We start from the raw sequence: 140,086 nt of genomic DNA, 5'->3' as shown, positions 1-140,086 counted from the left end.
GTGATTCTTGTCTGTCCTTGCATGTGATTGGCCACATGCTCAGCCCTGAGCAGGAAGGGCTGAAGACTTGGCTCTGCCCAACGGAGTCGGCTCTTTTCGTGCGCTACAATCGGCTCTTAGAGTCATTTGTGAACAACACATCACTAAATGACATCATAAATTTATCAGGGAAAGAGTTTACTGAGGTCATAGATAAATGGGAAGGTCTTTTTTTTCACAAACTTCTTTTTGCAATCAAAAGAGTCGACCCCCTTAAAGCCCTTCAACACTGTCTTCCCTTTTCAGACCCAGATGTTACATCCATCTTTTATATAGAGTCTTTGGCATTGGGCTGCTTGGAGATGGTGGCCAGCAATGACAACCAAGATTCGCCTCAGATTGATAAGGGGCCTGGCAGAGCCGTTCTATTAAGACATTTTTTTACCTATTAAAAACTGTTCTGTTGAGTCTCTCCCCAGAATTGGACTCCCTTCACTTTTTACTGGGAGAGTATGACTGTTATGTTTCGCTCAGTGATAAACTGCTGAGATGTATTGACGTTCCTGCAGCCCTGTCAATACAGGTCAATAAAAGTTATAAATTACTTAACATCCCACCCCTCCTTATCTCACTACAAGCTCAATATAAAATGTTAATAATAACAGATTGCTTTTCAGCTAAAACTATTTGTATGGACAAAGTGAAAATGGCATGAACCGCTGTTATAAGGTAAAGTGAATACGGCAGCATGGATGGTGTCGTTAAACCATAATGAAAAATAAAATTACTTTTATGATTTCTAATTGTATTACTGAAATGTTAATGCAGTATAGCAGTCTACATGAAGACATCTATAGAAAAAAATAAAGGAATTGAAAGGCCATTTGATGGACTATCCAGCTGGTCCCTCCATCTGCAACAGAGACATTTGGGATGAAACTGTTTTGACAGGTTTGCTGATGAAAATAGAATCATGAAATGCTAATTCTTCTCAAGATGTATAGATGGCAATTTCTTGGTTACAGCCCTATTATGCTTGTCACGTCTCTAAATCCACCCCGAAAGCACCTCTCAAGCAGGATGAAGATTATCTCGATTTCCAGCACCACAACTATCTGCCTTTGAGTCATGAAAAACACAGATACAAGTTTTGAGATTGATTAAAGGTGGGTTTTTCATTCTCAAATCCAAATCCTCGCCTGAGCAATGAGAATATGATTTATCAGGTTAAAAAACAAACAAACAAACGAAAACGCCAATTTTAAGATTTATTCCAATCCGATTACTTAAATCCTATCCATAAAGTTCTGAAAGACTGTGCTGAAACTGGATAAGACTTATCTGAAATCTGAAGCAGATGGAAACACTTTAAAACCATTAAAAATTCACTAGAGATGTCGTGCACCAGCTATAACCATTAGGCACAGGCACATAGGCAGGTCAAACTGCCACCAGGTTCAGTTAGAATCTAAACTGTAGGGCTACAGCTTCGACTCGCAATACTGGTAACCGCAACAATGATGCAGTCATGTCTCTTATTCTTAGTTATTAATTCCTATAACATTTAGAAAAATTTAGGTTAGGCGATAAATTTATCACCACTAGCAACTTTTGGGCCTATCATGTTAAAGCAGGGACTCTCACACACCAGAAAAGTGTGTTAAGGCACGCAGTGGTTCTACGAAATGGCATCTACTGTCAGCTTGATTTAAAAATGATCGGTTCAAAAACCTGTATTAGTCAAACCCTACTTAATATCACACATGGCTCACTAACTCTTTAAATGAGAGTACCAGCTGTGTTTTGATTAAATGATTAAACAGTGCACGTTTGTAAGAGGCGTTTGGGTTATTAACTTGCATCTGAGACTGCACTATCACACATCAATGTACAGAAGATCAGCAGGGGTCAAAATACTCATTATCATATGTCACTCTGTCCCTTTTACTGGAAATGGCTAAGAAAAGGAAAATGAAAACACTAATTTTCATCCTCTCAGCCCTCGGTGTAAGACGAATCTGAACTGCCATTGTATTTACAAAAAGGCACTGGCTTTTTCGTTATTCTAGGGGTGAACAAGAAAATGGGTTCAAACTGTCCGCCGCCGGGTCGCGTGTAACCAAATTTCGACCGCGGATGTTTTCTTGCGACGAGAATATCCGAAGTAACAAAGTGCAGGCCCAGCAGCAGGTTTAATTGACTTTGAAGAAAGCACTCACTCAGCAGATAACAGCTAAAAGGCCACACCAGAGGCTCGGTGGCTGCACGTGGCTTGGCTGTTAATGTCGTAGGCAGAATTCCGACATCGAAAACCTTAAACCCACAGTTTGTCAACTTAGATAGGGACCTCCAAACAAAAACAGTGTGCACATAAGAGGATTATTTGCTGTAGCTCCTATCACAGGATATGTCATACCTTCTTCTGGACAAATACAGCTACAACACAGGGCAGGAAGGTAAATAATTCCACCCACAAGTTTCCCTGGCTTTTCTTCTCCTTTGTTTTTGTTTTTTTTGTAAGTATCTTTGTAATTTTTCTCATAATGCTCAAGGTTGCAGTCTTGTGTGAGCACTCCTACCTAAAATCCACTAAACTGCAGGAAAAAGAGACCATATGAGTAAAAACTTAAAAATAAAAACACAGTATCTAGTACCTGAGAGGCACCAAAGCAATATTTGTACAGTTCAGTCAGTGTTATAATCAAAGAGTCAATCTTCACACAAAGCCATTCTGGTGGTATGACCACATCACAGTAAATGCACAATAATAATTGCATAGTTTTGGATCATTTCAGTATATCTCACAGTTCAACAGAGGTAAAAAAAAACAAACAAAACCTCTATGTATCTTTCATGAAAAGAAAGACTTCTGCATGATCGCTCCCTGAACCTTTCCCACACTTGCAGGCATATGTAGATTTTTGGCTAAATTTGGGCTCTGACTCTAAAAATGTCTCGCACAATATTAAAAACCAAAACACAGAGCCCTGGTTGACACAGAGCAGTGTGAAGGCACACCTCCTGCAGCCCCTCTGATGCAAGAAACCTCTCCGAATCCCTGTGTAAATGTAGTACATTTGTGCTTCAGCAGAGCCATGGGGAGAGAAAGCCAGTTCCACTTAGGTGCCACCAAAATAATCCCCAAGGGGCTTGCCTTGTTACAGGCAGCACAACAACATGTTGGCACTGGCACATTAAAAAACGAGAAATTAAAATCGATTTAACTGCGGAAATCCAAAACAACAGGGCCTCACTTCTGACAGCGCTGACAAGAAGCTTAGGCGCAATGAGTTCTGATGTACTTTACCTGCTTGTCCAACAATGGAGCCGGTTCAGTGCACAGCTCAGTCAGATGCATCTCGACACATCACTTCAACACTATGTCATCCCGGAGCCCAAATGGGACTCAGAATATGGTATGCATCACATCACAGAGATTTTTAAAGGTCTTTCCTGTTTAGCTTTGTCTCAGTAGTTGGTTAATAGCAGACTGCAAAGCGATGAAAATACAAGGCCCAACTGAGCAGGAAATTCTCTCTGGAGTGACAACAACAAGACAGAAAGTGAATAGAAAAGTAGGCCTGTTATAAAATACTGTTGAGCTTTTTTAAAAGGTGCTGTGACATCACACCCAGAATTCATTGCTGCTTTGCACGAGATATTTATATTAATGAAGGTAGCAACAGCACTCGACATTCTCTGCTCCCCACTCTATTGCGTTTATGCCCTACAGAGTTGATCTCCTTTTGTGTCATCCCACTATTCAGGAAAATAGGCTACTGCTGAGCACAACATCAGTCTCTCTTCTCAGTTCTCTACAACACCACAATGAGTCTGGCGCAGCACGGATGATAATTTGCTCTAAATGATTATGATAAATGTGCATTCATTCATACATAATATTAAGTAGTCAAAATTGAGGGCATCCGTTTGCCAACAGGAACGATGGGGATCATTCATGATGAAGATTTATGGCCATTCAGGGCTATACATCCTGTCATCCTGTCACGTCACACTCCTATTTTCTTATATTTACCCCCTCCAGTGTAACATCTGTGTGTGTTTATGTGTGTGCATGTCCATGAGCGTGCGTGCGCGTTAGTGTGAAGGCCTCAGTGTCCCTGAGAAGAGGAGAAGACACTTTGTGTGTCAGACTTGGCACGCCAAGCAGGAGGAAAACGGAAGAAAATGTGTTTCTACAACGTGACTGCATTCAAAGCCTGAAAACTGTAATTTGAGATATGAATTCATTACATGGCTTCTCATCAGCAGCCGGGGGATAATGTGATGCAACAGCGCCGCTTAGCGTCGCTCGGCGCTCCGTCTAAAAGAAGAGCGTCGCTCTCTCCTTGAACGCAGCTGTCCTTACCTTCGGTGTCACAAAGCGCGGCTGCTGCGGGGTTGTGTTCGCGGAGGTTTTGCGCCTTCTTCTGCGGAGTCCGTGCGATGAATGTTGACTTGTGCTGCCGTGGTGCGAGGGCCCGTGCGGGCAGCCACCGTGACCTGTCCGTTTACTGGCATTTTGGTTCCTTCTCACGGCGTCGGTGAAACCAGAGGAAAAGTGTTCAAACTTGATCTGAAAATAAAAAAGAAAGAAACGAAAAGATACCAGATTTTAACACTGCGCCGCAAGCTCCCAGGACTTGATGACTTTGTCGCTTTTCTATAAATAGGCGCGAGCGTACAGGCAGGTGCTTATGTGAGCTATAAACAGTTTTAACCAATGTCGTTTTACTTCTCGCACCTCATTAGCATTTTAACAGTTTGAACAGCATCAAATACCAGCTAGCTGTCTGCGTGTTTTTTGTTTCCGCGCGCGTGCGTGGTTATATGTTTGTGTGAGTCGGAGCAGAAGTGCGCGCGTGCCTGCGTCTCTCTATTGGGGGATTATTGGAGGGAAAAGCTCGCCGTGACGAAAACACAAGTTCATATCATAGGTGTAGGCTACGGTGAAAAGGACGAATTAGTGCTCTCTCCCTCCGTGCGCGCGCGTGTGCTTGTATGTGTGTTTCAGAGAGAGAGAGCGGGGGGGGGGGGGACGACGGAGTAAAAACAGCCTGTGGCTCTTTGGCGAATATTCCCCTCACGCTCCTCTCTCCGGTGCCGGGCTTCGTTTATGTAGGGCATGCAGCAGGTTGTGTGACGAGGACTCGGACAAGCGTAAGAGCGCGGAGGAACCCGAACCAGGCACACACCACCCCGCCGCTGTTCCACTTTAAGGAGAGCTAGAGTGCGGCAGATATTAAAACCACCGGATCCCGACAAATGCCGCTCATTTTCCGCGTCTTTGGTGACAGAGTTAGTTTTGACCCAACCTAAAAAAAATAAAATAAAAAAGAAAACACTAATTACGCTCACCCCATTCCCGTGACACATCTCACCAGGCGGCCAGGTGGAGATGACATTGCAGCCTGTTACTCCATTCGGGTGCCCTCGGCAGGAGTGGGAATCGCATACGACTCTCCGTCAGATTAATCCATCAATTTCTCCTCCATTCAATTTCCCTTCCCCAAAAAACGAAACCACACGGATAAATCCACCTGTCTGGTTCTGAAGACTTCCCCCCTCCACCGCCACCTCTCCCACCCGTAGATAGGTAGTATTCCTCTCGGTTTAGATGTCAAACGCCGTCCATTCAACGGGAGAGACGGGGTGGGGGAAAAAGCCCCCTGGCGCGCGGGGATCAGTTAGACTCTAGAATCCAAAATAACCGTTGGTTTGGGATCTCCAGCGGCAGCCCCGCGCGTTCCGCAGTGAGGGCTCGTGGACAGGTCCGCGCGCCTCCTCCTCCTCCTCCTCTCCTGTCCTCCTCCTCCTTGCGCCGCTCGCGGATTCTTGGAGACTGAAGGGGGGGATTCCGTCACAAATAACATCAAAACACACACACATATATATTCACACACTCTCTCTCTCTCCCTATCTTTTCTCACTTGCCCTCCCTCTCTCCCCCCTCTTCTCCTCCAACTGCTGCTGCTCCCCTCACGCGCTCTCCGACGAGCACCGCACTCCAAGCCGCCCTAAACAATTCGGAACAAGTTCAAACGGGTCGAGTTATTTTTGTAGCTTTCCGCGCCGCACGACCGAGGTGACGCTCGGCAGCCGACCGAGCCGTCCGGGCGGAGAGGAAGAAGGAAATATTCTCCCGACAGTGTCTTTACCCCGCAGCTGCCCGGCCGCCCACGCTCCGCTAGCTGAAGGTACTTACACATCAGCCTAGTTAATTAAACATATAAGGGGTAGAGGAGGCAGTGGTGAGGGGGTGCAGACTTGGGTGACTTCATCTTCCCATTATAAAAAAACGAAAAAAAAAAAAAGATATGTGGGGAGTTAAGAAGGAGCGTGCTAGGGAAATTTCGCCATGTCTACCCCCCTAAGAAAAAAAGAGCGACTCCAACTTCACAGCTCGTTAAAACTGACATGTCGCTTCCTTGTCTGTCCTGGTCGTGTTTTCTCCCTCTCCGGGTCGTTCCCTTTCCCTCGTGCGTCCTCTCCCAGGCAGAAAAAAAGAAACGAAAGCGCGAGAGGGGGTATGGCGCACAGCATCATCCGTCGTTTATGGCATCACCTGGTGCCATCTCTCTAAAGCGAAGCCGCGCGCGCGTGTTTGTTCCTGGATGCCGGTGTCATTGCGCGCGCGCGCGCGTGTGTTTGTGACGACTGTCTCGGCGTCAAAGAAGTCGCCGCGTCGCGCCTCCTCTGCTCTTCAGCTGCGCGCAGATAAAACATTTCAATATCCGCTCAACTGTTATAACCCAATCTATTGGTCCCCCTGCAGACACCTCAACTCTTCCTCACAATTAAAACGCAGAGCCCTTAAAAATAAATAAATAAATACAAATTACCGCACCGGAAAACGTTTTTATTGCTGATTGTGTGTCATGTTCTCTCATCAGCGCCGGAGTTTGTTAAGAGCCGCGGCTCAGATAAGGGGGAATAGAAGCAACGCGAGTGAATTACACAGTCTCAATTGAACATAATTAGCAGATCAAAAGTGAAGCACAGGGGGTCCTCGGGGAACGCTGACACCCCCCATCTCTCTCTCTCTTCCTCCCCCCACCTCCATCACTCTCTCTGCATCTCCCTCTGAGTGTTGCCTTGGAGTCCCATTGCAGACAGATGGTGTAGATCCTGCATGGGGTCATGTTAGCAGGCCGGGGCTCTACTAGGACTGGCTGTCATAAGCCTAGTTACCCTTTGAGGCAAGAAGCAGCGCAGCATAAGCAGATCAGAGGGCTTATTATTAAGGAACAGTTCACTACCCTTTTCTTCCTCCTCCACCTCCTCCGCTTATATCCCTAGCAGAACGAAAAAAGGAAAGAAAGGAAGAAAAATCTCCACCTGTTGAGGTCCTCTATCCTCCTCCGTCAGAGCTCGAGCCTCCCAGGCTTGGAATAAAAGAAATACATGATTGCATAACACGGGTATGGGGGGGAAAAGAAGGGAGAAGACCACACAAAAGTAGATAATGGTCTTACTTTTTTCTTTTTCTTTTGAGGAATAATAAATCCCGGTTTCGAATATAATAGGTCTGCTTTCAGACTCTCCTACCCACCACCAGCTCCCACTGCTATTTACCCATTAGAGGCATCCTGGTGGGACAGGCCAGACTCAGACACTGCCTTGGGAGATGTACGTTGTGTGATGCCATTAACAATGACTTTCATTCTTAGTATCTTAAACAAAATAAAAAAAGACAAAAAAATAGCCCCAATGGAGTACGATTGTCTCATTCTATATTTAAACACCAGGCTGTTGCCAAGGAAATAAACTCATGCGTTTGTTATTTTTTCTCTCCTGACCACATAAATAAGCTTTTAAAAGCCGTATTTTCCTTAATCTCATTCAAGGGAATTTATGCCTGAAAGACCTCCCTGTTGTAATTTCGGGGACGCGACCATTCTTCATGCGCACAGGCTTGAGGATGGCTGTGATTTAGACTATGGACTGCACAGTGTCCTGTGTGCAGTCTGGGTATTTAAGCAGCTGATGGGAAACCAATAGAGTTACAACAGCGTGAACACGCACCCCTGCTGATGTAATAGATTTATAACTGCCGGTCTCAGTCATCATGCATCTTTCATTGGCCAGCAGCACGCTAAATAGAAGTTACCCAGGCATGTCGTGCCGCCCAGACAGTGCCGGACACACACACACACACACACACACACACACACACACACACACACACACACACACACACACACACACACACACACAGCTCAAGTTCAGATCTGGCTCCCAGCATTCAAACAATGAGCCGCCTTTTGCTTCTTCATCTGTGCCCTCTGATTAAATTTCACAGGGGTGTTGCTAATAGCTCATAGCACGAGTGCGATTATAAAATATTTGAAAAACAAGGAAGAACCCATTATCACTGTGCAGTGCGTCAACAGCGTGCTAACTCTTTTGTTATCACTGTGTATAATTATTCAAGACAAAAGCTCATTTCACTAATGTTGTTTGGCTAATAGTCAAAGCCCCGCACTCTAATATTCCTGGAATGAATCAGAGGAAACGGGAAAAGGAGTCCAATTAAAGCAGCTCCAGCTAAGAAACCAGCACGCGGGCACACAAACAAACAAATAAATACATTAAAAAAAAAAAAACTAAAATAAAATAAAATAAATTACAGGGAAAGGAAAGGGATTATACAAGGCCTCTGACAAAAAATGATGTGGGCAATTTTTGTATCCATGGTAACTGACTTTTTCAGTGTCACCACTTTTGCTATGGCAGACACGCCCAACACAGATATATAAAGGTTTGTGCTTTGTCACTACGAAGTCCCCATTCACAAACACCTGTGCCTGGTGCAGGACACCAGGCAGCCGCTCATTCAGACCGACAGACGTCAGCACCACTGATCGCACCTACCCGGCACGCGCAACCCCTCTGCAGCTGCGCACCGGTGACGCAATATGGAAACTTTTTGAAGCGCGTGCTGCTGATTAGCTGCACAGCTAGCTGGCTGGTCTATTATAACCTGTAACTGTCAACTGTAAACTTGAATTTTTTTGTGTGTTTTAAATTTAAAAAAAAAACTGCATTGTTTCCATGACAACAAGTAATAATGGCACACTTTGGGTTGTAATTTTTATCTTTTTTTTTTTTTTACTGTTAATGTGTATGTGCTTTCAACAAAAGCATTATGAATTTGCTTTCTTGTCTTCTTTTCTGATTGTCACACATGGTCATCTACCATAGTTCCAGCAGCCACACATGCTTGCCCAGCTTTTTGTAAATTTAATTTAATTTAAATTTACTGGCAACTTCTTCCGAGCACAAACTAGACATTATCTGACACTCATCAACACTTTGATTGTCAGGCAAACAATATAGAAATTCCACAAAAGCATGATTCACGTGTACACTTGAAGACAAATGGATGTAAGCTGGTTGGTAAAGAAAGTAGGTGGGCTGCGTTCAGCTTAATTGGCTGCACGATGAGCTCAAGGGAGAGGCAAGCATACAGGACGAATTTGTCTTTTATACAATGACTGTTCATTTTCTTCTCAGACGAGGCGCTGCCACAGCAAAGACACTTCATTGTAGCTACAGTACATGGCTTTATATAGGCTCAGGAAATGAATCACTCTTTCAATAAATGGCAACAAAATAAACTGAAATGTATTCAAGGCTCTCTATCTGGAACACAGCGATGTGATATCTGGCACTTACTGAGCTATAGATATTCCCTTTCTCTCTGGTCTGCCTTTTTTTTTAACTTTGTCTCCCTCCCTCTCTTGCACTCTCCACCCTCTCTCGCTCTCTCGCCCACAGAGAGTGGGTGACCTGGAATGAGCTCTCCCACAGACGGCTCTGCTTCCAGCCAGAGAGGGGCAGTATGTGGAGCTCGGTTATGCCCGATTCTCAGCATAATCAAGCATTCGGATTTCATAGACACCTTAGAGAACCGCTCATCTCAAAAACTGATGGGTGATTACTCGCTGTCACACTGCTGATGTCAGTGAAAAGTTCATGAGCGCAGCGGCCAAATCAATTAGCCAGGAGTGATGCACTGCTGTGTCTTCTCCACTTGGCTACATCAGCAATTATCCTCAACTTGAAAAGGTCAGTCAATAATTTAACAATTAATTGCAGGTAAGAAATTAGAAAGTGCTGGAGTGCTCCAGCTATACCTGTGTTCATGAAAATAGCCCATCTTCATTTTCGCAACAAAAACTCAACCACTTCAGAAACAGTCGAACCGAATAAGCATTAATCAGGCGAGCAATTTAGACTTTTTAAACTGAAGTAAGTTCAGCCAAAGTAATTGGCACAAGTTAAGCTTGGGGATTTGAATAATTCATATTGTGAATATCATTAGAAAAGAGTAAAATATACTGTAAATGAGAAACATCTGCGCTTCCTTAACAAGAGGTTCAAAATGTATAAATTCCATGCGAAAAATCTCTGCAAGTGAGGGTCTCAGCTCACTTGCAGGGAAAAAAAATACACTCACAGCGGGAAAATTAAATAATTATTTGATTCACTGCTGAATTTGCAGTTAGCAAGACATGAAAGGTCCATTCAAATGAAACTAATATAAAAATAAGATACTGTTCATTTCTTTGTAAGTGAGCAAACTTACAAATTCAGCAGGGGATCAAGATATGGTCTCCCCTCCCCACTGCTAAAGACACTAGTTTGGGAAATATGCGTATACGTTTTCTTTACTTAGTATCTATACTCGTGAATATGAAGCTACTTACTAAAAGTGCAGTGAAAAATGTGTCGTAGCATGCAGCATTATTATTAAGTCATTTTAAAAAGTTATTTACCTGCATCAACTTAGAAGCACCCTACAGTTTGCATTGAAATAATCCAATAAAAGGGTAATTACTGACCAACATCACTGCTTTAACGTTCCCCATAAATACTGAATTTGCCTGAGTGCTTTTGCCTAAGTTTCCATCAGTGGAGCTTCTGCTGCAATGCTACAATCAGGCAAAGCCATCCGTATACAGAAGGGTGTACACTGACTTAGGGCTTGTCTGTCCAGCCATACCTACACCAGTCAGCCACAATATTAAAACAACCAGCCTAAAAACAGCCTTGAGGTGTGAGGAATAGATTTATTTTAGTTGACAAAGGTCACATTTTCAGTGTGACGTTTGGGTCATAGTTCAAGAATTCACATGCTAATGATCACAGAAGTGAACACAAATTATTAATAAGAAAAAATGACAAAGTGATGACATTTTCCAAAAGGTCAAAGGCCAACATAATATATTAATGTTTTGCAAAAACACTTTTCTTGCCATTACTCAACCCTGTATCTCAGGAACAGAAGGGAATATTGTGATCACTGAACTGGTGAGACTAATCTTTAGTGCTGATCTATTAAATTCCCATGAAGTCTTCACCACATGCAGTACATTATATAAATCTGTTTCCAACATACATGCAACTGAACTGGTTCGCAGTGGTGTAAAAAGTAAAAAAGATATTCTAGTTCCTCAAAAGCCGGGCTAAGTGCTATAGATTTAGTGCTTAGTACCAAAATACCATAGAATGTAAATAAAGGATGGCTGTTAGGCGCATACAGTTTAGTTGCATTGACTTCAGTTGCTAGTTTGCAGTCACAAATACAACATGATGTTCATTTTGTAAATCCTTCTTACACGTCAATGAAAAACATTATCGGATTTCATGTATTTTGACTTCCAACATCTAAAAAAACAGAGTAGCTGGTAAAACGATTGTCATGACAAGAAGATGTATTTTTGCCATGAAGTTAGTCTTTAAATCAAAACACACCTCTTGCTCCCTCACATACTTGCTGTTTAGTTCAGTTCCAGCCAAGATTACTAAAAGAGAGACCTTATTCAACAGGATCTATACACCCGATTCCAAAAAAGGTCAGTCACTGTGTAAAATGTAAATAGAAATAGAATGCAATGATCTCATCAACCTCACAAACCCATATTTTATAACATAGAAAATATATGAAATGTTTAAACTGAGACATGTCACTATTTCATTAAAATATAACTCAGAATTTAATATAAATGTAATGGGTTTTGTCTTGTATTAAACTATGAAGCTGTGGGAGCACTACTGGGAACTTTGCAGAAATTGTGCAGCACATTTAGTTAGCAGCCTTTGGGAATGCTGGTCATTAGGCTGAGAAAACCTTTGGATACAGTATCTGTCTGAAACTATCCCTAAAACTGTTATTTGAATACATAAAGAATAATTTCCAGGTTTCATAAAGCAACCAGCAAGTTGCATCTGACAGTCAGGGGAGTCGTATAGAGGTCACAGCCTTCCTGTTCTGCAGTGTTATGGCACACAAACAGAGGAGCAGGGAATACACCGACTCCTCAACATGGCCCACTCGAGTAACAGCCTTGAACACCTGCAAAAACATGCAGAAATTATGCAATCTAGTATATCTGGGGAAGTACATATTTAGACTGTGCTGGCTAATTTGCACTTAAAGCACCAGGGCACACTCTCTGGTACTCGGTTTGACAGCTTGGAAAGCTACAAAGCTACAGGAAATCCCATTTGTATATTGCGTGTGTATCGAGCGTTCAATTCTCCGGGTGCTCGGAGTGTACGTTGGGTACTCAGGGAACTGCAGCCAAGAAGTTGGTGCAATAGAGCATTTCAATGTTGGAGACTGTAGCCAAATCAAACTAATTGGTCCAGTCCACAGAACAATTTAAAATAGCTCATCTTGAGGCTGTAACTTTTTATGACCTTTCTATTATCAGCGTAGCCAGAGGGTGCATTAAATCTCTTACTGGCAATAACAAAAGCCTGACCGTGAGATTGAAGCATTATTAATTTTCAGATTACCACAGATCTCCTGATGAGGACAGACAGTATGTCCTCTAAATACGAGATTTACTAAAATGCTAAAAGGTTTGTCAGAACTTATTAGCTTTTGGGAAAAAATGGAACTGGGCTGTTTTTCACTAAAGTGTTTGAGGGGCTGTTTGTGTTAGCACACGGGACTGCAAAGGACTCAGTGAGACGCTGGATAGAACTGATAATGAACATGTGAACCAGCAAATATTTACAGATGAACTATAGCACTCCAGTGATGTATTTTTAGATCCCCTTTGAACGCTTAAAAGCCACGAGAGTACTTGTTTCGCTTGTTTTCCATTAACTTTGACAAGTAAAAAAGATACATGCGATGATGTCAGTCAGGAGAGCAGCTTATCAGTTTAGTGTTGTTGATTAAGCTTCGACTAGATTGGCATAAGTTTATCTGGGGATAACTCTCCGATTATGGGGATGAATCCAATAACCAGATAATAACATAAAACCCTCAGCCCGGCCATCAGCCAACTGCTGATCCTGAGTTCTTGGTGGTGGTGGGGAATGTTAAGGTTGAATGCCGGCATCAGCAAATCGGGTTAATAGGGAGAAAATGATCGGTTACTGGCTTCTCTAGGGATAAGAAAAGATTGTGGGCTTATTTGTTTGGATGCTGTGAAGAAGAGCGAGTAAAATATTCTATTTTCAAAGTCTTAGAGGGAGCAATTATTGAAATATTAAAAAGGAAAGGATTCCTGAGGCACTGGCAGCGGGATAGACTGAACAATTACCTGAACTGCTGTCAGGAGATTTAACCATTGATCAAGTCACTTTGTGAAAGTTCAGCTTGGGCTGCATTCCCTCGTCGTGGGTTTACTGTTCCAATCGATATTCCTTGATCACAAGTGTGACAAATCACTGAGCAAGTGATTAAGTAATTTTCTGCCATTAATCGCTTGCATTAAATCTTGAACATGATGATTTAAAAGGTTTAAACAACCGAACTAATAAAGGGATACAAAAACGGTTTTATAAAGTTAGTGCTTATAATTTTTTGTTGAATTTTTAAGTTGATCAATCAATCAGTTTGTTCAGACAAGTGCCCACTCAGTGTGCTGGCAAATGACTGTTTTAATCCCCATTTGTGTCTCAGCTTGGTTATTGTGTAATTTCATGCAGATTGGTTTTTGAGACATTTTTCTCCTGAATGAGAAACTGCGGCTCTGTGAGGATATCGTCCATCTGTTGCATCTCCTGAAGGACCACAGAGGGATTGTGGGGTGGCGACATTATGCAGTCACACTTGCACACACACACTCTTGCACACAGACACCTACCTCTTTGTAAGGTAATGCTGTAGCACTTTCTTGCACATATGGTGTGGTCGATGTGATCAGTGAAGGCCACATTATTATGGCTCCAGTGGGATCATTTGTCCCCCGTCGGTGTCGTCGGTGTTTTCCACCTACTGTGCAATCTTCTACGATGCTTTGTACTTGGGTACCAGATGGCCACTTTTATTTGTGATACCCTGCATCCATGAGAATGTCATAAACATGCTGTTATGGACTGACATACAGTTAGTGTCGCTATTACTTATTAACTGGCTGCTTCATTAACTTAACCTTGCTATTGGCGGGTTGGACCACCTGCCAGAACTGCAATAATTTTTCATGGCATAGATTCAACAAGTTGCTGGAAACACACCTCAGAGATTCATGATCCATGTTGATGACATGGTAGCGTCAAATAGGTGCTGCAGATTTGTCGGTGCCACATCCATGATGTGAAACTCCCGTTCCACCACATCCCAAAGGTCTTCTGCTCAATCGAGATCTCTTGACTGTGGAGACTTTTCACATTAGAGAGCTTTGTGACATGGTGTGGGTGTGTTATCCTGCTGGAAGCAGTCATCAGGCAGGTTGTGGTGTTTAAACAATGCTCAGTTAGTACTAAGGGGCTCAAAGTTAGTAAAGTCTGCACCACCATCCACCGCCACCACTAACTGTTGATGCAAGACCGGATGGAACCATGCTTTCATATCGTTTACACCACCTAACCCTGACGTTGAAATGTCACAGCAGAAATTGAGATTTGTCACAACAGGCAATGTTTTTCCAAGCTTCTGTTGTGCAATTGTTGAGAGTCCATGTGAAATCCTGCTTTTAGGGGACATGAGTAGCATCATGCTGGGGCCAAACCAGAGTTTAGAACTTGGTTAGGTGCAGAGATTTTTCTCTTAATGTACCATATTTTAAGTGCAGCACCTGGGCTCCAACAACCAGTAGAAAAGGATGGCCTACTAAAGACACCAGGTCTTAGAATTGCAAGCAAAAGCAGCAATAGTAAAAACTGTAAAGGAGAAACTGCAGGAGAAAAAGTGTGTAAAGAAATATGGAAGAAGAGAGTTATGTGTTTAAAACAATTAAATACAATAACAACAACAAATACATCTTCACATTTAATCAAAAGCACAAGATGAACGGATGCTTACGCAGGGGCTCTGACCATATTGAGATGCTTGTCTGCGTACCTTGACAGCAACAAGTAGTATGTGAGTTACTGTTGGCTTGTTACAAGCTCAAAGCAGTCTGGCGATTCTCTTCTGACCCTTGACCTCAACACTCACTGGATATTTTCTCTCTTTCAGACCATTCTCTGTGAGCTCTGGCAATGGTTGTGTGGAGAAATCTCAGTAGATTATCAGTTACTGGAATACTCAGACCAGCCTGTCTGGCACCTGTCAGTAATTCAGGTGTACTTAATGAAATGACAGTAACGTCAGTGTCTGGTCACACCAGCAAATCATTAAATGTAACCGACTCCAGCTTGATGTGCCTTTTGAAATTTCATTGCAGCAGTTCACAGAGCAGTCAGTGGTATAAATCCTTTTTTTTTTTTGTAGAATTACATACTTTTGATTTATTTCCACAAATATTCAATGTCTCATCATATATTTCTTACTAAAAGTGTTAGCAGGTGCCCCTTCAGCACTTTTTAGAAATCCGTCCTCCTCAGAAGTGCCAGGCTTAAAAGCGGGCACTCCCCCAAACTGGAGAAAACTGGGACAGCTGTGATGTTACTCCGAAAAAATGTTTTGTGTGAGAAACCCCAAACTGTATCCATTACAATGAGATTATGTGGATTTTTTTCCCCCACTTTGGCAAGCTGTTTGGATTGTAAGCACATACACTACTGTGTGTAAAAGAAGAATGGATATCATTTGCTAGAATCAGCATCCTGTCAGTGGATTCCTGCTGGTATACTTCCCTGTTAAACATGCAGATATGTACACACAAACACGGCATATGTACCAATTAGGTAATTAGTTTGGTTGGATTCACGTGACACAGCAATGTATGCGGAGACGTCTGCATATGAGTCATAAGTAAACAAGTGAGTGTGTCATGCCTTAAATGAGGTGAACTTGCTCCAGCTGTTTCTTGACATTATCGCCGACTTTCTCCAGCTGCTACTGGAGGCTACGCCATGCATTTACTCTTCCCCACAGAGGGGGGTGCGACAGACAGAGACACAGAAAGCGTAAACAGCTTTGGCAAAATCTCGATGCTAATTAGTCACGTGTCAACTTCAGAGGGTTTGTGTGAGTCTATGTGGAATGGAGAATTTGCTCAAGAAATACCTTTGATGGCTCTCCTCTCCCATGCATCCTGATTACAATTGTTGCTGCCTGTGCTTTTTCTGCAACTGGCAAAAACACTGTGGCGTAGGTGGACTGACCATCATGAGTGGCCAACTGGGACCAGCAGCGAGCTGAGAGAGCCCTGTGCCTTCCCCATGCACAGAGAGGGAGGGAGAGAGAGCACAGCGTGGGATGAGGGGGCTGGGGGGTTGTTGAGGGCATCACTTGATCACTTGTCCGTGGCTCTACTTTTAGGCTCTTGTTTAATTTCTGTAAATAGAAAAAGAGCATGCAACTAATGAACATAAAGATCTGGTGAACTATAAACATTTACAGGCATCCTGTAAAAATCAGAGGGGGAAGGGGTCATTTGAAAAGGATGCAATGTAAGGATAACTGCCTGCTAACCAGCCGCTGTTGTTCTACTGGGTGACTGCTTTTTCTAAGGAGTGGGGGTCCCTAAAGGCAATAGCAGGGGTTAATTTACAAATGGTTGGCAGGTGTGTTAACCTGCATATGCTTTTCTTTCATATTATTGGGTTTCAAATGTATCTTAACAAGTCATTTTGCCTTTTCACATTAGGACATGGTTACTAGTAAAATGAACAATGGTTCTCTCAGTGTGAGAAAGCGTGAATGACACCAGGACCCTGAAATCGAGGCAGCCAAACAGAATTCATCCACAAAGTGCAACTCAGCACACAAAAGGTCAGCCTTCTCTTAAATGTTTGACCTTCACTGTACTCCATGCAGGGCTTGACATGGGCTTTTGGGTTGTTTTTTTGTTTTTGCTTTTAGATTTCAACACTTTAAAAGTATTGAAATCCAGCTGACGGGTTACGTCGCCAGTGTTACCCCTCTGCCTCTTAGCAGATGCACTGATGATATAAACTTGAAAATTCTCTGTGATTTTCATAAAAAGTTGACTTTGACCTCGAGTTCAAAGTCACTGAGATTTGAACTTTTGTGAGATTTTTAGTAGCTGCACATATGGTATCAATTTCAAAATCCTGCATCGCCTCATTCTCGAGTTATTGCATTCAAAAACTTGGGTGTCCCACCTGCCCAACGGCGTGATAACAATACCCCATCAGCCTTGTATGCATGATGGGGTAAAAAAAACAAACTATAAAGCTTATTTTTTCAAAGCTTTTTTACCTGTAACCACAATTTGTGAAATTGCAACTAGTTTGGGAGCCAAGCCTGGTCCAAAATAAGCCAAGTGCATTGTGGAAACTTGAAGCTTTTACTAGAGAAACTCTTCAAAATGTGTCTTTCTGTGATGCAGTCAGACACTATGAATCCAGATCCAGTGGTGGAACTTTGGAAATTAAAACTGTCGCTTCCTTAATGTAGTTTCAGTGATCTTTTATTTTATCCTATTAACTTTTTGTATTTATTTCTGCTGCTACTCACCAACCTGCCAGTTTCTCACATAGCCACTGCTTTTTCCAGTTAATGCCAGTGCACACTGCAAGACTTTTGCACTGATTTTCCACTCCTAAGCAAACCTGATTCTACACCTGCACAGCCAAACCTTATTACTCCAGCTGCACGGTATGTGTATATACCAGCCCACTAATATTGCAGGTTCAGTCTCATGCTTTCAATATTTACTTACATGTTCCCCCTCTCTCTCTCTGAATTCATCACATCTGCTTACTGAAAGCATTCTCCCCTCTGTTAAATCAATCGGATCTTGCCATGACCTATGAAACTGCTGCCGGGAGCTGTCATTTTAGTGTCAGATCAATCCTCATCCGCCAACATTCAGCTCCAGTTTCAGAACCAGCAGCCAACGCTCGCTGGATTGAGCTCATCAGCAGCCCCGCTCCATATCTTCAGATCATTCTTCACCTCTGCTCCACCACCACGGCCTAGACGCCATTCAAAGTGCAAACAGCTTGTCACAAACTAAGCTTGTATAATAACGACGCTTCTAATCAAATAAATGTAATTCGTTTGGAAGCTTTTCCCTCCCTCGGCTCCATTCTGTTTGTAAAAGCTAGTCACTTCTCTGTTTTCTGCAGAATCCTCCCACTACCGGCTCAGTAGACAGTTTGACTTGTCATGTTGTCTGCACAGGTTCAGTTAATACAATTAAAAATGGCTGCACTGTGCATGCTGGCCTCTTTGGGACACTTGATGGAACCAAACTTAATGAAATTAGTTTCACCTGTGCTTTTTCTCGTTTGCCAAGTTAAAATGTGCAGCGTTGAAAAGGTCTGCTGCAGCCTGCTGTCTTCAGAGACAGAGACCATTACCCCAGCTAGTTTTTCTTTGGACTTTTGCCTGACTGCCTGATCCCTCCTGGCCTTGTTTGCCTCTGATGGCCGGCTACCTGTTACTGACCTAAATGCTGTCTTTTTGACAAGTAAAAGCCTATTTTTGTCCCACTACCTGCTGTGTTTGCTTGCAGGTCTCATTTCAAGTCTGCTATAGATACAACCTAATTTTTGAGGCTCCACATTTAATATGTTTTTATGAGCAGAGCACAGAAACCCTGCTGACATTAGTAGGAGTAGCACAGTTAAGTATATGAATGTACTGTATTGATTTTTAGCCACTGCCTCTTAGGATATTTCCACCTTCACTACTTAACCGAACCTGTCGACAAACCTGGACCTCATTACCCCATTAGACCCACGCTATATGTAGCTTCCTAGTAGTTCAACTTTCTTCTCCAAATTGTCTATTGCAGCCTTTTTCTCTGCATCTACCCACCTGCCAGTGTGCCTGCTTGCATTGGTAACTTTGAACCCAGCTAGTTTTTGGACTTTTGGCTGCCTGCCCGAACGCTTCTGGTCCTGTTTGCCTCTGCTGACTGCCTACCTGTTTCTGACCTACATCTTGCCTTATGCCTAGTAAAGCTTCTTTTCTCATACTTACTCCTACCCGCTGATACTGCCTCTGAGTCTGACACCTGTTACAGTGCTAACCTAAATTTCGAGCATCCTAAATGTAGGGGCAGAGAACACGAAAACCATTCCAACAACGGCAAGAGCAATGGAGCACAGTCATAAAAACCAAACACAGTGAAAGGTTTTGTCTGAAGTATTTGTCCCAGCTAGTGAACCACGAGCTAATGAAGGGCACTGGAGGATGAAACTGTATTCTTCTTTTAATGCTCACCTGAATGTTTGATTTCACATTAAATTTCATTACATGTTATGAGTGTTTAAAATGCCAAGTCCATTTTAAAGGCTCTCTTGAAAAAAATGATTATACTGTCTCTTTGTAGACCATGCAGTACTTTAATGTCTTCTCTGTGGGCTGTGGTGTTATTGCCGATCTGTTGAAGTTAGCCCTTCTGAATATAAATTTATGGAACCTGCCTGGTCCCGAACATCAGTACACAAAGGGGAAGAGAAAAAAATTTGATAAATCACAGCTGCACATCTTCCACATATTAGGCGTAATATGAATAAATGTCTCAGATTGCAGTACAATTAGTCAAAGCAAGCAGCAAGTCTGCCAAGTCTAAGGCCACAGCTATCCCTTCTGCTAGGTGTCTCTGCTCGATGTCTAAATAAAAAAGAAAATCAACTATGGGTGGACTGCCTACTTTCCTCTACTTAAAAAGATCAGAAATTGTAATTTGGCTTCATATAACAAGCTTACAAGATGCGTCAGCTTTCATATAAATTCCAATTCTGTGCTTCCGAGTGCCAACACAGGTGTTATCTCTGTTCCACAGTACCATCCCAACATGAAAGCCGAATCTCAGAACCGAGTGGCTCCCGATGATCAAATAATCACCTGCTGTGCAGAAAACAACATGATAATTTTATCTCTGTTGCCCCTTTGCTCTCATGTTCTCAATAGTGGAGTAGATCTAAAGCTACACCAAGCGAACTTACAATGTTGTGTTTTCAAAACACCCAGAGGGGAGAGATGCTGAAGCTGAATCATGTTTTAATAGCCCTTTTCAAGAAATACAGCTAAGTGGGTTTGTTGTAATAAATGTTGTGAATGTAGATAAATACCAGAGATTTGTTCTAGTAAATGAAAGCTCATTCCCGGAAGCTGTAGAGGAGACAAATAACATTACTTTCCATTATCTGTCAGAGATAACCAATCAGTCAGATATCACCCTGTGACGGGAGGTTGCTAGTCATTAAAATCAAAGCCAAGATTTCTCATAATAAAGCCTTAATTCATTAGGTCCACTTTCAGTAAATCCTGCTCTTTCCTCATTTATTACACTAAAACGTTCAAATAAAAACTCTAAAATGTTCAACTGTTTTGTTTTGTTTTCAAAATATTCTGAGCCGCAGAATTTATTTGTAAAATATTAACTTTTGGTGATAACAAACCATACAAAAAACAAAATAATAACAATAATCAGAGTACGACATGCAACTGAGAAAATCCACAGATGATGTGGTTACATGGAATCCGTCATGCACAATCATTTATCATGTCCCCATACAGGTATATTGTCACAAACTGATATTATCTTGGACATGATTGGCTGTTACTTTGAGTTTGTTTTGTTGTACATGTACAAAGACAACAAAGGGCGATAAATATACATATGCTTTAGGGATAATAAATGCATTTCTGAGTTTTCTTGATTGCTACTTGGCGTACATGCTATTCTGTGCTGTATCTATGACCTATTAGTCCATTTATAGTGGACATGCTTTTTACTAAACTAACTGATATATTCCCATGGGTCCACACCAGTCATTTGTTTCTTTTGTGATAATTTCATTCCTTGACTTTCTTTTGTTCATCTTTCACACACATTTGATTTTTTGTAATTTTTGTAAATCTTTCCCCACACACCACAAAACAAAACTACTGCAGTAACTGTGGAGGAATTAAATAGATTTTTATGTTTTCAGAGGCTTCAGACAGACAAGCAGTTTCATGGCCAGGTGAGAGCTGCTCCATTGTTATTTCATGACAAATTAAGTGGATAAAATATCTGGAATTGATTCCAGCTGTTGAAGTTGCATTGGGTAGTTTTTTGTTTGAAGTCTCAATAAATATGAGGTCCAAACAGATGTTGATGACACTAAACTTTGGGAATAGCAACATTTAAAATGTGGTACATTCTTAAAGAAAAAGGAATGCAGTTGCCCACTCACCAACACCAACAAAAAAGATAAATAAAGTGGGTGATCACAGAATTCTTTCCATGGTTAAGAAAAACAACTTCACATCACATTAAGACATTTTTCAGGAAGAAGGTGTTTTCCTGTCGCATCAATCAAGAAACATCCTTGTGGGAGGAAATGTAGGAAGTTTACAGCAAGATGCAAACCGCTGGATACACTCAAAAACAGGAAAGCCACATAATACTTTACCAGAACACATCTGGTAAAACACCAGAATAATGGCAGGAGTAAAGTATGGATCCAAACCATACCACATCAGTGCTCACTGTATTACTGCCAGTGGAACTGGGTCACTGGTGTTTACTGATGATGAGTAAAAACAGCCAGGAGAGTCAATTCCCACCTTAATTCTTTGCACTATTTTCCCTCTCTCTTTGAGAAACCTAACATTGACCCTGAACACCATGTCTGCTCTGTACAAGTCCAACATGAAGTTTACCACTTTAGCCTGCATCACAGTATACCAACTGCAAACTAATTTCCAACCGAGCATGCTATTATTTTCTTATTATTGAGGAAGTATCTTGATGTTGTCACCAGAGGCAATACCAAGCTGCAGCACACAAAAAGATGAACTCATTCAGCAGCAATATGCAATAACCTGCCAATCAGATTTAATGGCTCATTAATTGAAGGTGCTAGGATGCTGTTCCGGCCTGTTCCAGCCCATTTAAACCCCCCCTGGTGACTGCTGACAGAAGTAGCAGAAAGAATTCTTAAGTGTGCAGGGTTATACTCTGTGCTCAGCCAAACATTGCAAAACTGACTAGAAAGCTCTTCTTTCAACCTAACTCTTCAGTGAGCAAGTCAGCCACCTCATCTCAACCCAATAAAGCATGTCTTTCAATTACTGAAGACAAAAATGAATACAGAGAGACCCACAAACAAGCGACAGCTGAAGGTGGCTGCTGAAGGCTTGGCAGAGCATCTCAAGGAGGAAGCACAGCATTTAGCGATTTCCACTGGGCCTCTAAAAATGTTGATGTTATCTTGAATTAAAGCTTCAATCACATCTTGATTGTCTGATTTAAAATGCGCTATATAAAAATGTGCCATTGTTCAAATAGTCATGGACCTAACTATTATAACTTATATATAACTTAATGTCCTTCTTTTTTTTAATTTTGTTTTACAGAAAATCATGTTCTCCCTCATAAAAGATTTTCAAGTTTCTCCACAGCAGGTCTTCTTCATTATGTAAGTCAATAAGTAACTGTCATACGTCCTTTCTTAACCTCTCAGATGTTTTAAGACAATTTGTCATCATTAACTAACCCTCGCGTGCACACACACACACACACACACACACACACACACACACACACACACACACACACACACACACACACACACACACAAACTCACACTTCATTGAAGAAGGCGTTTGATTGGATACATTGCCTGCGAGTCTCCAATCTGGCCTGTGGATGCACAAAAACAGCAGTTTTATGTGAGTGGCAGGAACAAATTCACTGCGGTTTGGAGTTCAACAGCAGGAAAGTGCGTCTCTGAACAGGAAGGGATTCAACATGTGACTCAAGGACACTTTAGCAGAAGCAGCAGGGTTTATTTGAAACTGATGGACACACAGCAGGGCCCTCGCTACTCCGACAGCCTCGCTGTCCTCCACGATCCAGCCTATCCAGGTGGAGCCTCTGTTAAGTGGATATGAACGTATGAGCCCTGCTGCTTTCCTCTCTTGCCAGCTCTCTGCTCCTCTCCGTCTCAGTCTATAGATTTGTCTCTCCTGCATGCACACACACACATACACAATCCTTCTGTCCCAGTGGGACTTCTCTACACTCATCCTCTGACCTGCTACAGAGACTGCTTGTCTCAGAACAGCTGATCCAGCTCGAGACTCTGCCGACTCCTTCAGCAGGAAAACGAATGCTGGCGATCCACTCACTGCTCTTCTGCCTGTCTGCCGTTCACCCAGCAAAGCCTGGTAAGCAAGAATGGTCACGACCACATCCGTTTCAGACTCGAAAGGTAAGTAAGCAAGGGAGGGCTTTTTGTGGGGAGCTTTTGCTTTTCATTAAGAAGCCATGCATTTAGTTTCTTCCTTAAAAAAAAGTTTATCTCTTATATTCTTCTGCACTAATATTTCTCCACTCAAATAACAGTATATCTTTATCTTCTGATACCACTCCTGTAACTTGATGCATGACCTTCGAGTAACTGGGTTTTGCTCTATATGTTGTTCCGGAAAGGCAGCTCCAGCGTGTGGGGTGACACTGTAACTTTCCTTGACTGATTCACTCCGGAGGTGCCCAGGAACATGTCAAGCATGATTGATATTTACTGTTTTCGGGCCCAGAGCAAGCTGTTGTTGGGGAGCAACAATTTCTCGCAGCAACTTCTGGATGTAACAGCTCCAAAACAGCCAAATAATTCAAGCAAAGTTTTAATCCAAAGAGAAAAAAATAGCACAAATGCTCGAAGCTGTTGCCACCCTGTAGCTCTGTAAAAATCACTAAAGAAGCATGCAAAGAGAAAGAGACAGAGAGAGAGAGTCATACCCTCTGCTATCATTTACCAAATACAGTGGTTCCCAGTGTTTTTCTTTTTTCTTTTTTTATTCTAAAATGAGGCAACGTCTGCTTGAAATCAATCCTCACAGGTTACAGATCAAATTAACCTTTTTCAAATTAACCAAAATTTGAAATAGATTCCTTCCCATTTGCTCAGATAATTTTTGGAGTCCAGAAATTATCCACCACTTTAAAAATGCAATTTATTTGAGGAAAGCCTTAAGACATTAAAACTACCCATTTTTCTTTTTCTCCTGGCTGCTCCCTTCAGTGGTCAGCACAGTGGATCTTCCGTCTCCATTTCATCCTATCCATTCATTCCCATCACCAGCATCCTCCTCTGTCACATCAACCCTCTGCATGTCCTCCTACATTATATTTATGAATCTTCTCAGTGGTCTTCCTACATGTTCAACATCCTTTGTCCAATATAGCCATTTCCAAGCCCACTCAGCCTGGTATCTCCACTTTTTCTCAGAAACACTCAACTTGGGCTGTCCCTCTGATGTACTCACATTCACCCTTTACACTCACCTCCAAATACTCCACCCTGCCTGCACTCTCCTCTTCACTTCTCTTGTGCACCACCTGTTGCTTTGGATGGTTAACCCCAGGTATTTAAACTACGTTCGCTACCTCTGCTCCTTACGCCTTTCCACACATACTTCTCTGCCACTCCTGACTTCCTTATGCAATACCAAAGTTCCACTTTTGGCACACTATCAAATTGTTCCTCTGAGCAAAACATTTTTCACTCTTTTTATATTTTACTGGTTATTTTACATCCATCATTCAGTTCAGTTCAATTTCATTTACATAGTGCCAAATCAACAAAACGGTTGCTTGAAGCGCCTTTATATTGTAAGGTAAAGACCCTACAAAAATGGAGAGAAAATCGAGAAAACCCAGCAATTACACGACCTGCTATGAGCAAGCGCTTTGGCCACAGTGGGAAGGAAAAACACCCTTTTAACAGGAAGAAAACCAGGCTCAGGGAGAAGCGGGCATCTGCCGTAACAAGTTGGAGGTAATTCAAGACAAAAGACGTGGAAGAGAGCCAGAGATGAATAATAACTAATGATTAAATGCATAGTGAGTGAGAAGGTGAGTGAAGAAGAAACAGGGTGCATCATGGGAGGACCCCAGCAGCCAAGACTTATTTCAGCGCAACTAAGGAAGGGTTCAGGGTCACCTGATTCAGCCCGTCATCTATGTAACACTAAATATGACATACGTCTACGAAGAGTTTAGTGCACATTAGCTGTTCACACTGAGAGCTCTGAATATGGTTTTTAAAAAACGAGCTGAGACAGCCGACTTCGCATTACCTGCGCTACCTGTTGTGTCTGGAAGCAACAACTATGAAAGATATCAACCAAAAACCGAACAAATCCGCTGACTGGCCGAACCCTATAGCATGTAAGTCACTGTTTCCTTAACAGTGCCAAAAATAGCTCCGATGTAGCCAAAGGCTTGTGTGTGTGTGTGTGTATGTGTGTGTATGTGTGTGTGTGTGTGTGTGTGTGTGTGTGTGTGTGTGTGTGTGTGTGTGTGTATTTTTTTTTCCTTAAACACCAGCGAGGTGTTCTTGCTACGCGTCTCGCCACAGTGGGTTTTATATCAAAGCCAAGACCTGTTTTGATACAGCCGGGCCAGCCGGTCATGTATGTGTGTGTGTGTGTGGGGGGGGGGGGGACGGCAAGGTCGTCTGGGTTATGGAGTGAATCCAGTGGAGATGCAGCAGTTTGTGGCTCTCTGCAGTTTGTTTGCTGTCAGGCGGGTCCATCTGGCGGGCAGCAGAAGGATTGCTCGTGTGGAGACGTTAATGGCACATTTTGTGTGTGTGTGTGTGTGTGTGTGTGTGTGTGTGTGTGTGTGTTGTTGTTGTTGTTGTGGTAACTCTCACCTTCATCTGTTATGCTCCATTTCCCCCTTGAGCCATCTCATAACACACTTTCCCACCGTTGCTGAGTCCGGATGAGAGGAAGTGTTTAATGCAACAATAAAAAAAACCCCGCGCACTGTAGCAAAGCTCCGACCAGCAGGCAGGTACACTGCAGAGGAAATGAACTTTTACCCACTTAATGGTGCTCCATCTTTTGAAATAAGCGGGGGAGTTTATTAATTAGGTTCACGTCTTATTCACGTTTTATTAAGAATGAATGTCACGTGCTTTCCTTGTTTATTTTTTACACTGCATACATCAGCGTGCATCGCCGTACATATGACTGCTGTTGCCCATCCGGGGGACCTTATCTCTTCACACCGGAGTGTGTGGAACTCAAGCCCCCGGCCGGCCGCTGAAGAATAGCGGTCGTTAAATATTCATCCTCCGTTCCCGGTGGCACACTTTTCTTCCCTGCAGACCGACCCTTACTGCTTCGAGACCCGCTAGAGCAGCAGCAAAGGCGTAAAGCTGTGTGAGTAATTAAGATTTTTTTTAATTAAAAAGGGGATTGTTTTTATTTTATTTTGATTTTAGTCTTTCGCTCTATTTTGACCCGTAGGAGGATGGTGAAACGTGAATATGGAGCTCCAGTAACGTGAGGATGCCCGTTCCCGAGGTCTGGTGTGTGCCAGGGAAAGGTTGGTTATAGGTGCATAAATCCACACCCATTCCCCCTCCCTCCATGCCTCCCACATACAGTGCACATCTATCTGTTTGCCTGCATGCTTTGGCTTTGGTGGGTCTTATTCTCTCCTGCAGTATAATGTTTTTCCTGGAGCTGGATTGCCCGGTGTTTCTCCCAGCCCGTTATTATAAGACTAAACTAAATCATGTAAGGAAATGCAGAATTGTTAGGTAACTGCTGTGTGTTGTGCAAGCTTTTTGCCACAGGCCTGTAAACTTACCTGATATCCGACCAACTCCTGACTACAAGAAGTGCTGCAGGTGTAATGCTGCTCCACTAGATAGCAGCAGATTACTGTGTGTGTATGTGTGTGTGCATGTGTGCGTGGATGTATGTGTGCAAAGTGACAAAGATGGTCTACAGCTTCCCCTTGGGACCTGAATGCGTTTGATGAGCCTCATCAAGTCCACCTCTGTCATAACTCTGCTTTTTTTGCCCCCTCCCGGGCATTTATCCCAGTTTCTCTATGTTGTCTCTTCTCCGCAAATTCTATCAAAAGATGGAGGACCACCTGCCAGCAGCGATTGCTTTGGGAAAAGGGAGACTGGCTGCAGCTCAGAGCTTTTCACATTTGATAAGGGCTTTTCATTCTCCTTCAAAGGCGGATGTACAGTTTGAAACAAATTGTGGGAAAGCCAGGGGAAGAAAAAAAAAACACTCTTTCATCACACTCTCCATCTATTTAATACACACGTGCACCCACTCAAAGGCATCTTTATGAGCAACCCTGTGCACACATGCACTGCTTGTGCCCGTTCCTGGTGTGTAATGATCAGATAGACTTACATCCAGAGACCAAAAGATCAGGATCTGGCAACCCAACACCTATACTCTGTAACAGGACTGATCCAGCAATCCGACCCCTTCCCTCTCGAAGAGGAATAATTTGGTTGATGGCACTAATAATCACAGCCCTGTTACTGATCCTTCACTGGTTCTCTGTGTATGTGTGCGTGTGTGTGTGAGAGTCATTCCTCTGTCATTGATACCTAGAGGGAAGACGTCATATCTCTAGCAAGTGGGTGCTTCTCCTGCCTCTGCTCCTTCTTCTGCTGTTACGTATGTGGAAGTAGGTTGGTGGTGGCTGCATTGCTCATTTTGAAGCTGTTTAAATTTAATATTTATTGAAAAGAAGCCTGTGTGAGCAGGACACACACACACATGCACACAGCTGACAGAGTTCAGGAAACAGAGTTAGAGAATATTTAAGGTTAGAGCATAAATGTGTGTCTGGGTGCTCAGGTCAGGGTTGTTATTACATCTTTGTGGGGATGATGACATTTTACTGCCAATCAGGCTTATCTTATGCACCCCATGTCTGTCTATCTCTCTTTATCCTTCTCTGTCTCTCTCTCTCTCTCTCACTATCTCAACCTTTTGTATTATTTATGCCCCGCCCCCTCAGCCGCCCAGAGATCTCAAGTTTCACCAGTAGAGCCAGATGACAAATTAAGACTCCTTCTACGAGCTGCCAAAAGGAACTCTTTAAACCTACACATATACACACATACACGCGCATTGGTTGTCACACACAGGAGGGCTTGGTGAACAGAGTGGCGTGTTGAGTGAGAGAATGTGTTGTAGTGAGCAACAGAGGACAGAGTAGGTCAGAGGAAGAAGCTCGGTGTGACCCAAAGACATTTGCCCAGAGTTTTTTGCTGAAGAAGAAACTTGCAAACAGGACGCGTCAGATTTGAAGACTGCAGACACCAGCCAAGAGCGCAGCACTTCCTCTTTTGTGACGTTATTTTTGTCAGTGAAGTAGAGGTGACTATGACCGGAAAGGTTTGGATGAATGATTGCGGCTTTAACTTCAAGTCTACAGATGAAGCACTGACTGGACCGTAGAGGGAGTAGAGCTGGAGCTGGTGTAACAGCTCCATATGTTGTTTGTGTGTTTTCAGTGCTTGCATTTGCACGAACGCAAACACCGTAGGGATCAAACTGTGTGGAAATGAGTAAAATCAACACAGTAACAATCTCCTTTCAAAGAGTTTGCAGTGAGGTTTACAGTCAACACCTTGCATACTAATGTAGAATTGCAATTTACAGAAGGCTTTTAGAGCTGACCTTAAAGCCTATAGTACAACTGGACATTGATAGATGATGGCTCTTTTCACTGAGGTTGTGTATCGCTAAGAGATTTCTGTATGGAAACTGGACATTTCTAGATGATGTCTTCATATTGTAATATAGAGATAGGAGCTCTAATCACTTTGTAAAGGATATGATATTACGACAGTATTCGTGCTAAGACAAGAACACTGACTTATCTAACTAAATGCATTTTACTGCTGTTTCTGAATGTGATAGCAATATTAATGTTAGTCTTATTTGTATGTGTGAGATTGCAGACATTCATCTATCTATCTGTCTATCTATCTATCTACCTGCACAGAAGCCTTCATGGGGACCCGATCTGGGCAGTGTCAAACTGCTTTGGCCAGGTGGACCTGTCCTTACACAGATACAGAACCCGCATATAGCTCTGGCACAAAGTCAAACAGGCACATATAAGGCAAGGAGTCTTTTAAAGGTCAGACTTTTTGGAACACAACATGCCTTTTATTGAACTTGAGACATTCTCACAGTGGTGCCTTCCAAACTCTACACATGTCATGTCTTTCTATTTTTCTTTTGAAGGTCAGCTCCATTGCATCTCGTAGAGAGGGCATGGTGTGCCCTTAGCCAAAATGCCTGGCAAGAAAGACCCCAAAAAGGACGCAAAGAAGGGTGGAAAACCTGAACCAGAGAAAAAGAAGGAGGAGGAAAAGAAAGGCAAGGATGACAAAAAGGGAGGGAAGGACGACAAGAAAGCCAGCAAGGATGATAAGAAAGGTGGAAAGGATGATAAAAAGGGTGGTAAGAAGGGAAAAGAGGAACCGCCCAAGGGGAAAGATGATGGAAAGAAAGGAAAAGACAAAGGGAAAGGCAAGAAAGTGGAGTCTGAGGAGGAAGAGGAGGAGCTCCTGAGCGATGAAGAGGATGAAGAGTTCAGTGATGAAGAGGATGAGGAAGACTCAGAGGATGATAGGAGAGGGAAGGGGCGAGGAGGCAGGGGAGCTAAAGGAAAGAAAGTGGGGAAGTCTAGACGGGGTGAAGACTCAGAGGAGGATGATGATGAGGATGAAGATGACGAGGAAGACGAGGATGATGAGGATTATGGGAAATCCCAAAAAAAATCCAAGGACGATCGCCACCATAAAGGAGGGAAATCCGATGCTGACGCAAAGAAGAAAAAGGGCAAAAAGAAAGAGGAAACGCCACAGATTCCAGTGAAAGAAATCCCGAGGAAAGGTCTGAAGAACATGTCCAGGATGTTCATGAAGTTTTCAGGCTTCAAGCGACGCAGGAACAGCAGGAAGAAGCTTAAAAGTACTTCACGTTTATTCCTGGGTTTGGGGAAGAGAAAGACGCGAATTGCTAAGAAAAAACGTCGCAAGTCCAAGCTGAAGAACACCTCTCGTTTCATGATGAGATTCAATGCCAGCAAAAAGAGGAAAAAGGAGAAAGAGGCCAAAGAGAAGGCAAATGGTGGGAAGAAGCCAACCTATATGCTGCTTCGCCTGGGAGGGAACAACTCCAATGAGAAGAAAGGGGGCTTCTTCAAAGGCTTATTTGGGAAAAAGGACGGTGATGGGGCTGTTGACGACTTCAAGAACAGAAGTCTACTGTTGGGGAAGGTTGCAGCGGCAACTAACTGGCTGACGAAACGCTTCCTGTCCACCAAAATGCGGGAAAATTCAGAACAGCATGGCTGGCAAGGGCATAGAGCTCACAGTCGGCAAGCCAGCTCCCGACGTTATCTCCAGGGTTACCAAAACAATGGTTATGAGCATGATGAAGATGTGTACGGATACCAGAAAGTATATGAAGGGTATGATGACGGTTATGGAGATGAGGCAGCATATGGAAATCATGGTCATTATGGTTACTATGACAATGACAATGGGGCAGGGGGAGCAGGATATCAAGACCTTGGTTACTATGAGGATGAAGGATTCAATGATCCAAATGCAGAATATTATCCTGGTGTTCTTTATGATGAGAGCACGGGGGAATATTATAACCCTTATTCCTCTGCTGATTACTATGCTTACGAGCAGCAGCAGGCAATGTATGGTGATGAGGATCTGGACTACTATGCAGTAATGGGTGATGACCATATGTATGGAGGAGAGGTGGATGGGTTCCTTGACCCTCAGACTCAGGGCTATTATGAAGAAAATAATCAGGGAGTTTACTATGGTGGCGAACAAGTGGGCTATTATGACATTGGACAGGCAGGTTATTATGAGAACCCTTATGTATCATCTATGGGAATGCAAGGTGGATTTGCGCAGGACTATCAACTTAGCTATACTGATGTTGGCATGCCATACCAAGACTTCAGCTCCCAGCAGGCAATTGGATTCCCTCCAGGAGGCCAACAGGTGTTTGGGTTTGGAGACCAAGTTGTAGGTCAAGGACAGTACCTTTATGGAAACCAGAATGTTGGCCAGATGGATCAGTATGGAGATGATAGCAGTTTAGTTCAAGGGGGGGAGATGACGTTTAGAGTTCCCAGACCTCAAGTGCGCCTTTTTGGGAAAGAACGTCTAGATGTTACCTTGCCTCCTCCACCAACTTTGCCGCCTGATCCAGAATTTGAAGACATGTCAGAAATCCAGTACGAAGACCAGATTCCTCTCGTGCCAGGTCAGCCTGGTGGCATGATGTCATTACAGCAACAGATGGCAATGTCACCACAACAACAAATAATGATGTCTTCGCAGCAAAATCTGTTGCCCCCTCAAGAACCAATAATGATGTCCCCTCAAATGATATCACCTCAGCAGCAAGTCATGTCACCGCAGCAGCAGATGATGTTACAACAAGACCAGAGTATGTCCCCCCAAATGATGTCATCGCCAATTATGTCACCACAGCAACAAATGATGTTAACGCAGCAGCAGCCGATGTTGCCACAACAACAGATGATGTCCCAGCAAATGATGTTGCCACAGCAGCAGACGATGCCCCAGCAAATGATGTTGCCACAGCAGCAGATGTCACAAGAGATGATGTTCCCACAACAGCAAATGATGTCACAGCAAATCATGTCACCACAAGAGCAAATGATGCCACAGCAAATGATGCTGCCACAACAACAGATGATTTCACCACAGGTAATTCAAGCTGTGCAGTGTCATTGAACCTGACAATGTTCTTAAAGCTAGAGAGTCACAGGAGGGTGACTTTGCTGACTTTCAGTGTGATTCATATTGCACTGTAAATATAAAAAAGAAAAAAATAGGAAATTCAAAAGAGTACACATGCACTGCCCTTTCAAGTTACACAGTTCTCTTGTTTTAAATAATCCCACCACACGGAGAAATGTGGCAGTAACATATTCAATAAATAAAGAAAATATTGCTCAACATTGTTCAATTCAGTTTTTCTATATAGTGCCTAATCACGATAACAATTGCCTCAAGGTGGTTTATATTGCAAGGTAAAGACCCTACAATTGTATAGGGAACAATCAGACCACCACGACAGCGGTAAGGAAAAACTCACTTTTAACAGGAAGATACCGACAGAAGCAGGTTCAGGGAGGGACGGCCATTGGTTGGGGGCGAGGGGAGGGAGACAAAATAAAAACACACTGTGCAGAGAGCCAGAGATTAGTAATAACTAAGAGAGTGAATAGCGCTGAGTGAAGAAGAAACATTCATCATCGGAAGCCCCCAGAAGCCTAAGCATTGTACAATTTAACTAAGGGAGGGTTTGGGGTCGTATGATCCAGTCTGATCCAATCTTAAAAGTAGAGCAGATGTCTGTCTCCCAAGTTCAAACTGGGAGCTGGTTCCATAAAAGAGTGGCTTGAAAGTGTCTGCCTCCCATTCTACTTTTAAATACTCTGGGAGCCACAAGTAAACCAGCAGTATGAGAGAGAAGTTGTGGTAATATGGTAAATTTAATTCTAGATTTAATATGGAGCCAATAAAGTGAAGCCAGTATGGGAAAAATATGCTCTCTCTTTCCCTCCAGTCCCTGTCAGTACTCTTACCAACTGAAGGCTTTTCTTTTGGGGGGGGGGGGGGGGGGGGGGGGGGGGTTAGGACAGCCTGATAATAATGAATTACAATAGTCCAGTTTAGAAGTAATAAATGCATGAACTACTTTTTGAGATGAGATGGGATGTTTCTATTTTTAGATTCTCAGTACTAAGTACGATTAGTGATAGCAGCATTAATTTCATTTCATTTCATTTGAACTGGAAATAGCGATAGATAATCAATAAGCCAATGTTAGATAGGTGTAGCTGCTTTTTTTTGCTTATGACCAACAATGTGATAAATAGTTCTTTGAAATAATTAGTGTAACATTTTCTTGATGAAAAATAATATTCCAGGCAAAATCAGCTTGCAAATCTGATAACTGCTTTTCACAGCCTGTAAATTACTGGGCTAAAGTCCATGTTTCCATTTTGAACATAAAGCTTTGTGCTCTTTCAGCAGCAGATGATGACTGACCCAATGATGATGCCACAGCAGCAGGGTTATGGGCCACCATCCATCCCTACTCCAACTGCAATGATCATTAAGCAAGCAAACATGTCCCCTCTTCCGGGACGCCGTATTCAACCCTCTCCGACACCATCCCGCCGTTCTGTCATTATGCCCTCCCCACAAATGCAACGTCATCCTCCTGCTATGGCTTCCCCAGTACCCTCTCCTATGTTTGCACAAAGACGCAGTCCCTCTCCACAGCCATCCATGAGGAGTGGTTTAATTAATGCCCAAAGACCGCCCTCTATTATGTCTAGGCAACTCTCACCTCCTTCCTCGCCTATGGCCTCCCCGCTTGCTCGTCGTAGAATGCAACCTCAGAGATCACCCTCTCCCCTGGCTCGAGGTCCTTCAGCCCCCCACTCTCCCCGTGCCTCAATGATCCGGCATAGTCCCCCACCGTCACCAAGACCATCAATGAGGCGACGATCTCCACCTTCTTCACCTCGTGCTTCCATGAGAAGGCGAAGTCCTCCACCAGCACCCAGTCCTGCCCGCAGCCCATTTGAAGCTAGAAAGATTCATAGGTCACCATCTCCTACCCTCTCTCCTGCTCATGTATCTCCCCCCCTCTCTCCACAGCTCAGCAGAAGACCATCTCCTTCCCCATCTCATCGTAGCTTATCTCCTGCTGGGCCCCGGCCTCACCTATCATCCCCTACTCTTTCTCGCCGCTCAACTCGACTGCTTAGGGATCCAACACCAGTGGCCCGGCCTAGGATGGGTGGAAATGTTCCTTTAGGTACTGTCAGACCCTCCCCTATGGGTCTCCGAGGACGTCCAGTGCCCCCACCAACCCAGAATGTGCGTCCTTTTCGTGCCTCCTCTATAAGAAGCAATAGGTCTTCTGTTCTCACAGTGGACTCCTCGCTTCACTCCTCTCCTTTCCACTCCCCTCACATGGTCCACCGTGCTCCCTTGAGGAGAAGAGAATCTGGAAGATTACCTCCTCGTCCCATTGCTCGAGGACGTCCACTCATGGCCCCGCGGTCAGTAAGAAGTATGCCACCCCCTTCCCCACAGTTGTCCATTAAACACATACCGCACTCCGCGTCCCCGCACCTCTCTCCTCGAGTCTCCCGTCAGCCCTCCCCCCTCCTGCCCCCACGTGCTGTCCACTCGCCTACTTACACACCAGAAATGATGCCCTATGCTGATCCTTACACTCAACAGTCACATCAATTTGTAGCTCCATCTTCTCCCATGCTTTCTGGTGCTTTGCAGAACCAGTCTCTCCGACAAGCCTCCTTCTCATCCCCCCTTGGACCTCAGGTAGCCCAAATGGTAGTGATGGAGGATATGGTTCCTGAAGTAGACCCTTATGTTCCCTTGTCCCCTACTTTGTCTGGTGCAATGCAAAACCAGGCTATTCGTGATGCCTCCTATGTCCCCTCACTCCAGAGACCAGTGTCACCTTATGGTCAGCCTATGGCACCCTCATCTCCTATGCTGTATGGGGCTCTGCAAAATCAAGCTCTACGAGATGCATCTTATGTTTCCCCTTTACAAAGGCCAGTGTCACCTCTTGAACCTTCTCTGTCCCCTTCTTCTCCATTACTATCTGGAGCTCTGCAAAACCAGGCAGTGAGAGAAGCGTCCTATGTATCTCCTATTTATAGACCTCAATCCCCTTATCCCCCATCTGTACCTCCATCTCCAGTGCTCCCTGAAGCCATGAGACATGGACAGGCACTAAGAGGCGTAGCTTCCTATCAGACACAGTTCAGTTTGCCATATGGACCAACTGTTGTTACACCATATGATTATATCTCTGAGCCTGCCCCTGCACCGCTGCTCCATGATGCACTGCAAAACCGATCTGGTTTGCAGAGTGTCTCAACTATGAGATCCCCTATGATGCAGCGTCGTAACCCTTATGCACCAGCTGGGCCTCAGCTCCACAGTGCTCTTCAGCAGAACCCAAACCTTCGTCAAGCTTCTTATCACACTCCTGTGCAACTCAGACGATCTCCATATGGACCCAAACCACCCTCTTCCCCAGCATTAGGAAGTGCCCTGCAAAACCCACAGTTGATGCAAGCGTCTTACCGTCTGCCAGATGGAACTTTGGTTTCGCCATATGCAGATCCACGTTCCTCCCCATTGCTTGGCCATGCCCTGCAAAATCAGCAAGTTCGTGGAGCTTCGTATGTTTTGCCCGATGGATCGATCAGGGTACGTAAATGGAATATGTCAGTTATGTAGGCTACAACAACAGCTGCCTCATTACATTATACTCTTCTAATTCACACTCTGCCTCTACCCACATAGGACCCTCGTATGCCTCAGAAGCCAATGTCTCCTAACCTCTCGAGAGCTCTTCAGAATCAGAACCTTAAGACTGCTTCATATACTCTTCCGGATGGGACCATTATCGATCCTAGACAGCAAGTAATCCATGTCTTATGTTCCTTTCTTAACTCATTCTTTTCATCATCTGTTTGTTCAAAATAAGGAATCTTTTAATACATTTTTCTCTATTTGTTTTTGCTCATTCAGCAACCCATTTCCCCAAACTTGGCTAAGGCCCTAAGCAACCCAGTTTTGCGTGAGGCCTCCTACTCTCTCCCCGATGGGACCATTGTGATTGACCCCAAGAAACAAAAGTCCCCCAATCTCGCAGCAGCACTTCAGAACCCTTACCTCAAAAGTGCATCCTACACCTTGCCAGATGGCACCATCATCATTGATCCACGCAAACCTGTCTCTCCAAACCTTTCCTGTGCCCTCCAAAACAGCGCCTTGCAGAGTGCCTCATTCAAATTACCAGAAGGGTTTCAAGACCCCAATATACCCATATCACCAAACTTGACCAAGGTTAGTTATTGATATGTTATGTGCTATGAATTTCTCTTTCAACTCACCCTCTCTTCCCCACATAGCAGGACTTGTGTAAAAGTTAACAAGTATAAGTATCATGTCTTCAAAAGTTCTCGTGGCTCCAGTTTGTCTAATAATCACTGTTGACCTGAGGTGCCTCTTTAATTCACTGATGACTAAATCATTTGTCTCTGTTTTAAAACTTAGGCTCTCCAAAACCCAGCCTTGAAAGGAGCTTCATACACGCTCCCAGATGGAACTATTATCGTTGACCCAAGAAAACCAAAGAGCCCCAACCTGGCAGCTGCCTTGCAGAATCCTTATTTAAAGGGTGTGTCCTACACCCTGCCCGATGGAACCATCATCATTGACCCACGGAAGCCAGTTGGCCCTGATCTCTCTAAAGTGCATACCTGTTAAAAATAGTATATCATTTAGCTTTGCTACAGTAATCTATTACTATATATCACTATTTACTATTACTATTTATACTATTCAATAAAGTATAAAGTAAACATTATTTGTATTGCTTTTATTTATGTTTTTATTGCTGTTTTAGTTGCATTTTTTTTGCTTCTAAAGTTAAGCATAACATTCTAGCTATTACAGACTATTGAAATGAAGTGTAATATTGGGGACATTTTAGTGACCTAAACTGCACTCTTGAGTAACTTCTCTGCTTTTCCTCTGCCTCCTTCAGGCTCTCACGAATGCAAACCTTCGAAGTGCATCATATCGTCTTCCTGATGGGACCCTGGTAATCCCTGGTCAGCCTCCAAACCTTTCATCTGCTCTGAGGCAAAACCGGGCTCTTCGTTCTACAGGTCTCTATCATCTGTCAGAAAACTCTGTGCTGACAGCCGTGCCCAAACCTACACCTCCCAACCTATACACTGCGCTGCAGAAGGAAGATATGCGTGGCGCCAGTTTCAGGTAGGAAACTATTCTGTTACTGGAAACTATCACAAGTGACCTGATTAGGTTTTTCCAGGTAAATGACCTATTAGGAAATCAATCTGCAAGCTGGGGATTCATTTAAACTAACTAACAGACAAACCCAAATCATCTCCAGTTGACTTTATACAATCTGCATATGTTGATGGTTCTTTCATACTTTGATTCTGACCATTTTGCAGCATTTAGTCTTGTATACTCCACATACTAGAGAGTAAGCCCACTTAATGTTCGTGTTCACATTTTGCCAGTGTTCCACAGTTACATGCTATTCATCAATTTTCTTGTCCATTAGGCTTCCAGATAAATCACTTCTCACACGGCGGTTCCACAATCCAAGCCTGTCTGATGCCATTCAAAACCAGCAGCTTCGTTATGCTTCATACGCGGTGCCAACAGGACTGCAGGGTGAGGACAATCGCTATGCTGTGATTCCTCCGTATGGGCCACGCTCAGGCCACTGGGCCAGAAATGCCCAAGGAGGAGGGGATGGAGGTGAGGACGTTTGGGCAGCTGAGAGGGTTTTACCACATGGCACTGTGCAGAATTTATCTAAGTGGTCGATGTACAAAGAAGATGGGGTGTTAGAAGGATATTCACCCGCACCTCGATTTGTGGATGGAAAGGCTCAGGACCCAGACTGGGCTCCGGAGAGAGAGAGAGCCAGGCCGAAAGTACCAGGTCAAAGCTGGTATGACAAGGTACCTGAATGCAAGATCAACCCATTTTTAGGAGGATTTAAGTTTCTATAATTTTTTACAATTGGTGGAGAATAGATTGGCATAGGAACAAGCGTAATGTACAGATTATTCAAGCAATAACTGAGAAGCTTTAAAGCTAAATGGCCCTAGCAGCATTTCCTCATAGAGTTCACAAACATCTGAATTTCTGCATGTTTTGCATCAGCTATGCATTGAGCCGTGACTGTACACCCCAGGCTTTGTTATTTGTGAGTCCTTGACTAACTATGTACATTTCATGTGTGTGTCCAGATCTATTCTATCCTAAGCATGCCCACAACAAGCCACAGGGTTAAACGCTGGGCGGAGGGAATGGAGGACTTGACACAGCTCCCGTAAGCACAAACCATTATTAGCAGCCTCACTTCTTATTTACTTATATCACACTCTTACAAGCAGTTTATTCCCTGAGCACAGTGTAACACAGTTTATTCTATGACTTGTTTGTTCCCAGTGTCCCTGTAAGCTCTGAAAAGCTTTGAAACACTATAATTATGTAAATTATATGTTAAGTATGTGAGTGTTATTAAAAACACATCCAGAGCAAAAACCCCACATTAGATATTTGTTTTGTTTTTAACTACAAGTCTTCGGAAATCAGAGAGCTCTTGAGTGTCTTTGAAAACGAATTAATGCTGGATGTCAAAGTGAGAGTGGGAGTGCTGCTTCAGCAGGACAATATGTGCTCAGGACATGAATTTTAATTTTCTGTGTTTAATTTCAGTGAGCTGAATGAGACCACTGTTCTGATGAACCTGAAGAAACGCTACGACCAGGATCTTGTCTATGTATGCTAAATCACTCATTTGCAGATTAAATAACGTAATATCATAAAATGTCACGGACACTGCCAGCTGCCTCAGTTCGTTTACCCTCCCTTTTGTCCTTTTGTCCTTCTGTCATCTCTGTCTTCCACTCAGACCTACATAGGCAGCATCCTTGTGTCTGTGAATCCATACAAGTTGCTCAACATTTACGGGACAGACATGGTGCTCCTTTATGAAGGTCATGGACTGAGTGATAACCCCCCGTAAGATCTGTGTTTGTGTGTGTGTGTGTGTGTGTGTGTGTTTGGGCTTTTGCATGTGTTGGACCTGTTAGAGTTTCTGCAAAGAGGTAATGCAAGATAGGCCATTTTTGAGTATTTTACTATTAATAAACTGCACAAGATTATTAGGCTCGAAATGATTTAATTCTAACTTTGTCTCAGAAGTGTGACAAAGGTCAGGCATTTTCCTATGAATTTAGCAAGAAGTCACCTTTTCTAGACTATTTATTTATTTATTTATTTTTGTAGACTTCCCGTTTTTGGATTTATCAGATGTGAAGATGTCTGCCTTGTTTAGAATATAATGAATTAGACGACACTAGCCCTGTAGTTCTAAACTGAAAAAGTCGACAGGAGCTTTTCTTTTTGTTTATAAAGCAAAAAAAGCAGGTAGCTAGCTAGCATTATAGTTCAGCTTAAAGGATGCTGTTATTTTTTACATTCGGTCAGGCTGCCACAAGCAAAGTGATACACTGAGCTGACATAGTTCAGAATAAAGAAAATAGTTCCTTCATGAAACGTTTTTGGGGGAATAAACGGGTTGTAATTCATTGCAAGAGACATTGCTAATGACTTTTTCAAATGCAGTTTTTGGCAGTTTAATACACTTTATTCTAGAGAAAGGCAGACGTCTACACAGCTAATTTCTCCTGGTGACCTTAACCCCAAAATCTAGATGCATAAATAAAACTAAAGGCCAGAGAATGGTTCATGGTTCAGAAAAAGTTGGAACCACAATTGTTTGAAAATGGAGTGCTTATTGAAACAATTTTTTGAAAAAACAAAAATATTAATTTGCATCTACATGAGTTTTAAAAAATGTATTGTGTAATTCATTTTGGTTTTTGTGGGTGAAAAAATTCACACTGATGACGCAAAAGTCTCAAAAACTCACAAAACACCACGTATCAAATGTGATACACTAGCCGTTAAAAGGTTAAACCTTTAAGTGAAACCTTTACAGCTGTGTTTGTGTGGGCATACGCTGTCCCACTACATCTGTCTACATGTGTCGTAAGCTGTGCTCTGAGATCCTGTACGGCGGTAAATAAAGGCGTTAAAGGCCAGCACTCTCAGGTGTTAGTAACAGGCTCGCCTTACACTGTTAATGGTCTGTTGCCAAGGGAGAGTTTGGTTATGGATTTCACTGCCACTTCTACACACACCAAGCTGACATGCACACAGCTGGTGTGTGTGTGTGTGATTTTATTCTAATTCGACATCTTTTGTTGTGTTGCAGTCATCTCTTTGCCATTGCTAATCTCTCATATACCACCATGATGGATGCCAAAAAAGATCAGTGTATAGTGATCAGGTATGAACTGCTGATTAAAGTCTGATTAAAGGCATCATAAAACGAGCGCTATAAATCATTCATATTGGTGGTTTTTGTTATTCCAGTGGAGAAAGTGGGTCAGGGAAGACTGAGGCCACTAAATTGATCCTGCGTTACCTGACAGCCATACACCACAAACGCAATGTCACACAGCAGGTATATGTCCAGTGTCCAATTCTTTTGTATGAGTGGACAGACACAGAATGAAGCTCATATTCAGTTTAAACTAACTTTTTTTTCTCTCACATCGTGGTCTTTAAATCTATCTTCTGCCTTCAGATAGAGGTAAAGTATTCTCATCGCTTCCCCCATATTTTGCTCTCTTTACCGTCATACTGAAAGTGCTCATAGTAATTTTCCCTCTGTGCTGACTGGGCAGATCCTTGAGGCCATGCCCCTGTTGGAGTCTTTTGGGAATGCCAAAACAGTGCGCAACGACAACTCTTCACGCTTTGGCAAATACACGCAGATCTACATGAACGAGTGAGTAGTAACAACATTCTTCTTCTTTCAGCTGCTTCCTTTTGGTGTTGGTGTTACGCCAAAAAGGGATTTCCGATGTTTCAGTGTGTTTTTTTATTTGTAATAATTTTGCTTTTATTGTTAGGTAGACTGTAATCTATAGCATTTATGAAGAGGCTATATATAAAATAAAGAAACGGCCTATTTTGTGACTCTACTCTGTGTTATACATTATCTCGCCCGTTTTGGTCACTTGAAATGTCTTTATAGATCTGTAATGTTATCCCTGTATCATAACACACACACAGAAACACACACACATGCACACACACAGAGAATTGGTGACACTGGGTTTACTGGGGAATATGCTAATATGCCCCACTGGCACAGTTAGATAAGGAGTTGATTTTCTGTTAGAACTGTGACAGAGAGCACATTACACATGCATGACTTGTTACTTAACTCAGCCTTACTCTGTGTTTGCATGTGTGTGTGTGTGTGTGTGTACCTGACTGTGTAATTTTACCAGGGGTGTAATCAGCGGTGCCATAACGTCTCAGTACCTGCTGGAGAAGTCACGCATTGTCTTTCAGGTGAAAAACTCTCAAACACACGTATTCACACAACAGCTCAGGTGGAGTCTTTTTACCACTGAGTCATGAGCCCCATTCAGACATGCACTCCTTTCCATTAATCTAATGCCATCTGAACCTAGCGCTACATATCCTAGTAGGCACCCTGTTCACTTTTCCTGTAAAACCTGCAACAGCAACCTTTCTTGGTACTAGGCCACTTACACGTCACCAAACGGCATTTGCGTTGAAGAACAGGCAAGCACAAAGTCGTAGCAGTGTCTTACCTGTGTAATTAAGTTCACTGTTAAGAAAAGTTCAAGTAAAATTTAAACATTGCTCTGTGATGTGCTTTTGCCATCCACAGTCCAGATATACCTCTAAGCCTGGTCTAAGGGAGAATTAAATATTCACATACTGTGGCTCTAATAACAGCGACGTATATCTGAATGGCTTTGAATGACAGACAGCTGTGTCTTACAGACAGATGTAGAGATGTAGCCCGAGACTTTCTTCGTGGTCGCTTTCATCTGGTCACACATCCTTTGAGTATCCCTCAAATATGTGTTTCTCTGTCAACGGCATTATGTGTGTCCGTTTCAGTCATAAGAGATTTAAACTGCTAAGCAGTCCTAGTGTGTGTGCGCATGTGTCAGGGTGACTTTTTTCTGTATGTGTGTCTATTCACAGGCCAAATCAGAGAGGAACTATCACATCTTCTATGAGATGTTGGCAGGCCTTCCTCCTCATGAGAAGCACTCGCTGTACCTGCAGGAAGCTGAGACTTACTACTATCTCAATCAGGTGCTCAGATTCAAACACGCAGACATCCATCAGATATCAAAGAAAATCACAAGGACATTAATCTCCTGTAGAGTTACCATTAGTATAACTGCTACTTCAGTAAGCCTTAAGCCATTAAGTCTTGGGACTAAAATTCAATAAGAACCATACTGCAAAAGCAGCCCAAGAGTTTCTTGAGGCAAAGAAATGGTATAATCTGTAATGACCAAGACAGTCACCCGATCTCAGCCCAATAGAGCATGCTTTTCAGTTACTGAAGCCTAAACTGGATGGAGAGAGACCCACAAACAAACAGCAACTGAAGGCAGCTACAGTAAAGCCCTGGAAGAGCATCTGTGTCACGTTATCTATAATATATATATTTGAATTCCTAAAAAGTTAATGGAATTTTTTTGTGAAACCCATTTAATTAAAGCTGAAAGTCTGCACTTGGATTACATGTTGATTGTTTTATTTAAAATCCACTGTGGTGGCGTGCAGTGTGATCCAAAATCAGCCATTGTTAAACCAGTCCTGAACAATGAAAGAGATCAGACTAATGTCACAGTATTAATACAGCACAGAAATGACCATTTCATTGCTCACAGATTTAAAACCATGAAACCACAGCCTATCCTGGTGAATAGGATTAACATTATACTTGTTGAACGTCCACTTTTCAACATTTATATTGAAACACAGGTGTGCGTAACTGCAGCCTAGCAAAGCTGCAGGCACAGCTGTAGTCTTGTTTCTTCTTTGTCAGCTGTCCTGCCAACACCAGGTTTTTTTTTTCCACACAAAAAGAATTAATTAGGACCATTTGTTCATAATTATGACATTTTCTGTTTGTTTTTTCACCTCTGGGCTTTATTTCCAAGCTGATTTGCGCTGTTGTATTTCTTTATGAGGTAGTGTTCATCTTGGACTATTTCCCACCCAGTTAGCGGTGTGTTTGTGGTAATTACAACAACATTTTTTGAAGAGTAACTTAGCACCGAGCTGAGAGATAGCGTGTCATTGCTCTCCCTGACTGAAAGTGTGCTGACAAGTGAGCCCTTTTGCACTCGTAACTGCAATCGCCAGTGAGGTCACGGTGCTCTGATACACCCTGAAGTGGATCCTCCCCATCACTGCACCAAGAGACTCAAATCACTGATAAGTTGCTCTTAAATTAGACCTAAAGAGGGTAAAATGTCTTTTTCCTAACGGTGCACGTGTGTGTCCATGCATGCAGGGAGGGAACTGTACCATAGAGGGAAAGGATGACGGGGAGGACTTCAGGCGTTTGCTGAGTGCCATGGACATCCTGTGTTTCACCCCAGAGGAGCAAAATGGCATCTACAGACTTCTTTCCTCTGTCCTTCATCTGGGGAACATCTACTTCCAGCCACACCTGGTCTGTCTTTCAAACACAAACATGTATTTAGTTTCACGACCTAATGGTGAGGATGACGTTGGCAGTAATAATGACAGTGACTCCATATGTATGTGTCTGCGACTGTGTCCCGCAGGCTGAGGGTCAGGAGGTCGCGTCAGTGGTGAGCACGCAGGAGATAAGGGTGGTGGCTGAGCTGCTGCTGGTCTCACCCGAGGGCCTAGAGAAATCTGTCACCTTCAAGCTGACAGTAAGTGGTGCACACTTTTGCAGAAACAGCCCCGTGCACACACCACAGATATGATTATTTCTGTAACAAAATATAGATGTTAGATATCAGAGATGTGTTTGATCCCCCAGGATACGGTGCGGGAGAAGATCTATACTCCGCTGACAGTGGAGAGTGCTGTGGATGCCAGGTGAGTGAGTGACTGAAAGTCTCAATCTGTTAAATTAAACATGATGCACCTTGCTCTGCTTGGGGGAAAAAAACTGAAAATCTTAGGGCTTTTTAATGTCCTCATGTTTTTTTCACCCCCTGCTTTAAAATCATACCAGGAGACTGCTGAGAGGGAGCCAAGAGTCTGTGATATTCTCTTCCAATCTTTGGTAGAGGCATGTGAGGACAAAGGACGTCAGGGCTTGAAGTGGGGGGGGGGGGTTTCAGATGTCCTCTGTTTCCATAGGAACCGGGTTTTCTGTTTCCATAGAAACCTTATTGTGCGTTTTTCATAGAGATGCTGTTGCCAAGATCCTGTATTCGCTGCTGTTTAGTTGGCTGACGGAGCGCATCAACGGACGCGTCTACCCTCGCAACGAAGCCCTCTCCATCTCCGTGCTGGACATTTATGGATTTGAGGTCAAACTGAAGAGCACTCGCAGTAACGTCACATCTGTGTTTGTGTCTGAGCTGACCCGTGTGCTAAGTGACTCACATAACCCCCGGTTGTCTCTTCTGTGTGTCCTCCAGGAGCTACAGGTGAACAGTTTTGAGCAGCTGTGCATCAACTACGCCAATGAAACTTTGCAGTTCTACTTTAACAGGGTCATTTTCCAGGAGGAGCAGGTCAGAGAACCACAAGTTAATGTGTTCATTTCCCATTTAGTTCACATCAGTGACATCACTGACCAGTTTGTTAGGTACACCTGTTCAACTTTTCATTAATGCAAGTATCTAATTGCCCAATCACATGTCAGCAACTCTATGCATTTAGACATGTAGATGTGGTCAAGACCACCTGCTGAAGTTCAAATTGATTTAAGTGATTCTGAACATGGCATAGTTGTTGGTATGAGATGTGTCCGAATGGTTTAGAAACTGCTGATCTGATGGGATTTTCCCAAACAACCATCTCAAGGATTTACAAAGAACAGTCTGAAAAAGAGAAAATATCAAATAACCGGCAGTTTCTCTGTGAAAATGTTGTTTTGATGTCAGAGTTCAGAGCAGAATGGCCAGACTTCTTTAAGCTGATAGGAAAGCAACAACCAATGTATCCAAAAGAATGAATGCACAATGCCTTGAAACCTGAAGCAGATGGGCCACAGCAGCAGAAGTCCACACTGGGTGCTGCTACTGTCAGCTAAACACTGAAACTGAGGCTATAATTGACACGGGCTCACCAAAACTGGACAAAAGATTAGAAAAATGTTGCCTGGTCCACTGAGTTTCAATTTCTGCTGCAACATTCAGATGGTAGAATCCAAATTTGGCATAAACATCATGAAAGAATGGATCCATCCTGCCTTGTATCAATGCTTCAGGGTGATGTTGGTGTAATGGTGTAATGGTGTGGGGATATTTTCTCGGCACACATTGGGCCTCCTTAGTGCCAAATGAGCATTGTTTAAACACCACAGCCTACCTGAGTATTGCTGCTTACTATGTCCATCCCTTTATGACAACAATGTACCCATCGTCTGATGGTTGCTTCCAGCAGAATAATACACCATGTCACAAAGCTCAAACCCTCCCAGACTGGTTTCTTGAACATAATGGGTTTCACTGTACTGAATGGCTTTCACAGTCACCAGATCTCAATCCAGTACAGCACATTTGGGATGTTGTGGAACAGAAGGTTCACATCATTGATTTGCAGCCAACAAATCTGCAGTATCTGTGTGATGCTATCATGTCACAAAGGACAAAAATCTCTGAAGAATGTTTCTGAGCAGCTTGTTCAATCTATACCATAAAGAATTAAATCAGTTCTGAATGTCAAACATGAGCACAAACTAGCAAGGTGTTCCCAATAAAGTTTTCAGTGACTGTATGTATGCAAGGCTGCCTGCAAACTATCACAATAGTTTACAGGCAGCCACAAAGCAAAAAAAACCCCAACAACAGAAAAACCCCCCGCATAGTTCACCACTGAAGCCAACAAGATAATTTAATGTAGCAACAAAAAAAGTTAAAATGACACCAGAGAAGCTTAAAGAGTTTTGTGTTAATGATACAGAAGCACAACTATGAAACCTATATTCCCGTTTCACAGTTGTAGCCCCATGTCACCCGTCTAAAAAAGGAGGTATTTCCAGAGGCACATTTAAACTCAGGCTATCAAATCTTTCACAAATCATAGCAGAAAGCAAGAAACAATTAGCAGCGAGTTAGTCGAGTTTTACACACACCAGCCTGACGAATCTTGCGCTTGTTTTGTGCTGAATTATGCTGCGTAGGAGGAGTACATGCGGGAGCAGATCAAATGGCAGCAGCAGCCCTTCGGCCACAACGAGGCATGCCTCGACCTTATTGCTGCTAAGCCCCATGGGATACTGCGCATACTGGACGACCAGTGCGGTTTCCCTCAGGTAAGCCCATTACTGTTAAACTAATAACCGTTTTCTCCAGAGTTATTGGAATTCGCTTAAATTGAATCAAAAACACATACAATATGAAAGTGAATACAATAATGGTAAACACAAGCAGTTTTTAATTAAGACAAAGGTGTTTAATGACTTATAACTCCACGGAGAGAGAAGCCCCAAGTGCGCGAAGAACAAGTGATTGAGACAGACTCAGTATGTGGAAAGCGAGCGCACTTATAATAAGCTTATATTAGATTACAGGAAACTTTGGAAGAGTTGCACTCTTTAAGCGTGCTGTTAAAAAAACACAAGCCAACAACAGCTCTAACTTCATATTTCATATCTCAGTTTTAAAAAAAATTGAGTTAAAAAAGAAAAAAAAACCCTGCACTATTGGATTTCTCATTAACCAGGAGACTGTATTGTAGCCAGCTTCAATCAATACAAAACTATCCCACATGCTCACTTAATTGCCTACCTGCTGCTATCATTATTCCCGGGGCTCCCAGTGTAAGAAGCTGTCTGAGCTCATAGTGAGATAAATGTATTATGAGTCTCTGATGCTCGGAGTGAAATATGAACACGCCGTTACATGAAAAACCCACTGAGGCGATCTGCCAAACACTCACACGCAGACACGCACAGGAAACATGTGTTTGTGCTGTAGAGGTTTAGTTTCCATGGCTCAACAACCATTAACCATCTCCAATCATTGCTAGGCAACAGACCACACCTTCCTTCAGAAGTGCCACTATCACCATGGAAACAATCCGCTCTATGCCAGGCCAAAGATGCCACAGCCAGAGTTTACCCTGAAACACTATGCAGGGAAGGTCACCTACCAGGTACTTCCTGCCTTCCCGGTTTTCTTTCTTTCCTGCTTCTCTGTGTTTTGCTTTTTAACATTTTCAACTTTTCATTTCTCAACATTTCAATCTCTTTTATAGCCTTTTTTTTCCCAGTGTTCTTCCTCTGATCATTTCCTTTTTTCCCCTCTTTTTTTGCATTCTCATATAAAGTGCATCTGGAAAGTATTCACAGCTCTTTGCTTGTCCTACATTCTGTCATATTACAGCATTATTTCAAATCACTGATTAAATTCATTTTCCACTTTTTATTCTACAAACAGTACAAAAAAAGTTTGCTTGAAATTCTTGAAAATTTATTAAAATAAAAAGCTAAAATATAACATGCACATAAATAAGAATTCACACCCTTTGCCAGTGATCATCTGTCAGATGTCTGTACAACGTGATTGGAGTCCACATGTGGTAAATTCAGACATACAAGGGCCGTAGGTCGGCCTCAAACTGGGGCTTTTGCATTTCAGCCGTATAGCATATGTGCACCTGCTCAAACACTGAGTTAAACAGGTGCCCATCAGATCCAAAGTCCACATTGTTCTTGGATGTAAGGATTTTAAACAATTTAAAATGAATACACACCAAAATCCACACATCTGACAGACTAAGAGCCACAGGTGCTGTTGAAATGACATTTTTAATTGAAAATTTGAGTGAGTGATTTTTCTTTTAGTTGACTAATTGCTTACCAGCTCTAGAATTGTGTGTCCATCCATCTCTTTTTTTCCATCCATTCTTGTTCAGGTTCACATGGCTTCTATTGTGAATAAATCATTGTGAAGTAGTACACGGGAGTACTGAAAAACTGTGTTATAATATTGAATGAATGTGATATAGTATTGAAGTTTATTAGGTTTTTCATCAAAATGTCTTGCTTTGGACAGTATGATTGTGAAACAGGTAGTCGCTTGCATACTGTGTGGTATGTTTTAAACATATTCTAATGTAATCTGTCAAAACCAGACTCCAGAGATATTTCCGTTCCATAAAAATCTCCCTGTCGTTCATGCATGTGGCTGTAAATTTCTGGTTTGAATCAATTTGCAATAGTTTTGAATGATTTGTGATGCAGGTCTACAAATTCTTGGATAAGAACTTTGATATGGTGCGCCAGGATGTTTTGGACCTCTTCACCCAGAGCAAGAACAGAGTGAGAAGTCGAAATGTTAAAAAAAAAATTGATTCAGATACTAAAGTATGGTGAAGCATGATATTGTAACGTGGATATTATCTGTGTCTTTCTGTGTGTGCAGATGGTTTCGAGCCTCTTCTGGAAGCACTCAGAGTCTTTGTCTCAGCAGCGGTCTAACGTGCGGCGCAGCAGCGCGGCTCGCCGTTATCAGGCCAACACGGTCAGCGCAAAGTTTCAAAGCAGCCTGCAAGAGCTGCTGGAAAAGATGGAAAGGTTTTAGGCTCATTTATCTTTTTAAAACAAGAAGACTGCATCACAGCTTTCTTTGAAATCTCTCCCTCTTTGACACTCACTCGAGTTCCCACAATACACTGAGCCTGTCATCAGTTCAGGTGAACCACAAAGTCAAGCTCAGCTACAACTGCGATGAATCAGCTGAATGTTCAGCTGACAGTCTTCTATGCATCCAGCTGACAAATCGCATAATGGGTGGGCAGTTTAAGTAGCTTTATCCTAAAGTCACACAAGGAAAAACAGTGGACCACAGTGCAGCCGTGTGCAGTAAAATTAAATGCTTGCTTTGAAGATGAGAATCGGGTCAGCTACTGTCTTTAAAGCGGTTTTGGCGGATCAACATGCTGATAAAATAACAATACAACTGAGCCAGTGTGCAGCTGAATAGGGTCAATCTGGCAATTATGTGAAATCTGTTTGTGATAATCTGGTGTTTAACTGTGACTAATTAGATTAAATCACAAATCTGTTGGCATCAAATTCACATTAACGACTTTCATTCAGACTCCAGACACAACCTCTTAGATTTGAAACAAATATTCAGAAATTACTTGCAAACTGACCATATTACCAGCAAACCTGCTTTTATATAGACATGTAACCAGATTACAATCAAACTGAGAGATGAGTCCCCCGTTGCAAAAAGACACCTGCATACCTGTTAACCTTGACTCAGAATATAAATTAGAAAGTTACTTGCCAACTTTTACCAGTCTGTATGTGAGTGGTTGCAGAGAGTCAAGCCAGACTGCAGTTGTTTGGAGACAGGTTGCCAACCACCAGGCAACTGGTGCAGTCACCTTCCAATCAAAAGTGGTCACTCAGAGGTCCGGTTTTTCCTAGTTGCCATGAGGTTGCCATCCTGTTTTTGCTGTAGTGTGACTGAGCCATGACTCTGCTTGCAGTTAAGAATCATCTGCAAGTCCCTTTGTACCAAGCCCCCCCCCCCATCTCCTCCTTTTATGGTGTGTCTGACTTAATCAGTATCATGTCTGCTGTCAGTTCTGTACAGACAGTCTCGTTGGTCCTCTCCCTGCTGCCTCTAGCTTTGCACGTGTGCACATGGAAGGACGGGGAGGTGAGCAGCGCCACACCACCAAATATGAATCGCAGTCGTGGGAAATATTAATCTCCTTTAGACTAAAGTGGTCCTGACTATCACTGGTGAAAAAAGATAATGATGCTTCATAAATGTATGAAATTGTCTGTGATGAGAGTGTCTGATGTGGGCAATGAGCAAAAGAAGGAGTGGTTTCTTTCACAGCTCTCATCAAACAACGCACACTCTATCATGGCCTTGTTCCTAAAGGCGGATTGAACAATTTGTTTTGCCGTGGTGTACCATTAGACTAAAGTGATTATCTCTGACAGCCTTATTAGCCTCAATCATGTCTCAAATAGATGAAAACTGAGGCCTCAGGAGGTCTGTCAGTCTGAAATTGTTAATAATGTAGCTCCAGCTATAAAAGTACATGCCATGCATTCTCATTTTCAGCTGGAAAGTAGACTTCCCCGCACAGTTTATCAGGTTTCATCAGCTCATGCATTTGTTTATTCACTCATCCATCCATTCATTCTCATCTATCTGTGACAGGTGTAACCCTTATTTTGTGCGATGCATCAAGCCAAACCATCTTAAGGTATATTTGCAAGTTGGATGATGTGTGCAGGCTTGCAGTGCTTTCTTGTTTAGATTTTTATTAATTTCTGTTTTTTAAAAAAAAAGCATATATATATATATGTGTGTGTGTGTGTGTGTGCATGTACATTGTGTACTGTTATAGGAGCCAGGAATGTTTGACATGGAGCTGGTCAAAACTCAGCTGCATTATTCCGGCATCATGGAGACCATCCACATCAGGAAGGAGGGTTATCCAATCAGACTGCACTTTCACAGCTTCCTATCGAGGTTGGCCACCTACTTATCGCCAAGCTGATTGTGTTTGAATCATCATTCTCAGCTTCCTTTCCTCAAATAAATTGTTTCTGCTGCCCTCTCCACTCGCTGCTTTCAGTTTTCAAAAATTGCTCAGATGATTGGTCTTTTTTTTCTGGGTAGAATACGTTTCACACACAGATTTCTTCACGCCGAAGTAGCCATCTGGCTTTTGTCACCTCCTGCAGTAGGAGAGCAGCTGAAATCAATTGATCTCACAGCGCCGTTCACTGCCAAAGTAGTCTGAGAAAAGAAAACAATGTCAGCACAGTCCAGCGTTTACAATAAGATTCACAGATAGAAGTTACCGAAGCTGTGAATGCCCAGATTCCCAATAAGCTCTCAGATTCACCACAAGTAATAAGCAAAGATACACAAGATTTAGGTGTTTTCACAGAATTCAGATTGAACTGTCACATGTCGATGCAGGTATAAAGCCCTGCTCTGCCTGAAGGATACTCCACCTGCAGACGGAGAAAACTGCGTTGCCATGCTCCAAAGACTCGGCCCAGTGAAGACCGACTCGTATCAGCTGGGTGTCAGTAAGGTGAGCGTTCTCAGAAATCTGCACACAAGTACAAATCATGAGGTCAGCTATGTCGTGCTGTAGATTTAAAAACAGATGAGTTTTTATTTGTGTGTGTGTGTTAGATTTTTCTGAAAGAGGAGTTGTATCAGCTGCTGGAGGGCAAGCGTGACCGTGTGCTGAACCTCGCTGCCATGACGCTGCAGAGATACACGCGCACGTGCTTCATCCGAAAGAACTTCATCAAATTCAAGCGCTTTCTGACTGTGTTTGAAGCTCGTAGCAGAGGCTACCTAGCCAGGTAACATGCCCATCGTGTTGCCTTCATCTAATGCTTCAAAGCATCATCACTTCACATTTCAAATGTCCTTATATATATATATATATATATATATATATATAAAAAAACACCCAGCACGCCCCTGCGGGCGGTTTATCCTTCAAGCTCGGGTCCTCTACCAGAGGCCTGGGAGCTTGAGGGTCCTGCGCAGTATCTTAGCTGTTCCCAGGACTGCGCTCTTCTGGACAGAGATCTCCGATGTTATTCCCGGGATCTGCTGGAGCCACTCGCCTAGCTTGGGAGTCACCGCACCTAGTGCTCCGATTACCACGGGGACCACCGTTACCTTCACCCTCCACATCCTCTCGAGCTCTTCTCTGAGCCCTTGGTATTTCTCCAGCTTCTCGTGTTCCTTCTTCCTGATATTGCTGTCATTCGGAACCGCTACATCGATCACTACGGCCGTCTTCTTCTGTTCTGCAGCTGGATAGCGTAGTGGTTAAACTACACGCCTTTGGAACAGAGGATCGCAAGTTTGATTCCTGCCTGGGACGTCTGTATCCAGTAAGGGTCCTAAGGCTAGACCCCCTATGCTAAGCAAGCCTACCGCAGACATGAGCGAGACAGATAAATATGAAGGCATGCCGGCTCGGACGTCGCCCGGATCAACAAGGTCCGCGTCAGGTGTTGAGGAACCAGGGCACCCTGACGAAAAGTGGGCTACTGGAACAAGAAGGCATCGGTGGGCAAGGGACGAAAACAGGGCGTTGTTGGAATGCTACTACGCAAGTAACCCCGGCGGAAGGGGCTACATGAATAGGATGAGGGACCTATGGATTCTTCGATACCCAACATCCACAATGACGGCGAAACAACTAGTAGCTCAGTGTTCCAACATTCGAAAGAAGGGACTGCTCTCACAGCTAGAGATTGACGAGGTACAACACAAATGCTACGGCAAGGAGGAGTCAGGACGCCAGGTCAGGGGGGAGATATCATCACCCCCACCCAAGATTGGGTACATAGCCCCAAGTGCGATAGGAGAAGGATCGTTGAGTGCGAGAGGAACTGACCTGAAAAATAGGATCATGGCCAAGCTTGAAACCTGGATCCCCCGTAGCCGGTTACCAAGATTACGTGAAGTACCCTCAGAAGGTCTGCTAGATGATGTTAATGCAGCACTACGGGCAATACCTACAACCACGATATATATATATATATATATATATATATATATTTCCTCCTCAAAAAATACAGAAAACAGAGAAAAACTCCAAATAGTCACAATCTTATTTCTCTATTCTAAAAATCTTAAAGCCGAACACTATCAGTATCATCGGTCTTTTCCTGGAAGTCGACTGAGCCTCGGCTTTCTTCAGCAGCCAACATGTTGCCCTGTTTAGTCTGGAGTTTCAGTCCTGCACTTGGCAATTTAGGCTTTAGGGTTTGGTTTCACAGAGTCAAACAGGTCAAACCTTATCTCAGACAACCTGCTTCTTTGTCCTTGATGTGAGGAGACAAGGCCAGAGGATTCAGACTGTACTTATCCATCAAAGGTGATAGATGTCTGATTCGCTGCCGGCCCACCAAAGTCCATAGATGTTCCAATTTACATTTTGTTCTACTGTGTAAAAAAATCAATAAAAAAGCACTAAAACTCAAGGTCAGACATTTCAAGACATTAATTATAGTTCAGCAGCGGCCGGTCTCCCTCTGATGAATTTGGGGAAATGATACATTAAATCTTGTTACACTGGTTGCAGCATTAATTCTTGTTAGAGTAAGATGTCAGACTTTTGAACAAAAACATGGCAATTTTATTCATTTCTTTATTTACATACAGTCATGATAAAAAGAAAGGACATAATAAAAATGATATCAACTACTTAGCAGGTTTTAAAATTAGGTAAATGCAACCTGACATCAACAAAAGTGGATTACATATTAAACTTTGTCATTATTTTCCTTTTTTTTTAAACAAAAATTAAAGCAAAATGCAGAAGCAGTGTGTGAGAAACTAAGTGCAGCCCATGACTTAATAGTGTCTAAAACCACATTTAGACATTTACATACAGTAATCATTTTCTGTATGACTTTATCAATCTCTCACACCTGAGTGCTCCACAGCAGAAACGTGCAAAAGCACAACAGATGCTCACATTCGCTGATGATCAATTTGATTAACAGCACCCAGCTGCTACTTACCCTCTCAATTCCTATGGAAGCAGTAAGGGTGATCTTAGTTTTACACACACTGCTGCTGCATTTTGCTTTAGTTTTTGTCAAATAAACGCACGACAGTGTAATATGTCACATTTGTTTGCTCATCTGAGATCATATTTTTGTCATTTTAACACCTGCTGATGACGTGATTGTTTTTATAACGTCCTAAAACATAAAACTTCCAAATTTTAAAATCTGATATGTCAGTGATTTTACCATGACTCTATGTACTGAACATTAAATCAGTGTTTTCTCTGCTCTCTGTTTGCTTCTTTTCAAATCCTTCATGGTTAATCCTTTCCCTGAACAGGAAAAACTTTGCTCTGAGGAGGAAGTACCTAATCAGGTTACGCTCCGTCCTGCTGCTCATCGTCAATCGCCAGCGTTACATGAGGGTAGGCGCACACGGTTTGAATAAACTGCTGGACACTTTTACATATTTCTAAAAACAAGCGAACAAATAAAAAATGAACCAGCGTGTCAAGTATGATGCTGTTGTGTTTCTGTCAGACAGTGGTGGAGCCTGCAAGGAAGGCGGAGGAGGTGAGACAGGGAGGACGTAGGGAGAATACGTCAAAGGGAGGAGGGCCGCATTTTGAGTAAAAGAAGAAGATTTCGTGTACGTGTATAAATGTTTGAGTGTGTGTGTGTGTGTGTGTTTGCAACGTGTGCAGGATCGCATCAATCGAGAAGTGGTGAATGTGACAACATTGCCCATTCCCGCTGAGCTGGCCGCCCTGCTACAGGCTGCTTCAGGTACACACACACACACTCATATATAACACTTGCTGATATGAAGACAGTGCTATAAAAAACCTCCATCAGAAGATGTGTTCCATCTTGTTTGCAGGTGGCCTCGAGAATATTTGCTGTCGTATTTCTGTGCTCACACACGGCCTGCTGCTTTTGTTTGTATGCGTGTGTCGTGCAGGTGGTGAGGAGCTGCATTCTGACTGCTTGGCTGTCGTTCAGGCTCCAAAGGTTCAGGTTGACCCCCAGTTGACCCTGCCCCTGGACATCAACAACTACCTCATGACACACTACATCCGGGCTATGTTTAGGGTAATAATGAAGATACACGCACAGTTATGTTCAGATCGTGTTAGAGGACATTACACTGACTTACATTTATCGCATGTAGACTTTCTGTAACCCTAAACATGCTACTGCTGCCACTTGCTGAACCATAAACCTTTTACTGTAACATTAAACCAAGTGGTTGTCATAAAATGTAATTATTTACATCAAGAGGACTTGCTTTTTGTCACCACAGAGGAAGCAGGTCTGCACAACATCACTGTCTAAACAGCTTCATGTCCCTTACAACAGGAAAAGTACAAGCACTCAGGAAATGCATGTAAATTTTTGTGACTGGTTTAAATAAATGGGAAGCGTCACAGGACTCATTTATATGAGGGTTGTAAATGGTAACTGGATATATTATTTCTCAGGCTGAGTGGGTGTGTGTTTATAGGAGCCATTGTTTGGGATGGTGACTGCCCCGCTGGAGAATTCCCTGATTCGAATGGATGAGGAGCTAAAACACGGAGCCCTCAACGTTTTCCTTCTGGTATAGTTGCATTCAGTTGTTGCTGGGTAACTCTGGTATCTACAGTGTAAATGAAAACCTTGCGGTGCTGAAAGGTCAAATCTAATGTCAGGAAATGAAAAGCAATCAAATGAATGTGTCCTCCAGTTTTTGGCACTTTAAAAATCCCTCAGCTACAGTTAAGTCCACAGGTCTTTGGAAAATGATACTTTTTTTTTTCTTGTAATGTCGCCTCTGCATGACACTTCGGTGGATTATAAATCAAACATTCAAACAAGCAGGTGACCAGGTGAAGCCGGGTCTCTTGTTATTTCATTAAAGCTTAGGCAGATAAAAGATCTGTGGCTGAAGGTGCATTTGCTGGCTCTTCAGCTCTCAATACGAGGTCCCAAGACATGCAAGGGAAGGAAGCTGTCAGAGAGGTAGCAAAAACTTTAGGAGTGGCCAAATCAACCCGCACCAGAGTGATGGGAAGAGAAAAGTATGGAGAAGGAGAGAGACAGCTCACCATCCAAAGCATATCACATTATCTGTCAAACATGGGGGGACAATGTTACAGCATGGGCATGTATGTATGGCTGCCAGCTGAACTGGGTCACTGGTATTTATTGATGTTGTGACTGCGGATAGAAGCAGCAGGATGAATATTGAAGTGTGCAGGGCTACACTCTCTGCTCAGACTCAGCCAAAAGCTGCAAAACTGATTGGACAGTGCTTCACAGTGAAAAAGGATAGTGACCTAAAGGAACCCAAGAGTTTGTCCAGGCGAAGAAAGTAGAAAATATTATTCAGTGACCAAAGTCAGTCACCCGATCTCAACCCAGCTGAGTATGCTTTGCAGTTAGTGAAGGCAAAACTGAATGCAAAGGGACCCACAAACAAGCAAGCATCAAGCAGCTGCTGAAGCTTTCCTTTTTTATGGAGCTTATAGTTGGGGCTGGATCAGGTGACCTTAAATCCGCCCTTAGTTATGCAGCAATAGGTCTAGGCTCCTTCATGGCTTCCCATCAAGTACTGACTGTTTCTTCTTCACTTACCTCTTTTCACTCACAGTGTGTTTTCACACCACTCTGTTATTATTAATTAGTTATTATTAATCTCTAGCTCTCTTCCAAAGTGTCTCTTTTGTCCTGTCTTCCTCCCCTCACCCCAAACCGGTCATGGTATTCTGCTGGAGGTTTCTTTCTGTTAAAAGCGAGTTTTTCCTTCCCGCTGTCACCAAGTGCTTGCTTATAGGGCGTCGTTTGATTGCAGGTGTTTTCTCTCTATTATTGTAGTGTCTTTACCTTACAATGTAAAGCACCTTGAGGTGCTTTACATTCAGTTTTTGGTGTTTTAAAAATAAAACTATATAAATTGAGGGAAATATGCATAAACATAGCTGTAGTTCCTAAATAGTTCATTTAATATTTATATGAAACCACTTAATTAAAGCTCAAAGTCTGCACTTCCATCACATCTTAGTTGCTTGATTTAGTATCTGTCCTGGTCCAAACACTTGTGGTTCTAACTGTATCTGTGTTGATTTAACCATCAGTTTAATTGGACATCAACTGTTCAAAATCAGTAAAACCTTTTTTGACCAAACCTATAAATTTGGGGGCTTGAGTTTTACTTATGCATGTCTTAACTACCAACTACCCGTGCCTTTAATAGATACTTAGGTTCATGGGTGACCCAAACTTGAACGGGGCTCAGGAGAATCTGTTTGGGAACTACATCATCCAAAGAGGACTGGCCAATCCCAGCCTCAGAGATGAGATTCTGGTTCAGGTGGCAAATCAAGTAAGAACCACTTTTTGTGTCTACTAATAAACTATATTACTAATTAAATATTTTCTTAATTTACTTCATTGCTGTCTTTTGTACCACTAGGTGTGGAGGAATCCTAACATCCTAAATTCAGAGCGCGGCTGGCTCCTGCTTTCTTCCTGCCTTTCTGCCTTCCTGCCCTCTCAGAGGCTTGCAAAGTACCTGCTGAAGTAAGACGTGAGCCTGCAACATATAAACCATCCATCACTATTAGCAACAGTTTATTGATCTTTATGCTCTAAATTAATATGTTCTTTTGAAGTATTTTGCTCCTTGGTATATTTTTGCTGTGGTTGTGCTGATACTTGTGTTTGTTCATGCTTGTTGTTGTTTTGCAGGTTTGTGTCTGACTATGGGCCGGAGGGCTATGACTGTGTGTGCCAGCACCGTCTGCTTCAGGCCCTGCAGAGGCTCAGTGTCGGGCCAGAGTATGTCAGGACGTACCCACCCTGCCTACTGGAGTGGACCGCCAATCGCAAGAAAGCTCACACGGTTCTGCACGTGCACTGTTTCGATGGTGAGAAAATGAACAACACACAATGAAAACCTTTATGAAAGAGAATGCAAGCATATATATATATATATATATATATATATATATATATATATATATATATATATATATATATGTATATATATATATATATATATATATATATATATATATATTTTTTTTTTTTTTTTTTTTTTTTTTTTTTTTTTTTTTGCTTTGTTTGTTTATATTTTTAGAGATGTGTCAAAGTGCCCCTGAGCCGGAGCCTGGGTCTACCAGCTATATTTGTAGTCAGCATATTCACTTTCTTTGAATTTAGTTAAGCTCAATCCTATTTTCAAATCATTTGTCGTTTTGTAAAACTTGCTAAGAAGCAAAAAGGGAGATGATAAAAAGGATGTTGAAAAAATTGCATTTATAAATTTTTTTAACTACCCTTTGCCTTTTTGACTGAATGCTCTTAATCTGGTGCAGCAACACTGTGCAACATGTACACACATAATAACTATGAGAGCCAATCAAAGGTTACCTTACCTGATATAAAGTTGGAGGATCTCCATTTTCAGGATCACCTCCTTGTGTACCTCTGGTTCACTTTCAGTGAGGATGCTGCTCTTCTATTGCTCTTTGGAAGCGGGTTTGTTTTTTTTACCTATTTGTAAAAGAAGATGGGAAAAGGGCAAAAACCAGGTTAAAATGACTCATGTCTCAGTCTTTACTGAGACTAGATGGTGTCAAGTATCATGTCAGGAGCATGATGTAGGAGAATGGTCCTATTTTTTTCCCACATTCAGCAGGCATTGCACTGTGAATTTATTACCCAGGATCGGTCTGTGAAAACTAAATCTTTCTGTAATGTCCTGAGATGTCCAAGGGAGATTATTCACTGCCATTATTCACACCGACACAATCATCGCTCACCACCCACAGTGTTTGACAAACGATTTTGTCCTTTTCTCCAAAGATAAATTAAAGTTGAAGCCTCGGAGTAATCTAAAATTAGCGGGAGACCATCTAAAATGTGAGATTGGCCACATTTATATCTGTATGGGAGGAGTTGTGGTCTTATTATTGAACCTATTGAACTGGTCATTTGGTACAATTTGACTCCCTGTAGCTCGACTGTCTTTATTTCCCCCTGAGCCCTGTCAATGTGTGCACTCTCCAGCATGACAGCGGTAGCTGTCTCTCTCTCTCATTTCCACCTGTCATTCAGCCAATCTGTCCTCGAGCCTCGTGGCAAGTCCGCTGAGGATTAGACAACACCTGATACTCGCTCTGGTTCACTGGTCTTGTTTGTGCCTGTTTGCTGTACTGGTGTCTGTGGGAATCTTCCCAAACACACCAGTGAGGGCGCTGAGAAGTTTGTTTAAGCAATACAGAAGGGAGAATGAAGACAAACACAGCATGTAGCAGTTCATTTTATTCACTCTGGGACATTTGTTCTTCAGGTGTGTCCTTTCTGTGTCCACTGCACTCATGGACAACAGGAGAAGAGATGGCCAAAGACATCTTACAACACAGGTAGCATCTTTGCACAAAATTCACTGGGTAATGTAGAAATGCTGAAAAGAGAAAAGCTGATGACAAGTGAACAGATTACAGTCTTGTATTGTGTGCCTCTGTGTGTGTATGTGTGTCTAGGGGTGTGGTGGAGGGCCGTCGAGGATGGTCGGTGCTGCTGAAAGAGCCGGCTCAGTGGGTGGAGCTAGAGGGCTCAGACTACGTTCTGGACCTGATGTCAGATCTGGAACTTCCTGCTGACTTCCCCAAACACAGCAGCTACTTCATCATCTCTGCACAGGAACCAGCCAGAGTGCGGGCCAATGCCAGCATGTAAGACACACACACACCCACACACACACACACACACACACACACACACACACACACACACACACACACATTGCATTTTCTCTGGTGCTGTACTTACTCATAACCTTGAGATACTTTTGAGATACAACTTCAGGCCTGCTGGAAATATTCAACTTTCCACTGGTAGCACAAATTCCATTTAAAAATGTACCAAGGCTCTTTGGATCCATTGTTGCAGGATTTTAAATAATTTCCCACTGGAATTTTCTTTAAATATTTCACAAAAGGCTAACATTAAGGGACACATCAACAAGGTTAATATAGATTTATTTACTGCAAATTTAGATTTTCTTCATTCTTGCCCTGTTATTGATGTCACAACCCCAGATATTTATCATTTAACAACCACTAAACCCAAATACCTAAGCATACATGATGATTTAAAAACAACTCCACCTTGACCTGATACATCTCTGAAATGTCAGTATGATGAAATAATATACAAAAAGTTTCCAGCCTCAGAGGTATTTTAACTTAAGATGCTTAAGGTTAGTATAGTTATAAATTATGCTTTCCTTTGTCTGTACCTGCAAACTGAGTGATTCAGTTAGAAACAACAGTAAATATTGTTTGTAGCTGTTCTCAGCAAAAAAAAAGAAGTAAAAAAACAAACAAACAACAAACTCCTTAAGCTGCAGACTGTATATAAAAGATGGAAGTTGCCAGGATGAGGACATCAGGGATTCATTTGTGAAGCCACGTTTTAAAAGTTAGATTTTAGCATTTTGTCTGTCGCTGTCTTACTTTTATTTAAGCTGGAAGTGGGACACTTGAGTGATTAGAATGCTGCATAATCAGCTAATGTTTGCAAGCTTGGCTAGCAAAGTGCATCTGAAAAACACAGATATTTGCTAATTAATACTGTGTAGCATACAAATAAAATGCTAAATCTCACCCAGACTTCAAAGTGTATTCTTTGTCAGATCGTTGTCAGAGAAGCTTAGCAGGTAGCTATTGGTTATGGCTCTCTGGGTTGGTATCCACCTATCATTAATGCAATTAAATAGATGAATAAGAAGACTGAACATTTGTCACGAACTGAGAAATTTGCTATGGAGACCAGAACAGGTTTTTGTTCCAGGGTGAAACATGTCGATTTCTGCTGTGAATTTGGATATTCTGGCATGTGAGTCTCTGGGGACTGACTTTCACTTTTGAATCCAGCCTCAAACACCAATTCTTTGGCTTCATTTTCCAATCGCAGAGGTTGCCCCCTGCTTAAAAGCAACTGCACACTCCCTGCTCGGCACCAGATAAAAATGCAGTAGCACAAATAGTGACTCATTGGTTAACAAAGCTGAGCTTTTATTAGCTGAAGACAGTTGGTAAAGACCAAAAATGGAGCTTCCCAGAAAAACACAGACATGAAAGTTGCTTGGAACTGTTGGATGTGTACATAACTAATTGTTTGCATGTTAGTAAACCTTTAAACAACTTTAAAGGACATTTTAAAAGTCTGTAAAGGTGTCGCCACCAGTTTTAAACAGCCTTTTCTTTCTTATTGTGCCACAGAAGCCTGTTGGGGGGTGGCTTTAACACGAACGATGATGTCATATCTACAGCCATGTCTAGCTCGGATGCAATCAGCCAAGGTACGTCACTACACCAAACATATGTGTGCACATATTGATTGTGACTGGAGCAGACTTCAAAGTCCTCTCCCCTCTCTCAGACCTGGAGCCTCACAGAGGGATGGATCGTTATCTTGACAGCCTGTTTGACCCTGTGCTGTCTGACGGAGCTGGAGTAAGTTACATAATTCATTCACTCTGAAACACTTGCGCATGCGAGCAGACTCCTCCATCAACCACTTACTGTCAGTCACTGTAAATCTCTGTAGAGCTCTATTTTTAGAAAGTGGGCATGGAGTGTGCCTTCAAGGAATGAGCTGTATACTGGGTAAAAGTCAGTTAGATGTACAATGCATATAGAGAGCACTTTTGCCACTAGCATACAGACAGTTGTGAATATACCTCTGAGAGCAATTTCCAATAGAAGCACCCAATTTCAGGTCTGTCCTATGGACGTGCAGGTCTGAGATGTTCAGAAAGTCTAGTGTTTGATCCAATAAACCTTTTTGTAATTTTGCAGCCATTTTTTCCACAGTTTTTCCACCAATAATAGTAAAAATATAATACAAAACATAACTGGATGGTGCATAAAATGAGAGTAAGGACAAAAGTCATTAAAGAGAGCAAAGTCTAATTAAAGAAGAACAATAATTGTTTTACATCACCTTCTCAACAGGCGTCATCGAGAGACTGAGAACATTTAAAAGGACACGAGACTCAGTGGGAGTTTGGTAGAGAGTGAATATCATAATGTGAGGCCCTAATAGCAAAAGCCTGAGCGTCTTTGTCACAAACTGTGAGCTCCAAGTTAATTACAGCAAAACTGTGACTGGGAATTAGGGCATGTTTCTAGAAAGGAGGATATTTAGTAAAGTGTGTCTGGTGATTTATGTTTTTTAGCCTGGTTGTGCCAGATAAAAGCTTTTTTCACTTGAAAATTGTTTTCTTACAGCAGTAAAAACACTTATTCTTCATCTAAAATGTGTGATTGCAGAGAATATCTGAAGACTGAGTTAAAGCCTTTTGTCAGGGCAGTGTTGCAGTGAATGCGTGACTTTGTCGGCCGGCCAGTCCTCTGGACGCCGATGTGGTGAATGTTAGTCGTGCTATCGGATGTGGCTGACAGGAATTAGCATGTATCAGATGTGTTCTACAGACCTCTCCCGGCCAGCAACCTATTCCGTTACCCAGTTACCGTAACTGTCACAGCCACCAGATCGCCACGATGATTTCCCACCCAGGGGATCTGCTTACGAGGGACTGACACTCTGGCAAATGAAGGGCTTATTTTTTAATGAGACATGGCCTACATTTATGGGTCAGTGGCTGATTTCTGATGGAACGGTTGCAGTCTGATCACACAGCAGACAGTCACTCGCTCTAAGATACTGTAAGCACAAATGCTGTTTCAACAAGCAGACACACAGATACATACATATATTGTATATATATTTAAATATATACACACATACAAATATACATAGAGAGTTCTGTGCAAAAGTTTTGAGCTATCCCTCTTTTCTCTACATTTGCTTACAAGCAGCCTGACCTTCTTGTGATTTTTAAAATGGACAGTTCTCCAGGCTTTCTGAAGGCCTTTCAGAGTTTTTCTTTGAAGATTGGCTGCTTTAAAAAAAGAAAAAAAAATCAGTTTCGACCTTGAACCTGACATTTTCAGAGGAATTCTTTTTTTGTTAAGCTACTTTTAAATTGTACCTTTAGGCACTTGTTCCATTTTCTTATTTTGTATCTATGAAAAATGACAAATATAAGAGTTTGAATGGGATCAAATGGTATTTGTGCATCAGCTGTTAGCTGAAAATCTTTACCTCAGCACTGTGTGCAGTGTGTCCTTAAAAAATTTGAGGAAGCTGAACTTTGCTGAAACCTCATTAGAAATGGTCTGAGTGGAAGTATGGCTGTGGAAAAAGCCATGGAAGCAGAGAAAATGCCTTTGGTTTGCCAAATTATACAAATTACACAAGAGCTGGACCGAAAATCAGTGACAACAGGTGTGATTGAGCGATTAATCCAAATTCGAAGTATTTCAAGTGTCTCTTAATACATTTAGAGCAAAAATGACTTTGACTCTTTGGTGCTTGACCTCACGGTGATTATATTCATCTTTTATATACAGCCTGTGGTTTTAAAGTCTGCTTGTGTATCCTCACAGGAAGTAGAATCAGCTGGAGGACTATCCAGCCGGATGAAGGGAGCTGGGGGAGTTGGTGGTGGTTGGCATCAACAAGGAGCATCCACGGGCCCACCGCCTCCACCTGGAGGTCAGTCACAGACATGGACACACATGCTAAATATTTACTCCTTCGCACTCCACAGTCCTGACAGATGATTAGCGTGTGAAATAAAACAAACACACTTAACATCTGACAGAAACTGGATGGCTGTGTGTGTTTGTGTTCACAGCTGTGCGAGTACTTCCTGTGGGAGGTGTGATGTCGCCTCCTGTTGCTGCAGTGGCACCTGTAACACCTGGTTTGTATAACGAATGATGATGATGGGGGGGAATCATCAAACATGATTTTCCATCCTGTTTACTGTGTTTTTCCTCCAGATGCCCAGCAGGCTGTTTTGTCCCAGCAGCAGCAGGCGATTGTGAACCAGCAGGCCGTCATCATGGTGCGCCTCGGTTTTGGATCCGCGTCTGTTTATCTATCCCACTGCTCTCTGCTACCAATGTAATGTGTCATGTTCTTGTTTCTCAGGCCCAACAGATGACTATGCAAGCCATGGCTATGGTCGGCAGCCCGGTGTCGAGTCCGCCCACCTCCCCGATCACGAGCCCTCCCATGAGTCCTCTGTTCCATCACCCTCTGAGCCCTTATGCCCCCACGAGCCCGTATGCTGCCATACCGCCAAGCCCGTATGCAAACATGCCACCGAGCCCCTACGCCAACTTCACCCCAACTCCCTTTGCTGCAGCAGACATCCCGCCTCGCCCCCATCCTCTCTCTGCTCAGGCTCCGTCACAGCCTCAGGCTCGGCCTCCTGCCGGTCCCCAGACTCAGCCTCAGGCCTCCCCTGCCAACCCTAACCCTGAGCCAGCCTCCACAAAAACTGACAAAGCTAACCCAGCAGCACAGGTCAGTAACTCCGAGACATGTGAGGAAACAGTTCGCACTGACACGTTGCGTAATATTCCAGCACTGCGAGTGTATAAAAGAGGCTGCCGTGAACTTAAAGCAACAGGAGACATTATCCAGGAGAAGCAGTTTATTTGAAATACAAAGAAGATATGTGTTGTCAGGATAATAAGCAGCAGCTGGTTCAAAAAAAACAACAAATATAAAAACCAAAACACATAAATGCATCAACCAAAGATCTGCAATAGTAAACATACTAATTTCTATGCCTAATCAGCCAATCGAAATCAAGCGCATCTGAAAGTGACTCTCAAATGTTCAGACAAATGAGGGTGAAGCAGTTGTGCGACTACAGCTGCTGCGGAGGCGGCTGCAACTTTTCTTTGGTTCTGATATCTTAGTTTTACTCGTGGAGGTTACTCTGGGTCTGCAATCCTCTGTAACTCTCAGCTAAAAACTCACTAATTCATTAAAGAGATAAACAGATTCACAAACACAATGCACAGCACCCTGAAAACACAGATCTCTTTATAAGGTGAGAACAATCAGCTGTGACTGAACTTGGATGAGTGACGAAACGTTTCTTCCTTATTCGTTTCTTTATGCACAGACGCAGACGTATTATATGGTATAAAAGACAAAATAAGGTGAAATTCGGTGTCCGCCTTGGTTACTGTTTTGGTTTTGTTTTTTTGGTTGCAAATTACAAATTTAGTTGCCAGTCTCATCTTCCCTTTGATGTGATGCCCAGAATCCCTACCTCCAAACATTTACTCTCACAGTTTGCCCATCTTTATTTCCCTGGCACACGTTGCTGAGTAAAGTGCCGTGTATTAAGTATTCTGAGGAGAAAATTTCAGACAGGTTATGGGCGAAGCAGTTAAATTGGATTGAGGCACATTCCATCAGTGCGAAATTTCAGCTCACTAGTTAAGAGCCATCCATCAGCGGCATTCAAAGACCAAACTGAATAGAATATCTCCCTCTGTCTCCGCTACATTCGCTAAGTTCATGTCAAGTGATGAGATCCTCGGGTCATCCCTTTTTTTTTCCTCCGAGCTCATAAATTTCTGGGATGGCAGCTTTGATTTGTACAGTGAGATATGTAAAGTTGTTTCAGCGTCTATATGACTTTTCCTCTTACATTATTATAAATCCTCATGTTTGTAGTGGTCAAAGGGAAAATAGTTATCTGAGAGGGAAAAATGTCACCCTGTGCATTGACTGTATTGTCCTTTGATCCACCAGTTTTATACCTTTCATTTTAGACCTTCCTTCATGTCAGAACTCTGGCATGTCTATCTTTTAATGTTACAAATCAACAACAAAAACGTCCCCCAAAAACATTATGCACAGGTGCAGACTATCCACAGGTTTATCTGCACCAAAAACACTGTCAGCTTCTTTTTTCTTTGCTCCCAAACTGACTTCTCCGGCAAAATTGCAGATGACTACATTGAACATCTGCAGAATCTTTAGTGCAAACTCTCTGTTTTCTCTCTGTGTGTGTGTGTCTATGTGGCTTTTTCAGGCTCAGTCAGCCAAGGACAGCGTCCCTCTGAGAAAAGCTCCGGGCATCCCCGTGAACAAGGACAAACCAGTCAGGAAATTTGGTAAGAGAGTGAGAGAGAAGTTCGCTTCTCACAGAACTCTCATTTAAGAGAGCAGAGGAAATCTAATCTGTTTTTGCGGATGCCTCAGCCCCGGTTGTGACGTCTCCTCTGCCCCCTGCTGGAGAAGTGGTGAAGTATTCAGCTCAGACTTCAGATCATGTCGTCCCCAGCCAAGATATCCAAGGTAACTGCAATTTTTGACAGGTTCACACACACATGTGAATAAGCGAGTCTTTTTCTTGACATTCTTGAAATATTGTATAAAACTTTGAAACCACCCTTTGTTGACATGTTTTATTTCATTAAAAAGAAATCATTAAAAGATACAACTCTCCACCACCACCGCCGGACCCACTGCCACCTGGCAAGAGGTGAGGCTACACAAACACGCACGCGCGCAAACACGTGTTCTGTGTTGAGGAATCAGCTCTCAGCTCGGTGATCAGATTTTCCTACAATAAACTTTGCTTGTAAATCCAGCACAGCAGTTGATGCTGTCTGCAGACACAGAAATAACTGCGCACGCTGTAAACAAAGCACCGACAGACACCGGCTCCGATGTTAACGCCTGCATTAAGCACGCAGCACCAGAACGATCGTGTTTACACTCAGTAAACATAAACGCAGATTATACAATTTGATGTATTTGTAGTAGAAAAACCCTGCGCACCGTAATGTGTGATGTTGACACTGTGTGGTTGTACTTAGGAGACCAGAAGGGAAGTTTAAGAAGGCGCAAACACCTCGCGATGAAGCTTTACAGATCCTCAAACCACAGATGGAGAACCCTCCTGCTCCACAGGTGAACACACACACACACACACGTTAATGCAAGCAGCATATACAGTTGTGGTCAAAAGCTTAAATCCACTCGTCATGGTAATTCAAGGTTTTTAATTTTTTTTTATTTATTTTGTTCTTTTTACAAGGTGGAATGATTGTACAGATGCAGCTTTAATGACTTAAAAAACTACAACTGGTTTAATTTAGTTTGAATTTATTTTTTTATTTTCTATAATCCACACAAGGCAAACCAGTCCCACTGGCAACAAAACTGGTCCAGAGCGTGACGCTTCCACCACCGTACTTAACAGCTTTTGTTCTTAGGTCTGAGCATCACCTGCCCCTGTGTGGATGCAAACTTTTGACCACAGCTGTAAAAGGTCACATAACAAAATGTTTTTGTGTCTCTCCAGCCCAAACGTCCTGCTGCTGCTTCACCCTCTGCGTCTGCAGTGAAAGAGGCAGGGTTTAAACCCACCAAGAGCACAAAGACCAGAGCGCCTGCCCGTCCCCTCCCCATACCTCCTCCAGGTATACACTGATTTGTGTACAGATGAAGCTAAATCACTTTCCCTTGTTAGAAAAATCTCAGCTTTAACCAAACAACAGTAGTCATCTCAGGACCCTATAATCCTCAGGCTCAAAGAGGATCGACCATGACCAACTGGGATGAGAGGAAAGAGGAGAGGGAGCAGTTCTGTTTTGTTTAGATCAAATAGACCTTACAAGAAGAAATTACGTGCTGAAGATATTGTCTGGCTCACAGAAAACCTGCAGAACCTGATTTTAGTTCAAAACTGTGTTTCAAGGCTTATAAATGATGAATAAAAAAGAAAAACCCACATGAGCCCTGTTTTAGCTTCCCTTCACTTGGGAAATTAATTTTAAGATTTTATTATTCACATTTTAAGCGCTTTATTGCTTGGTTATGAGCATTATTACTGCTGCCCAACCAGCCAGATTCTCAGCAAGGACTCGGATGACTAGATCAAGTCTAAAGCTGAGTGTTTTTTATTTTCACCAGGGGACTCTAAGCTGTAAAACTGGTTCAGTCAGTGACAAATTTGCCTTTATAAAGTAACCCATAATGTATTTGGAAAAGTGCTTTATGAATAAAGTGGTTGAAATTCCCAAGCTTTTATTTCTCCTCCAAACCTCTATGCCACGTGTTTAGTTAATGTTTTAAAAAAATAACATATATGCTTATTGTTACATAAAGTTAAGGCCAAGCACCCAGAAAAGAGTCTCTTAACAGTTTTCAGGTACTACTGGGTCATTATGTTGCCTCCTTGCCTCTTTTTATCTACTTCTCTGTCCTCCTGACCTCATCTAGGAAATGCCACTTTAATGGTTCCAGGCTTCTCTGAGAATTTGAAATAGATTTCTAGTAATTTGATATCTGGTTATTATAAAGTTTTGGCCTACTCAATGGATAGTTAATGTCCTTGCATTTGGATTCATTTTGTTCTTTAAGTTGGTTATTTGTGTTCTTAGTTTCCTCAGTGTTTGCCAGTCTGCTCCTCCATCTTTCTTGTTTCTGTCTTAATGCCATGGTTCCACCTGAGTAATTTCTTTTGTTTAATGCAGAGTCTGCATTAATTCTCTTTCCACTTTTACTTAACACTTGGGTTTCTTTCCTGCCCTGCATTAGCGTTTTTCCTGCTTCCTGAATGTTTTCACCTGTGTCTAATTTCCCCTCCTGTTCCTTGTTCTCAGTTAACCCAGTGTGTATAAATAGTCTTGACTCCTCTTAATCCCTCTCAGATCATTGGTCTCCTCCCCCTGTTTTTCTGTGATCTGTATGTTCTTTTAGACTTTTAGTATTCTTCACTTTGCCATTTAACAGCTTGCTTTTGTATCTTGACTGTCAGTTGTAATTTTCCTGACATCCCACACTACCTGCTTGTAAACACTAAGTAATAGCTGAGACAACTGTAATAGCTCTCTAAAGGTCAGGATATTGACAGCTGTGAAATGGGACTGTCACAGCAAGCCAGCAGTGAGACCCCACATGACCCTGACGGCACATAGATTCTGAACTATTAGAAACGTTTGACTTTCTGTTAAAAAAAAAGGTTTACAAAATGTTGGAATGAGTTTTCCCTATTTTCTGTAGTGAACTAATAGCAGACATAAAGATTCACTTCAATGCCTTCACATTAGCCTCCCCTATACTGTGGAGTGCTAACTAGCACAGGTTAGGGTGCTAAACAGAAATGGGGAGCATAAACACCCTTGTCTGGTTTCCCCTCCTATTCCTTGTTCCCAGTTAGCCCAATGTGTATAAATAGTCCTGTCAGATCATTTGCTTGCCTCACTCTGTGTTTCTGTGATCCACACATGATCTTTTAGATTTTAAGGTGTCTTAACATTGCAAGCAGTTGTTAAACTGCTTTCTTTTGTGTCATGCTTGCATTTTGTAACGTCAAAATAGATAACTATAATAAATTACTCTGGACGTCAGGGAAAGGAGGGCAGTGAAATGCAAAGTTTCTTTGCGTAGCTTAAAGCACAGGTTTGCCTGAGCACAGTCTCATCTCTATCCTCATGTATAAATAAGAGTGTTGACTGGAGGTAACACAGACATAATCTGACCTGTTTTATGCAGTCTCTCGAGAACTTCCAGTAGAGACACAAACTATCCAGACGCAGCTTCATCAGAGGACCAATGAAGAGCACTACACCTACACCAATGTTCCCTGGAGGCTGTATCTGAGGAAGGAAGTGAGCACATATACAAATATAAATCCTAAAAATTCCACTTATTCTGACCTGTATCTCCTCACTATTAAACCACGTTTCCTACCGCATTTCCTTTCCTTCACAGGTATTTTATCCCAAAGACAGCTTCAACAGTCCCCTGGTGCTGGATCTAATTTTCAAACAGGTAACTTTTCTTTTCTTTTCTTTCTTTTTTAAATTTCCAACCCATTTGAGCTCAATAAGTTTAACTAATAACGCAAAGATCATAGAAAGATTCGTCTTAATAATTTCTAACAATTCCTCTTCTCTGCTCTCCTCTGTCCTCCAGATAGTAAATGACACCTTGTCAGAGGCGTGTGTTCGCGTCACCCGGGATGAAAGGCAGAAAATGAAAGCTCTTTTTGGTAGTCTGTTCTTCCGGGAGACATTTTTTAAGATCGTATGCTTGAATCTCTTTGACATTCATGAGTTTGTGTGTGTCTTTTTGTGCAAATGGCAGCTAAGCACGGCGTCAGACAGAATATGGATCCAGTGGAGGAGCACGTAAAGAAAACTGTTGTCACAGCAGCCAGGGAAACCTGGGAAATATACTTCTCCCGACTCTTCCCAGCCTCGGTGAGCCTGGCGGTGAATCCTTAGGGCAGTATGATTTCTGAGTCGGTGGGGAATTTTCATTTTTAATAACACTTTTTTATATTTTTTCTGTCTACATTTCTGCAGGGTAGTGTAGGAACGGGGGTGCAGGTATTGTCAGTGTCCCACAGTGGAATCAAACTGCTAAAGACTGTAAAAAGCAGTGCTACAGCTCCAGACTACTTCCGAGTCCTAAGACCGTACACGTATGTGCTTGTTTGTCTCTGTGTAGATTTATGTCACAGACAAATACACCAAACATACACGGAAATACAGCACATAATGCAACAAGCAACATTTGCACAATTCTAACAATCTTGACAGTCAGTATTTGGTGTGAACACCTTTAGTTGTTAACACAGCCTGAACTCTCTTAGGAAACCTTTCTCATCTTGTCTTTAAGAAGTATTCAGGAATAGTTCTCCAGGCTCCTTGAAGGACATTCAGAGCTCTTCTTAGGATGTTGGTTGCCTTCTGTTCTCTGCTGATATGATCCCACACTGCTTAAAAGAGGTCTGTTGAGGTCTGGGCCTTGGGGAAGCCAATCCGTGACTGATAGTTTTTCACTTTTCTGTCCAGTTATGCCTTTACTTTACAGATGGCTATAGGCACTCACTGTTGTACCTCTCATTTGATCTCCTCTATACATACTGATGACCAAAAACTTTCAAATTTGGTGCTAACCCATCTCAAACGAATTAGCACTGTTGCCTCACAGCAAGAGGGCTCTTTGTGGAGTTTGCATGTTCCCTCTGTGTTTGTGTGGGTTCTCCCAGAGTCCCGGTACTCTTGCTTCCTCCTGCAGTCCAAAGATATGCAGTTACTGGGGTTAGGTTAATTAGTAACTCTAAACTGCATAGTTGTGAATGTGAGTGTGAATGGTTGTCTGTCTCTGTGTGTTAGCACTGCGACAGACTGGTGACCTGTCCAGGGTGTATCCTGCCTCTTGCCCTAAGTTAGCTGGGATAGGCTCCAGCAGCCCCGCAACCCTAACAAGGGTAAGCGGAAGAGAATGGATGGACTCCATTAGACCTGTTGCTGCTGCTGCTGCTGATTTTCAGTCCATGCCTCAGCCTTTTCTCCCTGTTTTCCTTCATGGCTTCTTCTTTCCACTGTCACCATTTCCATTGTCAGTGAATAGTTTTTCCTATTTATTAGGACATGACTTTCTGCTATCGATAGTTTCTTACCTGACACTTCTTTTATTCTTTGGCTTCTTTTTTTGTATATGAAACTGAAGAAATCAATTATGTCTTTATATATCAGGCCGCAAAAAAACATTCCTCTGAAAAGGACTGAAAATGAGGGGAAAAACCAGCCAATGTTCAAAGGAAAACTTTGAATGGTCTTCAGAAAGCCTGGAGAACCAGACCACCTAAAAAAATTGAGAAGAAATGACGGTTGCCTCGAGACTTTTAGACAGTCCTGTATCTCCAAGCTCTCACCAATCTGTTGTCTGATAGTGTGTTTTATTTTGTTTTGTTTTTGTTGTTTGTTGTTAAAATATTTACTCCGCTTTTTTTCCAGCTATGCCGACATCCTGTTTGTGACCATCCCATCTGAGAACATGCTGGAGTTCAATCTGACCAATGAGAAGCTCATACTGTTCTCAACCAAAGCACCACAAGTCAAACACCTCATAGACATGTTCATCAATGAGATCAAAAAGGTACAAAGCACACACACACACACACACAATTCACCTGAAACATTCAGCTTAAGTAGGTTATACCAACGTCCAGATACACAAAGATAAACAACAATTACACATATAAAACATACGCAGGTATTTGAGCTGTTTAAAAAAAAAGAAAGAAAAACCAAAAATAAGCTCTTTTTTCTGTGTTTTTCCCCTTTTCCCCCTCAAGGACTCAGACTACGTGATTGCAGAGCGTAACTTTGTTACAGATGAACGCTCGATGCTCAGTTTCCATAAAGGTGACATCATCAGGCTCCAGGTTATGGATGGGCTGGAGAAAGGTGAGGCACTGGTGTGGAAGTCACGCTGTATTCTGTGTGAATCTGCGGCAGACTCATGAGCTCATATTTGCCTTTGCTCATTCTCCAGGGTACAGCTATGGCTGCGTGGTGAGGAAGAAGGTTGTGTTTTTGGAGGAGCTCAAAAGAGACACTCAGGACTTTGGTATTTATGAAATCCTGTTATTTTAATAACAAAAAACAATCAGTTTTGCACAGAGTTCCCAGATGTTGGACGAGGCCCAAATATAAACAAAGCGACAATTCAAAATGACGGTTTTAAAGGATTTACTAACCTCTGCTGCGCTGTGTACCCTGGGGATGTGAGGGTATTTTTAAAGCCAGGGAAGAATAGCTGCAGTCGTGTTGACGGCGCCTGCGGCACTCTTTAAATACAATATTGTATCAGAAAATTATTTTCCAGATGGATGACTGCAATGCAGTTCCAAAACTATTGATTTATGTGTTTTCTTGAGGACATAAAAGATGAAATGGGATCACAAATGTCACGTCAAGCAGTCAGTGGATAAGACAAACTACAGCAGAAGTTTGCGCACATATTTCTAATTTAATCTGACGTATTGGTTTTGTTTTTCGGGGTCTTAAATTCAGAACTTATAAATTGCTCATATAGCACTCCATGCTCATGTTTTATTCATGTGAATTCTGCCTGCGCCATTGAGACCGCTCTCATTCAACCACAGTCTTTAAATGGTAGCATAAAAAGCTATATTTTTACATAAATTAACCTTTAATGTTAAGTTGATGTATGGGCTGCATAAAACATTTTTCATCAACTACGTGCCTGAAATGTGTGTTTGTTTTTTCTTTTTTAAGATTCATTGCGTGTGTTCTTATGAAACACAAAAAGGGACTTACTGCTGACCTTGTGGCAAAGTGCTGGTCCCTATAAGCCGACGTTTCTTTTACTTCTGCCTGAAACAAGATGATCTCCAAAGTTGAGACACAACGGTTTTCTTATCCAGTTACTTCTGTCACTTCTCTTTGAGTTGGTCCCCGGCCCTGTTTACTGCTTGAGGATGTTAAACTTGACCTTATAGCCACATGAAAAGCTAAAACAGTTTTATTTATTTTTAGAAAGGAAAGCAACATTGTTTTTGAGCACTATATCAAAATTGGAAGATTAACAATTCAGGTTTTTTTCAGTCATATTGCCACAGGAGTATAAAATCATGCACCTAGCTATGCAGTCTGGCCATACAAAAATATGTGAAAGAATGGGTCAGTCTACAGAAGGGATGTCCAACTCATTTTATGTAATAGGCCACATACTGCTTACTTTCATCTAAGAGTAAACCTCCCTTTTTGTCACTGTAAAGAAGTTTAACTGCACATTAAATCTGTCAAATATCGTAATATAAGCAAAAAAAGAAGGAAAGTTCAACAGTTCAACTCATTTCTTTCCTGCATGATAAAGAAATTAAGTAAATAAAAGACATCTGTCAGCACGATAATCCCCAGACTGACCTGTAATTACAAAAAATTTTTCATTAATTCACAGGAAATTCTGTTTCTTTTTATCTTACTGTTGGTCTATTGCAAAAATCAGACTGAGATTTCTATTGTAGATAGTGGAAAAAATGGGTTTTCTCTCATTTTTTTGTTTATCTTTTACATAATTACTTTGGTGTAGTAAGAATGGCCACAGGGAGGTCTTTATCAGTGGAATGCTGTATTTTAAAGTACACAATTTAAACCCTCCTTCACATTTCCAAAGCCATCAGGTGGGCGAGATTGGAGTCCTTGTTGATTTCTTCCTCCGGGTCTTAAGTTTGACACTCCTGTTCTAAAGGGTTTCCTAAATTTGGGTGTGGAGCTGTCATAGGATGGTAGCTTTGCTACAAGTCAGTTGGTGACATTTCTTCACTCATAGATATTTCCCAATCAACTGCAACATGTACTGTTGCAAAGTGGAAGCATTTAGGAACCACAGAAACTTGGTGTAAACTTACAGAGCAGGTTGATGGGTTGAGCTCCAAACCTCCTCTGGCATTATCATAAATACGAAATCTGTATTTATGGAGCCATGGAAACTGTGGCATAGGTTTCCATGGCTGTCCAGCTGCATGCAAGCTTTACATCACTGAGCAAAATGCCAGCTGTCAGATGAAGTGTCTCAGGACTCTAGAGCAGTCAAAACATATTCTGTGGATTGATTAATTTTATTTCTCTATCTGGTAGTCTGATGGATGAATCTTGGTTTGACAAATGACAACTGCATGCTTCTAACTTTGCTTCTTCTCCTCAGAAAACTGAACCAGTTTTCACTTAAGTCTGAAAAAGAAAAAAACAAACGGCGTCTCTGGAAACTATGAGCCAGCTGACAGGTTAAACTATTGAATATTGCAGCATTAATTTCATCACTCGCTTAGCTTCGAGGATTGCTGCAGCACCATGTCATGTTTGGGATCAGGGTTGGAGGTTGCCCCATATCAGATAAGTTAGCCTTATGTCTCTACAATTATAGAGGAGACTGCCTTTTGTGCCAGGTTATCAGTGTGGCAGCAGAGAGGTGGGAGGGGGATCACATCTTGTAAATGAATGCAAAGCCTGCAGATAAAGATCCGACCACTTTAATTGAAAAGCTGACCTGCTGGTAGAGGAAAGGCCGATAGCGATCAGGATTTGCAGTAAAGCAAAAGCTTGTTTAGGCACAGTGAACAATCAGCTGTTTGCCCTGCATCACCTGCACCTTGTTACCCCTCTGCTCTGTCTGCGCATCAGGCTGGAAGTTTGGCGCCGTGTTCGGCCGCTCCGGCGCATTCCCCGCCGAGTGCGTCCATCCCGTCGCTCCTCCTGACTTCCTGTCACTTCCACTGGACCGAAAGTCGGAGCCTCGAGGTGGAGCAGGACAGTTCGCTGTGTCATCAGCTGTCGCTGTCGCCGTAGCATCCACCATGGCCGCGCATGAGATAGATCAAACAATTGAGGTTCACAGACACTCACACACGCATACAGATTGCTTGTTTTTCTGTCAAACTGAATTCAGGTTGTTTTTCACTGTCACTCTTTGCCTTTCAGAAGGTCTCTGTTGATGGCTTTGCTGATGGAGATCTGGATGAAAGCGCCCTGCAGGACACGAAATATGACATGCTGGAGTTTGCCAAGAAGTACTTCAGACAGGCGCCCAGCGGGAAAGGGTGAGGGAAAACACAGAATGAGTTTACCGTGCTCTAACAGCAGAACAGGAAAAAGATGTGTTAGTTATCTTTTGTTCTTAGTAATCAGCAGGGAATAGACAAAGCCACCAGACTTCCTAACAATAACACTGTATTTTCATGTAAAATTATCACTGAGTGAGAACATTAGAAGCAACAGAATGTCTCCTTAATTTTAGTGCACAGTCTTCAAGTGGATGCAGCTGCTGAGCAGCAGGAACAGCGAACCTGTTGCTGTTAGAAATTTCACTAGGCAAAGATAAAAGAGTGAAATGAGGAGGTACGGCCCGAGAAGGAGCATCAGAAAGGGGCATCGAAAGTAATCAAAAATATTTGAGTTACTTTGAAAATCATTTAGGAGCTAGGCGCTCCTGTGTTCACAAGTTCTGCATTGAAATACAATTTACGATGCTAAGTCCTGCTCCAATGATAGAATATTAAAATGATGTAACACTGAGAGGTACTAATCTGCATCATAGGTACACTGAAATCAGTTGTGTCGAAAGTGCTTGCGTACTCTTGTTTAGATACATATTTGAAGGTTGCTAATTTTCAGGCAATTCAAATAAATGCTGTTTTATTGGAACTAAAAGGCAACATGAGGCATGACTGACTGTGTTCACAGAGCTTCCCTGAAGAGCAAAAGCAAGAACAGAGACTGCCGGGAGCCCATTGAAATGATCAAGTTTTCCAAGGTGCCTTCTTCTTTGCTCTCAGTTTTGCTGTCGTAACACTACGGCCGCACCGCGTCGTTTGCGTAACTTTTCTTGTACTGTGTTCACCTTTGCAGACGCCTCTGACTGAATCTCTGATAGAGTTCACAGACCCGGCCATGAACAGAGTGGCAGCCGATCTCTTCCTGTGTAAGTTCTCACCTTCTGTCGTCTTCAGTTACATTAATAATTTTCTGATTTTTTTTACAACCCGGGCTTCAAGTGATCTTCTGTTCAGAGGAGATGTTCTCATATCCTGTGCCATCTACTGCATATCTGTTCATCTCGGCAAAGCAAGAGCTGAGGTTCCTGCTTTTTCCCCGTAAAAAGGATTTGAGGGGAATTTTTCATTATGTGATTTGACCATCTGAAGTTCAGGTTTAAATGTTGGTGTGCGTGTGTGTGTGTGTCCTGGTTATGTATTTTATGTAGCCATGATGCGTTTCATGGGCGACTCTCCATTAAGGGGGCTAACAGAACAGGAAGTGGTCAGCACTTTCCTCAAGGTAAACATACAGATCATTTTTCGCCTTGTCTACTCTGCTGTTTTCTCTTTGACAGCTGGCTAATCTTTTTATGCTGTTCTATGTATTTTTGTGTGTATGTGTGTGCGTCCATCCACCGCTCAGCTCATAAGAGAGTTCTCCTTGATGAGGGATGAGGCTTACTGCCAGCTCCTCAAACAGCTTACCACTAACACCAGCTCCAAACCGTAAGTCCGCACACCGACACACACGGTACAAGCCTCTTTCATCACTGAGCCTGTGATTCCGAGCGTGCACTCCTGTGCTCCACAGCGACAGTTGCCAGCGAGGCTGGCGGCTGCTGTACATCCTGACTGCTTTCCACTGCTGCTCTGAAGTCCTCAAGCCCTTCCTCCTCAAATACCTGCAGCAGGCCTCTCGCAGCGCAGGAGTGCAGTATCAGGGTAACGAGCGCGCACAAACACACAGCTTTTACTGTCCCGTGAGTGTAAATGTGTAACGTTGCCTATAAAATTGGCAGGCATAGCTAAAGCGTGTGAGCAGAATCTGAAGAAGACGTTCCAGTTTGGCGGCCGCATTGTTCCACCCAACAGCATGGAGCTGAAGGCTATGATGGTCAGTGTCTCTCTTTAATTTATGTCCCGAAGTTTCCACTCACAGTTTATCACGTTTGCTGATTTGTGCATAAAATGAATAAAAAGCAAAACTATTTGCTGTAAATTGTACTAAAATAATGGTGTCAGGTTTAGGGAGCATTCAAAGCTGAAGCTACCCCAGCGCTTCAGTAGTGCTGTGCTCCTGTCTGCATTGTTTCGTTGCACCTCTGTGGGTGTGTACACTCTTTGTTCACTATATTTTTTTTGTTACAAACTGAATAAGGACAGACACAATTTCCAAACCCAGTCTGCCTTGAATTAGAATGAAGTTTACTCCTATTATGTTATGTTACAGTACTGTTATTGATGTAAGCAGTAAGTTAATGAGGTAGCTGGCTGAACTGAATTGGCTTTTGAAAGATGAAAAGTTATATTCTATTTTATTGTAATAGGCAACAAATTGAATGAAAGACCAAACCAAGCAATGGTCGGATCCCACCAGCAGGCATTGTCTGAATAATCAAAGCTTTTTTTCTCCCCTCCCTCTTTGCCAGGGAACTCGATTGTTGTCCAAAATCTATTACACATCAGAAAGCCACAGTGTTGCAGTGGCTGACACGCTTCTGGGGATTCTAGTGTGAGACTAATTCCCAACAAATGCACAATTTTCTCCTGTTTCAGCAATACTTGGCAAAAAGTGCAGCGTCCAGCTTTTTTAGCAAATAACTAAAGGATGCAACTTGGAAGCCACTTTAAAAGATTTATTGAGGAACCAGCAGGCTTGGGGGGCTGAATGCTACAAACAGGAGAGCCTAATGAGAGAAAAACATGCTGTTAATTTAAAAAAAAAACAGGTTTCATTGGGTGTAGGATCTTGTGAAGTAGCCCCACTTATACAGTGTGTGTAGTTTAATCTCTAGCAGTGTATTACATGTGTATGTGTTCGTGCCTCCTCAGGCGGGACGGAGTTCAAAACGTCAGCTGTTCCTCTTCCCCGGGGGTATCGAACGTCATGTGAAAATCAAAACTTGCTCTGTAAGTGCTCAGCTGCCACTTTCACCATCACTGGTGTGCATCATGAGAGCGAGTGCATCCATGTGTCTGCACTGACACTGTTGTGTTTGGGTTTTGGTTTTTTTAGGTTGCCCTGGAGGTGATCGAGGAGCTGTGTTATGAGATGGGTCTGCACAAGCTGGAGGCTATGGAAGAATATGCCATATTTTTAGTGACCAATAGAGGTATGCTCATGGGCAGCTTGTCTCAAACACATACAAACACATACATATTAAACTTTGTATTTATGCTCTTTGAGAATCTCTGTTAGTTGCTCTCTGAGGTTTAGCTGTAAGAGAAAGTCAGGGAATGGTAAAACTCATCATCTAATCCTTTGCAGGTCTTAAAATGAGGTAAATACAGCCCGCAGTGAACATAACACACGACGTATTGCATTTTTAATTTACCCAAAATTACACTAAAATGCAGAAGCAGTGTGCGGAAAAATTAATTACAACTGTCATGGTTTCTATCTGACTTAACAGGGTAAGAAGCAGCCAGCTGCTGCTAATCAGATCCACTCGATTAAAGCAGAAGTTTCGGCAGGTTGCTCATCTGCAGCATTTTGGTGTGAGTTAACTCTGGAAGGGCTTAAATTTCCAAACTATTTGACATCCACCATTCAACAGTGAGAAAGATTATTCACAAGTGGAAAAAAATTCAACGCAGTGCCATAGCCAATCAAGGAAACTCAGTTTCCTGGACTCAAACACAACCTGGAGACCGACAGCTTTGCAATTTCAAAAGGTTTATTAACGAGTATGCTCAGGATTTTAACTCAGGAAGACTGGTCTGCCAGAGAAGGCAGGTAAATTAGCCAAAGTGTAATATGTTATATTTTTTATTTTTATGTCGTGATCTGTAAAACCTTATCATTTGAGGAAGGGGCACCTTCTTTCACATGACTGTACCTCTAAAAGTAAACATTTTTTTGTGTGTATTTAAAAACACAAGTGATGAAGAACGGCCCTATGGCTCGTTTCCTTCTGCTTTATCAATAATTTAATGTTTAAGCCCCTTGAAATGCTCTCACAGTACATATACTTTATACACAAACACCATTGTTGTCTTTTTTCTTCCCTGAGCATTAAATATCTCCACATGATAACAGCTGGCAGCTGCTCTGACTCCTGCGCTTTTCCGAAGCACAGCAGGTCACGCAGCATGGGGCTGCACAGCACATTTCAGAACACGAGTATCAATAGTTTTAACTCCTTTTTGGGGGCTGAGCAGTGGCCAGTGTGAAAATATGCACGTCCACTGTGTAAAAACTTTGCATATTTGCATGTTCAGGTCAGAATGTGCGTCCTTTGAACAAGCATGAGTACATCCTGGATGTGGCGACAGAGGCCGAGTTAGTCGACACCGGCTACAGCTTCTGGTTCAGGCGAGTCGTCTGGACTCAGCCGCTCAAGTTTGACAATGAGCTCTGTGTGGCCATGCACTATAACCAGGTACAACATTTGCTGCACATACTCGGTAGCTGCTGTTTACCTGTGTGTATGCATGTGTGCATAACCCTGTTTTTGTGATTATTTAGATCCTTCCAGACTACTGTAAGGGTCTGCTGAATGTTCTTCCACATGGAAAAGTGAGCGATCAACAGTTTCACCAGATCTCCAAACTGGCAGCTTTGCAGCACCGAGCCAAAGACAACATCTTCATTCCCAGCATGTGAGGAAACAGCAGCACTGAGAAAGTGGTTATAGTTTAATTCTAATGAGCCCCAAAGAGGACTTTAAATTTAACCTGGAGTTCAATTTTACTTAATTTTACATACTTACTTTGTTCTGAACAATTTACTTTAGTGATAATCATTGTCCTGAAAACACAAACTTATTGTACTTTAACAATCCTGATGTCAAACAAATCCCAATTAAAAGAAAATATTAGCAACTAGCAATTAGCTCCAACTCTGTGCATTTAGGCAGATAAACATGGTTGAAGAAAGTTAATTTAAATGACTGAATGTGGCATGGTTGTTCATGCCCGATGAGCTAAACTGAGTATTTCAGAAACTGCTAATCTGCTGATCTCTAGCGTTTTCAGAGAATGGTCTACAGAAGAGAAAATATTCTGCGAGCAACAGTTCTGGTTCAGATTGGCCAGACTGTTCTGTTCTGAGAAGAGCATCTCTGAATGCATAGCACACTGAACCTTGAAACAGAGAAGCTCCAGGCAGCAGATGACAACACTGGGTGGCACTCTTGTTAGCTAAGAACAGGAAACTACATTTTTTTTGCACAATTTGCCCATTATCGGCAAAATCTGGTCTGGTAAAACCTGATTTCTGTTATAACATTCAGAATTTGGCATACACTTTGTACAAGTATGGATCCATCCTGTCAACAATTTATCCTGCAGGTGTAATGGCTTATTTTCTTCAAGCATCCCAGCCCACCTGAATGTTATTCCTGATCGCGTCTATCCCTTTATGGCCACAGTGTACCCATCTTCTGATGGCTGCTTCCAGCAGGATAACGCACCATGCCTAAAAGCTCAGAACATCGTAAACTGGTTTCATGAACATGACAATGAGTTCACTGTACACCTTTGGGATGTGGTAGATTGAGAAATTCTCATATTGTATTTGCAGCTGACAAATGTGCAGCACCTCTTTGATACTGTCATGTTAATATGAACCAAAATCTTTGTGGAATGGTTCCAGCAGCTTGTTGGATCTTTGCCACAAACAATGAAGGCAGTCCTGAAGGCAAAAGAGATCCAGCCTGGTATTAATAAGATGTACCTAATAAAGTGTTCAGTGACTGTAGATGGAAGTCATTCATGATGTAAAAACAGTGTCAGCATGTTTCTATACATTCTTTATGTTTGTCTAACTTCGGTTTTGTTTTTGCCTTTAAATATTATAACTTGTTAACTAAGTTATTCTTGATATTTGAACGTTGAATGAACACTTTCCCCAGGATTTCTGGATGGGTTAGACTTTAAAATGAAATAATTCTGTTCCCATCAAAAACTTTGGTAATACACCCTACAATGACCAAATTTGTTGTGGTCTTTTATATCTATAATGTAGTATTAATGCTCATTTTAGTGGTGAGAAATTACAGCAATTAAAGTGTGAAATAAAGGAACGAGAATTTAGTGTCAAGCTGAAAAATTAAGAGTAAAGACCTCATAAAATGGCCTGCATAAAAGAAAACAGAGTAAAATCTTGTATAATGTTAATGTTTAAGTGGAGGATTCTGACTCGACTTGCAGCAGTTTAGTAAATGCAGGCACAGACTGTGGTGCAGTCACCAGTTATTGTGTTTAAAAGGCATGACTGCTTTTCTACTTTCTCAACTGTAAAAACTCTTATATGACTTCTTGCTCTAACCGCTGTTATCCTCGATCCTTCCTCCCCCATACACAGACACACACACAGACACACACAGACACACACACACAGCCTAAAGCGGAGAAGAGCAGCTCACTGAGTTGTAAAACTCTTCTGGAGAAATGTGGGAAATCACAGAGTGAAACAGACTGCTGTTTATCTGATACTCTGTTTCTGTTCTCCCTCTCCTGCAGACACGAATTATCGGAGTACATCGCCACACCTCTCTTCAAAAAGCAGCCACCCCAGCAGTGGGTTACCATGGCGACACAGCATATGCAGCAAGTACAGGCACTGAACCCGCACCAGGCCCGAGCACAGTTTCTGGGTAAGATTGCTGTGGACATTAAGAAGCGCTGCAGGAACACCTGGTGGTCTACAGTAATGTGTTAAACTAAAACTCAACTGCTTCACCCCAAGATTGAAAATTTACTCAAATTTTTCTTGTGCGCTTTCAGGCCTGGTCAGTGCATTCCCCATGTTCGGCTCTTCGTTCTTCTACATCCACAGCAGCAGCTCCACCACCTTTTACGCTCCCAGTATCGTTGCTGTCAATCAACACGGTCTCCACTTCCTCCACAAAAATACCCATGTAAGGAGCGTGCACACACACACACCTTTGGTCGGCTTATGACTCAGCGCATCGTGACGAGAAGATGAACTCATATGCAGAGCTGTAATTTCAGCAGACAGCTGTAAAAGTTTAGTCTCTGTCATGCAGGAGATGATGGCACTGGTCCCCCTGGCGGATATACAGTCCACCCGCACCCAGAGACCCACTGCTGGGACCAGTTACCCTTATGTAGACCTCACCTTAGGGGATATGAATGCACAACGTGTCATTCAGCTACAGCTGGAGCAGGTATTATGCAAACCACACATCTAAAGAATCTTGATCATCTTTAGCCAGTCAGCTTTCGGGCTCTGATCCACTCTTTCTTCATCCTCAGGGCCTGGAACTGTGTCGAGTCGTCGCCATGCAGGTGGAAAACATGATGTCAGTGCGGGAGAAGAGGCTCACTCTGCCACCCAGCGAAATCACCATGCTGTAACGCACAAACTTTCACGAGTGCACATGCTCTCGCTAATGTACGTGAGACCTTCATAAATAGCCTACCTCTTCTCAGCTTAAGGTGTTTGCTATATGTATCTCGCACACACAAATGTGAGGTCACTTTCTATGAGTGCAGAACAAGAATGGATCTCAATACTGGACGAATTTCCTGTTTTTCTATCTGTGTGACTCATTAATAATTGCACTTAACTGTTTTATGTGTACAGAAGCTGTAAATGAAATGTGGGGAGGCTTTGCAGGGCCGGTGTCGTGTCTTCACAAAGTTTTATAACTGATAGGCTACATGTTTTATATTTTTTTATAAGTACAGTTGACTGTACTCTTTATTGTTATATTCAGCCCTTGATAATGCCCATTTTGTTAAAAAAAAAATCAAAACAAGAAACATTATATATAAATCACAATAAATCAGGGTTTTTAAAAACAATTGTGAACTTCTTCAGTGATTATTATATTACGTGCATAACTATACACTGCTGGGGAAAAAGTGAAATATTTAATCAGCAACCTTTCTCCTAATCAGGTATTTACTGACTTCATTGTTTACACACATAATATTAAAAATATACATTGTTTCAGTGTGCGAGAGTTAAGCCGAATACTGCTTGCTTCCAAACTCTATAGCGGCCGGTAAGTAGTTATTTTTACTGTATAACAACACTTTTTTTTATTCCACTATATTCAGTCTTTTATTCTTCTTCGTGATATGTAATGAAATAAAAAGTTTGCATAAAACTTTAAAAACTATTTTTTAGTCGCACAGTTTTCTTTCTTTGTATATCTGCTATATAAACTGAGAACCAGCGGAATTAATAAAAAAAAAAAACAGAGCTATCTGGATGTAAAGTGTGGACTCAGTGGAGGTAAATAAGAGGTAAGTGGGACAGAATTAGCAGCAGAGGACTAAAATGTGTCCTCGGGGTTCCCAAAATGGATTTAGCCCCGCCCCACACTGTCAACTCGTCACCGAGCATGCGCAGACTTCTGGCAGGTTACACGAGTTTATTTTCAGCCTTTTTCTTGGAGACGGTTTGTGCTGGTGTAAACTAAGAGGAGGTCAAGATTCGTGCGCATATAGCAATGCGTTTCCCAGGCTATTGGAGTTAAAACCTGACTCGTCTGCGGAGCTCTGAGGTCTGGAGTTTAACGGCGACATGTGAAATGTTGCTGCGTGGTTTGTCTGTTTTTCCAGGCGGCGACGGACAGACCCAGCCAGGCTAGTGGAGCTAACTAACTTACTAGCTTGCTCGCTAGCTGGTAGCCAGGCCGCTCAGATAATATTTTTTTCGCGTTTCTGCTGGCCGAGCGTGCTGCATTTGCCACGGCTCTGTTTTCCTGAGAGAGTCCGGTAAGGTAATCTCCAGACTGTCAACTGCCACACATCGTTACTTCAATGCAGACGCGGAGTGGCCCACCAGCTTAGCTAATGTTAGCTACTTTATGCGCTGCGAGAAAGTAACTGGACCCTTTAAAGCAAGTGATATTCATCTGTTAGACGTCTAGTCCGCTCACGCTAACAAGACCCCGAGTAATTGTTGCTGAAATGCAGCGCTGATGCGTGCTATCTGTTAGCTAGCAGCCCTCGTCGCAGCACGCCGGTCATCTTGTTTTGGCTGATATGGCAGCCAGTGGATACTCCGACCTGAGGGAGAAGCTCAAATCCATGACTCCGCACAGAGACGACTACGAAAACAAGTGCGTGGACGAAACGAGCAACGGGAAACACCGAAAACGCAAGCACCGGGAATCCGATGACGACGAGTACGAGCACAGCGATGACAGCACGGACCTCCGGGAGCAGGAGGCCCGCCGGGTGAGGAGCAGCATCCAGCAGAAGACCATCTTCACGCCGGAGGAGTGCGCCCTCATCGAGAAGAAGATCGACGAGGTGGTTGCACAGGCAGAGGCCGGACATTACCGCGAGCACACCGTGGATAGAGCGCCCCTTCGGAATAAGTACTTCTTCGGGGAGGGCTACACGTATGGAGCCCAGCTGGAGAAGCGTGGTCCGGGTCAGGAGCGGCTGTACCGCAAAGGAGAAGTGGACGAGATCCCGAGTTGGGTGCACGAGCTGGTGATCAATCGGCTGGTGACAAACGGAGTCGTCCCAGAGGGGTTTGTTAACAGTGCAGTCATCAATGACTATCAGCCAGGTGGCTGCATCGTGTCACACGTGGATCCTTTGCACATCTTTGACCGGCCCATCGTGTCCGTGTCCTTCTTCAGTGACAGCGCTCTCTGCTTCGGCTGCCGCTTCCAGTTCAAACCGATTCGGGTGTCTGAGCCCGTGTTTGTCTTGCCTGTGAGAAGAGGAAGTGTCACCGTGCTTAGGTGAGTATAGCTGTGTTTGCTGTCATGTTTTGTGTTTTTGTGTAGTTCCCACGGGCTGCAGAGAGCAGTCACTAAAAGCCTCTTTTCCCCTCTCTCAGTGGCTATGCAGCAGATGACATTACCCACTGCATCCGACCACAGGACATAAAAGAAAGGCGTGCAGTAATCATCCTCAGAAAGTGAGTCAACACACTGTGATTTTGAAAAATTGACAATCCTAATTTAAACCTCTCTCTCAACCCCAGTCTTTCTTATTCTGCTTCTTCTTCTTTTTGGCAGGACTAGACCTGACGCTCCTCGACTGGGCTCTGACAGCTCGTTAAGAGCTTCTTTGGCACAGAAACCAGGTCGCCTGAAAGCCAAACGTTCTCATCGCAAAGCAGACCCTGATGCTGCTCACAGGTATCCACCCGCACGTGCTAACACACCAGAGGTCTTCATGGTACAAACTAAACTGAGAAAAGTCAGACAGCGCACGAGTATTTCATCTGATGAGAAACTGGTCAAAATGTAATTGGAAAACATAGAGGCTGCAATCAGTGAGTGCTAGGAAGGGGTACCAGAGTTTGGCATTAAATTCATACTGATTCCAGTCTCCTCTAAACTGAAACATTGATAAGTGTCTGGACAAGTGGTGCCACTCTCAGTATTTATGTAACGTTAATTCATTCTAACAAAGCCGGTGTTTAGAAATTCACAGCTGCCCCCTGAAAATGAGGCTGCTAGTCTCAAGCAGATTGTCTGCCCCTCAAGTCACAGTAACTAGGGCTATTAATGAGTCTTTTATGAAATGCACAGTTGGCATCGGTGTGAGTACTTCTTTAAGTGGCTCTAATTAATTCTCAGGCAAACAGCACAACAAACGCTTTCTCAATCAATAAATGAGGCAGAAAGCCTTGGCCAAAGATATTGTAAGGCTAAGTTTGTTGACATGACAGTACAAGCAATGCTTGTTTTTGCCAGCATAATTAGATGTGTGGAAAGTGTGATGTGTACAAACAAAAACATTTACCTATTTCTGCCAAAGAAAAAAAAAGATTCCTGTCAGGATGACAGGCTGCGGAGCGGAGTAGGTGATCCCATGTTGGGTCAAGATGATGTGTGTAAACACCAGTGAGTGGTATTCATCATACAGTCTGTTCAAGTTTAAACATGTAGAAAAGATATAGAGGGTGTCATATCTTGGTTTTTAAGTTGCTGTGACAGAAAAGCGTCTTCCACTGAGGTCAGGGACGATACTAGCCTCTGGTCTCGCTACTCACGTGGAAAACTGGGCAGCACTTAAGCAGAGCTCTAAGCTGTAATATTTTGTCATGGCTCAGAGGTGGTGAATCTGCAAGAATAAACGTGAGGTGTGTTAGTAAGATAACTCTGTGCGATGAAAGGGTTTGTGATGAATGACCCAAATGTGACTCCACCAGGCCGAGGGTTCTGGAGATGGATAAAGAGGAGAACAGACGTCCTTCACTGTCCCGTCATCGTCACAGCATCACCTCAGAGAACTACAGGAGACGCGGCCAAGACTACGACAAAGAGCAGGAGAGTTCAGGGCGCAAAGTCAAAATGAGGCGCCACTGAGGACTCCTTTCACATGTGAATATCTGGTTGTTGTTGTTTTTTTTTAATGTAAGCCCATCAGCCACAACATGAAAACTACTGACAGGTGAACAGGATGATCTCATTACAGAACAGCGTCGTTTGAATCCTCGGGGCCCTGGCGTTCATGTCAAAGTTACTCTGGCCAGCTAAACACTGGAGCACAGCAGGACAAACAGCAATGAGGAAAACATCTTAGCAGGACACACAGGCAGCCAAAGAATCTGCTGCTAGCATCACAGTGCCATCAGAGACACCCCTACCCCTATGGCATGATAGGTCAAATCTGTTTTGGCAACACTGAGTGCGGCCTGCACCGTTTTGAGCAGGTGGTTTTAATGTTATGGCTGATTATTATATTTCAGTATTATATTATTTGTTCATTCAAACTTGCTCCTTTTGTTTCAGTTTGGCACAGGGAGGGCAGTTATCATACTGTTGCTTTTTGATTTGAGTGGATTAGTTTTTGGCAGACAAAGCTTACATCTCTGCTACTTATTACAGCACTTGGAGTTATTCACTACAGTTAGGCTCTGTTGATAAACTGTTCAGTTAAATGAAACTTTTTGTTTGTATGTTCATAGATACCTAAAACTGGCATGTTTTGTTTTTTTTTTTGTAACCAAGATGTACAGACCTTGAGAGCTGAAAGGAGTATGGACTTGTAAAAAGGAAACCCTGGGCTGTAATCTAACTTGTTATAATGTACAATATGTTTATATAGTGTTTGATTGGAGGACTTTTATGGAGCGTTTGAGTTTTAGCACCTACGTTTCTGACCTGTAACTTCACTCAGTTCACTTTAGCCTCCATTTTGCAGTTTTAAGTTGCAGCAGACGTGAAACCGGATTTCTGTTTTACGATTCAACTCGGCCGCATGGCTTCTGTTGCTGGTCTGTCAGCTGGAGTGATGCACCATTTCAGGAGCAATGGAAAAACTCAGGTCTTGTTTTACACTCCTGTTTCATTCTGACGTTGTTGCTGTCCTGTGCTAGATCTAAATTTTTTTTCTTTTAAATAAGGTGAAATTGGGGTCAGTCAGAACTTTAATTTGAGCAGAATGACCTCCATTAAGTCCTGTTTAGTTTGGGTCTGAGCAGAAACAATTTCCTTGCGGTTTGCTGTGTAAACATAAATTTGTTGCTTGCTTCCAGTCAACCATGTTTGGCAGAGGTACTCATTAGATGACTGCTTAGTATGGAGTTACATATGAGCAAAAATAACCTTGGTTCAGAGGAGAAATTGCTTTCTAAAAACAGGACGTGGGGTGTTCATGGCTCTGTGTAGCTCGGCTAAAGTTGAAATGATTGTGTGGACAGTGAAGGAGCATAAAATGGTTTCATGGGTTTTTAGTTGTCATTTGTTTTGACTGACAAAGGTCCTCGCTAAATGAAATAAAGCTGAATTTGCCTCTCCCGAGTCTATTTATTCTGCCTGCCATACTGACAAATATGTATTTGTTACATTTTTAAGTGCAGAATTTGAGATTAAATGATCTATTGAGAAATCTTATTTTATATCTAATATCAGTAAGAATAGAATAGAATTCAACTTTATTGTCATTGCACAGGTACAGGGCAACGAAATGCAGTTTGCATCCATCCAGAAGTGCTTTAGCCATGATCGAGAAGCTGAAACATAGCACTACAATTTACTGCAAACTTTCCAGCCACTGCAAACTGCTAAACAAATGCAGTTATGAACTTTTTTTTTTAATGGTCTGATTCTGTGGTATCAGAAATACAATTTCTTCTGGAAACTTCAATCTAGAGTACTCCCATTTTATCATTTCAAAGCAGAAAGCTGACGTAAGCAGTTTCCTCACAAGCTCCACCTCATGAACTAAGTCAGGGTATTCATCTAAAGTTTCCTCTACAAACTGCTGCTGAATTTAACATCTGATCCAAATGAGCTGTTTATGTTTTTACACTATGTTGAACTGATGAAATTTAACTTCAGTGAAGGCTTGCTGAAAAGCCTAAAAACCTTCTTTCTTGTCAGCCACTTTGAGTAGGAGAGAACTTTCATCTTCACTGAAATCTCATCTTATAGCTTTGGAATAGTTAATTATTAAGTGATGATTTAACTTAAAGGGAGAACCACAAAAAGGAAAAAAGCTGCCCACATATATATATGTATGTGTGTATATATGTATTTGTTACATTATTTTTGGAAATTCAGATAAATGTATAGAAATAACCCGATTAGTTAGAACAACTGTACAGAAGAGAGCCGGACAGTTATTGAAGGTCTGTTGTGCCAGAGCGTCACCAGGGGGCGCTAATGCACCTTTAACGATGATTATCATCCGAAATTTTAAAAAAGGACGAAGAAGCCACCAGCTGTTAGCTACTGTTTATGGCATACTTATGGCAGCAAACGACAGTCTTTTTTTATTTGCCAAAAAAGCATCAAAAGACGTGTTCTGTCAAACTCCAATGGTTCTGAACCTGAATATCACATTTTCTTCGCACTGAGTGGTAAGCATATTTATCAGGAGGGTGGAGAGATAACTTATATAATGGACTGCTAACAAGGCTAACCAGCTGGCTAGCTGCTAACAATGAGAAACGCTTTGTTTTTGTCTGCGTTGTTATTCGGACAGCTGTGTAACTTTACTGTCTGTCAGTATGTTACTCGTTTCCGTCGACGTATTTTTCGACTGTTTTTGTAAGGCTAGAGATGAGAGGGGAGGTCGGCGCTAAAATACTGTCACAACTCGTTAGTAGTGAGACCTTCAAAAGTTTGAGTGATTCCAGATGTTTCACAGAAACACTTAATGAAGTCTCCTCTCTTAAATTTCCAAGTCTCCCTTTGGAAAAATGCCTCAGCAATGTATTTGGAGGCTGTTAAAGGACCAGTTATGCAAGCAATTAGTTCGTTTGGATATAACCCAGAGCATGACTAAAGCAGTAACCGCAATAATATAATATTATTTGGAGGTAAAAACAGAAACAAGATAACAAAACAGATAAAACTAGGTGAGTGATTAGCAGACTCTAAAAGTTGTTTCTGAAGAGGAGAGTTAAAGAGGAGTAAGAAAAGTTGAAACAACACCATATGCTTCTGTCATGACCTGCTTTCCACACTCTTTCTCAAAAGCACCAAGAGACAGATAAAAGAAACGGACTAAACAGGGGGTTAATCAAACCTTAAGCATGGTTAAGGTTCCTCAAAGTCTGGAGCCACATTCTGCAAACTTGACTAATTTGGTCCAAACACATTGTCAGTGAAATGCTGAGAACGCATTGCACTGTTCTGCATCGTGATATCACATGAAAACAGGCAAAGAACTCTCTTTAGCAAGCAGCAGAATCAGAGCATCTTGGATTCATGTAAAGACAGTTGACTCTGAGAGAAATTAAACATTCAGAAGAATTCTCCAAAATGCCAAATATCTTGAAGGCTTGTTTTAAGGGCAAAAGATCAGCACACCAAGATTTTTTCTTTTCAGTTTACTACTCTTATTATGAAGTCAATTAACATTAGAAACTTTTCCACAGTACTCTTACGGTGAACATACTGGCAGTCCAGTCAGCAGGATAAACTGCAAATCCTTTAATCCTGTGGGAGAAGTCTAACTTTGCCCTTTCTACATTTGCCATGTGATATGTTTAGTATTTGGTCAGTAATCTATCACACAGATGGAAAAGAAGAAAATTGCATTTTATTTGTATAATGTCTTTGTTAGTGTCATATATAATGGCAATGGCAGGTTTATATATATTAAGATAAAAACCTAAGAATCTGTGCAGGTTTGCAGTGCTTTAAAGTGAAAATGGCAAAAATAAAACTTTACAACCTCCCATTCACACACACTCACAGCTATTAAATGTAGAGTTTGTTTTTGTTTTTGAATGTCGGCAAAGACGGAGCGCTGCCTGTCCTCTGTCAGTTGAAGTCTAGTAGGATATGCTGCTGCTGATGGTGGTGCTAATGTGTCTGATATATATATATATATATATATATATATATATATATATATATATATATATATATATATATATATATATATATATATATATATATATATATATATATATATATATATATATATATATATATAAATAAATAAATAATATTTTTTCACGCTTAAATTAGCAGTTTGAATGCGGTGGTATAATTAAGCACTATTGTGACAGCAATCAGGATATTGATGTAAGTATTGACCTGATGGTAACAGAACAGTGACCTCTGTTCTGATAGTCAAAGTGACACCTCCATGCTGTATGTGCTGTAACTAGATGACTCAGGGATGCACCGGGTCTATAAATAGAGCGCTCCTTTGGTTTTGGGACCCTGTGCCTCTTGCAGGGAGCGAGGACACAGAGTTGTTTGAAATGGTTTTGAGTAATATCTTATAGCTATTTGTGGATATCAGGCATCTGGAGCTAAACGCGATAAGCTCAACAAACTTTCGGCTTTGTACAAACTAAAAATACATTTCTATCACTGTCATGTTCAGTTATAGAAGCTTACAATCAGCTTAAACAAGCTCCTTAACTGAAGTTTTGCAGTGCACTGGATCATAGACCTCATAGTGGGAGGGATGTTTTACCAACAGACTGATGTGTCACAACAGGAAAATCCCAGGTGTCATCAGTAAGGGCTGGTGTACTGTAATGAGCTTAGGAGCGCAATTAATGGGATTGATTACACCTGTGGAAAAAGACCATGACACAAAAGTCTGCTTTAAATTAGCTTGCCTTTCTATAACACCTAGCTATGAAAGAAAAAAGAAAGGAATATCGTTGTATCAAGCCCAGTTAGGCGAATGCATGTCAGACATTGATCCTTACTTTTTTTTTTTAAACAGAACCTTTATTGTGGCTGTTTCAGGTCTAAAATATGACCTTAGTTGCACCATATTCAAGGCAACCGTTGCAGACATATTTAGTTCCTGATACTAAAGCAGTGAGCAGAGCCCTGAATGGTGTAGTCAGCTACACCAGTCTGTGAAGCTCTCTTCATGTAACTACATCACTATTAACTCAGTGACAATTCTGAAGCATGTCAAAACTGAGCTGTCAGGATTCCCGCTAACAATAATAGCCATGTTTGTTTATGTAACACTGTTTCTGCCAGCACTTTCTGACATGTTTAGTTATTCTTTAACTGGGAAGGGATGCTGCTTTAAGAAAGATGAGAGCAGGTTTTGTCATTCTAAGAAATACTCTGTGGCTCGTAGAAGTATTGACATAAAGAGTGCTGAAAGATTAAGAACCAAGCCCTTCATTCAAGGTATAAAAGCTTCAGTTTATTTCTTTAATGTGTCCACACATCTTTGAAGAATACTCTGCTCGATGTGTGTGAAGTTATTCATCATATTAAATAGAAATGTTGCTGTGCACACTATTCCACTTTCATGAATTATTCAGACTTCAACACTTTAGAGTGCTGTTGCATACAATTATTTCTAAACGAAGAGAAACCCCCAAAATGTTGTTTTCCATCTGACAGTCAGTCATATCTTGTGTTGCCTTCTGCTCTTCCAAATGCATGCCGTCTCCTTTTCCAAAGGCTGACCACGAAAAAGGAGAAGATGAACTTCCAGAGCAGTCGGAGGCGAGGAGAGGAAGGCATCGCTGTAGTGATTGACTTTCTGCTGTCTAATGCCCGGCTGGTTCTGGGAGTTGGAGGTGCGGCTCTGCTGGGGATCGCTACACTGGCAGTGAAACGGGTGAGTGCTTTTTGAGTTTGTTAGTACCACATCACAACATCTTTCCCAAGCCCAGTGAGTATGGAAATATTGTGTATCTAAAGGGATGAATGACAGATTCCTCATCATTTGTTCATCATTTTTGCCTTTTCTCGCCTTTATACATCACTCTTGTAGCTGCCAGTAACAATAATTTTAAATTCTGATCTAATAATATAATATAATGTATGTGATTCTGAAAAAGATCATTATGCACAATGAGTACTTTTACTTAATGTACTTTAACTGTGTTGCAAAAGGGATGAAACAAGTAAAAGTAATAGTGCAAAATCTGAATTTTGCACTATTACACATGGATCTAAAAATCATGCCTTATGGCATCTCTCCCCATTTTCTTTGCTGTTTTTACGTCAGTGTTAAATATTATAATCTCTTATGATTCTTTCACCCTCATCTATGCTAAACCATTTAAAAAAAAAAAAAAATTCTTACATGCACTTTGGACTGCACAGGTCCTGAGGATGGTTCTGTCTATCAACGTTTATTTGCCTGTGGGTTGTGATGGTGTATGTAATTGTATTTGTGGAGTGTACTCATGGCTGCACGTCTGTGACAATGAGTGTTTTCATTCAGCTGATAGAGCGCGCAGGCCGCGCAGCAGATGACGAAAAGGTGGAGCAGAAGATGGCTGAGAGCTGGGAGGAGTTGAGTTTGGTCTCTGCTTCCCCAACACTCATCAGGAAGGGCATAGAGGGTGTGGTGATGAAGCATGTCACCAAGGCAACCAAACAGCAGAAAGGTATTTGAGCGACTGAAAGTGGGCACACAAATACACAGAACGTATCCTGCGTGACACCTTCTGTTATTATATCACAGCTGTTCTCTTTTCACTCAGCTGATCTCTGCCAGCAGCCTCAGATGCTGGACGTGCAGACTAAACCGGAGTCAAAGTCCAAGAGGCTCCAGCTGTGCGCCCTGACTTTGCAGGTACACTCTGACACTTCACCTCTGAGCCCTTGAAGAGAGAGAATATGAAGTCTCAGCAACTGCTCTGTAGTTCCTCTGCTGCTGTTGGCTCATTTATGTATGCGCGTCCAGCATGTTTTGTTAAGTGCAGTGCTTAGGGGATACATATTTATTATGCACTATTAGGCTGACAGAGCCCCAAGAGCCCTGCCAATTCAAAAAACAGTGTGTGCTGGGCAAGCAGAAGATACAGAAGAAGTCAGACAAGCATGACATTGCTCTGAGGTATTGTGCATAACATCCACATAAGCAGAGAAATTAGTATAAGATAATAATTTCTTCAGTAAATGTTAGCAGTGCTTTTAAATGGTCAAATCAAGAGTTGCAGTATGAACTTTGGGAGTTTCCTTGCATGATGACTATAAATAGCAATAGATGTGTTAGAACAAAGTAGGGAGTATTAAAACTGATTTTAAATTATGTGAACTGTTCAGGAGCGTCTGCAGCAGTACTACCACACAAGGGCGGCGCTCTCTGCCCAGGAGGTGCAGAGGGCTCAGTCTGTGGCTCTGGACATCTGCACTGAGATCCAAGGTTTTCTGCACAGCCGTCACCCAGACATGCCTCTGGGTGATATGACACTCGGCGGTTCTCTGCTGGATGATTTGCAGGTATACACAACAGAAATATATTTCCCGCTGATGGGGAAACGAGCCTCTGATTTTGTCTAGCAACATCTTGGAATTGTTTTGTTATGTGCTGGTCTTTAGGTGGTCAGTGCAGACCATGCGTGCCTGCTGGTGCCTCTACAGCTGGAGTCTTCTCTGTGGCGTCTCATCCCAGGAGAGGAAACGTTGCTCACACATCCTCTGCACTGGATGGTCCGACGGATCAATCTAGAATATTTTCCCAAAGGACGCAGCTACTGGGACAGGTGATCACCACACATTTTTTTTATGTCTGTATTAAATCAAACACATGTGTAGCATATTAATATAGTGTATTGGCCTCCACTTTCCATTTTAGAAGCAAAATTAATAGAATTTGGGGGTTTTTGAGACGCTGTTAAATGGATGAAACAAGGGTCTCTACTTGTGTCTTGCAGGTATTTGGTGGGCGGCTATCTGTCTGCAGAAGCTGTTGTGAACATGTTCAGTAAGGCTGTCATGGAAACTGTGAACTGGCCGTCAATCAGCAGCACTTTGGACTGTGTCGTCAGACCTGTACTAGGAGGACCTGACCTGAGATTGGAGATCCGGTGTGTGCCCATGCTTAACTGCTGATTTGTTGAAAATTGTGTTGTTGTTTTTTAAATAGTAACATGTTGTATTTAATAGTTCACTGCTGACATTACTTAATTAATACAGTTTGATATTGTATGACGAAGCGCACACACCATTCTTGAAATGAGTCTCTGGATCTAGAAAGATGTATTAGTCCAGATTAGTTTGTGATATACGCTCAAAAGGTATAAATATTTATAAATATTTATATTTGATGCAAGATAGACCTAGCTTCACCCTCAGTATAATTTTCATTCAAACCTGAGTTTATGAGTAATCTAACCAACAAACATACTAACAAACTGAGTGATGGGTATAACTAAGAAAATAATAAACTCTACAGAAATGTCTGTTTGCATTGAACTGACACTCCTCTGTTGTCATGCTGCAGGCCTGGAAATGCAGTCGAAGGAGCAGAGAGCGACTATCAGCCCTTGTTTGTCTCTATGTTGCCTCTGTTGAGCGAGGGCGATGTGGTTTTGACCGCCCAGCCAGAGTTTACGTCTCCTTGGGTGAACGCCTGGCATCTCTCTCTCTACCCGTGGGAAACTCAACGTCTGGCTCAGCTTGATGCAGCCGACAACGGCTACCGCAAACACACCCTTAAAATACTCAAAGCGGTGTGCAGACAGAACCCTGCCCTGCGACCGCTCAAAGCCACCCCGCTGGCCAATCTCATCCTGCACCTTAGCGACTCCGAGAGCGACTGGTCCGAGACCAGCTTGGATGTAAGATTCCAACAATGTATCACAGAGCTAATTGGCTACCTCGAGCAAGGGGCGCTGCACAGTTACTTTAAACCAGCCGTCAATCTGCTGAGCGGCTTGTCAGAGGACCAGGTGGACCAGATGGGCTTCATGTTCTACTGTGCTGTGTCAGAGCCGGAAATACTGCTTATTTAACGCTGCACACCCACAGCATGTCAGTTCTCTCAAGCTCTGACATGCAGAGATCAAAGGAATAATCTTATCTGTGATGTCTGGTTCAAGGCTCCTTGTCTAGCGCCTCCATATTTGACACAAATGAAAAGGGCACAGTTGCTGTGGCATAATGGCAGGCACCATGGTTTGATGTCTACGCTGGTGGAGGAGACGTTACAAGGAGGCTGCAGATTTGCCAATCAGGCTAAACAAGGCACTCTGAGGAAAAGAGACAGGCAAAGAGTTGAAAAAATATTTGTCAGAATGTCTGAAATGGTGTGTCAGACCTTTAGATTTGTGTGGTATCTTTCCCAATTACACAGCTCAATATATCAACAGCAGAAGAGGACAATGGCTTGTTCCTTTATCCTCTGATTAACGGTGTGTGCCCCGAATCATCTTCTTAGATCACTGAAATGTTCTCTATGCAGATCAATAATAACATGATGAAAACCACCAGCTGTTGCTGCACTATCCAGTGTATCTGAGTTGGGCTTATTTAACTCATTGTGAACATTTAAATATAATGATGGTTTGAAGTGCTGAGCATTTTTCTTTGTCTTGTTTAGTCATCTGTCTGTTGTGAGTCGTTTCTGGGTATAATAACCCTTTAAATTATGCTTTGAACCTTCCTAATGATTTTATGCAGTTTTTTTTTTTTTTTTTAAATACAGAGTGAATGTGGTGGGAATATTTTAATTGTGTGCTTTGATGGTCGTAAGAGAAATAGTTTTTCTGTGAGTGAACAGCAAAACTGCAAATAAAAATGAAAAGCTTTTATTTAGATTCCTGTAACTTTGTTACATTAAAAAGTGTTTTACGTTTATGAACCTATAAGGTGGCATGTATTGTGAATTTCAAATGAGTCATGGGGGTACCTCAAACCATTGCTTGTTAGGCCTCTTACAATATATTCATTCAGCGAGCTGTGAGCACTGAAGCCCACTCACCTGTGGTTCAAACCCTATGTTTGTGAGGAGCAGCCTCAGAAGAAAGTTGGTTTAAGAGAAAGGTGGATTTAAAGGATAAGGGACTAAAGAGGGATGAACTTGGAGGCGGCACCAGTGCCCAGAAAAAATTAAATAAAGATCATTTTGACCTGTGTGTTATGCAAAGCTGCTCCAGTAAAACAATAAAAATATGGAGCTGGAAATAAACATAACAGGTGTCCTTTGAAATAATTTGACATGCTCTTATGTATTAACCTGTCTTTTATTTCATTCGTTTCTTTGTTAAATCCAGAAACGAATTGAACATCCTTTTCCACATATAAAATAATCAGGTCCCATCATGCCTTAAAGACCTCATAGTACCATATCACCCCAACACAGCACTTTGCTTTCAAACTACAGACTTATTTCAGGTTCATATGGTCTTTTTGATAAAATTGAGAAACAACTCTCCATTAGTTATGCAGCATAAAGCTATGCTGTGTTTTTAACTGCAACTTCCTTTTAAAAGGCAGGTTTTCTTTTCCACTGTTGCCAAGTACTTGTTCATAAGGGGTCATCTGATTGTTAGGGTTTTCCTGTGGTAGGAACTGTTTCTAAGATTTGGTGCCAAAAGAACCTGAACTTAATAGGATTAAAAAAACAAATATATTCTAACAGGGTTTCTGTAGGCTGAACTACTTCAGTCAAATTAAGTGTCGATCCTCTGTTTTTAAGGTAGTATTTCTAATATGAGCAAGCTGACTTCTATTTTAATTTCTACGTATACTTTTCTAAACCTAATGCAATGTCTTAGTTTTATTGTTCAGATTCAGCCGTGTTTTGTGTTGGGTGTAGTGTGATGCAATTAACTAGAGTAATAATAGTGATAAACATTATTTATGTAAGACCTTTAAGTCCTTTGACAAATACACAAAATTAGAAAACAAAATTTGGCTAAAACCAGCCAAATATCAAAGACACACAAAAAACGCAGTAGACAGTACAACAAAAGACACTGCATTATTGTGTAGACATGTTAAGTAAAAAAAGTGTGCTTCCATTAAAATAAACTCAACAGATAAATAAAATGACTGGTTAGTATAATATAATTCAGGCTTTAAAACAATCAGAGCGTTAAATCAACACTGTACCACACACCGATAATGACAAGCTTCATGAACACGTGAGTTTATTTTGCAGCTTGTATTTGTCTGTAAGTGCCCTCTTGAGTTGAAACCAGTGACCGGAAGTGTTCATTATCGAGTCTTGCTGCAGTGCGGACCTCCCGCGGGGCTTCACATTAAAAGCACCCACTTTGACGTCTCAAGGAACGGGAGCGTCTCGGCGTCTCTCCCTGCGGCTGCCCGTCACAAGGTTAAATATTTGCAAAGAGGCACATGTTTTAGACTCAAAGTTAGCTTGCTAATTGCGAGAAAAAGAGGAACACGTATCCCGGGAGAAGGTCAGCAAACCGTGTGACTTGAGCCCGCAGGGAACTTTCGCTTCTCCGTCGACTTTTCTGTGCTGCGTGTTTGTGGAAACGCCGCTTGTTTGCGCTGAAACGCAGTGGTTAGGAGGACCCACATTGAAGTTTCAATCTGGTTAACTTTCAATAACATTATAGTTTTGTTGCAACAAAAAATTTCGCAACTGTTTTTATTTATTTTTTGCCTCCTTGGTAGCGGTTGTTGTTGTTGGGTCCCGTGTGAACAGCTGACTCACGGACTGTAGGCTGGGCGGCACCGCGACATGGCGGTGTTTGAGCCCGTAGCCTACTCTTCCTCCCCTGCGGAGTAGATCAAAGGTACTCGCTGATACCCTCCTGGGGGCTGACCCTTCACCGAGTCAAGATGATCGGGTCACCGGACCTGCTGGCCTTCACCAGCACGGAAGGCTTTGGGGGAGAGGAAGACGAGCAGGAGGCTCAGGGTCTACCTGAAGAGCTCTCTGTCCCTCGCTTCCCCTCTTCTCATCCCTGGAGCACAGCAGCACAGTTTCACAGAGACTTCATATTGGTGGCTGAGTTCTCAGAGCAGGTGTGTTTGCTTCATTCAAACAAAAACTGCTGGTTTCTTACTGTGATCGCACTTGTTTTAAACGGGATCCCATGTTTTTGGGGGGTTATTTTCTGTCTATATAGTTTTAACAGGGTGGATTCTCATAAACACAAAAAAAGCTTCGAATAATGGGGTCAGTACACCTGCAGGTAATCCCCGTGTGCTTGATATAAAGGTGTATGAGGCATTGGAGAAGGGGTAGCTTTAATATGGTCATCTTATGCACAATCAGTCAATCATGGTATGAGCTGAGGAACTACATCAAGTGTAGGATAATGAAAGATTATTTTGAACTGTTATGTGAAGCTATTTTACAGTTAAATAATACAAATATGGAGCTTGTAAAGTGTCAAATGGGATACGCCAAAGTTGGACCCCCATATTTACTGATTCTCCTTCAGAAACAATAGGTGTTGAAGTATTGCAAACCCATCTGCTAAAGATTATTTTGTAAAAAAAAAAAAAAAAAAGTTTAAGTACATTTATAAATTCCCAGAAGAAAGTTAAAGACAATCCAGGCCTAGGTTTATAACCCTGCTTTATCTGCATTAAGGTGCATAGGTATTATAATAGCACGGAATCACTTGTTACACACATATAATCAGGCTGCATTCTCTACAGTGCAACCATGTTTACTCCAATACAAACAATATATTTCCTGCTGTTTTCTAGATACTTATGCATCACTGTGTTGCAGCAGATAGTGAGTTGACGTTTATTCATTCAGGAAGTCTCTTTAAGATTAAGATCTTTTTGTCAAGACAGAACTACTGAATGATTAACAGGAAATACTCTCCAAGTCAATCACACAAACGAGCCACCTCTCACATAGAGGGACGCCGAATCAAAAAGTTACAAATAATAAATTAGCAAGTGCAACTTCCCACATTGTTGCGTATCTGTAACCGGAAGGTCGCTGGTTCGATCCCCGGGCTCTCTGTCCTGGTCGTTGTGTCCTTGGGCAAGACACTTTACCCTACCGCCTACTGGTGTTGGCCAGAGGTTCTGTCAGTCTGCCCCAGGGCAGCTGTGGCTACAACCATAGCTTACCTCCACCAGTGTGTGAATGCACGAATGGATGAATAGTGGCATTGTAAAGCGCTATATAAATCCAATCCATTATTATTGCTGGGGTTCAGTGATGAAGGATGAATAAAACACATGGCATGACATGAATACACAAAGGCAAGTAAAGACATAATATTAAAACAAAAACAACAAATGAGAAACCAGGTTTAAGCATTTATGGTAATATTAGTCTTAATTTTGTCATCATTCTTTATTTCTGAAAAAGCATAAAAATCATCTGAAAACAGCTTTCTTCTGTTTATAAGGACGCCCCTTGTAAACAAGTACATTTTAGGATGTCTGCTCCCAGCGGTATCATACAGATACACGTTCGGCAGTTTGCACCTCAGGCATGTTAAAAGTTCACGACAGTAAAATTAGAAAAAGACTCAACAAGTATTGCTTGTTTGGAAGCTTTGCCAGGAGAAAGGCTATTCTCTCTAAAGAGAACATGGCAGCAGAGCTTGTTAAGTTTGTTAGCGTTAATCTGAACAAAACGCAAGACTTCTGGGACATTTGAACAGATGAGATCAGGATGGTGATGTTTGACCATAATGCACAGCGCCATCTTTGGAGAAAACCAAACACAGGGCACCTCATACTAACTGTTAAGCACGGTGGTAGAGGGGTGGTGATTTAGGTTTGTTTCACAGCCACAGGACCTGGACTCCTTACAGTCATTGAGATGCCCATGAACTCTTCTGTATATCAAGGAATTCTAGAGTCAAATGTGAGGCTGTGTCTAAAAGCTAAAGCTTTGTGCAAACTGGATCGTGCAACAGGCCGATAATCCCAAGCACAGCTGCAAATCTACAACAGAACGAATAAAAAACAGAAAAAAATCAAGCTGTTTCAATGGCTCAGTCAAAGTGTGCACATCAATCGAAATCTGTGATGGGACCTTACCATAGCTATGCAGAAACAAATGCCTGAAATTCTCAATGAACTGAAGTAATGCTGCTAAGAGTGGAACAAAATTCCTGCATAATGGTGTGAGGGACTGATAAAGTCATAGAGGAAATAATTACTTCATGTTATTGCTGCTAAAGACGGTTCTACAAGCTATTAAGTCATGGGGTGTGTTGAGTTTTTCTCATGACTGTGAATGGCTTTTCTGTAGACATTTTCTTCATCTTATTTAAGGCTCTAAGAACAGAGGGTGTGGTATGCTCCATATGTGGTAAAAAGCCCCTGAATCAAGTTTGTGATTTTTGGACTACCTAAATAAATCCACAAATCTAAAATTAAAGCCAGATGATTAGTGACTGATTTGATTACATCTCTACAAACCCCCTGCTCTGTGTCTCCAGGTGGGTCCATCTCCTGTGCTGACAATACCGGAGGACTCCAGAGTCCTCGGGTCATTTGACCTCAACCACTTCTCTGTTCGCATCATGTCTGTGGATTACCAAGCGTCTGGCCCCGGCCACACCCCTCCATCCTCTCCCGGCCCCCGACTCAACTTCAGCGAGGACTCCAAAGTAATCCTGGGAGATTCAGCAGAGAATGCGTTTGCATATGTTCATCACCTGACGCTGTACGACTTGGAGGCTCGGGGGATGGTGCGCCCTTTCTGCATGGCCTACGTGTGCTCGGACCAGGTGAAGCTGATGGACAACTTTTCTGAGCTATCGACACGCTTCGCTGAGGCAGCTGAAAGCCTCAAGACGGGAAACAGACAAGCATTTTCTATTGAGCTGCAGAGAAAACTACAGGAGCTCGAGTAAGAGCAGCACTTTTTACTTTGATTAAATTGGACGGTTCTGTGCAAAACTGTTTGTACTAAAATATCCAAGCCACTTACTTCTAAATATCTTTAATTTGAGCAGATTAAGAGCGTAAATTGGAAGGAATAATGAAGACGGCCTGAAGAGAGTGAAAATGCTTCAATTTCTATCTCAGTGGTGAAAAGGGGAAGCTGTTAAAGAGGAAGCAGTCACAAGCTCAAGCATCACTTCATTTATCAAAAAGGATGCTTCTTATTTTTCAGATCCTCCTGTGTGGCCTCTTGTTTATTTGGCACAGCTGCATTTAGTGATAATTTCACTGTAACTTTGAATTTCTAGCCTCAAGCCTAAGCCTAACCTGAAAGAGGAAGGAGCTGGATACCACCTTCCACTAGTAATGACTTGTAATGTGCAGGGTTGGTTAGCAGGTCTAACATTAGGCCCCGCCTTCCCTGATAACCTTTTGCTAACTTTAACCTTCTTTTTGTTAAAAGAACTGCATCCCCCAGCTAAAAATCAAATGGATTTTTAATGTAGGATCTTTTACTTTTACACAAATCCACTCACTTGCTTATAACACAGCTCTTCAGTCATCAAATCTCAGGGATGCTTTTATGTTTTAAAAAACATGTATAAACCCACATAAGTGTGTATTCAGAAATGTAGACTCAGAAGTATCTTGGGCATGGTTGTCATGGTAATTTTGAACTTTTAATGGTTTCTTTGAACTGTTCTTTTTTTCAGGGTGGATGATTGTACAGCAAAAATATCTAATGACTTTAAAAAACAAAATTCAGCTGCGCAAACTTGAATTTATTTTGGACTTTTGATAATCTCTGATACAAACAGATTCAAGCACCCCACTTGAAAGCCAGTGGGGTGCTTGAAACAGAAGATTATTTTGGCTAAGATTGTGGCTCGTCTTCTCAAGAAATTTAGCTTTTCCCAGAAGTTTGTAGTTCATGGCAGCCTTGAAACTGTGACACCACTGTTAGTTAATTAAGGGCTGCTCACCACATGTTACTGCCTGTGTTTCAGGTACAGACGGCTGACCCTTCGTAAGGACGCAGAACGTCAGACAACGGTAAATGTGTTGACAGAATCTGAAGGAGAAAGTGAAGAGCTCGAAGCTGTGGAGCGTTCAGTCTTAAATCACAGAGAGCTCCTTCGTCAGGTCGCATCTTACCCAAACAGGAAGCTCAAACAGCCTGACTTCTTGCCCTATGACCCAGCCACCTCTCTCACGGATCCATTGCTGTTGCCACCTTTTGAGCCATGCTTCTCATTCTCCACCCCCTCCTGCAAGTCAGAGCACCACCTGAAGCCACTGGAGGAGCTTTGCAACGAATACTACCTGTCTCTTACGAAGGACCGGCTCAAAGACACAGAGCGACGTCTCCGTGGTGACAGAAGTGTCCTGCGAACTACTTATGCCACACAATCATTGTCCAGGAGACTAACACTCACCAACTTCCTGTTTGAGCTATGGAGCCCGGACGATGGTGATGAAGAGGGCACTGAGGTGGAGCTGCCGAAGGACATGGGGAGTAAGAGGACTGGCGGGGCTTTTCAGCCAGAACCACCAAGCATGGAGTCGTTCTTCTCCTGTGTGGAGGAGATCCCAATCAAACTGGAGGCAGCAGAAGCACATACACTGACCCCTGGTCCTGGTCCTGGCACAGAGATGACGGGGAGTGTAAGCAGCAGTGACAGCATCGAAGTGCTCGGAACTGAGAAGTCGTACATGACGCAGCATGTCGCCGACAGCAGAGGTACGGCAGTGCGGAAACATTTCTCAAATAAATGTTTGGCGGATTGGGTATTTTTGTTAGTCAATTCATATAAGAACAAAAATAACAAATAGTGTCTGGTTGTTGATCAAGAGTGCCAAATATATCAGAACCGGCCCACCCAAAGGTCTAATCGGGTCCACTGGGTGGCTTTCAATAAACTCTGACATGTTTGATTTTGTCTTATATTAATTAAATACCACAGGGACTCAGTTTGAACATTTGATCCTCTGCTCCTGTGTGGATGTCTGGGATTTAAGCAACAAATGATGGTTTAAAGAAATATCAATGAAAAAAAGTCTTTCGGCTTTTCATTACATATCTAGTGAGATTAAATGCTTATTTTAAAATTAAAAAAATGAAACAAAAACCTTTCTCTTCCACAGACACACCAGTCGGAATGACAGAGAGTTGCAGCAGGCGTGCAGCAGTAGACACTGGCATCAGACACCCGCGAGCTTATGCAAAGCGTGCCAACAGCGAGGACAGCATTGAAGTGCTCAGCACCACAGAATCCATCCTTACCGAAGACCTCACCGCCATCACAGAGGAGGAAGCAGAGCTGCAGCCTCTTAGCAACGGCTTTGAGAATGAAGAAGAACTACAGATGGTGGATAAGTCTTACAAAGTCCTCCAAGAGGAAGAGACACTGAATGCACCTGCTGCAGTAGGCGAGGATGAAAATGATGGGCCTGATGAGGAAGATCAGTGTTGCGTTGAAAGTGAAGAGCCTTTGGAGCAAACAATGGTTACTGATGACATCATGATCAAAGAGCAGCCAGGCGCCATAAAGATGAATCAGTTTCGCAAAGACAACAGTGAAGAGAAGACCTCCAAACTACTGCAAGGTAACACGTTGTGCAACTATTCATTTCTCAAGCTCTCGTTATTACATCCATGCTATAAAACTATGAAAAACATATATTCACTTTGTCGGTATGGTTTTTATCCGTTTTAAATAAAATCTGCAGCAACACAGAAATTAATGAGAAGCTATTTTAAAAATGTGGAAAATATGCATTTGTAATCGTGGCTTAGTGCAAATTTAGTTGGGGTTTTTTTTTCTTCTGACATAATTTAAAATTATAACAGCTGATCATTTAATAAAGCGCTTAACTGCTAGGGAAAGTAGCTGATTACTGTAGTTTTTTTAAAACATATAAAATATTGTTATTACTCCACAGCTGACGAAGCGATGAAGCCCTCACCTGAGGTTCACCAGAAGGTGCGGCTGATGCCCCAGGACAATGCGAACTTTGCACCTGGTTCCTACATGGCCGAGGTGGATCGTTGGTCTTCCCCCCGCCCTCCCCTGAGGCTGCTGAGTGTTGATGAGGAGTCAACACTCAGCAGCATCAGTTTCACTGAATCTTCAGAGCCCCCATCCCCCATTCAAAATATCCACAGCAACATCTGCTGGGATAAGAGGAGGAGGAGAAAGGCTGGACTCAGAGCCCTCAGGTTTATCAAGCACAACTCGTTCTCCCAGCATGCAGTGTTCTGTCTCCTGAGTGGCCGGCCACTGGTTGTCATCGGAGGAGATGAGAACCTAGTCAGGAAGACGGTGGATGCTCTGACCCTCTTCCTGCCTGCTCCTGGTCCTCATAGAAGTGCTGTGAAGATGTGTTTGACCACGCCCCTTCAGCTGACTGACCTGCTCACCTGGAGACTGATGGGAGTGTACAGGTGAGGGCTATCTGCCATCCTGCTGTTTTGTTTGTTTATTTTTATGCATTTATTTTTGAGTTGGCAGTAAATATTTCGGTAACAGGGTGGCTAGTGGCTAATGCTAGGTTACTGGTCAGCACTAACCAGATACCTGCTAACGTATAAATAAAATAATATTTCACTCGCCAAAACCAGAGTACAGACTTGTTAAAATACATTACAAGTCCTGCTTTTTTTGTTTCGTAACTTCATTAAGGTAATTAAAAGTCAGCAACCTCATACCGATGAGATGTCCAGTTCATTGAGCTAAGGTTAGAGCTAGCAGGCAGCTATGGCTTATATCCACTAGCCCTCAAATTGGCCAAACCATTAATAATGCATGACTTTAAACCAAATACAGTTTAACTGGAGATCTTATAGAGAAATTTAAAAAGTATGACCCTCCCTACAGTTGTAATGAGCGAGGAGGGGACATTAGCCAAAAAGTTTTTGTCCCAGACTGTAAACATGTTTGTCTGCTGTCAAGTTGGGTGCTTTAACTGTATATAAACGCTTTTAATCAGGTGGCCATTTAAGGTGAATGTCAGACCTGGAAACATTAAGTTCTGTCACCACCTTTACAAACTGAGCAGCTGAGGTTTATGCTTTTCATTGTTTACTTGCTAAGTTTATGGGTCTAGGTAGCTTCAAGTTGATCCGAAATGACAGTAAACTGACATGTGTAGAAGGCTACAGCTTATTTCTTTTTTTCTTCAGCTTCAGGTCATAAATGAAATTTATTAATGTCACATCCATGTCATGGTTTCTTGCACCAGATCATCCTCAGCTTCTTTTTCCACCATCCTTCCTTCTCTGAGTCGCTACAGTCGTTATGTGGCTCTGCTGGACCTCGACCAGAGGACGCTGCGGTGCCCGTCTTACTCTGGTTCTCTTCTCAGCAGACTGGCCAATCCTCACACTGGTATCACCCGGGGCATCACCTACCTGCAGCATCTGGAGAGCTGCCTTGCTGCGCTGGTCAATCACGTACTGGTGCACACTTTTATACCTCTTTTTAAAAATCTATGCGTTGCTAAAGAGAAGGGTAACACAGAAGAGGATTCCTGGTGTGAACGAGGTGTGAGCGAATGTGATTTGAGAGTGATGAGCTATCTGTCTCATCTCATTAAACAGCAGTATGCGGGACGTGGACCTCCAGTGTTAAGATTTGCTTACAGCTCAGTGCAAATGCACAGAAACACAATGACATCATAGGCGTCCAGACGGAGAAAAAGAAACCCTGAATGTTTAGATGTTTCTCTAATTTTTAGGTTTGATCAACTGCTGCTGTGAACATTTCGGTACAAAAAAAATGTTTTTATGTGCAGTGTTAAATATAGATTTAGGTCACATCGTTGCACTAGTGCCTCACTTGGCACCAAAACCCTTCCACATGCTGGCAGCCTTATCACTTAATGACACATGAACTTGTAATTTAAGAAAACTGAGCCTTATCTGAACACTGTGCAATGTAAGCAAGCCTGTAACCTCTATAGAGTACTGTTTACTATAGAGTACAGCACGACATCCACATGACATGTAGGTCCATTACATCATTACTTTGTAAAAACCTGTCACCCTGCCTTTAGCATGTCTGATAGTCACAAATAACTGGCAGCCTATAATTATTCTACGACTATTAATGACAATGCGGCCCATGCAGTAAACCTGCAGGTCTGTTGGATGTCAATGGGTTCTTGCTAAAGGTTAAACAGAAAGATCAGTACCATTTTGTTTGAACAGACAGGTAGTGCATTACATTGAATCACCCATCACCAAAATCTCAAGTGAAGCATTGGTGGAGAAGTGTGCACTGTTTTGTAAAAGCTGTGTGTGGTGTAAAGGTATGTGTACTTTTAAAGCACTTTACAACTGAGTACTCGGGTGCTTTTTACTGCAAGCCTCATTCAAACAAGCGCATTTTTCTATACTGGAGCCTTGTCACACAATTGCACAAACACTGAGGGATGCAGCAGGGGCAAATGTTTAGTATCTTGCCCAAGGATATTTGATGTGCAGGCTGGAGAAGCCAGGGAGTGAACTGATCACTAATGTTTCTTGGCTGAATTGATAATGGATTTATAGTGTTGGCATTATTATGCCAAAATGGTTAGCTTGCATGAACACCAGATAATTACCTGTTTTTATCCCTCGATTATGAATTTGTAGGATTTTTTTTTTCCTTTTTCAAATTAAGCAGAAACAGTCCATAGCACTTACAAATTTGTTTTGTTTTTTTTGTTTGTTTTTTTTAAATTGATATGGTTCAGGTACCTCTTTTCCACTGTGGGTGCAGATTCAATTCTGCACCAGGAACCACGGATTTCCTTAGAATTAAAAAAAAATAACGTTTTTGTAAAAAAATCCTTACTTTTGTCTATAAAAGTACACATTACACCATCAGTTACTGTGGTAACTAGAACTCCATAAAAGCCCGTTAATCCAACCGGGATTTTTTTTTTTTTTTGTATACAGCACACGATTTGAAACAATAAAGTGCCTTTATAAAATGACAGAGCAACAACATCCTTCTCTCTGACACTTGTACTGTTGTTTATCTTGCTGTGGAGACAAAATCATTTTGTATTCAAGCAGCGATTCAGCAATCTAATGCATAAAACTGTCTTTTTATTTATAACTGTAACATTAACATTTTACGAACATTAAAAAGGTGAATCAATATCAAGTCTCTTGTCATCAGATGGTGAGTAGTAGGGTTGATCTGATATCCTCGTGTTGGTGTTGTTCCCAGACCATCATGAAAATGTTGTTCCAGGATCAACATTGCAAGTGACCAATCAGAATGTTGTGACATCATACTTTTGCGACTTCGGGAAAAAACAGCGTAAAACAAAAAACTGTACTTAAGCTGCGAGAAACCGCCTCTGTCCGCCGATCAACGGACCCTGACCGTAACCCTTTAATAAACAGTAAGCAGAATTGATATTGTCCTTGCAACATTGGAATTTCATAAATGCACGAATGGCTTGGCGCGCAAAAGAATAACGTCACAACAATGTGATTGGTCACTTGCAATGTTGAACCTGGAACAACATTTTCATGATGGTCTGGGAACAACACCAACACGAGGATATCAGATCATCCGAGTAGTAGTGCCAGTGTGGGCGCAGCTGCACCAGGAACCACGGATTTCCTTAGAATTAAAAAATTATAACGTTTTTGTAAAAATAATCCTTACTTTTGTCTATAAAAGTACACATTACACCATCAGTTACTGTGGTAACTAGAACTCCATAAAAGCCCGTTAATCCAACAGTGTTTTTTTTGTATACAGCACACGATTTGAAACAAAGTGCCGTTATAAAATGACAGAGCAACAACATCCTTCTCTCTGACACTTGTACTGTTGTTTATCTTGCTGTGGAGACAATAAAATCATTTTATATTCAAGCAGCGATTCAGCAATCTAATGCATAAAACTGTCTTTTTATTTATAACTGTAACATTAACATTTATGAACATTAAAAAGGTGAATCAATATCAAGTCTCTTGTCATCAGATGGTGAATAACAGAAGTATGTGCATTGTACCAACATGAGCTGGTGTGAGGACGCAGGTACAGTCGGGCATCTGTAAGACGCTGGCGACTCTCCGCAGTATTTAAACCTTTGTGGAAGGCAACAGTGCTGTAAACAGTGTTTAAGACTTCTGTAGCTCTGCAGGGGGTAAGTATGTGCAATCAGGATGCACTGGAACAAGAAGAAAAGTAATGACAATGAGATTCAGTCAGACACACGTGCAGTGCTGAAATTATCACATGGCTGTTAGAATTAAAAAAAAAAAAAAAAAAAAAAAATCCTTTATCAGACAATATTTCATAGTTAAAAAGTCCTTGCTTGTCCCACTTGTGCTGAGGTAATGTATGAGTCGGCATAAATATGTAGCTCTAACGCTTTTAGAGCCTCTCTTCCCTCCGTCGCAGACACTTAACGCACCTGCTGCATCCACAAAGCAACTTGCATTGTGGAGGAACCGCACACACACTCTTCACCCTGCTGCCTTCTGGCAAGAGGTACTGGAGTATTCAGGCCCTCACTGCCAGACTGTGAGACAGTTTCTTCCCAAGCTGTTAGACTCCTGAACACTCAGTAACTGGACTGACACACATGCATACCTTCATACACGTCAATACCAAGCACTTATCTGCAGAATCACACACATTCATACACCAAGTTACTTTTTGCACATTTCTATTGCACTGTTGTGTCTGTATCGTTCTGTCTCTTGTTGCACTGTTTTTGTTTTTGCACACTGCACTTTATGTAGTCCTGTGTTGATTATCTGTTCTATGTCATATGTAGCACCACGGTCTTGGAGGAACGTTGTCTCGTCTCATTGAGTACTGCACATGGTTGGAATGACAATAAAGCCACTTGACATCACACTCCATTTTTATATTTACATTTAACGCACACAAACTTTTTTGGAGAACTGGGATTGTATTAAATCAAAGCTTTTCTGTTTCTGGAAGTTAATTTGATTAGCTAAAGGATGCTGAGATTTGTAGTGGTTTATCTCAAGACTTGTTCACATACCTGCTGTTTTCCCTCTCCTGTGCAATCGCCTGAAAGAATCTTTTCAGATGTTCTTCACTGGAGGAAAAACTTTCACAAAGCCACCTAAAGGCCCATGAATTCTCCTGCAACACAAGAAAGCTGATTAAACAACAAACAACAGCACAGCCCCCGAGAATTCAAAGTGTGAAATTATAGAATCTTTTCAGTCAATAGTGACCCCAAACAAACAGACAAAGCATACAATTTTAAAGTTGTGGTGTCATATGTTTAACTGCGAGTAACACTCTCACCTAAGAGAAAGCATCCTGCATCCTAAGTGTGAAAATGTCAGAAGAAAGACTTCTGTGAACAGCTGGAAACTACACACTAAACTCCAGCTGCTTTTATTAATTTGGAGAGTTATTTATCCATTACTGGTGTGTTAATCTGACCTGTCACAGGTGGTTTCCATCACAGATGAGACTTGAGTGAAGAGCTGGATCTTAAACATTTCTTTAGAGAGCAGCTACAAAATTGTAGATCAAAGTAAGAGTACTGACAGGGACTAGAAAGAGAGAGCATATTTCTCCTGTTTTGGCTTCCCTTCATTGGCTTCCTTTTAAATCCAGAATTGAATTCAAAATCCTGCTCCTCACATACAAGGTCTTAAATAATCAGGCCCCATCTTATCTTAATGACCTTGTAGTACCATATCACCCTATTAGAGCGCTCCGCTCTCGCTCTGCAGGCCTACTTGTTGTTCCTAGAGTATTTAAAAGTAGAATGGGAGGGAGAGCCTTCAGTTTTCAGGCCCCTCTTCTGTGGAACCAGCTTCCAGTTTGGATTCGGGAGACAGAATTAACTGAGGGAAAACAGTGTGTGGTTCCAATAGCCGAAGACATGTGGATTTTATGACTCTTCCACAGTGTGTCTTTTGTTTTGTTCCCCCCCCCCCCCCCCAAGTCTTAAAAGGTAGGTTTTCCTCCCCACTGTTACCAGTTGGTTGGGTCATCTGTATTACCTTCCAATAAATCATAGCAGGAGGTGACTATTCCTGTGATTTGGTGCTATATAAATAAAAAATGACCTGTAATCAATTTGAGAAGAGTGAGGCTGAGAGTGATTCTCTAAAACAAGCTTTTCCATGTTTCTTTATACTGTACTTGTCTTATTTGTTATGCACGTCTGTTGTTTTGTAATTTGAGGGAGGGGGGGAAGAAAAAAAAGGAAGGCCATCCAGTGCCAAATGAAAAGATGCAGATCCATCCGCTGTGGCGACGCCTTGGGAAATAAGGGAGCCGCGAAAAGTACCTTTAATTATTTCTTTAGCGAGACAAAGATGCAAGAGACACTCAAACTGTCATAGTTACACAAAATTATAGCACCGTTATTGTTGCGTGTGCCAATAGAGCCCTTTACATGATATAGCTTAAGTATGTGAAAGCACAAACAGTGGCGTGGCGTCTACGGAAGGAAAGCAAGAGTTGGCTACCTGAAAGGTGTTGAGCACAGGTAGGATCGGATACAAAACGGAATCGAGGATTCTTTGGCTCAAAGCTTCCGTCACCAACAGGAGCAAGGCCTGATCTGGATACACCTGCGAACACATTGGACTGTTTAGTTCTCGCAAATTCTAAACACTGAAGTGTAAGTGTTAATGCACTGACCTCATGCAAGGATCGTGGGATCTGCATATTGGAGCCCTTCTGATCAAGCAATATCCCTTTCACAACATCCCGCGCTTCCTTCATCATTCAGACATCGAGGAGACAAAATACAGAATGAAACAAAGCAGAGAAACATGGAGAAAGCTGCAAGTCTAACTCTAACAATCAAGAAGTACACACCTGCAGAAACTGCATACTGGGCATGGGTAAAGCAGTGAGTGAACCGCAAGGCTTGTTGACAATCGAGAGCAAACTGGTCCAACACCGAGACTGGATCAGAGGAGTATTAGACATGCAGTCAGACATGGGACATACTAGTCAAGGTTTTAACAAGTATAAAATGTACCTAAACCAAGAAATAAAGATGGCAGATATCTAGAGACAAAAACATTTTTCAGACTTGAATGAGGAGCTTTTAACTTACATCAGCATATACAGCACTGCAGCATCCCTGAGCCCTGAGAGCAAACCTCACCAGCTCATGACGTTTCAGCGGCACAGCATCTACACACAGAGGAATCAGATTTATTATCAATCCTTGTTTTATACTAAATCTTATCCTGAAGCTACGTTTACACTGCAAACCTCATTGCTTCATTTGGATATTTTGCGTTGATTTTTTTTGTTGAACTGTTCATATTAATGATGCAATTGTGTGGCCAAAATCAGATTCCCATGTGACCTGATTCATATGCTCTTGTTACTGTTCTTACAGCAACAAAGACTTCTCACACAGGAGGCGGTCATACAGAAGCAAGCACAGAGGTCACAGTTAGTATAACTTTAAAGGGCTGTAGCTGCAATCACATGACATTATTGTGCATGTGACATCTCTATTGAGGTGTATGTGGATGCACAGTTGAAGCGGGAATGTGGTGGAGTGATGACATGAATGGCTTCAGTAATGCACTTTCAACTGAAAATTTCGTGATAATTACAGTAACACTAAGAAAAATCAGACACAAGCACAAACTGACTTGGGTCACTTCTGAACTTGGTACAAACCCCCCCCAAAAAAAACAAAACATCTCTGCTGGACCTTCAATAGACTCCCACGCTGCACCAGCACAGCAGAGCTCTCCCGGTTTACTGACTGGTGTCAGCTTTGGTGCAGTCGCTGTTTCAAAGACTTTGAGATAAAAGAGGAAGAGGTCCGGAGTAAAGTGGGAAGCGGGAGCATTCACCGAGGGGAACAAACTTGTGAGAGCTGATGAAAAGTCTCCAGCCATGCACATGAAGTAGGGGATGAGGTCTTGTATCTGCTGAAACCTGACAGAGAAACAAATCCAATGCAGCAAGTCAGCAACATGTCACTGCTGGTGTCTAAATATTTAAACGTTTGATTTGAGATTTTAGTTTCTCTATAGATGGTAACTGCAGATTGACAGTCATTTCTGAACCTATATTTAACGAATTAATGAACTCCAGATGGGGTTTTAAACTATGAAATATGGAAGAGCTACAGTTTTCCCCTTTTTCAATTAAAAATGTATTATCCATCCTAGACTGGAAGAAGAAGATTGAAAATGTGAAGCAAGTGCAGAAGCGCCTCAAACCTCCCCTCTTCCTAATGGCCGTGGCGTGGGGGTGATCGGCTTATAGTTTTTACTTTGTAAATGTAGAACAAAACACGTTACACCTACGACACTGATATCCTGATCCAGGAAACTGTCTCACTCTCGCCTGCACCTGGATCAAGGATTTTCTTACAAAGTGCCGACAAATAGTCAAGCCTGGTCCTCACCTCACCCCCAAAACACCACTCAGTGCTGGTTATGTTTTTAAATCATGTACTGACATGACAATAACACAAAATGCACTTTGCTGGAAAGAAAAACAGAGGAACCTGTGCATGTACTCACTGTGCGGTGTTGTCTGTCTGGACGACTCGTAGATATCGACACAGCTCTCTGTACCTGCAGACAGAAACAACACAGTTAGACAGCTGTCTACACACAGCAAAGTGGATGAGTTCACGTATACAAACCTGCGCTGATGCTGCAGTAGCTCCGTCCTCAGCAGAATCACAGAAATCTGTTCAGTCAGGACGTCTTTCTTGCCTTTGTCCTTACGCACGCCTGACACGTTCTGTCCCTTCATCACAGACACGAGCAGGACGTCGTTCCAGGGGCGAACACACAGGCTGGAGCACACAAACATCAAGTTATAGCAACAACATATACATGTAACAGGTAACCCTGGAGGTTAAAGGGCGAGCATACCTGTTTCTCATGTTCCTCAGCTCAGCTGGGAAATGCAGTTTCTTGCAAAACTCCTGTAGTTTGTTAATGAAGTCTGGAGTAAAATTAGCCATCACCATCTGTCTCTGTACCAATGCTATTACCCTGGTAAGCACACACAAACACAAGTAGAAGATGAATATCCAGGTGAATGAGCTACAGGTATAACACAAGAAGTCAACGTGCATGCATTTACCTCTGCAGTAACATCGTTTTAGCTGTATCAACATTAGCCATTGGAGAAGCAAAGATGAAACCCCTGTAAATGGAATAAAAAAAATATTGAAAAACATTTGAAAATTAAGAAAAAAAGGAATGTGTGTAGAAGCGGAAATGCTGCAGTGAGTACCCTGAGAAATGGAAATGTCTAATAAAGTCCTCAGCAGCCCCCAGACTCATGATGACTGCCGCTCTGCTGTCCTGTTGATCTGCCTGGTTCAGGAACGAGGACACAAACTCAAACACCGGTGAGTAACTGGAACAAACACAACAAAAAACAAAGGAAAGTTAAAGAGACGTCTTAATATACAAGTGTGTGGACTCGTTCCAGCACTGCACTCCTAAAATTAACAGCTGACCTCACTGAAACGTTACGTCAGACTTTTTCAACTCGGTTTTCCTGGGTCTTTTCACGTGTGTTATGAATAAATCTTCTTTTTTACAGTACCGGTACTAGTTTTATTTTGTTGCATTTATCCGCGACACCTTAAAGGCCGGTCCGTGAAAATATTGTTGGGCATGAACCGGTCCGTGGCGGAAAAAAGGTTGGGGACCGCTGGTTTAGAGGAGAAGTCAGTAATGCATCAACAGAACAAGCAATAAATAAAGAAATACTTTTAAAACAAATAATTTAATCAAAAATATAAAATCGCAGATTTACAACCAGGCAGTCCTATGAAAAAAAACTGAAGCTTTTATAACACTATCTCCAAATACGTCACTAAAAGCAAAGAAAAGTGTGCACCCTTTCTCCAAGAATGGCTGATGTTAAGGCATCAGCTGTGTTAAACAATATTGGTCACCAGGACTCAGGGAACCAAAATGACCTCAGATGGTCTAAAGGGACATGTTTTTGAGGTGAGCCTTGGTGATCTGTAGGATGAATAGCTGGTCTTTCCACAGGTTTAAGCTCATTACTGGGAATGTTCAAGGCAAAAATTGTCACAGCAACTTCCATGGACCTGATCCGTAACAAGATATGGCAGACTTGCCCCCCCCAGACTTGCCCCCTTCCTGAGCTCTGTTTTGCTGCAGGTTTCTCCTGCAGTGTGAGTTTTTCCCTTCACACTGTCACCAAGTACTTGGCTCGAGAGGGGTCGGCTAACTGTAGGATCTTCACCTTACAATCCAAATCACTGTGAGGCACTTGTTGATGTAATTTGACACTATATAACTAAAGTTTATTGAATTGACCACAATTCAAGCCCAAGTGAATATAAAGACCACTGATGGCTACTTTCTTCTTCTTTTTTGTGTGGGTTTCACAAAAAACTGTACCAACCAGATTAGAAAGACCTCCTACACCTGATGGAGCTCATGACATGTGATGCTCTGACCAATGACCAGAAGGAAGTGCTGAACAAGGTGATCCACGACAGTGGTTCACACTTCAATGTTGGCCTTCTGTCAAATGTCTAAATAATTATACAAAGTTATTGTGAACTGGACTGTACATCAAAGCAGAGCATTAAGTGATTTACGAGCCAGCTGCTTGATGTATACCTGCAAGCTCAAGAAGCTTAAAAAGCCTTAAAAAGTCTGACTTGGGGAAAGTGATGAAGTTCCATGTTGAAGGTGGTGGCGGCAGTGCAGCAAAGGCAGAGGGTAGAGACAGCGGACAGCTATGACCGTGCCCATCCCGTAGACAGTGTAAAAACACTGACCTGAATAATCAATGTAAATGCTCCACATATTTATAGACATATTGGGAATCTCTTACAGCTATGGATTTATAATTGGTCCAGATGTGGCTCCTAATCATTGCAATATAGAAATCAAAATCTGAGTGTTATGAAACATACTTGTAGATGAAGCTTTGTTGGTTCTCTTGGCTCAGACCATATTCCTTTAGTGCCTCGCCTTTCATGTAGGACGAGTAGAGCGCAGAGAGCTCTTGTCTGAACTGCTGCAGCAACGTCGCTGGACATGAAGTGAAAATAAATAAATACATTAGTAAGATATATTTAAAGTACAGTACAAGAGGTTCATCTCGGGTGTCTCCTCGCATGAATTTGTTGTTTGCACCTGCTTGTCGGAGGTGCGAGTCCATTTCTGACAGGGTGAGGTTGAAAGCAGTCAGTCCTCCCAGCAGCTTATGGTTTCTGAGGTTGCTCCAGAAGGCGCTCCTCTTGTGGCTGTTGCAGTGACAAATGCCGCTCACGCACCACATTTCACACTGAAAAACCAGCGAGAAAAGCACATCAATCACTATTTTGTAAGAGACCTCCCCATGACTTCAAGGACCTGCTGGGGACATAGGGATGTAAAACTTCACTGACATAAGCTGGTGCTTGTTCATGAAGAGCTCTAAAAATCAAAACCTGAATTTTTTTAATCGACTCTGAATTTAATCTGGAGTCAGTGCAGCTGGGTCAGCAACAGCGTGCCATGAGAGCTCTTGGAAGACTTAGCACTCTGACCAACCTTCAGACATTCCAGGAAGTTGTGTTTACTTAGACAACAATGAATTACAGCAATCCAGGGGTAAAGAAATAAATGCATAAATAACAATCTCCAGGTCAGAGTGCGACACAATGGGACTTGACAATATGTCTTTAGTGATAAAAACAAGTGTGAACCACAGATCAGACATGAACACTCAAAGTGATGTTCATGTCAAATTTAGCAAACAAGGCAAGGCGACCAAGAGCTTCTATTTCCTTAGGCAAAAATAAGTCAGGGGCATAAACAAGGACTTCCTCATTAAATTGGAGAAAGCTGTTTGCCATCCAACTCTTCATAGACCTATTCAGGATCTGTAGCTTAAAAAGAGAGATGTATAACTGAAGGTCATCAGCATAGCAGATAGCAGCGATGACAGTCATGTTGTTAAAGGTCCCCAAAATGTGCTGAAGAGGGAGCAGATACAACAGAAACAATAAGAGCCCAGTACAGAACCTTATGGCACACCACAAGTAAGAGAAGTGGAAGAGGACCTGTATTCAAAATTAGCTTAAAATGAGCTGATAACACTACAAAAAAATCTTTAATTCTTTATTTCCCCCCATACTGTTTCTTGATACAGTGTTATTAAAAAACAAAACAAAAAACAAAGTATGCATTTATTTAATTTTTGAGTAGGCAAGAGCAAAAACAAGCAAAAAAAACAGATGAATACAGTTTAGTGAACCCTCCAAACTGCTGGTCAGAAACATTTTGTCCTGTTAACATTAACACCTACCAATGATGCCAGCTTATCGCAGATGTAGCAGAAGCACTGATCACAAATGAGCTGGTTACTGTCTACTGGCATGTTAGTCTCCAACTCTGTAGGCCTGAGCGTGCCAAAGAAAAGCAGTGTGAGCACCTGACACAGTAAGACGGGGGTAAAGAGCACTGATGGTCATTTCAAAGTGTATCTCACGTAAAAGGGTGTATGGGACAGTCGTAGCGAGCATGAGGTAGCACATCAGCGTGGCGGGAGAAGGTCACGACCAGGTCTTCCTCCAGAGTGCTGGGAGAGGACACGCAGTCTGGAACACAGAGGCTGTTAGTGATTAGTCATAAGATCATCCACAAACACATGGAGCAAACAAAATAAAACCGCTGTCACCTTTTTCCTTCACATCCACCACCTCCACGATGAGGCAGGACATGTCTCTGTCATCCTTATGATCATCGTCATCATCACTACTCAGGATGATTATATCTCCACTGTCTGCTGGCGTGCACATCAGAAATGCCTGGTTAAAAAAAGAAGAAAGAAAGAAACAGAAAAAGGAAAACCAACCATCAGTTAGTTCACAGATGCAGACCTGCAGTATGAAATGCGTGCATGAATGTAGACTTAACCCTGCAGTCATGCACCAAGGCTGCTAGCCCACAGGCTCAGCTGTGTGCTTTGTTGTGAATTTCTAAACTTTAGAGGTCATACTTTCTCAACAACACTGTGTTATTCTGCAGCATGAACTGTTCCAGCCAGGCCTAACAAAGGGACAGTACGGTTTTCTTACTTTTAAGAGGACAGTTATTTATTTTTACAACTTTAGAAACGCGTAGAAAAAAAAGTCGACCTCGCGCTTTATTAGCTGCAGGCGAACGTGTAACGTAAACCACATAAATGACCGCGTCGGTACCGTAAACCATAGTTTTCTTACCTTGTTCTGTTTTACTGTTTGTGTCTAAACCGAAGTACGCTTTCCTTCGCGCCTGGCGACTGAAATTTCTGCGTCACCGGATGTGATGGCGTCGCTTCCTCTGCTGCTGTTTCTTTCTTCTGTTTTTTGCGGCTGTGTAACAGCTTCGAGTTGCATTACCGCCGCCTCCCGCATAGAAGAGAGAAAACAGTCTAATTAAGGTGAAAATCATCATCTTGTTAATACATTGCTCCTAAAAATGAAGGGAACACTTGGTCACTCGGTCGAGTCTCTTCAACTTTGTCAGTTAGGAAGTAGAAAGCATGTAAGCCACTTCTTCAGGTTAACATCAGTGTTAAGCCTGGGTTTGAGGTATGAGCTCACCACCTTCTGACCAATCAAATGTTCGTCTTCCCTCCTGTCCGACCTCCATGCTCGGACGGGACCATGTTTAGATCCAGTTTTTCTATGTATTCTTTACTTCCTCTCTGACAGTCAAACATCACTGAAGATAACATGTATTAAATTAAATACTCAATAATAATCTGTCAGATTTTTACCAGAATTGTGATATTGGTAAATCTGTTTACTAACACTTTCCTTCCTGGGATCAAATAGACCTTAATGATATATTCAAAACACATTCATTAAACACTTTTAATACACAGCTACTGCACTCTGTCCTCTCATGGCAGGTTACTTTCAGTATGCATAAATTATGTGATTTATCAGATGCTGCCAGCATCAATACAGGGAGTGCAGAATTATTAGGCAAGTTGTATTTTTGAGGAATAATGTTATTATTGAACAACAACCATGTTCTCAATGAACCCAAAAAACTCATTAATATCAAAGCTGAATGTTTTTGGAAGTAGTTTTTAGTTTGTTCTTAGTTTTAGCTATTTTAGGGGGATATCTGTGTGTGCAGGTGACTATTACTGTGCATGATTATTAGGCAACTCAACAAAAAACAAATATATACCCATTTCAATTATTTATTTTTACCAGTGAAACCAATATAACATCTCCACATTCACAAATATACATTTCTGACATTCAAAAACAAAACAAAAACCAATCAGCGACCAATATAGCCACCTTTCTTTGCAAGGACACTCAAAAGCCTGCCATCCATGGATTCTGTCAGTGTTTTGATCTGTTCACCATCAACATTGCGTGCAGCAGCAACCACAGCCTCCCAGACACTGTTCAGAGAGGTGTACTGTTTTCCCTCCTTGTAAATCTCACATTTGATGATGGACCACAGGTTCTCAATGGGGTTCAGATCAGGTGAACAAGGAGGCCATGTCATTAGTTTTTCTTCTTTTATACCCTTTCTTGCCAGCCATGCTGTGGAGTACTTGGACGCGTGTGATGGAGCATTGTCCTGCATGAAAATCATGTTTTTCTTGAAGGATGCAGACTTCTTCCTGTACCACTGCTTGAAGAAGGTGTCTTCCAGAAACTGGCAGTAGGACTGGGAGTTGAGCTTGACTCCATCCTCAAACCGCAAAGGCCCCACAAGCTCATCTTTGATGATACCAGCCCAAACCAGTACTCCACCTCCACCTTGCTGGCGTCTGAGTCGGACTGGAGCTCTCTGCCCTTTACCAATCCAGCCACGGGCCCATCCATCTGGCCCATCAAGACTCACTCTCATTTCATCAGTCCATAAAACCTTAGAAAAACCAGTCTTGAGATATTTCTTGGCCCAGTCTTGACGTTTCAGCTTGTGTGTCTTGTTCAGTGGTGGTCGTCTTTCAGCCTTTCTTACCTTGGCCATGTCTCTGAGTATTGCACACCTTGTGCTTTTGGGCACTCCAGTGATGTTGCAGCTCTGAAATATGGCCAAACTGGTGGCAAGTGGCATCTTGGCAGCTGCACGCTTGACTTTTCTCAGTTCATGGGCAGTTATTTTGCTCCTTGGTTTTTCCACACGCTTCTTGCGACCCTGTTGACTATTTTGAATGAAACGCTTGATTGTTCGATGATCACGCTTCAGAAGCTTTGCAATTTTGAGACTGCTGCATCCCTCTGCAAGATATCTCACTATTTTTGACTTTTATGAGCCTGTCAAGTCCTTCTTTTGACCCATTTTGCCAAAGGAAAGGACGTTGCCTAATGATTATGCACACCTGATATAGGGTGTTGATGTCATTAGACCACACCCCTTCTCATTACAGAGCTGCACATCACCTAATATGCTTAATTGGTAGTAGGCTTTCGAGCCTATACAGCTTGGAGTAAGACAACATGCATGAAGAGGATGATGTGGACAAAATACTCATTTGCCTAATAATTCTGCACTCCCCGTATACAGCCCACACACTGAGCCAGACACCTCTCCTCTCCTCCTCTGTGCTTCGGTCTCGTCCAGCAGTCAGCACGGGAGGAAGGTTGAAACTGAACGGAAATATAAGCCATTTCTGCAGAATCAGTCTCAAGCAAATCCACAGGAGATCAAACTGAATCCATTAAAACACAAAGTAGTACAGTCCTGTACTGATTAAAGGTTTGAGTGGGCTGAAGCAGCGAGTCTGGGAACAGCTGCTTTAGAAATCAGAAATGCGTTTGCCTCTTATTGCAAGATGATTTATCTTCAGCTCTGGGTCATCAGGTTCACGCTTACTGTTCGTTTGGATAAAAGTTGACTTTGAAAATGAACTGAGCAAACCTGACATTTAACAAAGGCCCTCAACTTGCTTACAAATGCAGGTAATCCTCACACCAAACAACGTTATGAAACTGCTGTTTGTTTATTGAAACGCTGATCAATATTAATACTCAGTTAACCCGAAATCCACAAATTTTATGACCAGTGTGGGTCACTGAAAGCCAATGGGTTGGTTGGGTACCTTTAAAATGACAGTATAACTGAAAAGATGGAGATGAAGAAGTTTTATTTTTCAATAAACAAGCCCAAAAACTTGAAACTGGAACATAAATTACAATGACATCACTGTTTTTCAAGAATAACGCAACCACATGAGCCACTATTTTGATCCAAGTCCATCCAGGGTTATAAAGTTTATTACAGAACAAGCAGCAGGTAAAAGAGTGGTCGTGATGATCTCCTGGAGTTCAGTCATACAGTGGACGTGCTGCTGCTCTTCCTGTCACTGTTGCGAGTATGACACCTCCTGGCTGCTGCTCTGTGGTTCCTCTGGGCCTCCGTCAGCCCATCTGCAGCCTCTGTTCTCAGCTCTGCAGCATCTGTCTGGGACTGCAGCGCTCCCTGCTCCTCCTCAGCGCTCTGAGCAGGCATGTGCTTGAGCCACTGCTGGTAGTAACCACGGAAACCGTCAATTTGGACCAGATAGTTGTTTCTGGATTTGTACTGGGATAGAGAGAGGGGAGAGGGTGCCAAAAAGTGAGGGGACCAGAGTGAAAGGAGAAATGTGAGTCATACAGTCACCTTCCAAGTTGGATCTTTGTTGTGCCACGAAATGAGAAGAAGTTGTCTGTTTACAGACTGCACTGAAGTCAGTAAACAGAGAGGCATTAAGATTGACAGCATACACACTTCAATTAGAGCAAAATAGTTTACAGTGTTTTTTATTCCCGTGTTTCCAATTTAGATTTTACTTGACTGGTCTGCCTGTGTATTTTAACATTGGCTGGACTTGCAACTTGCCTGCTTTGGACTGCAGCCAGTAATAATTGTTCTGCTCTGCAGCCTCAGTGAGCTTGGCACCAGCTGAAGTCTGTGATAAGAGACTCACTGGGGAGGCAGCTAATTATATCAAATCAAATCAAATCACTTTTATTGTCACATCACATGTGCAGGTACATTGGTACAGCACATGTGAGTGAAATTCTTGTGTGCGAGCTTCACAAGCAACAGAGTTGTGCACTCTGTGTTATATGGCACTTATTTGTGAATTAGAAAAAAAAAAACTTATAAAGGAATATCCTAGCAATTATTTGAAAAGAGCATGTGCCTTCTCTAAATATGTGGGAAACACTCATGTACCAATCATTACAGATGTGCTCAGTATAGATGGGTGCATGCTGACCTGGTTATAGTTGGGAGGATATTGTGCAGCAAACTCCAGCTGTCTGATGATGACCTCATTAGGCCAGACTTTCATGTCACTCATGGTTTTAAGGATTGTTCTTAGGTAGACGTAATCCAGTTTGCGACTCGCTCGGCCAATCAGAGCAGAGAACACGTGGACGTTAGGCCTCAGTCCTGCTTCCTGAGAAAAAACGCATAGAGCAAAGTTAACTAAGATGCACAAGCACCTAAACCCTGCATTCCTTCTACCGACCAGCAGGGGGCGAGTTCTGCACTAACAATGCCAGAGACAGAATTCAGGTCAATAAACAGCCAAATTTAGTGTAATAACATATGCTTTGTCACCTCTATGCCTTTCAGCAACTGAAGGCCGTCTTTCTGCTGGTCACAGGCTAATGCAAGGCACCCAAATGTCTGCAGATCCACATTTACATTGCGCTGTCTCATTACACTCAGCACAGCCTGAAAAGTGAAAGAAGTGTGTGAAAAACAGCACGCACAGTTTAAACATTTCTAACTCCAATTTTGTTAACGTTTACCCAAGTTTAAAATTTGTGTTCCTTCCTCCTCCAGATTTACAGATACCAGATAGACAACAGTTTTTCTGAGGACTATTTCTCCTAAGAAGTTGCTCCAGGATGGGCGTCACAAACAAAAACAACACACACACACACACACACACACACACACACACACACACACACACACACACACACACACACACAAACACCTTTGCCTCGTCCAAGTCCCCGGCTCGCGCTGATCTGTGAATCACAGAGTTGAAGAACGCGACATCAAGCTTCACTTGATGCCGTTTGGCGACCTTCAACAACACCTGCAGAGACTGGTAGCCTGGCTCCATCGTGTCGGCCAGTAGGGTCAGAGTCCTGAGGTTTGGACTGAGTCCGTTAGCTTCCATCCTCTCTAGAAAACCTTTAGCTCCACCGATGAGGGCGAGCCTGTCTGACATTTTATCTACAGTGCCAAGGGAGACCACAGCACCTCTTTTACCCTCAAAAAGTTCTAGTAGGTTAGGAGCAGAGGAGTTGGCGACTAACTCTCCGGGTAATTGGGCATTTACTGTTTGCCTGACCGGTATCAGATGGGCCGAGTCATGTCTGAGTCGCGTCTCACTGCTGTCTTCCTTCTGCTCAGGCTGGATAAATAACCGTCTCTCAAGTAGGTCGATGTCTATCACAGCCTTGCACCTGGACTCCGACACATCCTTGCTCCCTTTCTGACCCTCACAGTCAGTCCCCAGCAGAAGAGCAGTGGCCAAGGCAGGATCGCCAAGTCCACAATCTCTGGCAGTTCTCAGGAGCAGGGTATAGTTGTGCGAGTCAGGACGAATCCCTGACTGCAGCATCTGGCGCCACACCTGAAATGAACATTACGAAGGAGCTCATTTGTGTATCAAGTATCAATATTGTTTAATGACCACCTGATGTATCATTATCAGATTTTTAAGATCAACGAGAGCTGGCATTGGTTGGGCTATTTTAAAGTTTACTCCTAAAAACATCCCACACTTAAGTATTACGTACCTGTAACGCCAGCCTGAATCCTGCCTCTTTGTCCTTCAAGCAGCCCATCAGCAGGTAGTGAAATGTCTCCTGAGTTACAGCATGACCATTCTCCAGCATCTCCTACAAAATGCACACAAACCCAGAATAAGACACAATTTGGTGACAATGGATGAGCTTTCTCCCTTATAAACATGCAGCTGTGTGTCCTACCCTGAGCGTATAAATGCAGGCCTGAAGGTGGTTGGTGACGGCATGCGCCTTCAGAAGAGCGTGGTACGTGATTGTGCTGAGAGGGTAGTTTTTGCGACGGAGCCCTTGCTCTAGCTTCAGCGCTTGCTGCAGGCCAGCTTGTTTTGAAGGCGACTCGGCGCAGGCGTTGAAGAGCGCCGTGTAGGTTGCATCGTTAGCAGTGAGACCACGCTTCTTCATCTAGGAGAGAAAATAAATAAATAAACAAATAATTACAGAGAGGGTTTCTGACTGTGTATAACGATCTGTCAGAATAAAGGACAAGAATGAATAACACACTTAAATATTTAAAAAAAAAAACATCTACAATGAAACTAAACTGATTGTGAAAGCTGGCTCTTCTATGGCATTAGTGGACTAAAGCAGTCCCCAAGCTTTTAACCCCTCTGAATTTGAAATAAGACTTATATTTATTTTAACACACAAACACATAGGAGTCTCGCATCAGTGTCTGAAGCTTTAAAAATACTAGAATCTGTTCTTTGATTATAGCCAATCTCCACAGTTTTCCTGACACAAATCTGGAGGATGGAGGGATTGGCAGCCTGCAGCATTTAAAGTAATGTTTCTCATTAAATCTTGACTGCCATACAAATAAATTTATAGTAACTTTGATGGCTGTAGTAGCTGGTATGTGGGGCAGTTCAATTGTACAAATCATTTGTATTAATCTTAGTCTCTTCTTGTGGATATTAAAAGCGAGGTCCATATTCATGCATCTTCTCTGTGGTCTTCCTTGTTTCCCGCTGGCAGCTCCATCTTCAACATCCTTTGTTCACTACATCCACCATCTCTCCTCTGCACATGTCCAAACCATTTCAGCCTTGCCTCTCTAACTTTGTCTCCAAATTGCTTCACCTGAGCTGTCCCTGTGATAAACTACATTTAGAATTTTGTCCATCCTGGTCACTACTGATGAAAATCAGAGCATCTTCAACTCTGCCACCTTGAACTACTCCTATCTTTAGTCAGAGCCACCGTCTCCCAACCATACACCATCGAAGCTCTTCTAGACCTTCCCTTTAAATCTTTCACCCTGCCTGTTGCTTCGGATTGTTGACCCCAGGCATTCACCTTCTCTACTCCTTGCACATCTCCCGTCTTGCTTCCACCTGCTCCTTAGCCTCACTACATATCACAATGTCATCTGCAAACATCACAATTCAGCAACTGGAAACTGCAGCACCTGAATCAACACCACTCTAAAACTGTCAAACATGAATATTTTAACTTAGAGTTAGAGTGTACCTTGCACACTGACATCTCATTTCAATTGGTCAAATTAAATATGCTTACATCATTGTAGAGTTTGAAGGCTTTTTTCAGTTGTCCAGCTCGTCCACAGCCTCCTATCAGGACCGTGTAGTTGTACTCCTCCGGCTGCAGCCTCTCTCCCTGCAGCATGTCCCTGCTGAACACATCCAGAGCCTCCTGTAGCTGTGAGAGCACAGAGGAGGGTTATAAACACATCAGCAGGGAAGAGAAAGAACAGAATGCTCCTTTACGTTGGTTGCCAAGTTAAACACAAAGAAGAAGAAGAAGAAGAAGAAGAGAAAGAACAGCAGTTAACATAAAACTGCTCAGCCACACTAACCTTGTTCTCTTTGATGAGCTTTTTGCATTGTAAGAAGTACCAGTACGGTGTATTTCTCCTCACGGGCCTCCTCTGAGGTTTACCGGCGTCTTCTCGCTCTTCTTCGTTCCCGGTTCCGTCTTCCCGGTACTGCAGGTCCCGGAGGCCTGGGCTGCTTTTCCTGAACGTCCTCCTGGAGGCCATGTCGGTAGACAGAGAGCCGAAGTTTTCCCAGTCAAGTGGTTCAGAGGGGGAGTCCAGTGGGTCCGCGTCTCCTCGGGAGAGGGCTGACAGACACACGGGCCTAGGATGCCAGGGAGTGTGTGTGAGAAGCCTGGATAAAGGGTGCTGTGACACATCCCGTCTGCCTGTTAGAGTTAGCGGTTCTGGTGACTTCCTAAAGGTTGAAAATGTGCACAGCCTGGCAGCAGGAAGCGATATTTTCCTCCCGTTTCGCGCACACGAACGGACAACGGACGTCAGCATGTTTGTTAGTGTTAGCGAGCTGGTTAAAAGCTAACGGATCATGTCGGGTTTCTTCCTTTTGTCAGAAAACTACAAAATGTGTTACACTTACAAGGCTAGCTAAAGGTGCACTAACTAGCTGCTGACAAGCTGAGTACAACCACGATGTTTCAATGACACAAACTTGCCCAGACCTTAATAGTAGATATACAAATATAATTATGAGCGTCTTTTGGGGGATTATTTTTTAGATCGTTGGAGTAAATTAACAAATTTAATTAAAAGTATATTTCTATTAACGGTTTACATAAATTGTTGAAAAATACCATTTTAGTTAATTAAGGATGGCGTACTTCGATCGACTATATCGACAATATGTTAGTACGCCTGTGTGGTGTTTAGGCTTCACATAATCTTTAGATAGATTGATATCGCCCCCTGCTGGCTATGAAAGTACATTTTCCGTCTTTTGAATGGGGTGAAATGAGGTGAAGGCTAAAGCCACATCTTTCTATTTACTAAACATCCAGGAAAATGTTCTAGTTAATATCTAAGTGGCGGGTCAGGTGGGGTCAAGCAAGGCTTAAATGAAACAGGTAATAAACCCTCAAGTGAATAGGCAGGATAGTTTAGTCAGCATTATTACCCTTGCAAGGAAAGCTACAGCAGCATGTCACACTATGGTATTATTTCAGCAGAGGGCTTCAAGTTCAGTTCAATAGGCTAAAGCTTGTTAACGCATATACTTAACCAGCCAATCACATGACAGGAACTCAGTGCATTTAGGGATGTAGACGTGGTCAAGATGACCAGCTGATGGTCAAACCGAGCATTACATGACTTCCAGTGTGGCAGGTGGGATAGTTTGAGTGTTTCAGAAACTGTTGATTAACTTGGCTTTTCCCACACGATCATCTCTTTTTATTACACTGAATGGTCTGAAAAAGAGAAAATATTCTGTGAGCGGCAGAGGAGAATGAAGCTGATACAAAGGCAACAGTGATTCAAATAACCAGTCGTTACAACCAAGGTATGCAGAATCACACCAGGTGCTACTTCTGTGCGCTAAGAACAGGAAACCGAGGCTACAGTTCGCACAGGCTCACCAACACTGCACGAGAGAAGATTACAAAAACATTTTCCGAGCGGAGGAGTCTTGATTTCTGCTGTGACATTCAGATTGTAGGTTCACAATTTGGCATAAACAGATATGTTTAGTTATAACAGTTCGGACTGGTAGTGATGGTGTAAAAGTGTGGGTGAGTATTTTTTGGCAAACTTAGGGCCCCTTAGCATCAACTGAGCATCACTTTAACACAGCCTATCTGAGTATTGTGGCTGACATTGTTTTTCCCTTTGGGACTAGGCTTTACCCATCTTTTTATGGCTGCTTCCAGTAGGATAACACACCATGTAACAAAGCTCAGGTCATGAAAGTGATTTCTTGAAGATTTAGAGTTAAGTTAAAGGTGAGTTGGACTTAAAATGAGTCCACAGTCACCAGATAGCAATCAAGTACAGCACCTTTAGCATGGTGGTAAAACGGGAGAGTCACATCATGGATGTGCAGCTGAATAATCTGCAGCAACTGTATGATGCTGTCATGTCCACATGGACCAAAATCTCTGAGGAATGTTTCCATCACTGTGAACTCTTTATTGTCATTGCACAGTCATAGTTAGTACAATAGCACAACAAAGTTTGAAAAGTGTCCCACGTCGACACTAAGCACAGTAAACTTTAAAGTGGATAAAAAGTGCAAAAAATGTATGAATAATCAATGCTAGCTTTTATTTGAAATTAAGGAACTAAGTTTTTTGGGGTTTTTTCTAAGTTCTGCATTTTGCTGTTATTTTGAGACAAAGCACTGAATTGTGATGTGGAAAGAAGTGCACCTGTTTCCTGTTACAATCCCTGTAGATACATATATTTGGATCTTAATTTTTAATCATGCAAATTACCCAAAACCAACAAAAGTCAAGTACTCTTGGTGAAAATAATCTGCCTTTATGGCACCCTGAAGCTGCCTTTGAAGAAAATAAAAATTCTCTCTCTTCTTCAAGTCTTTATCATTAAAAGGCCAGCATGGCACTCGCTGCTGTGGCTGATCAGAAAAATCTGAAATCTACAACCCCAGTGTACGAGAGACAGCTTCGGCAGTGTTCGGAGTGTTTTTGAGACTGCGACTGAAATCACAGACAGCAAGAAGTTTGGAAAGATTTTGCAGCTGCTGGAGTTTACAGATATGTAAATGTGGACAGATCTTCATTTTTTCAGTTGAATTCAGTTTTATTTCTATTTTGCCAAATTAGAACAACAGTCCCCTAAAGGTGCTGTATATCATGGTCCCATGGACCCTACAATAATACAGAGAAAACCCCAACAATCACAACCCTCCATGAGCAAGCATTTTTCAACAGTGAAAAGGAAAAACTCCCTTTTAACAGGAAGAAACCTGAAAACGTAACCGAGGAGAGGTGGCAACCGGTCTTTTCCTTCTCATCTAGCCTACCTACAGTACATTTTAGTGTGTCACAGTTCCTGACCAAGTCACACAGACTGATGGGTATCCATGGCTACTCACTCACTTCCTGTGTGCATTGTTTGAGTCAGACTGACGGTGAAGGACATGATTCATATTCATGCAGCTCAAACAGCTTGTCAGGGTGATGACATTATGTTCTCTGAGGTCATCACTGCTGTAGGTGAGCCCAATATCACACAGGAAGCTCCATCTTTAAGTGGCTTTAATAAAGGTCTGAGTAGAGCTCCTGCTGATGGCTCTGTAGGTCAAAGACTACAGGCAGTAATTAACTGTAAATGGGGTTCCATGAACATTAAATGATTCATTTTGACTTTCTGCTTCTTTCCAATTCATTTTGAACTTTGTACATGGTGTTAAAAGGTCTGGATCCCAAATATACTTTATAAAAAGGTAATTGAGTATGAATATGATAACTTATCAAATAAATCAAATCTCCACCCAATTTTGTTCTCAGAGAATATTGAAATGAAAGAGATGTCAATATATTATTTTGTCTCAAACTGAGTACACTGAAACACACACACACAAAAAAAAAAAAAAAAAAAAAAAAAAGTTACCTCCAGTGCTATTCCACTATAGTTACTTCAAAAAATAAATAAATAAATAAATAAAAATAACAGCCTGCCATGAATGGAAGAGCAGCACACAAGGGAAGGATTAAAAATTATTTACACAGACTTTATTATGATATTTGGTACAAAGTTTAAAATACAAATGCATCCTAAAATCCATTTTGGCACTTCATTTTAAAGGAACTGTAATGATTTGTGATAGAGAAGCCACAACCGTCACAGAGCCGCAGTACATCTGAAACATCCTGGAACGAACCGTGAGCCTGAGTGAGTCTATTTCCCTTGGAAAGATGATCACCGGTGTAAATGTAAACAATCGTGGAGCACACAAACAGAAATGATGGTGCTGATGACATTCAGTCTCAGCATCATTTGTGGATTTTATTTCGTGCAAGAGGAGGAAAAAAAAAAAAAAAAAAAAAAAAAAAAAAAAAAAATGATGAGCACCTCAACTGCTGAGCACCAATCACACTAAAGCATCCTGATGAGGTCACAATGGTGATAAATGTGGTGGTTGAGCCACGTGGCTCTGAAACAAAGTGATCCGGTCCAGCAGTGTTAATGGGATATCTCTGATGACTGAGGGTAGGTCTTCGTGTTGTAACGGATAGATGACCACACTGAGTGCCGGGCGCTCTGCTGAGAACCTTAAGAAGGAAAAAAAAAAGCCAGAAAATACACAAAACGAGTGAAAAGACCCCACAGGTAAAACTTTCGACAGAATATGCCCCCTAGCTTTAAATACATGAACACAGTCACCAACCTGTCCAGCAGAGCTTTCTGCAGCGTGCGACACATCACTAAGGTGCCACCCATGAACATGTGGCACATGACGACATGGCAGCACCGCTCCATGAAAGTTTCTGTGGCTGATGGGTCAAAAGTGCCACAGCGTGAAATAAGGCAGACGCGCTGCAGTCGGGAGCAGCAGGACAAAGCCTCGAAGAACGACGCATTCGCATTCAGGTAGGGCTGCTCCAACCTAAGAAACAGATGCACGTGGTTAGTTATGCATCCATCCATCTTCAGCCGCTTTATCCGGGGCCGGGTCGCAGGGGACGCAGCCTAAGCAGAGAAGCCCAGACCTCCCTCTCGCGAGCCACCTCCTCTAGCTTATCCGGGGGAACACCAAGGCATTCCCAGGCCAGCCGAGAAATAATCTCTCCAGCGTGTCCTGGGTCTGCCCCGGGGCCTCCTCCTTGTGGGACATGCCCGGAACACCTCACCCAGGAGGCGCCCAGGAGGCATCCTTGTCAGATGCCCGAACCACTTCAGCCGACTCCTTTCGATGTCGAGGAGCAGCGGCTCTACTCTCCCAGATGGCTGAACGTCTCACCCCATCTCTAAGGGAGAGGCCAGCCACCCTTCGGAGGAAGCTCATTTCTGCCGCTTGTATCCGCGATCTCGTTCTTTCGGTCACTACCCACAGCTCATGGCCATAGGTGAGGGTAGGGATGTAGATCGACCGGTAAATTGAGGGCTTCGCTTTTATACTCAGCTCTCGCTTCACCATGATGGACCGCAGCACCACGGCCGCAGCACCACGGCCGCAGCACCAATCCGTCTGTCGATCTCCGGCTCCCTTCTCCCAACACTCACGAACAAGACCCCGAGATACTTGAACTCCTCCACTTGGGGCAGGAACTCCTCCCCGACCCGGAGTGGGCACTCCACCCCTTTTCGGCTGAGACCCAGGCCTCAGATGTGGAGGTGCTGATCCTCATTCCCGCTGCTTCACACTCGGCTGCGAACCGTTCCAGTGCGAGCTGGAGGCCCTCACCCGATGAAGCCAACAGAACCACATCATCCGCAAAAAGCAGAGATGAGATTCTGAGGCCACCAAAGTGAAAGCCCTCTGCCACTTGGCTGCACCTAGAAATCCTGTCCATAAAAATTATGAACAGAATCGGTGACAAAGGGCAGCCCTGACGGAGCCCATCACCCACCTGGAACGAGTCAGACTTATTGCTGGCAATGCGAACCAAGCTCTTGCAATGGTTGTATAGGGATCGAATGGCCTGTAGCAATGGGCCAGACACCCCATACTCCCGCAGCACCTCCCACAGGACACCCTGAGGGACACGGTCGAATGCCTTCTCCAAGTCCACAAAACGCATGTAGACTGGTTGGGCAAACTCCCATGCGCCCTCAAGTATCCTTGAGAGGATAAAGAGCTGGTTGGTTATATAAAGACAAAAATCTGAACAGACATGTCTTCAGTCAGAATTAAAAGTAGAAACAGTCTGAGATTTGTCCCAGTTCAGAGTAAAATAAAGAGCAGGAGTGGGGAACTCCAGGCCTTGAGGGCCGGTGTCCTGCAGATTTTAGATCTCACCCTGGGTCAACACACCTGAATCAAATGATTAGTTCATTACCAGACCTCTGGAGAAATTCAACACATGTTAAGGAGGCAAGTTAGCCATTTGAATCAGCTGTTTTGGATCAAGGACACATCTAAAACCTGCAGGACGCTGGCCCTTGAGGCCTGGAGTTGCCCACCCCTGATATAGACCAATTGGACAACTGGAAAGTGAAAATCCTATTTGTTTAAAAGCCTCTCAAAACCAAAACATAATTCACAAATTACACTTTACAGGTAATTAACATTAAATGCTTTGATTGAAGAGAGTCAAGGGCAGGTCAATTTGGTCAACTTTAAAATGTTGGGCAAATTTTATTTCCTTAATGTTTTTTTTCTCCAAATTAACAGAAAAAACTGAGCCAACTGTCTGCTGGACAGTCATACAGGTTAGTGCTTCTTAGATGAGATCCTCTCATTTGCATATATGAACCTAACAGTCTATAGGGGGCAAAAAGAAAGATAAATACGAATAATATGATGTTAATGTTCTTGCTTCAGGTGTATGAAATCAGACAGTTTTAAAGCACATTTTCATACTATGAGCATACTTCATACTATTATATAAACAAAGCGAACACAAAGTCATCTTCTTACCTGAGCTCCTGTAGCTGCGTGCACTGTTTAAGTGTGTCCAGCAAGGCAGCGGTGTAGTTCATGGTTTTCAGCGAACCCAGATTGGCGAGGGATAATACTCGCAGGTCTCTGCACTGCTTTGCCAGCTGTACCAGTCCCGTTCCCCTAAGAACTCCAGGAAGACCAGCCAGAGTCAGGCGACGCAATTGAGGCAAAGCCTCAAGCACCGCCAAATGTGCGTCTCCAATTCCTCGTGCCCAAGCGCACATGCCACGAGGCTCCACGCTTGCACGAGTGCACGGCTCAAGCCGAGGCAGTGTGGAAGCAAAGCCTGGACCGATAAGCTCAAAGGTCTCTAAAAAAAGGCAGCCAGCTAACAGCAAAGCGAGCCCCGATGTGCTGTCCCCTGACACAGAGGACTCTGAGGCAGGCTTGTAATTCTGGAGGCCCACACGAGGAACCTTCTTCAATCCCTGGAAAAGCGGAGAGAGATGAGTGTTCTGCATTTGCGTGTGATTTGTATTTAAACCGTCTGACAGGGCGCAGGCAGGGAGAGTGAGAGACAGCAGGTGTCTGAATTTGGCCAAGCTGGCACACAGGTGGGTTTCCCCTTCCAGCCCAGGTGAGTTTTCATGATGATAATGTGTGTGCATCAAGTTTAGGTATTTAATGTTGGAACAGCTGTCTGCCAGCTGGCTCATTGTCCCAGCAGCCAGCTGATCTTCCACAATCCTGCACTCCGAGTAAGGAACGTGGTTGATCCCGCTCAGATTCAGACTAACCAGCTGCGTGGCGTCTCTTACACCACTGTTCAACAGCGACTGGAACACCTGTGGCCACAATGCCGGGCATCGGCTGAAGCTAAGGTGTTTGGGGCTGTTTCCTTCCAGAGCTTGCTTGAGCGATGCAGAGTCCAGCCATGACCGAGGGAGCTGCAGGGCAACCAGGTCGCCCCGCTCACCCAAGCTCTGAGCCACTGAGGGAGCAGCAGGCCAGGGAGCCGGGTTTGGGCCGGGGATGGACACAAGGAAAACTCTGAGATGCTTTGGAACGTTAACGCTGAACACTGCCAGGTATAGGAGGAGCAGGGTCTGGTTTACCTAAGAACATGACAACACAAGCGCGTTAATTAAAGCCCATATAGGAACAGGTTTCATAGACATAAGCCCCAACACACTCACCTCTCCTGGAGCCAGCCTGGCAGTGAACTCCTCAAGCTGTTTGTAATGTGGCACGCTGCTCTGACCAACCATTAACTGACAGCAAACGCCGACACCCTCTTTGGTCACATCTGGGATGTCAAACTGCAACATCAGCCTACGGTGCAACGACAAGCAAATGCACACAACACTGTATCATTTAAATATCATACATTTTTGTTTTTTAAGCCAAAGACACAGCTGTCACATAATTTACAAATGACAGCCATTTTATAGGCTATTTATAGATTTTTTTAATTAGACATGTTCCCTCGTTATGTCATGAAAATTAAGCAGATCAAAGAAAAATCAAAGTAAACCTATCAGAGAGTGGCTGGATTAAAGGACTGGCAGAAAACCTCAAGGAAACGCAGTATGGTGGTCCAGAGAGCCAAAACCTATAAAAACTGACATTGTCCAAATATTTCTAGACTTTGAAGAGGGCCGCTCCTAAGCATTTGAAAGGGGTTTAGGGAGGGAAGGGATCAAAAAACACAGTTGGGTCAGGGCCAACATCCTTACTTGCGGAGTTGGGCACAGCATGGCACTACACCGTAGCTTGGTGTCAACAGCATCTGCCTAAGCTCTGACAGGCGGCTCAGTGCATCCACTGCCTCTGAGCTGAGCTGAGCAGAGTTGAAACCTGGTGCCACGTCAAAAGCGAGGGATTTGAGGAAAGCGAGGGAGGAGAGGAGACGGGACAGGCGAAGTGAAGTGATGCGACAACCGGTGACATCTAGGTGCGTCACTCCTCTGCAGCGTGCGATGTGCTCCATGGTGGAGCCAGATAGCCAGTAGCAGCCATTCAGGCTCAGAGACTGCACATGATTGGCCAGCTGCTTTAGTATGCGTCGAACCAATGCGTCATCAGCCTGGAGAGAAATAAAGAACAGAGTCTATTTAATGTTTCATTAGAATACAACTTGCTGTTACAGAGGCATTTTCTTTTTTTAAAATACATGGAAAGTTGTACACATACATGAACTTGAATATTGCAGCAAGTTACCCAATAATCCTCAGACAGGCTGACATGTGTGACCAGGGTCTTGTCATGGCACAGCGTGTTAAGCTTCTGGCAGACATTTGCCACATTCAGCAGCAGGTCACACACTGGAATATGGCGCAGGATGCATAGCAGGATTTCATCAGACAAATCTGACATCCCCACGGACGAAGAAGACAAGGTATCCTCATCGCACACAGCCTGAACCAGACAGCACACAGTGTCAGTGACAGGTGCTTTTAGGCCATTTGGAGAATATTAGAAAATTAGTCAATTAAATTCCTTCTAGAGGAATTTAATTGACAATATAATTTATACCATGACAGTATTATTTTATGTAGCTGTTGTACAGCTCTCCTTTTAATGTGTCCTGTTTTATTGTCATTTTTGTACGTTTTTTTTTTTTAAACATTAATATCAGGTATGTGTTAAGTATTCAATTTACTCGATCAGAAACAATCATTTCTCCATGGTTTATCTTTATTCATGAAGTATGACCCCCACTATAGCTGAAGCATTATTTAGCAGAAACAAAATAAAAATGAAACATTTTTAATAGAAAATGGCAATAGTGGTCCCTGTGCTCCAGGTTATTTTTTTATTTGATAATACCACTTCGGGACAATACAACCTTTTAATGGTTTTAGTACCAGGGCGTTTGAGCTTAGCAGGTTTTCTCGATAAAACAAAACAAACAAACCCACACGCGCACACACCAAAACGCACTTATTTCCAACACACTGCCGACGCCGGTAAACCAAACTCGGGATTAAAAAAATAATTGTGTAAAGTGTTTGGAGCATAACCTTACCTGACCGGCGTTAACATTTTGTCGCTAACGTTACTTTGAGCTGACCTGCTCAGCAGCACCGCTAACTAACTGTGAATGCCGTCTTCACCAACCTGTAAAATCTGGTAATCCATGCCGTCTGAAACTCCGCACACATCCCCACTCATGTTTTTAAAAAAGGCTCATCCACCCAGCTGGAGCTTCATGTTCCGTGAATCTGCTGCGTGAAACCACAGGCGGCTGAACGTTTGTGTTACCGTTAGCTGCACGGACGATATATGCTGTCGCACGTGTCGGACATCTTTTTGCGACGGACACACTTCCTGCTGGTTCAATTTACACAATAAAATACAAATTATTTTGTAAAAGTTATTAAATAAAGTTTTGTATTTTTTTTATAGATGCTATTAGATAGATATAAAAAAAATATACAGGGCAATAACAGAGCTGTCTTCTTTTGCTGGCTGCTCCCACTACAGTGAATCAGGGCCAGTGTCCTTCAGGTTTTAGATGTGTCCTTGATCCAACACAGCTGATTTAAATGGCTAAATGACCTCCTCAACATGTCATGAAGTTCTCCAGAGGCCTGGTAATGAACTAATCATTTGATTCAGGTGTGTTGACCCAGGGTGAGATCTAAAACCTGCAGGACACCGGCCCTCAAGGCCTGGAGTTGCCCACCACTGCCCTAGAGGTAACATATACCAGACGAGACAGCAGGATCTTGCTGTCCACAGTATCAAAGGCAGCAAACAGGTTTAGAAGAACTAAAATGGCAGGGCTGCCAGAGTCAGCAGTTAAAAGCAGATCATTAAGAACTCTCAAAAAAGCCATCTCTGTAATGTGACCTGACACTGACTGAAACTTTTCCCACATACTCTGTTTGCTTAAAAACATTTTTTTCCAAGGACCTTAGACAGAAATGGTAATTTAGAAATAGGTCTGTAGTTAGAAAAAACAGCAGGGTCCAGGTTCTTCTTTTTAATAAGAGGCTGCACAACAGCATGTTTAAAGGCAGCTGGAATACAACCAGATGTAAGGGAACTGTTTATGAGAGGAATAGCTGGTTCCACTGAATCAAAAGCCTCTCGAGAAGACAGTCTGAGGGAGAATTCAAAAGTCTCATATGCTAAACCAGTCACAAATCACCAGTCACCAGTCCTGCTGTTTTCATACATGCCCCACCCTCACATATTACTTCTCCTGCACTCCTGACTTTGGCATGCAGACTGATAAGAGAGTTATGCAGGATTTATTGAATATTCACAAATCTAAAGTATTGGTAAGACAAATGTATGCCAGCTTTAGTGTTAAACAGAAAGATAGTAAAGTTTCAGTGCAGCAGTCTTTATATTTCCTAATGTATAGAACTATATAACATCTTATATATTTTCTAAAGTCATTAATGTAAAAAAAGCTGATTATTGTTTCCCATAATCAGTTATTCACATGATGGCACTATAAAGAAAATTTTTGTAGGAAAGTTATACTCCTCAAAATCCATCTTCAGTATTTAGCCTGCCATGAAGGCTGATGACTAAAATTTGCTGTTTAACTCTTGACAGCAGTCAGACTGAAATGTGTGTTAAATTCTTTTTTTTTTTTAAAAAACTGATTAAAGAAAAATCTTGAGAAAAGAATCTACAGAATTCACATAATACAGTGTTTGGATGGAGGCTTTGATGCATCAGTGTTTGTTGCATGTGCAGCACCTTATACTGACATGCAAACAGTAGCCAAATGGGCTCCAGCCATCAATGTCATTCACGCCAAATGCTTATCCCATTTCTTAATTTAGACATCCTTGATTCCTTTCCTCACATGACCCCCCCCCCCAAGTCCTTCCTACGAGCTGCAAGCTGAAGTGTTAAGACAAAAGCAGGCTTTGGTTCTTGGATTTGTCATTTAAGACACTATTGTTTCAGTCATATTTTTGCCAAGATTAACATGAGACAGGTGTAGCTTATTGTTACAGCACACAACTACATTTATGACACTGAAGTCACAAGTGTTGCCCCTGAAATTAAGGGTGCAGAGTTCATCTTTTATTAAATTTTAATGTGCAAACTGAACCTACTATCCACTATGGTTTAACTTCCAGGTGTCACACTTCTTGACTTTTGCCATTTATACCAGCAAAGCCTCTGTCTCTTCCAGATGCATTTTACTAAGTCTTACATAAGCTGAAACAACTTTCCCAGAGTGCAGTTTGAGGCCAAATGATGAATAGGTTACTTTGATGCATTCAACATAAAGACAAAATCAGACTTGAGTCAGACATGTGCGCTTTATTGGGTTGTTGTGTACACCAGAGGCTTAAAGCCCTATGCACAAACCTTCATACACCTCAATACAAGGTACAAGCCTTGTCTTTTGCATGATGACAAAAACAAACTGGACCAAGTATCATTTAAGGCTGAAAGTACAAAAACAAAACAAGTTTCAGATTACATAATTTACATATTAAGCAATACTACAGTTCTGATGGGCAGCGAGCCCACCAGAGAATAAACCTTCATAGAGGCAAATAAGGTGGTGAACAAAGACAACTGGAATGACCTACACAAACACGACAATGGATATCATGTTTCTCACACATTCACACCGCCTGGGATGCTCCGTACTTCCTGCAGAGTTTCTCCCCATCAGGGGGCATGGTGCCGTAGCCAGAGTGATGAGGGAAAATGGAAGAGGTGTAGGCTCAGCATACACCAGTGTGGTGGTGTAGGCATGTATGCTGAGCTAGTTTGGGTTTGTAGCAGTGTGTTTTGGTGGGGGTGGGGACAGTCTGTTTAGAAGCACTTTCTGTGGACGATGCTGGGGCCGGACTCATCGTACTCCTGCTTGCTGATCCACATCTGCTGGAAGGTGGACAGAGAAGCCAGGATGGAGCCTCCAATCCATACAGAGTACTTCCTCTCTGGGGGAGCAATAATCTGCAAGGGCAGAAGTAGAGTTGTCAGCAATGAATACAGTCCATTTATTATAAACTTATAATAAAACAGACAGAACAAGAATTTTACCTTGATCTTCATGGTGGTGGGTGCCAGTGAAGTGATCTCCTTCTGCATGCGGTCAGCAATGCCAGGGTACATGGTGGTACCTCCAGACAGCACAGTGTTGGCGTACAGGTCCTTACGGATGTCAACGTCACACTTCATGATGCTGTTAAAGGTAGTTTCATGGATACCACAAGACTCCATACCTGTGGAGAGTTGGAAAATTAGGGGTTAAGGTTAGCCTTGCAAAGGACTACTTTTTACAAATCACAGAAGTCTGTCTTAAAGCTGATGCTGCTTACCAAGGAATGAGGGCTGGAAGAGAGCCTCTGGGCAACGGAACCTCTCATTCCCAATAGTGATGACCTGTCCATCAGGCAGCTCATAGCTCTTCTCCAGGGATGAAGAGGAGGCAGCAGTTCCCATCTCCTGCTCAAAGTCCAGGGCAACATAGCACAGCTTCTCCTTGATGTCACGCACAATCTCACGCTCAGCTGTGAGACAAGAAAACATTACAGTTAAGATAAGAAAACCCTGAAAGCCTCACATCATGTCTCAAAAACCATCCTCATGCTCACCTGTGGTAGTGAAGCTGTAGCCCCTCTCAGTCAGGATTTTCATGAGGTAGTCTGTGAGGTCCCTGCCAGCCAGGTCCAACCTGAGGATGGCATGGGGCAGAGCGTAGCCTTCATAGATGGGCACAGTGTGGGTCACACCATCACCGGAGTCCATGACAATACCAGTGGTACGACCAGAGGCGTACAGGGACAGCACTGCCTGGATGGCCACATACATGGCAGGAGTGTTGAAGGTCTCAAACATGATCTGCAAGAACAGCAGGAGAAAAGAGATGATCAGTGAAACTAAGAGTCAGAGTAATCTGAAATAAGTTTCTATGTGTTAGTTCAATTGTACAGAAAGAACAGCACACTGGGTTGAGTATTATGCCAACTACAATAGAAAACTGCTTTGTTACACTGACTCTAAAAGTTAAAGTGCAGAAAACTGCTCTATTATCATCCATTGCTTCATGCAGACACCCGTGTAGTTAAACACAAGTCTCAGTCTAATTTATAAACAGCAGTGCCCATGCTGCAGCTCATTCCTGATGCATCACAGTGCAGAGATAGAAACCTGAAGCATCTGCAGAGCTGAAAAGATCAGTCGAGGGCAGAGGAAACCTGGAGGGTTGAAGGAGGATGAGGAAAGACAGATTGAGCAGGGGAAGAAACACCCGAGTGGCAACATAGTTTCCTGTTGTTGGGCACTGCAGCTCAACAGTTTCCTGACTTAGGGGGAAGTTCGTCAAGGTGTCAGCTCTTGTTACCTGCGTCATCTTTTCCCTGTTGGCCTTGGGGTTCAGGGGGGCCTCTGTGAGCAAGACTGGATGCTCCTCAGGGGCAACTCTCAGCTCATTGTAGAAGGTGTGATGCCAGATCTTCTCCATGTCATCCCAGTTGGTGACAATTCCGTGCTCAATGGGGTACTTGAGGGTCAGGATTCCTCTTTTGCTCTGTGCCTCGTCACCAACATAGCTGTCTTTCTGGCCCATACCAACCATTACACCCTAGGAATGCAAAGAGCAGTGTGATTATGAAAAGGTCAGCAGTTATGAAAAGGTTACAAGGTATGTGAGGTTTATTAAGGAATATGTACCTGATGCCTGGGGCGTCCAACAATGGAGGGGAACACAGCACGTGGAGCATCATCTCCTGCAAAGCCAGCTTTGCACATTCCAGATCCGTTGTCAACAACGAGGGCGGCAATTTCGTCTTCCATTTTCTGTATGAAGTAGTAACAGGAGGAAAGGATTTTTAATCCTAATGTTCAGCAGCAGTGTGCGATACATCTGGCAGACAGCCTGGATGAAGTCTTGCAGTTATTGAGAACGGACGCTGGATGTCGCAGTGGCGCAAGGTTGAGTCCTAATCCAGAGCTGAGAAACAAAGGCAGTTTCTCACTCGGGCTGGCCATGGCCATATAAGGCAAAAGTGAATGCAGCTTAGAGACTGCTGTAGACCGGCCCGGAAGCCGCCCCGCGTGTCGCTAAACCTCAAATGACACCGACAGGCGACCACTCCCTTCACCGAGCTCACCACAACCGTTAACCACACAGAAAACCCTTTAGCAGCTGAACGAACTTCTACAAATCACAGTTAAATCTGATATATCTGAACGTCGTGACTGACGCATTTGCAAGGTTACACGAACAAAAAGCCAACTTCGCACATTTATTTGAAGCAGACGCACCAGGATTTGCACATTAACTGATAGCTGCAGTGACACAGCAAAAACCTTTAATTTCAGAAGCTCTACTTACAAAATTAGTAAAGTCTCTATAAGCCCAATCCATCTAATCTGCATTTGCCTGGTCTGGTGTTTGAATGTTTGAAACCGGAGACACCAGAGCTGCAGACCTGCCACAGTGGATGCTTACATGTAAGCGAGAAGGTCAAGCTTTTTTCCTTTAACACGTAGTCTTGATTTGTCGGACTACAAAGTGATGACAGCATCGAGTGGTAAGGTTATTTCACACCCACTTAAACATAAGCGGCAACATGTCACCACATTTCTAAACCGAACCGTTACATGGTTAAAACTGTGGCGGTCAAAATAATAGGAACACTGTAAAGCCTAGCAAGTGGCTTCAGCTTGAAATGAGAAAACGACTTGGTTCGTAAGCTAAGGAGTGATATATATAAAAAGAAAACACTCGCTGTTCAAAATGTTACATTAAAGCGTTAAAATGTGAGGAAGAAACTTCCACCGACATTCCGCAGTTGTCTTACCTGTGTGAGGGAGGGTTTTCGGTGTATGAGAACTGTGACTGAGCGCTACACTCCGGTAGGATGTAGTGTCTGAACTTGACTGCAATGAAGGCCAATAAAGTGGAGGATTTTTATGAGGGCTCGTGCTGCAGCCCCTCTCCATAAAAGGAGAACTTTCCGCACGGCGCCCGCTGATTGGTTCGGCTCCATCCACTGGGTGTGGCGCATGCAGATCATGGTTTGTGCGCTCTGACATAGCAGTGGGGGGACAAGTTCCACTAAACTAACCCATATACCTCCCTAAAAGTTATCAATCCGGGGTCGTTCAGTGTTCAGTAAACCTGCTGATTTTTTAAAACTGTCTGCCATAATGTGATAATAATACATAAGTGGGATACAGACTAGTGGATGACAAATCCCACAACCCCTGCTGCAAAGCACTGAATGGTCCCTGAGCATGTATTAGTTATTACTTTAATAGACTGAATTAATCCAGCCTATAGTTACGTCGTTTTTACATCCTCTACATTGTGACGGTGCCAGGATCATCCTGATTATAGCCTCAGTGATATAATATACCCATGAATGAGTGCTCTTAATTTTATTCACGGGGTCAGGGAATGCTTCAGAAGAGGATTTCACCATTCCATTTCCCATTTGTTTGCAGGATGCTTGTTTGTGGTGACAGGACTGGGGATGGTGTTTAATCTCAGGGTCACTGACAGCACGGTTAATCC

At 42.6% G+C, this 140,086-nt stretch overlaps 10 protein-coding genes across 17 annotated transcripts in view; 5 read left to right on the top strand and 5 right to left on the bottom strand.

Annotated features, from left to right (window-relative positions):
* The window catches only part of grin2ab (glutamate receptor, ionotropic, N-methyl D-aspartate 2A, b), a 136,447-nt gene extending 129,868 nt beyond the window's left edge, over positions 1-6,579 (bottom strand). The window contains exons 1-2 of the mRNA XM_085458809.1: positions 5,338-6,579; positions 4,349-4,555 (exon numbers count right to left, since the gene is read on the bottom strand). Of these exons, the coding sequence (XP_085314935.1) occupies positions 4,349-4,555; positions 5,338-5,355 (225 nt within the window). The 5' untranslated portion in view covers positions 5,356-6,579. The remainder of the gene's footprint in view (positions 1-4,348; positions 4,556-5,337) is intronic.
* A 30,879-nt stretch (positions 6,580-37,458) lies between these two features.
* LOC146707460 (myosin IA heavy chain-like) lies at positions 37,459-38,791 on the top strand. Its single transcript, XM_085460762.1, has 4 exons — positions 37,459-37,512; positions 38,010-38,092; positions 38,482-38,545; positions 38,678-38,791. The coding sequence occupies exons 1-4, from the start codon at positions 37,459-37,461 to the stop codon at positions 38,789-38,791; spliced, it is 315 nt and encodes a 104-aa protein (XP_085316888.1).
* Positions 38,792-40,082: 1,291 nt separating this feature from the next.
* Positions 40,083-82,685, top strand: myo15ab (myosin XVAb). Its single transcript, XM_085460761.1, has 64 exons — positions 40,083-40,120; positions 40,207-40,297; positions 40,421-40,426; positions 40,521-40,624; positions 41,133-41,196; positions 41,866-41,979; positions 43,196-43,357; positions 43,473-43,586; positions 43,697-43,755; positions 44,072-44,195; positions 44,307-44,402; positions 46,016-46,147; positions 46,864-46,989; positions 48,080-48,157; positions 48,261-48,412; positions 50,028-50,073; positions 50,218-50,342; positions 50,799-50,916; positions 51,021-51,196; positions 53,709-53,793; positions 53,909-53,941; positions 54,073-54,154; positions 54,330-54,460; positions 54,873-54,968; positions 56,604-56,732; positions 56,823-56,929; positions 57,098-57,276; positions 58,704-58,776; positions 58,897-59,088; positions 60,640-60,719; positions 60,800-60,873; positions 62,872-62,980; positions 63,123-63,191; positions 63,271-63,335; positions 63,422-63,799; positions 65,331-65,412; positions 65,501-65,596; positions 65,723-65,783; positions 66,121-66,214; positions 66,609-66,726; positions 68,804-68,919; positions 69,023-69,082; positions 69,227-69,302; positions 69,398-69,513; positions 69,619-69,737; positions 71,059-71,200; positions 71,400-71,511; positions 71,600-71,674; positions 74,254-74,459; positions 74,551-74,669; positions 75,313-75,382; positions 75,478-75,550; positions 75,833-75,906; positions 76,030-76,112; positions 76,198-76,328; positions 76,406-76,500; positions 77,439-77,516; positions 77,623-77,719; positions 78,828-78,988; positions 79,075-79,208; positions 81,072-81,205; positions 81,336-81,469; positions 81,599-81,739; positions 81,828-82,685. Exons 1-64 carry the CDS (start codon positions 40,083-40,085, stop codon positions 81,927-81,929), a joined length of 6,906 nt encoding a protein of 2,301 aa, XP_085316887.1. The 3' UTR covers positions 81,930-82,685.
* Positions 82,686-82,921: 236 nt separating this feature from the next.
* Positions 82,922-87,292, top strand: alkbh5 (alkB homolog 5, RNA demethylase). The gene is made up of 4 exons (XM_085458808.1): positions 82,922-84,283; positions 84,382-84,462; positions 84,563-84,685; positions 85,705-87,292. Exons 1-4 carry the CDS (start codon positions 83,571-83,573, stop codon positions 85,859-85,861), a joined length of 1,074 nt encoding a protein of 357 aa, XP_085314934.1. The 5' UTR covers positions 82,922-83,570; the 3' UTR covers positions 85,862-87,292.
* A 902-nt stretch (positions 87,293-88,194) lies between these two features.
* mief2 (mitochondrial elongation factor 2) lies at positions 88,195-95,487 on the top strand. Its single transcript, XM_085458807.1, has 8 exons — positions 88,195-88,359; positions 91,400-91,559; positions 92,172-92,337; positions 92,434-92,525; positions 92,999-93,175; positions 93,275-93,438; positions 93,610-93,762; positions 94,179-95,487. The coding sequence occupies exons 2-8, from the start codon at positions 91,422-91,424 to the stop codon at positions 94,687-94,689; spliced, it is 1,401 nt and encodes a 466-aa protein (XP_085314933.1). The 5' UTR covers positions 88,195-88,359; positions 91,400-91,421; the 3' UTR covers positions 94,690-95,487.
* Positions 95,488-96,952: 1,465 nt separating this feature from the next.
* On the top strand, positions 96,953-107,489 carry smcr8b (Smith-Magenis syndrome chromosome region, candidate 8b). 2 transcript variants are annotated; one of them, XR_014920836.1, is made up of 7 exons: positions 96,953-97,675; positions 100,075-100,487; positions 101,530-102,263; positions 102,668-103,129; positions 103,466-103,967; positions 104,765-106,278; positions 107,100-107,489. XR_014920836.1 is itself a non-coding variant. In XM_085458802.1 (6 exons), exons 1-6 carry the CDS (start codon positions 97,490-97,492, stop codon positions 105,201-105,203), a joined length of 2,736 nt encoding a protein of 911 aa, XP_085314928.1. In that variant the 5' UTR covers positions 96,953-97,489; the 3' UTR covers positions 105,204-106,314. The 2 variants fall into 2 exon arrangements, 1 of the variants encoding a protein (XP_085314928.1); XM_085458802.1 differs by lacking the exon at positions 107,100-107,489 and having other exon boundaries at positions 104,765-106,314.
* LOC146707455 (uncharacterized) lies at positions 107,417-117,072 on the bottom strand. 4 transcript variants are annotated; one of them, XM_085458803.1, is made up of 19 exons: positions 116,729-117,071; positions 116,185-116,314; positions 115,996-116,104; positions 115,813-115,906; positions 114,657-114,807; positions 114,434-114,551; positions 112,762-112,887; positions 112,609-112,671; positions 112,395-112,517; positions 112,160-112,315; positions 112,035-112,088; positions 111,212-111,441; positions 110,597-110,676; positions 110,353-110,442; positions 110,173-110,250; positions 109,998-110,102; positions 108,958-109,031; positions 108,545-108,648; positions 107,417-107,698 (listed from the first exon to the last, which is right to left on the bottom strand). In XM_085458803.1, exons 2-18 carry the CDS (start codon positions 116,303-116,305, stop codon positions 108,588-108,590), a joined length of 1,833 nt encoding a protein of 610 aa, XP_085314929.1. In that variant the 5' UTR covers positions 116,306-116,314; positions 116,729-117,071; the 3' UTR covers positions 107,417-107,698; positions 108,545-108,587. The 4 variants fall into 4 exon arrangements, with proteins under 4 accessions (XP_085314929.1, XP_085314931.1, XP_085314932.1 ...); XM_085458806.1 differs by lacking the exon at positions 107,417-107,698 and adding an exon at positions 108,817-108,838 and having other exon boundaries at positions 108,604-108,648; XM_085458805.1 differs by lacking the exon at positions 108,958-109,031 and having other exon boundaries at positions 116,729-117,069.
* Positions 117,073-119,590: 2,518 nt separating this feature from the next.
* ptcd1 (pentatricopeptide repeat domain 1) lies at positions 119,591-124,784 on the bottom strand. Its single transcript, XM_085458800.1, has 8 exons — positions 124,095-124,784; positions 123,797-123,937; positions 122,462-122,680; positions 122,270-122,371; positions 121,456-122,103; positions 121,071-121,187; positions 120,724-120,906; positions 119,591-120,044 (listed from the first exon to the last, which is right to left on the bottom strand). The coding sequence occupies exons 1-8, from the start codon at positions 124,557-124,559 to the stop codon at positions 119,793-119,795; spliced, it is 2,127 nt and encodes a 708-aa protein (XP_085314926.1). The 5' UTR covers positions 124,560-124,784; the 3' UTR covers positions 119,591-119,792.
* A 2,956-nt stretch (positions 124,785-127,740) lies between these two features.
* fbxl18 (F-box and leucine-rich repeat protein 18) lies at positions 127,741-133,884 on the bottom strand. 4 transcript variants are annotated; one of them, XM_085458799.1, is made up of 8 exons: positions 133,696-133,884; positions 132,769-132,993; positions 132,312-132,661; positions 131,772-131,907; positions 131,373-131,690; positions 130,612-131,063; positions 128,419-128,637; positions 127,741-128,302 (listed from the first exon to the last, which is right to left on the bottom strand). In XM_085458799.1, exons 1-8 carry the CDS (start codon positions 133,747-133,749, stop codon positions 128,146-128,148), a joined length of 1,911 nt encoding a protein of 636 aa, XP_085314925.1. In that variant the 5' UTR covers positions 133,750-133,884; the 3' UTR covers positions 127,741-128,145. The 4 variants fall into 4 exon arrangements, with proteins under 4 accessions (XP_085314925.1, XP_085314922.1, XP_085314923.1 ...); XM_085458796.1 differs by having other exon boundaries at positions 130,612-131,690; XM_085458797.1 differs by having other exon boundaries at positions 130,612-131,690; positions 132,796-132,993.
* Positions 133,885-135,855: 1,971 nt separating this feature from the next.
* On the bottom strand, positions 135,856-139,477 carry LOC146707452 (actin, cytoplasmic 2). Its single transcript, XM_085458795.1, has 7 exons — positions 139,371-139,477; positions 138,238-138,363; positions 137,909-138,148; positions 137,160-137,406; positions 136,884-137,075; positions 136,606-136,787; positions 135,856-136,518 (listed from the first exon to the last, which is right to left on the bottom strand). The coding sequence occupies exons 2-7, from the start codon at positions 138,358-138,360 to the stop codon at positions 136,375-136,377; spliced, it is 1,128 nt and encodes a 375-aa protein (XP_085314921.1). The 5' UTR covers positions 138,361-138,363; positions 139,371-139,477; the 3' UTR covers positions 135,856-136,374.
* Between the last annotated feature and the right edge of the window lie 609 nt (positions 139,478-140,086).

This window comes from Copadichromis virginalis, linkage group LG6, assembly GCF_057382275.1.
Source record: "Copadichromis virginalis isolate Kocher_CV1m ecotype Utaka linkage group LG6, C_Virginalis_male_GT1.1, whole genome shotgun sequence".
NCBI classification, from domain to species: domain Eukaryota; kingdom Metazoa; phylum Chordata; class Actinopteri; order Cichliformes; family Cichlidae; genus Copadichromis; species Copadichromis virginalis.
This window is presented reverse-complemented; position numbering and strand designations above follow the sequence as displayed.

Excerpts from the sequence above, each read along its gene's own strand:
- LOC146707460 (XM_085460762.1), top strand. The coding sequence starts at position 37,459 with ATGGGCCACGCTCAGGCCACTGGGCCAGAAATGCCCAAGGAGGAGGGG. Across the intron at positions 37,513-38,009 it reads CCAAGGAGGAGGGGATGGAG|ATCTATTCTATCCTAAGCAT; the intron begins GTGAGGACGTTT and ends GTGTGTGTCCAG. Across the intron at positions 38,093-38,481 it reads GAGGACTTGACACAGCTCCC|TGAGCTGAATGAGACCACTG; the intron begins GTAAGCACAAAC and ends GTTTAATTTCAG.
- myo15ab (XM_085460761.1), top strand. The coding sequence starts at position 40,083 with ATGATGGATGCCAAAAAAGATCAGTGTATAGTGATCAG. Across the intron at positions 58,777-58,896 it reads AAAGACATCTTACAACACAG|GGGTGTGGTGGAGGGCCGTC; the intron begins GTAGCATCTTTG and ends ATGTGTGTCTAG. Across the intron at positions 65,784-66,120 it reads CCACTGCCACCTGGCAAGAG|GAGACCAGAAGGGAAGTTTA; the intron begins GTGAGGCTACAC and ends GGTTGTACTTAG.
- alkbh5 (XM_085458808.1), top strand. The coding sequence starts at position 83,571 with ATGGCAGCCAGTGGATACTCCGACCTGAGGGAGAAGCTCAAATCCATG. Across the intron at positions 84,463-84,562 it reads GCAGTAATCATCCTCAGAAA|GACTAGACCTGACGCTCCTC; the intron begins GTGAGTCAACAC and ends TCTTTTTGGCAG. Across the intron at positions 84,686-85,704 it reads GACCCTGATGCTGCTCACAG|GCCGAGGGTTCTGGAGATGG; the intron begins GTATCCACCCGC and ends TGACTCCACCAG.
- mief2 (XM_085458807.1), top strand. The coding sequence starts at position 91,422 with ATGAACTTCCAGAGCAGTCGGAGGCGAGGAGAGGAAGGCATCGCTGTA. Across the intron at positions 92,526-92,998 it reads TGTGCGCCCTGACTTTGCAG|GAGCGTCTGCAGCAGTACTA; the intron begins GTACACTCTGAC and ends TGAACTGTTCAG. Across the intron at positions 93,439-93,609 it reads GGACGCAGCTACTGGGACAG|GTATTTGGTGGGCGGCTATC; the intron begins GTGATCACCACA and ends TGTGTCTTGCAG.
- smcr8b (XM_085458802.1), top strand. The coding sequence starts at position 97,490 with ATGATCGGGTCACCGGACCTGCTGGCCTTCACCAGCACGGAAGGCTTT. Across the intron at positions 102,264-102,667 it reads GCATGTCGCCGACAGCAGAG|ACACACCAGTCGGAATGACA; the intron begins GTACGGCAGTGC and ends TCTCTTCCACAG. Across the intron at positions 103,968-104,764 it reads AGACTGATGGGAGTGTACAG|ATCATCCTCAGCTTCTTTTT; the intron begins GTGAGGGCTATC and ends TTCTTGCACCAG.
- LOC146707455 (XM_085458803.1), bottom strand. The coding sequence starts at position 116,305 with ATGTGCACGCCAGCAGACAGTGGAGATATAATCATCCTGAGTAGTGAT. Across the intron at positions 114,808-115,812 it reads GCGATAAGCTGGCATCATTG|TGTGAAATGTGGTGCGTGAG; the intron begins GTAGGTGTTAAT and ends CTGGTTTTTCAG. Across the intron at positions 109,032-109,997 it reads CTGTGCTCAACACCTTTCAG|CTGCTCTCTAAAGAAATGTT; the intron begins GTAGCCAACTCT and ends ACAATTTTGTAG.
- ptcd1 (XM_085458800.1), bottom strand. The coding sequence starts at position 124,559 with ATGCTGACGTCCGTTGTCCGTTCGTGTGCGCGAAACGGGAGGAAAATA. Across the intron at positions 122,681-123,796 it reads CCTTCAAACTCTACAATGAT|ATGAAGAAGCGTGGTCTCAC; the intron begins GTAAGCATATTT and ends TTTCTCTCCTAG. Across the intron at positions 120,045-120,723 it reads ATCCTCCCAACTATAACCAG|TACAAATCCAGAAACAACTA; the intron begins GTCAGCATGCAC and ends TCTCTATCCCAG.
- fbxl18 (XM_085458796.1), bottom strand. The coding sequence starts at position 133,749 with ATGAGTGGGGATGTGTGCGGAGTTTCAGACGGCATGGATTACCAGATT. Across the intron at positions 131,691-131,771 it reads CCAGGCTGGCTCCAGGAGAG|GTAAACCAGACCCTGCTCCT; the intron begins GTGAGTGTGTTG and ends TCATGTTCTTAG. Across the intron at positions 128,638-130,611 it reads ACGCAGCTACAGGAGCTCAG|GTTGGAGCAGCCCTACCTGA; the intron begins GTAAGAAGATGA and ends TCTGTTTCTTAG.
- LOC146707452 (XM_085458795.1), bottom strand. The coding sequence starts at position 138,360 with ATGGAAGACGAAATTGCCGCCCTCGTTGTTGACAACGGATCTGGAATG. Across the intron at positions 137,407-137,908 it reads ACAGGGAAAAGATGACGCAG|ATCATGTTTGAGACCTTCAA; the intron begins GTAACAAGAGCT and ends CTGTTCTTGCAG. Across the intron at positions 137,076-137,159 it reads CTACAGCTTCACTACCACAG|CTGAGCGTGAGATTGTGCGT; the intron begins GTGAGCATGAGG and ends CTTGTCTCACAG.